This window comes from Oreochromis aureus, linkage group 12 (genome assembly GCF_013358895.1).
Source record: "Oreochromis aureus strain Israel breed Guangdong linkage group 12, ZZ_aureus, whole genome shotgun sequence".
Lineage (NCBI taxonomy): Eukaryota > Metazoa > Chordata > Actinopteri > Cichliformes > Cichlidae > Oreochromis > Oreochromis aureus.
The window spans coordinates 5,834,541-5,971,695 of record NC_052953.1 but is presented as its reverse complement, the minus strand read 5'-3'; the positions used below and the strand labels follow the sequence as shown (position 1 = coordinate 5,971,695).

Sequence of the window (137,155 nt, the reverse complement as noted above, 5' to 3'; positions counted from 1 at the left end):
TGAAGCCATAATGCTGCTCACTGGTTGTCACTTCTCTTCTTTACCCAGCTTTGATAACTCTTTCATGGTATGGCTCATCAGCTTTATGACAGTTCTGCACTTCACCTTTGCTCTTGAAAATCTCCATTTCTCAGTCTCACTCTACAAGTCTGGTTAAAAATTCTGCTGCTCTCTCTCCTGGACCAGCCACCACTCTTCATCCTCTTCATAGTTGCCATCACTTTTCCTTTACTAATCCTCTGCACTTTCATACATTCATCAGCTCCTCACAGTACTCCTATCACCTTCTCAGCACATTTCTATCTCTATCTCAATCACCCTGACCTGCTGAGCATCCTTTCTAAAAACTCCAGCCCCTCTTTACTCTCTACTGATTTCAGAACCTCAGCTGTGCATTGAAGTCTTTATCTAGTCTGTATCTCTTAATCTCCCATACAAGATGACGTGATGTGCCAGGTTTCTAAAGACAGTTTGGACACCTGGGAAGGCCTTTGATTGATGCCCAATCCACAAATTACAGGACTGAAGGCTCCTTTGGGCCCAGCCATGAGTTTCTCACAATCTGTCCCTTACCTAACGACGTGGGCCCAGGGTGGTGCACCGGTGATCAGTAGATGTTGGCATCATACGCATATTTTGAGTCACACTTAATTTAGACCCTCAAATAGAAACAGTTTTCCTTTGGAGACCCGACCAGGGTTAAGAAACCCCAGCAACACCCTCCTGGGATCACTCGGAAACACAAAAATCTCCACCACAGTTAGGTGGTGATTCATTGAGGGGGATGAGTCTGAGTCTGAATATCCTGTGTGGGAGGAATAGTGGGGTAATAGTGGAGCGGGTGATTGACAGATTGTTGCGTTCAGCTTCTGCTGTGGTGAAAAAAAGAGCTGAAGGTGAACAGTCACCAGTCTTCATCCATTCACAAATAGCCACAAGCTGTGGGTAGTGATCAAGAGAAAAGGATCAAGTGTACAGGCATACAAATGAGCTTCCTCTGTAATGTGTCTGGGTCAGCCTTAGACACAGGGTGAAGAGCTCAGTCATTTGAGAGGAGCTCAGTGTAGAGCTGCTGCTTCTCACTGAAAAGAACCAAATGAGATGGTTCTGGCATTTTCAGAGCAGTCTGAGCCTGAGTTTGTGTCTCATCGGGATTAGCTGTCCAGACACTGACCTCATTATTTAAACTTTGGCTGTGTTTAATATGGCCATCCACCAGTATATGAGAAAAAAATAGGTCACATTTAGGCTAGAAAATGATGCTAATTTAGGCTCTGGACGTTTTTAAAAAGAAGTTTTCTAACATTTTGTTCAATTCTTACTTCTTCAAACAGCTGTTTGGGGGGTAAAACTTCAAGGTTAAGCTTTGGTTTGTGATGCAGGCAGACTAAGAGGTTGGGAAATGGATTTTCTCACTAAGACACGTGTGCCAGTCTTCCATGTGTAGTGTAAGCATAAGCATCTGCCAATGCTTGTCTCAGAGTTTGTCCCCATGTATGTGTGTTTTTATCTATGTGTGTGAGAGAGTGAGACACGGAACAGTCTTCTGACCTTGGACACCCGTGAAGCTGCTGGAAACATGCAGCAGCTCATCAAATATTTACGGCTCTATCTAATTCAGGACTTCATGTGGTCTTTCTTCCTCTGGCCTCGGGCGATTGGCCAGAGGCTGCCAGTGCAGAGAGGAAATCATCTGCTCTCAAGTCCAAACTCACTCTGAACACATGAAAAGCACCACTCACGCATCATCCCTTTAGGAGCTGTTACACAAGCTTTCCGGGATTTAAACTATAGTCGGGTCTCTGCTCTGGAATTTACGTCTGAAGAATGTTTTGGTCTTAAAATGAAATGATGATAATAATAATAATAATAATAATAGTAATAACTGAGATTGTTTTGATGTAAAAAAAAAAATAAATTAATTAAAAAAAACAACCCAAAAATCTCAAGCCGGCTCTGAGACTGTAGGGGGAACAATACTGGTCAGATATTAAAATGGACTGAAATTTAATTAGAGATTCATCTCCTCCTTGTGAAATGTAATCATGTGTCACTATTAGAACAATATACCAATTAATGCAATTAGTATGAACTGCAAATCTTGTTTTGCAAGTTGCAAGTAAACAGCAAAGAGTCTGCAGTTCCTCTAGTGGCCACTAGAGGCTGTCTCCAAAAGTGAGTATATCCCCATACAGTCCCGTGGTAAAACTTCACAGCATAAATAAACATGTTTGCAGCCTAGAAAACCGTTTTACTCACTATAGGTAGTTTCCCCGTTTTGTTTTGTTTTTTGTTTTTTGTTTTTTACAAGGGTTTTTTTAAATAATCCATTTACAGACTATTAACAATTAAAGTGACACTGTTTCCATTTGATTGTGCCTTTTGACAAATAACATAGCCTGCTGTGTGGTACAACCCATCTAAGAAGCTTGTGCTTTTTTGTTTGTTTGTTTCTCTTCTCTTTACAGCTTCTATCCCTCCCTGCCTGTAAGCTCTGGGTTTGTTATAGTCCATATGTACTCAGGTGAATAATAATAAAAACGAATAAATAAAAAAATAAAAAGGAAACACACTAACAAGCAGAGCCTGTAGACAGTTTAGCTTGTTTTGGCAAAGCAGATGTTTGGCACAACAGTGCATTCAAATTATGATTCTTAATACAAAAACTTCCAGACTAGACAGGTTTAAAAAAAAAACAAAAAAAGAAGGAGAAAAAGTTTGTGCTTCAGTTTTAGTGAGTAAAATTCTAGGATTTTGTATTCTGTTACTTAGCAGGTATGTGTGTACAGCAGGGTGGGGAACTCCAGGCCGCAAAGGCCGGTGTCCTGCAGGTTTTAGATGTCCTTGAGCCAACACAGCTGATTTAAATGGATAAATGTCTTGAAGTTCTCCAGAGGCCTGGTAATGAACTAGTTATTTGATTCAGGTGTTTTGACCCAGGGTGATATCTAAAACCTGCAGGACACCGGACCTTGATGTCTTGAGTTCCCCACACCTATTGTGCAGCTCTGGGTGTCGCCCTGAACAGATTATGGTTACACTTCATTGTCTACTCCCAGTTTGGTCACTTCTGAGGCAACAAAAACCAGCACGGCTTTGGCCAAAACACTAACGTAGAGGCTTCAGATCACCAGTGGGTGATGTCGCTATCTCACAGTTACACATAGGGTGTCTTTTGCATTGGGGCAGGGGGAGTATTGACCTCTGAGGGTTGAACGCCCTACTTTAGAGACAAGTCCACATAAGTACCTGTTGGGGTGGTGTGATCAGTCAAAACACCGTGGTTCACATTCCCATTCCCGCCTTTTTCCCCACTCACTGTTTAGTTTTGTATTCACTCACTTCTTGCATTTCCTTTCACTTGCTGGTTAGAGTCAGTGACCTAAAACTATTTCATTAGGTTTAGGAAAGTAAAGCACAGCCCTTCAAACTTTGCACTGAGAAAAGATGAGTTCAGAGTGACAACACCATGTAACTAATGGCATCACCCTGTGCACACGTACCACTGCTAACTGATCCACCCCCTTGAGGAACTTGCATAGTGTTACATCCTGAGAATGAGAACAGCCTACGTGCAAACACTAGAACAGGATACCTAACCAAAGCACTTTTAGTCACTGAGAGTTAAAGGTTTAACATATAAACTCACACAGTTCAGTTTGATTCTAATGGAAGATGCAACTTCTAAAGTTTTTTGTGACTCTTGCAGAAAAACATCTCTCTGCACATGCCCATGTGTAAGCCTTGTGTCATTAATTAAACTCAATCGAATTAGTTTAGTTTTGTCAAAAGTAGATTTCAGGGCATTCATGGTTATTTGTCACCTGCTAAGTTAACAGCACCAGCTTTATACTTCGCTCTGTACTTTGTAGATGTAGGACAAATATAAATTACTACTGCCTCAAAGAAGGAGAATCAAAAACAAGTTACTAGAACAAATAGTTGAAGAAATAAATACGACGATCCTTTCATGAGGGCCTCCTCTGCTAAAAAATGTCAAGTTTGTGCTCAGATCCTTTACAAATTACAAAAGTAATAGATAGTAATAGATAAATAGGTTGGTGAATGTGAAGAATTGATAGGCAACGGATGTTGAAGAGAACTGACTGATATATTCTGAGACAGTTTTGGTTCTATGCAGTTAAAAAGCACATGTGGAAAGCAAACGACAGAATGGATTTGCCTATGTACAATCATGTGATGACATTATTACAAAAAATTGTAATAATAAAATAATAATGATGAAAAGTGTGTGATGTGCAAAGAACTAAGAAGCAGTTAGTTTAAATTTGGATGAATTTTCACAATGGTTGAAAATCCATCTTGCAGACTTCAAGCTAAACGCTTACTCAAACCTTGGTCAGGTTTCTTTACAGGCAGCAGCTGTCCTTATGTGTTACAGTTAAACACATGAAGCATATACTAAAGATTTTATTTCAACCCAAATTCTAATTTGAAAGAATTTACTCAAGTTCAAGCTTTAAATCTCCAGTCTATCAAATGTCACTAAGCAGTCTATAATTCTCTTCATCCTCTCCTGTCATGTCTATCCTACGTCTTTCTCCCTCTCTGAGTGAAGTTACCTCACTCCTTTCTTTCATTAAAATACAGCAGCTGCACCTTTAGCTAGCGACACACTGTGCAACAAACTACACACAAACTGTTTCTGCGTTTGCTGATGTTTGTTGAGCTGAAACGTTACATTTAAAATTACCTGCTGAAAGACTGTGACCACAATGTATGGACTGCTGTTTTGGATCGTTCTAGCCCTCTTTAACCCTCGAGTCCAGTACAATTAATGCGTTAATCATTTATTTTTTATCTTTTGCCTTTTTCATCTCTTCCTTGCGATAAGCCCGTTGCTGAATGCACAAATAGGATTGTATTGTGTTACTGTTTCTAATGGGTTAAATATTGGGAAGGAGCTCAGTGAAGTGAATTATCTGTAGATATACATAAATATTGTTAGTATCTGTAGAACATATAGATATTTATTTAAAAACGTAGGAAGTAAAAGTAAAAAAGCTGTCAGAAAAATAAATACTCAGAGTACAGATACCTGAACATTCTAATTAAGTACAGCAACAGAGTATTTGTACCTTGTTATCTCTGTCTTTTATATAAAGCTGACGTGTACTGTAAACCTACACATACGGATCAGTATCTACGGTTTGACTCTCATCATCCACTGGAGCACAAACTGGGTGTCATCAGGACGCTACAACACAGAGCGAACACCATCCCCACTGACACAGCGGCCAGGGAGGCAGAAGAACAGCACATCAAGAAGGCCCTGAGTAAATGTGGTTATCCCAGCTGGACTTTTGTCAAAGCTGGAAAGGCACCTAAAGAAAGCTCCAGCCGATCCAGGAGAGAAGGACAACCGCTGCCCAGGCGAAAACCTGTAGTGATCCCGTATGTGTCAGGAGTATCGAACAGTTGAGACGCATTTTTCTAAACACCGGGTCTCTGTGGCTTTTAAACCCCAAAACACGCTGCGCCAAAACTGGTCCACCCAAGGATCGGGTCCCCGACACAAACAGAGTAACATAGTGTACGCTGTTAAGTGCCAGGAGTATTGCCAGGATTTATACATCGGGGAAACCAAACAACCTCTAGCGAAGCGGCTGGCACAACACAGAAGAGCTACCTCATCAGGCCAGGACTCTGCAGTTTATTTACACCTACAGGCCAGTGGACACTCTTTCAACGATGAGGATGTACACATCCTGGACAGGGAAGAACGCTGGTTTGAGCGCGGAGTCAAGGAGGCCATTTACGTGAAAAGGGAAAGACCATCTCTGAATCGAGGAGGGGGCCTAAGGGTACATCTGTCACCATCTTACAATGCTGTGATTGCAGCCATTCCCCAACTCTCTGTGAATGGGACTCATGGCCATTGATCAGTGTTCTTTGATCAGTGGCTTTTGGTCAGTGGTTGTTGATCAATGGTCATGAGAATTTGCATAATTATGATTAAGGAACTAACCTCACAGCCCATTGTTCCTTCAGTGGTTTCAGTCATTATGCAAATGTACTGTTTATAAGATTTGGGGAAACCTGCAGTCAGCTGAGACTGAAGAAGTCACTTGGATGAGTGACGAAACGTTTCTCCCACAAAACGCTACGTCCAGATGAACAGATTCAACTTTTGGAGTTTTATATACAGTCTATGCCTGTGTGAGGCATATCAGATGAAAGTTTTAAATTTCAAGCTCCCTGAAATTTGTTATTCTTTAACAGGCACAGCTTCCACACTCACCTCTCCCACCCACTCCCACTCCGCCCCACACCATGACTGTAAATGTGTTCTGACACCGTTTCCATACAGATTTAAAGGTGTTATCACTGTCTCTACTTTTGGTACCTTGCAGAGTCAACCTGAGTTTGGGTGACAGAAAAGATGGAGATGAAAGCTGCTTCACACGTTGGCAAGCTCCATCTGACAGAAATACTGTGAGGTGACATGAGTGTGAGCGCTTTTATTCCCAAAGCAAGCGACGGGATAAAAGAGGAAAAGATTAATCAGTCATGATTGTAGCTTCCTGTGAACGGAAACCATTTGTACTTCAGTTTTCAGCAGCTTTTGTAATCCAGTTCTGTTCACATGAATGTGCTAAGTCAAATTGCAAACTCTGGAGGGCTTTTTGATTTTATTCTCAGAGTAAATGTCTTGTCTGATAGTAAAATATCCAATCTTAGCCTTATCAGAGTTTTTTCCATAAGGTTCAGGTTCCATCTTTTCATGTGTACAGCAACGTAATGAATGTGGTTTATGGCCATGCTAGCATTAGTGTTTAGCTGAATAATCCAAAAGCTAATTGATGCTAATTGATGAAAATGCAATGTCTCCCTGTTTGTGTTCATTTCGCATGTTACATTCAACATATGTTGCCCGTAAGTAACTTAATTTGAATATTGGTGAATCACCACTAAATGCAGAAAGACGAATTTGAAAAAAGAGGTCTGGGAGGAAATCATCCATGGGGCGGGTTTTTACCAGTTAGAACTAGCAAAAATCTGACCTATGGGGAGGTTTGTGTCTCCCAAAGACACCGACAGCACAAACACGATCAAGAAGTCAAGTTCAGTAACAGGAATCAACGTGGCCACACTACAAGTTTAAGGCCTAACATCATCTAAATGAACAAATTATTAACACAAAATAGATAAAATTCATAAAATTCTCATGAAGGAGAAAATTAACACTTTATTTCTTCTGTAGGTGGATGTCTGAACATGGGAGTCTCACGTGGCCATTAGAGAAAGTGACGTTGCTTCTTCTTTAACTCAGTGCTTTGGTATGGGCAATAACGTCTTCATGCTAAAATGTCAAACAGAAAATTGTCTTTTTTTATTCCATCTGAGAAAATTATCTCGGAATTCAGTCATTATCTAAAAAATTCTAAGAATGAAGTGACTCACATGCTGTTTGTTACTTTGTTGCTGACAGTTACTTGCTACTAGATATTCAGAGCTCCCGTTGCCTAGGTAACCTGCTAATATATTTTACCACCCTGCCATATATCAGTTAATGGTGTCCCTCACTGGTAATCACTTCAAAGTCTGCCTCGAAGTTGAGAAAAGTTGAATTCGAGACTCGTCCACTACATGTTGCCATTTACGTCACTTTTAGTCACTTCCTGTGAGGACGCCTCTGTACTCCACAAAGCCTTGGGCTTCACAAATCAGATGCTTGTGGCACCTTCATCAGGCCAGACAATCAAAATACACATTTTTACTTTTATCTTATTGTCTTCATAAAACCTGCAAGTTAATGTGTAAATATGAGTATTAATATAGCCGCAGTAAACACTGATAATATTGTAACTGCTGCTTCTTCTTCGTCTTCTTCTTTCAGCTGCTCCCTTCAGGAGTCAGCACAGCACATCATCTGCCTCCATCTCACCCCATCCCAACTTCATCTCTTCTGTTACGCCAACCCTCAGCATGTTCCCCTTCAACACATCCATTAACCTTCTCCATGGGCTTCCCCTTTTCAGCTCTACCAAATTTCATGAAACAGAGCAGTGGTGCATCTTTCTTGGTCATAGTGATACTAAGTGGCTTTTTAATATGGCAGAAATTTTCATTATAAGATGTTATAAAAGTCAGTTTGATTCAGGAATTGAATGCCTCAATTAAAAATCAGCCATACGGAGGCTTTAGATGGGATTCAAGCTTATTTATACTTATGCAGAGGATTTTAAGAAGAATATGTATTTGCAGCAGAGCACACACTGTTTTTGAACTTTATCCTGCTATTTTCCATTATACAGTAGATTAGAGCTAATGCTGGGTTTGCTTATGATTGCATACATATACGCACAGTCAGAGACCCTCGTGACCAGCATGTGTCCACATCCCTTCAAAACTTAAATACGCACATGTACAGCCAACACCACCTCGCTGATTTTGTTTCACTGCTGTGCTCAGCTGCTTCTTGTCTTTTTAGTCTCTTCTGATCCCTTGATTGTAATTCAGCGGTGGAGGTGAAGGGCAGATGGAGGCGATGGGAAGATCTGCAGTGAGGAGAAAACAGAGGAAGAGGTTTCCTCAAGTGAAAGGAGTGATTAACAGCGAGGTTGAAGGTGACTCTGAGAAAAAAAGAAAAGGAACTGAGAGAGTGTAAGGATTTGTGCGTCAGTGGAAGTGAAAGTGCGAAAGAGAAAAGCAGAGGAGGGAGGTGATGTGTCGACAAGACGTTCGCTGCTGTTAACATCATGTTTTTGTGTGTGTGTGAGAACAAAGTGAGGACAAAAGCCACGGGAAGAGTTCAAAGCTCAGCCTGTCATTATGCAGATGTCAGGCTTTATTGTTTTCTTTTGTGAGCTTTTATGGAGAAATGTTAAGTTTCTCATCTCAACCACTAATCTACAAAATTAATTACACAGATTTACAGCACTGTGGTGCAATAGTCACAAACTGCCTTTCAGTCAGGAGCACTTCAGTCAAAACAATATTGTTCCACCCTTCCACAGTTAAGGCCGGGCATGCAAATTAATCTTAAGTTCAGTGCACCTTTTTCCTTCACAGCTGTAAGCTTTCACCTTTTAGTTCACCCTGAGGTCGACAGGGACTGGCAGTGACTCGCTATTGTCTGCTATTGTCTTTACAGTCAAAAGCACTTGTTAGTCCGGGCCTAACTCCCTACAAGGTGACCGCATGTTTCACATCATGACCATCTCATGTGGAGTGGCATGGACATCCATGTGGTAACTCAAGAACGAGCCAATGTAGGTTTTTCAGATTCCTCCCACAGGTGTTATCTACCAAGAATCTCAGATGAGTTTGAATCCAGGAGTTTTGTAATTTCAGAAAATCTTGTGGTCACAATAACTCGAACGAGGCAATGTAGGCTTTGTAAATTCGTCCCATAGATCAATCTACCAGGTCTACAAGGTCAACTTTTAGAAAAAAAAACTTGTGCTTTTCAGATTTATACTATAGGTACTGTTAGAGGCTGTTATAAATGCTAATACTGATAGATCACTAAATAGATAGTATTGGGTGATAATATTGGCCTTCAACAAATCACTCAGTCTCTCTAAAATGATATAGACTGAGCCATCAAAACTGCAATCTGCTCTTTTCAAGCATGAGTTTGGCTCCTGGCTAAAACTGAACAAATGTTATGCTCAATTTGTCTTGATTAAGAATATGAGCATGTCTGAAACTGTTTATCCAATCATCTCTGGATTCATTAATTTTATGGCATTTGGGAAAGTCTTATTAAGTGAGTCAAAGCTGCCAAATGCAACATCTAATAGAAGATTTTTTTTAAAAGTCAAATAAAATGATCTATGGAGTATGTTTGGTGACAGCACAAAACTGCAAAATGTTGCTGCACTGCTCTGCATAGCACCTACAGACTACCAACACACAACCATGCTGGGAGTTTAATAGAGCATTTAATCACTCAGATTCTTGGTCAGACAGCCTTTGCAGAGCTGTCAGATGTATCTGCTGCTTGAACTCTGGGACGCACCGATGTGAGCGCAGATCTGAGCAGCTGTTAATCGCTGAGTCTTCGTCTTCCTTTCCTTGGGCAGTCTTCCCGAGTCAATTTAGATTTTTTCACAGGGTTTGAACTTGAACTGAACTTCAAAAAACTTTAAATGTTGAAATCTTCAGCAGCTTTCTTATATTCTTATACTCAGAGCTAAGTCCATTCCCCACGGTGTGTTTACATTGGACTCAGAAAAGATGCCGAGCATAAAGAACTGAGAATAAGCAGGCTCTAAAATCCCATCTATAACTCACACACCTGTGATCAGCAAAATGAAATCTACTTCAACTGACAGGACGTGCCTTGGGGTTTTCCCCTTGTCAGCAAGAATTAGGGTTTTGTCATGAACAGCCATGGACCAGACAAGACAAGCAAACTTATTTTTGGAAGATGAATTATCTTATTACACAAACATCCATGAGTGAGATATAACCAAAAGCCTGGACTGTTAATGTAAGGCAGTCTGGACTTCATCATTCGATGCGTGGCAGTACTAAATGTGTTTTCATAATTCAAACAAATTCATGTAAAAAGTAAAATGCATTCATACAATTTGTGATTGAAACACACCATCACTATGATGGCAGCGTAACCTGAAGCCAGGTGATGCGTATAAAGCCAAATACGCAGTTGAAGATTGGGTCACTATAACTGTGCTTTTGTCCTACAATGAATTAGTTCAGTCTGTGTGTCCTCATTCCTGGGGCATCACTTCGTACGGCTTTGCTGCTAGTGTGGCTAATTTACACACAAGGTGTCCTTTAGCATTTGTGCTTTAATCTTATGGCGTAACTAAGAGTGATGTGTTACTCACAATGCATTATTGTCAGGGTGACTATTACTCAATTCAATCCAATTTTATTTATATAGCGCCAAATCACAACAACAGTCGCCTCAAGACACTTTATATTGTACAGTAGATCCTACAATAATACATACAGAGAAAAACCCAACAATCATATGACCCCCTATAAGCAAGCACTTTGGCGACAGCGGGAAGGAAAAACTCCCTTTTAACAGGAAGAAACCTCCGGCAGAACCAGGCTCAGGGAGGGGCGGGGCCATCTGCTGCGACCGGTTGGGGTGAGAGAAGGAAGGCAGGATAAAGACATGCTGTGGAAGAGAGACAGAGGTTAATAACAGATATGATTCGATGCAGAGAGGTCTATTAACACATAGTGAGTGAGAAAGGTGATTGAAATGGAAAAACTCAATGCATCATGGGAATCCCCGGCAGCCTACGTCTATTGCAGCATAACTAAGGGAGGATTCAGGGTCACCTGGTCCAGCCCTAACTATATGCTTTAGCAAAAAGGAAAGTTTTAAGCCTAATCTTGAAAGTAGAGATAGAGTCTGTCTCCTGAATCCAAACTGGAAGCTGGTTCCACAGAAGAGGGGCCTGAAAACTGAAGGCTCTGCCTCCCATTCTACTTTTAAATACTCTAGGGACAGCAAGTAGGCCTGCAGAGCGAGAGCGAAGTGCTCTAATAGGGTGATATGGTACTACAAGGTCATTAAGATAAGATGGAGCCTGATTATTTAAGACCTTGTATGTGAGGAGCAGGATTTTGAATTCAATTCTGGATTTAACAGGAAGCCAATGAAGGGAAGGAGAAATCTGCTCTCTCTTTCTAGTCCCTGTCAGGACTCTTGCTGCAGCATTTTGGATTAGCTGAAGGCTTTTCAGGGAGTTTTTAGGACATCCTGATAATAATGAATTACAGTAGTCCAGCCTGGAAGTAATAAATGCATGAACTATGAAGGAGAATATTTTAACCTAATGTACGCAGTGCCAAAACTAAGTGAGACATCCATGAGCCTAAGCCTAGAACCCAGAAGAAAAACCTTCTGGGAAAAATTTCAATGTTCACATTTTGGACAGAGAAGACAGAAGGTTTGAAAGAGGAGTGAAAGAAGCCATCTATGTCTATTGTGATCGACCATCTTTAACAGAGGCAGGGCTTACGACACCAACTGTCTGCCATCAATAATCCAATTTTGAGATTCCTTCCCAGACGCCTTAACACTCACTCACATCCTGGGCCATTTGACCTCAGTAAATCACATGATAGGGTGGGGCTAGGTTTCACAATGGGTTCACCTGAAACCTTGGCTGATTGTGACCCACACCCATTTCATACCTTGGCTCGTGTGATTAGGTAGAGGATCAATAGGGGGTCCATGACCCTCTTGGGGACACTCCCATAGGTCTTAAAATCTGGGACTCTCCACCAGTTGCTCTTAGAACTGAAGAAGCTTCTCAGATGAGAAGTGAAACGTCTTCAAGCAACTTAAAGAAGTCCAGACGCTTTTCTTTCCAAGCTCCTTAGACTCCAATTAGAGAGACAAGCCAGGAGATCACAGGAAAACACATAGAGAAGAGCCAGGCTACACTAACTGAAGAGAGTACAACGATCCAACAAAGGCCAGTACTCCACGAGGCCTTAAATACTGCCAGGAGTAATCAGCTGGGATGAACAACAGGTGAGTAAAGTTTGGGTGTTGAATCCAGGGGGGACACAGAACCCTCAGGCGCTGCCCTGGTGGAGAAGGTAAGCACAACCACCAGAGCAGCACCTGAAGGACCAATTAGAGCCTCAGACTAAATTGCTATATCTGGTTAATGCAAACATATCTAACTTCAGCCACGTTAAACTGCGCTGATGAAAATACATTCCTAACAAATGCACAGAAGCAAAAGAAATGCTGTTTCACAGTGTTTGCAAGAATGATTCAGACATTTCATCAAGAAATTAGACTGATGGCTTTTTGGGGTTTTTTAATTAAGCAAGCCTAAAGCTATTTTCACTTGGTTTCATAACTATAATATTATAAAAACAGTGAAAAAAATTAATGAATTAATGAACCTCAGTCTTCACCTGCACTCTCATGTTAGACATTACACATCTACACTAATTATTTCTGGTCAAAGGTGGAAAATAATGAATGCCAAACAATGCAAATGAGTAAATAATTGATTTTCAGTAGCAAATAAAAAATAAATCATTGCTCTTGTGGAGCCTCATAGGCAGAGGGGTAGCAAAGGGCATCATTTTTCACTTTACAAATAAATTAAAATTCTCTACTGATCTTTGTGCTCATCAAAAGAAAACCAAATGCTAAATTTGCATTTGAATAGCCAAGATTATAAATGCCTTTTGTTTGCTTGCTATTAATAAACTAAGTTGTTCTTTTTCAAAGCGTGACTGCAGCAGACTGTGGGACTGATGTTGTGCAACAACCCACTCATGTATTCAGTAAAAACACCGGCTATTCACTAAAGTCATTCTGTAAAGCTGAGTGATCAGCCACAAATTGCTTTGCCCCACATAAACCCAGTTAAGAAGGAATTATGAGGTTTGCTTAATTAATTAGTTCTGTGATTTTATCCTCACATAAATCATAAGTAAAGACAAACATGAGGTGCTCAAGATAACAGCATTCAAAATTTATAATCCTTTATTGAAGATCCATCAAGTGATCGCCTAATGGGTGATCACGGTGCTGTGATGACTTTTGCCAAGCACGTGACCTCAAAACCTCAAACATGTCATTCTGGTAGTCATAAATCAAACCTGCAAACTTTCAGGAGGTGTTTTTTTCCTCCTAACTGCTTCTGCTCAAATGTATCCTCGATATTCTTTTATGTTTACAACAGCTGTCCTGCTACGTGATCCAAATTCTGCTGACGATCAGTAAAATTAATACAAAAACAACCCCCTGACATTACCCTTTTAGATACCTTGATAAAATTGAGGGAGAATACATTTCAGTGAAGCTGCTGGGGTGGCTGTGGCTAAGGAGGTAGAGCAGGTCATCTGCTAATCAGAAAGTTGGTGGTTCCATCCCCGGTTCACTGTGCTGTCCTTGGGTAAGATGGTGAACCCCAAGTTGCTCCTGGTCAGATTTACAAATTCATGCACAGTTCAAATTCAACAAATGCACTGGTGATCTACTGAGAATGCTCTAATTGGTAACCAAAGACACAGCCGGTTCATTCCAATAATGACCAGCAGCATTCTCGCACCAGCAAACACAAACTAGTGGGACAAAAACAAGCAGACCAAATGAAGGAGTGAGTAACATACTAAAAATAATATTGTGTAAGTGTAGATTTCTCAGTGGAAACAGCATGGCAATTCAGAATCATGAGATGCAGCTGAAGGGGAATCAGTACAAGGGAAAACTCTTGTGTGGGCCTGTAGGTTGAGACAGCCGTAAAGCCATGAGCCAGAGGAGAGCTGGAGTGTGACAAACCATTCCACTATAATCTGTGTAGCAGCTGAATTACAGGATGTGAAGAAGAATGTAAAATATTTTTATTGCAAGATTTTTAAGTCAATTACGTTTTTGTGCCATGTGTCTATCCATCACTCTTTTTTCAGGCTGCAGGTATTTATTAAAGTCAATATTGCCCCTTTCATTTTACAATTCAGATGTTAATCTAAACCACTTGCGGTCTGCCAGTCACATTAATAGCTGCATTGCAGCAGACACCTTAATATATAACAGAATATGCCTCATCCTTGTAAGCATGCCATGTTACATTTAGTTAAATTCTGCCCTGTTTCATCTAACAAAGAAAGAAAAAAACACTAACATTAACTGATGGTCCTGATCTGTATTTACAGGGCTTTTTCTGCATTACTCTGTAGTTTCATCTCCAAAAGTTGAATCTGTTCATCTGGACGTAGCGTTTTGTGGGAGAAACGTTTCGTCACTCATCCAAGTGACTTCTTCAGTCTCAGCTGACTGCAGGTTTCCCCAAACCTTATAAACAGTACATTTGCATAATGACTGAAACCAGCCCACTGAAGGAACAATGGGCTGTGAGGTCAGTTCCTTAATCATAATTATGCAAATTCCCATGACCATTGATCAACAACCACTGACCAAAACCCACTGATCAAAGAACACTGATCAATGGCCATGAGTACCATTCACAGAGAGTTGGGGAATGGCTGCAATCACAGCATTGTAAGATGGCGAAAGACGTACCCTTAGGCCCCCTCCTCGATTCAGAGATGGTCTTTCCCTTTTCACGTAAATGGCCTCCTTGACTCCGCGCTCAAACCAGCGTTCTTCCCTGTCCAGGATGTGTACATCCTCATTGTTGAAAGAGTGTCCACTGGCCTGTAGGTGTAAATAGACTGCAGAGTCCTGGCCTGATGAGGTTGCTCTTCTGTGTTGTGCCATCCGCTTCGCTAGAGGTTGTTTGGTTTCCCGATGTATAAATCCTGGCAATCCTCCTGGCACTTAACAGCGCACACTATGTTACTCTGTTTGTGTCGGGGACCCGATCCTTGGGTGGACCAGTTTTTGGCTCAGCGTATTTTGGGGTTTAAAAGCCACAGAGACCCGGTGTTTAGAAAAAATGCATCTCAACTGCTCCGATACTCCTGACACATATGGGATCACTACAGGTTTTCGCCTGGGCAGCGGTTGTCCTTCTCTCCTGGATCGGCTGGAGCTTTCTTTAGGAGCCTTCCCAGCTTTGACAAAAGTCCAGCTGGGATAACCACGTTTACTCAGGGCCTTCTTGATGTGCTGTTCTTCTGCCTCCCTGGCCGCTGTGTCAGTGGGGATGGTGTTCGCTCTGTGTTGTAGCGTCCTGATGACACCCAGTTTGTGCTCCAGTGGATGATGAGAGTCAAACCTTAGATACTGATCCGTATGCGTAGGTTTACAGTACACGTCAGCTTTTAGATGTCCCTACGCTACGTCCAGATGAACAGATTCAACTTTTGGAGATGATTGAGAATGCATCAAGACGTCTGTAGTTTCATGATTGCTAAATCAGGCAAATTCACAAATAAGCAGATGCACAATTATTTTTGTCCATGAGGTCACTGTTGAGCATGTGACTCTAGTCTGTCAGGATTTTTATGTTTCCTCGTCTTGCAGTAAAACCATTATCCTTCCTGTGATTTACTTTATGTGGAAGGTGATACTGTTATTATGCCTCTCAGCTGCTCACACCTGTATTTGCTTACAGACACCTCTACTGACTGGTGTAATCTCATGTGTGTATAAAACTGACTACAACAGTCTAATATGAGTTAGTGTGTCTCAGTCTGTATGCGTCCACTAGTGCACTATGAGTGCTACACTATGTTCAATATTTAAGGTATGGTTGGTATTCTGTTTGTAATCTGTTTATATTTTGGTTCATTTTCTTGGTTTTGTATTACTCAGTTACCATCTTCTGTGATACCTTTCTGACTCCCCAGTCGTGTCCCTGTATCTGCCCAGTCTGTTTGTGTTCTGTCTATGTAGTGATCCAGTTACCCATTTCGTTTTGTCAAGTTTCAGCTTCCAGTTACTTCCTGTTTTATTTTGATAGTCTCTCATCCTGTCCTATTAGTTAGATTTAGTTCAGCTGTGCGGTTTTCCCCAGGTGTTTCGACTTGTCCCTAATCCCCTCTTGTGTACTTAAACCTTCAGTTTGCTCGTGTTCTTTGTTGTGTCCTCTCTCCTCTCTCAATGCTCCTCTAATGGTGTGGCTTCTTCTAATTTTATTTTTCAGTTGCCAAAAAAATAACACCATCTGTTGCCAGCAAATAAAATCTGTGTTTTAAGCTTATTTCCGCTCTCATGAGTCTGGCTTTGGGGTCCAACAGGAATTTTTTTTTAAAAACAAAAAATGCAAGCAATCATGGAGGGTAACCCATGAAGAAGAATAACAGACATGTTTACAAAAAGGGAAGATAGTCCTCAATGTATATATAGTCCTATCTGTAGATTAGAGCATAAGAGTAAAACAGGTGTTCGGGTCCAGGCGGGCTTGGGTTTGGTATCTCCTCTTTTCCTCGGTCCATAGAAGGAAAATTGTCCAGGGCTGGCATTTCCTTGCTGGCCCACCTTGGGCTGAGTCTCTGTCACTTGGGTTTTTCTTCCCACAGTTGGTGCAGTTCGTTGCCAATGTCATCATGGTGGTAATCAGGCCCACTTTTTGCCCTCTAACCTTGTTTTTTCATCTGCCTCTCAATTGCCTGCTTCACGTCTGACCTGCAAACCTGTTTACCTGGATCCCTGCTTCTCTGAGGAGTTGTGCAAACACCACCAGTCACCTGAACCTGATTGTCTCAGTCAGTTCCTGCACCTGAAATGTACTTACCAGCTAGCTGTCCACTCTTTCTGACTCTCATCCACATACTTTAGATATTCACCTGCCTGCCAGTAACCCCTCCAGAGCTCCTGTTTCAGAAAAGAAACTGTTCTCAGTAATTACAATATTTCATTGAACTCATCTTGGCTACTCCTAACTCTCCTTCCTGTCTCCCCTCTCTGACAGGGATGCCAGGAATGCTTCAGTGTCCCACTGGGGAGCTGGAGGAGGTGGCTGTGGAGAGAGGGTCTGGTCATCTCCACTTAAACTGCTGACCCCACAGCCCAGACCCAGATAAGTGGGAGAAAACAGATGGATGGACTTTTGTGACTGATCCTTTGTATAAAAGCTACACATACAGTACATGCAATGCATAAATTACTTCTTTAAGTCCAGACGCTTTTCTTTCCAAGCTCCTTAGAACACAGATTTTAAGACTCACCAAAACCTTGAACAAATCAATGAACAAAAGAGATCGTCAGCACAGATTCAGAGGTAAATCTGAACGTATTTACACACAAAAATGACGTAAAAATTCTATCATTATGTTAGTGAGGGCAGGAAGGCTCCTGGAAGGTTTGTAATTTGCATTTAGAAGTAGGAGAAAAAAAAACTTAACGCTACCCAAGATTAATAACCACTGCAAAATGCCCCTGAAAATCAGATTAATAGCTCAACACTGTTTAATTTCAGGCCAGAACTCAAACTCAAAAACTGATTAAATTCTGCAATTAAGTACTCTGGACCCGAACCTGTGAACACTCCCACCGGAGCTGTCTGCCACTGTGTTTCACTGCTTCAGCTTCAGAGAGCGCTGAATAAAAATCTGCTGCTTCTGGCTCGTCACGGGCTTTCTGAACATCAACTCGCTTGTCAAACAAAAGCTAAGCTCAGCATTTGTGATGGCTGAGTGATGTGTGCATCCAGAAAATGTCCATCTGGCAGTGGATTTCTCGTCCACGTGTTTGTCTCCAGAGAGTTACTGCAGCTGAGTAATTTAACTGGGAACAACTACAATGCAGAAACTCAAAACACAAAACAAACACAAACATATTTTCAACAATATGAAGTTTACAAAGCTTAATCTATTTAATTTCTCTGAGCATGCAGGTTCACTGTGTGCATTAGTTGCTGCTCTCCTCCAGAATGCACCTCTGTGAATGTGTCCTTTAGCTTGCACTGAACAAATCTGTAGGACTGCCTTATTTAATCTGTGCAATACTGTCCTGTCTCAGAGTGATGCTACAAAAAAAGTAATGCATTTGTTATTTGTAGGCTGGACTGTTGTAATTCCTTATTACCATAAGTACTAACAGGGACTAGAAAGAGAGATTATATGCATGTTAGTTTCCTGACTGGCTCCCTGTTGAATTATTCTGCTTACATACAACATCCGATGATCAGGACCTGTCTTATTTTAAAGCCCTATTAGTATTGTATCACGCCGACCGAGCACTTCGCTTTTGGACTGACTGCAGGCATACTTGTGGTTCCTTGAGTCTCTAAAAGTAAAATGGCAAAGCCTTCAGCCATAAGCTTCCTGGGAGCTCCCAGTTTGGGTGGAGGAGGCAGACACTCTGTTCTTTTTGACAAAGCTTTTAGTGAAGGCAGAGATTAATAAAAAACTAGTGATTAAATGCAGATTGGTGTATAAACACATAGTAAGTGAAAAAGGGGTGAGAGAAGGAGAAACACGCAGTGAATCATGGGAGTCCCCCAGCAGCCTAAGTCTGCTGCATTGTAACTAAGGGAGGATTCAGGGTCGGCTGATCCAGCCCTATATGCATTGTCAAAAAGCAGAGATTTCAGCCTAATCTTAAAAACCGAGAGCGTGTGTGTTTCCAAATACATACTTGGAGCTGGTTTCACAGAAGAGGGGCCTGAAAGCTGAAGGCTCTGCCTCCCATTCTACTTTTAAATATCCTGGGAACCACAAGTAATCCAGCAGTCTGAGAGTGAAGTGCTCTATTAGAATTATGCAGTACTATGAGGCCTTTAAGATCATATGGTGCCTGATTGTTTGTTGTTTTTCATCTGTCTATGCTTCTTTTTTCTGTCTTTTTTTCCCACCTCGTATTTCTTCCTCCCCACTATTGCCAAGAGCTGCTCAAAAGGGATCATCTGTCAACATCCTCTCTATAATATTGCAGGATCTTTACAATACAAATCACCTTGAAATAGCTGTTGTTGAGAATTTGCACCATATAAATAAAACCAAACTGAACTGAACTTCTTATGTAGTCAGGGATCTCTTCCATATCGAATTCTCTTTTCACTGAAATCAAAGAAAGAGTGGACTTCTTTTTTTATTTGCACTGCTGTGGTGAAGCTGAACATGGCCTAAAAAGTAGTCAGACTGTGCATAATGTAGCAGGAATGAAAGTCTAAATATCAGCGCTAGTGGCTCAAAAGTTTTCAGCTTACATAAATCCACAGGATTGTAATAAGTGTGAAACCAGAACAGCGATGCCAAGAGTGGAACAATCCAAACTTGTGCGTGTTTATATGAAAACAGGCTGTAGGGTTGCAGCAGTGAGGGAGGCTCTCTCACTCCACAGTCCACCTGCTGCTAAGTGACGCAGACAGGGCTGCCACACACACACACACACACACACACACACACACACGCACACGCTCACCCCTGTAACCCGGCACTTTGCTGATGCAGCAGTACAACAGCCAGTGTGTCTCTCCATCTAAACAGTGTTACTTGAGAGCGGTGCAACATGACAGATAAGCCTCGTCCTTCTCTCCACTTGAAGGGCTGAGACGGCTGCTGATGCACACCGTTATAGATAGACGTGGGGGACCTGACGTCTGTGGCGTTAAACGCATACCAGATGGAGGGAGTCAGCTTTGTGCGTGTGTAAATGTGAGATTGTGTGTGTGTTTGTGTGAAAGAGACAGCTGACTTTAAATGTGAGAGAGAAAAAAAGAAATATCGTAGGAGAATGAGAGCAGAAAAAATAGCGCGAGTGTGTGTCCTTGCTGCAGCGTGAGAGATGCCAAACACAACAATGGTGCGCACACATCGGGTTAAACCACAGGAGCCTAAATGATCAGCTGTCACATGTCATCTTCATCAGCAACCAACTTTCAACTGAACCTGAGTGTGATTATTAATTAACAAGAACAGCCAGCTAAGCATGGAAATTGCTGCAATTATTGTAATTTTCAACATGACGTGGCATAAAGTCATCAAAATCAAATGCTCATTTGGATAATATGTGATGTATATTAGCACGCTGCACTTCTTAGCTTATTCATCTGCACGGTGGTGGTGACTCACCAGCAGGATTACTTTGTGTTACCTGAATTGCCTGGGCTTCTGCTGCCAGAGAGCTTTTTCTGCCTTTACACCTGAGATTAGTCAAAAAAGTGAGATGCTCCACTCTGCTGGAGGCTCTAGGAACCAAAATCGCCTCTCAGCAAAAAAATAATAATAATATTAAAATATATACATTATTGACAATATATCAGTATTTCATCTTTAAGTGTGTCAGGACATCATTGGCAACAACAGGGAGACATGTCTGAGTATATGGGCAGGGCAGCTCGCCGTAGGTTTGGATGTGAGAGAGTGTGGTTGTTTGTCTCTCAGTGTTTTCCCTGTGATGGACCACTGACCCCTGTAGTGTAAAATTCACAAAGAGCCACACTAGAAAATGGGAATCAGATCAAGGTCCTGACATGTTAAGTTTACTGAGAGGCTTTAAAACAAAAGTTGCCTTCACAGCGCCTCGTTTTAAGATTTGGCTTGAGATGACTTACTGGTGCACCCCTCGTTCCAGTTCAGTAGCTTTGTGTTTCCTGTCTGTAACTCCATATAATTACAGGTATGTGGATTCACGGACATGAGTTGTCACATTTTTAAGGAATCTGAAACAATATGAGGGCTTGATAAAACTTTGAGAAGAAATAAACCTTCCTCCAAGAACAAGTGGAAAAAGTGAACCAGATTAAAACAGCATTCAATGATTTGATATTACTGCAGCAGATTTAGAGGAAAGAAAACAAAGTATATTGAATTAATCTGTATTCATGTGGCAAAAAATATCACAGCCAAATTAGAAACGAGAACAGTATGACAGAATTAACTGTCAATAATCCAGTAATTTAAAAAAAATAAGGAGGTGCATTATAAAACCAGCTGGTTAGCACATCTGTACAATTAAGTGATTTGTCATACATGCTGATGTGAAAGTGCAGCTGGTACCTGCAGCTGTTTCACTTGCCAAACACACATGGTGGAAACTGACGGTTTCCTCCTGGTGATCAGAATAATCACTGTGAAGGATTTCATCACTAAAGTGTTAAAGGAGTTATTAAAAATTTGTTCAGACTACAAACTCATCTCCATCAGACATGTTGGCAAATGTGATTAACAACAGAAAATTCATTTGTGAAGATGAGAAATCAGAGTAATTATGTATTCACTTGCTGCCACTACTTCTGTTTGCACGTATCTGACGCACAGATCGTGGCTGATCTCAGGGCAGTCAAAGCAGAGCCAGGAGTAGCTTATCTAACATGCTGGTCTCCTGTCAGCCTCCCATCAAAGACCAGAGGGTTATCCACAATATGCAAACAACCAGAAAAACCATACGTTTCAGAGCTTGACAAGCTGAAGCTTTGTAAGTAGAGCAAAGACACACCCATGAATCATCGGTGGCTCAAAGTCGAGCTAAATCCAGAAACAATAATCAGCTGCAGCTTCAAGACGACAGTGATTTACATGATGGATGGAAATAGGCAACATGAGATCCTTTAGAGGACAGAAGACTGTTAGAAATGTAAGGAGAGAATACACTTTTACTTTGTTGGGCTTTAATTGATGTCTATTTTTAGATGTCTCTGGGGAAGTATTGCTTGCATTGAATGGATGGATGGATGCATATCTATAGAGAGAGATCTATGTAGGTATATACAGTTTAAGTGCTTGCATGGACATGCTCTACATTATCTCTCAGGTCTAGTAATAGTGAAAGAGATCACTTTCTTTTATGGAGCAAAACACATAAAATGTGTGTGTGGGGGGGGAGTGTGGGGGGGGGGGGTATCATGAAATATACCGGCCTGTCGCTTCAACTGCACTGAAATCATCAGCAGACCTCAATTTGAGTGTGTCACTGCAAACTAAACATCCCTTCTGAGAGAAAGCAAGGCTGTTAATAGAATAGAATAGATAAGACAAGGAAAGCAAAGTACAAGTTATATACTGGTGGAGTTGTGAATGCCATGTCCAGATTGCAGAAAGCAGCAGTCAGTACTGCCCTTATCTGACAGTGCAATCAAAAGAAGAACTGGTGCCAACTCAGACGAGCTGTTTTGTGCAGATGATTATTGTGGTGTACCTTGAAATTTTAGTCCTTTGGTGCAAAAAAAGTTTGAAAACCACGGATAAAGCTTTTTTCAGACATGGGATCATCGCTGGTTTTATCCAGTGGTTAAAGTGACATCATTCAGACATGACTCACTTCTCTGTTAATGTTCCTCACAGCTTCATTCTAATAACACTAACTTGTGTTATTTGTTATTTTATTTAAATTAAGTCACATGTAAATTTGATCTAAACTGAGGGAAATAAGGGGTTTAAGTTTGACATGTAGCTGGCACAGGTCTTTGTTGGTCAGAGTGGTTGGAAGTGCTGCAAAATCTGCCCAGATGTTGTGAAACAACCTGGAATTTTTGACATACTGCTTTTAACATGCTCCGTATCTGGGTCAAACTAAATCTTCTTTTGGCATGCTAATATGGTAACTGGAACACATCCTCCATGTGCCCCGTTGGCCACACCCCCACAACAATGACATGACTAGAAAGCCTTGTCATAAAGATTCTTCCACATAAACAAACAAACAAAAAAAAAAAATCAGGTCTTTTGAGGTGAAAGGAGACTTAAGATTTTTTTTTTTTTTTAAAACAAGCAGAGAACCTGGAGTGTACGCTTGAATGCCGACATGCTCACAGAACATGTGGTTTCCCTTTTTCCTCTTTAATTTACAGAGACATGTAATAGTTGCATTGCTTGAAAATGAAACTTTAACAGTCTTCACACCTTTGCTGTGAATCTTCACACAAATCCCACTGTCCCTCTCTTGTATTTAAATGAGCCCCACATAACAGGATGCAGCAGGAAAAAAGAAGCGTTCTTGAATTTCATCAGTTACAGGACAAAGACTGTCATTTCATGGTACGTGCAGCCATTTGTAACAGTGCACAGGTTCTCTGAGGTCAGCGAGGGGAAACAAGCAAAGATCATCTTGCACAAAATCCAGACTCTCCTCGTTTAGGTGAAGTGGGAAAGCACCTCCTTTGCCAGTGCACATCAATTTATTATTTTTTATTTATTTATTTTTGTAGTAGTAATAGTATAATTAGTGTATTCATCTGCAGATGTCCTGGTGTCATTGGTTGAAAGGCAGCATACACCCAGGAAAGGAAAGTCCATCACAGTGCAAAAACAGCGACCCAGACAACCACACACTCACATCCACACTTAAGGCCAATTTAGAATCAACCTGAAAGGCCCATGTTTGGACTCTCTGAGGAAGGTTCAGCTCTGCCTTGGTGCCTTTTTGAGATCCAGTCCACATTTCCACTGGTTTAAGAACTAGTTATTATGAAGTATTACTATTAGAAGCTGTGGTCATTTCTGTGGGGAAAACTAACATGGCTGATCGCTCCTTCTCCCTGGCACTAGTGAAAAGTGGAAAAGGGGTAAAGGAGAACATGCAGAGGTGCACCTGACAAACAGGTTCAAACCCAGAACCCTTTCTTGTCTTTTTTTAAAGGATATGATGTAATAACACTTCCTACCGGTATGCAATTTACAGCCTTCTGGTGACTTCAATATTTTATTGGCACAGTTGTGAGTGCTGTTGTCTGTCTGGTTGTACTAATTACTGTTGTTTCTGTGGTGTTTGCTGTATTGTGTATGCACCTTAGTCCATCTCTCATTTACTTGTAGCCTACAGTATACTCTCTATATAGAAGAATGACAGCAAAGTTGAGTTTATCGCCATCTGTGCTGCAGCACAATAACATATGTTTAAAAGAGATTTAAAAATACTTTAACACACAAGCAGAGGTGTATTTAGAAGATCAGTTTAAACAGAAAGCCAGATAGTTAAGTCAAATAAAATCAAGGTTAGGTTAAAGTAAAGTGCAAAAAAGGGCAAATAGGTGAATGTTAACATAAATAAATTAAATGAAGGAATAAAAGCAATAGAAGATTAAAACGTGCGTGTGCAAGCTTCTTCAGGTTGTTTTACAAGTAGATGGTCCCGATGCCAAAACCACAGTCACCTTTAGATCTAAGGTACACTCACACTGTCTTCACTTTAAAACTACAAATACACCCAGCGTCCATGAGGCTGATGTGTTTTATAACCCCTCAGTAGAAACCCAGTTTAAATCTGAAAAGTGAGAATTTGTGTTTTAGTCCAGACCAGCAGAAGGACTGTGGGGAATAATCATGCAGGCACTCATATTTACCTCTCAGCATGACTTAAAAATCAAGTGAAAACACATTCCAGATAGGCTCACATTCCTTTTGTGATTTCAACCTTCACGTGCGGGTGTCTTCACATCGCCATGACTTTGTTTGGCAATGCTGGTTCCAGAATTGCTCTCATGCCATATTTGACTGGCAGCGCTGATGGTTTCTGCTCTGCTAATCTCTTTTTGCTGTTCTTGTTCATCACCAGTATTATTTTCTATGTACAACCAAGCCTTTACTTGCATACATGCAGTGCGTGCAAGCCTATTGCCCAGACACTCACCTAGACCTAACAAACAAAAACAGGGTTCTGATGGTTTTATGTGGATGTGATCTTAGTTCTCAGCCATGACACAGCAAGAAGGGCCCCAGAGAAGAGAAGAGGTAAAGCTAGGATATGAATTCTGCAATGCAGCCTGAGGCCAGACCCAGATGGGTTTTGAAAGATTACAGTAAAATCTTAAAATTCACTCTGAAATGAACAAAAAGTTAGGAACTGGGTGAGGCGATGATGCCACCTCACCCACTTCCCACCAACAGCCAAGTTATTCCCTTCAGAGGGAGTCTGAGTAAAGAGACTGTCTTTTCCTTTATGGTAGAATGGAGGGAATTATAGAAGTCAAGGCTCCAGAAAATAAGAGGCTCAACTGATTGAATGATTTATTTAATGCTACTAATTCTGTAGTAATTGGATGTGTTTTTAAATTTTGGTTGTCAGTTGGTGGGCATATGAACTGTACAGCTGTGTCACATTTTCTGTGGATAATTCAGCAGCAAAGTGATTCACACTAACTGGTAAGTGCACTGAGTGACTTTGTTGTGGGCTGAAGTCAAATTAGCTCTGAGAATATCACGTTACAACCAGCCAGACTAGAGGTGCACGCCGACCGCCGCAGAGGTCTGAGTGGTTGTTTTGCAGCAGCCTGCTATTGACTGCGCACCAAAGCACGGTGTGCAATGTCACGACAGTTTTCAAATTAGAGGCTGCAGATGGAACATTTAAACAGTTGAATGGGAGGGCTTGCATGCACAGTAAGAATAGCTGTGGACGATCATCCATTAATCTTCACCCAGCAGAGGCTAGCCTCCTGATGTAGCTACATTAAAGTTGTAATTTTGAGCTCTATTTTTAGTACAGCTATGCCCAGAGAGTCCCTGAAAGTCCTTGGCTTGTGTTATCTAATCTGCAGGGAACTTACCTCCCCCTCAGCCTTTACACCTTACCCTGAGTAAGCTGCACATCTCACAGAAAATCTTACCAACACTGCATCTAAAATGCAGAAAAGTACAGATTTCCAAGCACAGTTTACTTTCCTATATAGTGTATAGCACATTTAAGCCCAACAGTAGAAGCTCTGTTAGGCTCAAATTAAACCTGTATAGCCGAGTGAAAATCATGAAAATGCGTGCATGGTTTGTTGCAAATGGACAGAAGTTGCAGCACATAGATACAGTATCTGACTCAATCTAAATACCTGTGAACCTGAAGCATAACTGATCTATGAACTATGCCAAGATGCTGCAGATGGCACACCAGCATCTTCCATAGCAGCTGTGTGAACGGGTGAATGAGAAACACACTGTAAATAACTTTGTAGAAGCACAAAGGTTAAATAAGCATAATGCATCTACCAACCATTGTTTCTGTGTTATAAATGAAATTGAGTTGGATGAAGAAAAGAAAAAAAACTGCATAAATAAACTGTAATCTGGAATATAAATCAGATGGAATATTCAGTGTTCCCAGAGCACTGAATTTTCTAATATCAATAATCTTTATTATTCACTATTCATTAACAGCCATCAATAATGAACAATAAAACAGCTTTTAGTTTTAGTACTAATTTCTAAAATATCATCCATGGAATCAGATATTTTTCTGTGTATTACTGACTGAGAGTGAAACTGTAAAGAAGCTTTAGCTGTTGTAACCTAGACATACACAACAAAGCACACAAATATAGACTGCCTGAGCATCATGCTGATTGGACACATTCAGTTTTTCCTAAATTTAAGAGTTAATAGAGACCAAGTGTGTGAGAAATTGAAATGTTTCATCTGATTAACTTTAGATTATCTCAGAATATTTTAAGTTATACCTTTCTTTTCCAAGAGTCTAGATTAACCACCAGGCACCTATTGAAACTCAATAAAAGGCTAGATTTTAGGGAAAAATAAATGGTATTTTAAAATATTTTATATGTTATATCAAATATATGATAGTCATGGTAACTGGTGGGTGCAGACTTACAGTATCTCTCTGATAGAATTGCATTAGCTTTTATGCAGTTTTCTGTGTGTTCATAACTTGAGAAAAACTCAAAACTGAATTATAGATGAAAAACCACTTGCAAAAAATAAGCACATTTCTGACTTAATTTTAATCCAGTTCCATTCTTTCATTTTTCCACTCAAAAGGTCCTTAAAGGGTACAAAAGAAAATTCTACAGGAACCAGTACCTGAGGATTTTATCAGAAGGGACCCTGGTTGGTTGTATGCTATAGGATCTTAACCTATATAATTTTAATATATTTAATCATCTTATAATTTCTACAGAATCATGGAGGAATTTAGTGTGCATCTCATTCTGCCAGATTATCCCTTGGGATTAAGTGGAATAGGCGTTGAAAAAGGGGACGTTTGTCTTTTAAGTGTGTGACAAAGATAATTAAAGAATTAGTGTAATTATTTTAAAAAAGAAACAAGCCCACATTCTCATGTTTTTACATTTTGGAAAGATATAACTACAGAATTTTAAATGTGCACTTTTTAGACTTTTAACAGATTTAATGCTACTCCCTTTTATTTCAATTCTGATTTTTCATTCTAGAGGTTAAAGGTTATGAAATTCTATGGGTTAAAATCTGCATGTTAAAAATTACTTAAGATTCTATTAGAAAATATAAGATTGGTCCCAAAACCAAACAGACTCTTGTATTAAAATGTGAGCAAATACTTGTTTCTTTTGCCCTCCATTGCTGTTTTTTTTTCCATCTGACATTTTTGTTCTGTTGACAGCCCAAAAGAAAAATCACGTTTCCTTCTCTCTACGTTTTTCTTCTCTTTATTGTTTAAATTCCAGGGAAATATACAGAATGCAAGAGCATATATGTCAGCCCTGCAGGTTAAAATTTTATATAGGGGAAAAAAAGATTGGTTCCAAGAACCAGATTTTTATGTCAAAATCTTGTTTTGTTTTGTTTTGCTTTTTTAAAAATTAAAAAAAAAAAAAAAAAGATAATGGGGGATTGCAGCTTTTATGTTGCCTGGTCCTATTTATCTGAGAATGTAAGACTGCTTCCAGAGGCAGAAAAGGACAGAATGTAAGAATGGTGCTTGAATTCTTGAATGTTGTACAGCTGTACTGTACTCTAAAGATAGAGTGACCAGGGCACGAACCCCACAAACTGGACTGCAACTGCTCATTAGACGATCTCTGTTTTTGCAGTAGCGATTGTCGTGCGCATGCGCGGCTTCAGTCTCCGCTCTCTCCCTGCGCTGAGCGCTGACAGGCAGCAGGCTGGCCGGAGACCGTTGGTGCTGCTGCCGTTGTTGTTGTTGCTGCTTCCGCCGCCACCGGCTTCACTCCACGTTGTGAGCTTCCGTCCGGATACAAAGTGACGCCGGAGCGGGACTTGAATTCAGTTAAAGGACAGAAACAACAGCAGCAAAGTGTTTTCGGAGGCTTTGGACTCGCTGACCGGCTGAGCTTTCTTCTCTTCCGTCCTCCTCCCGGTCGTCCGCGGACAGTGGTTTGAGGTAAGTGTCCGCTTTTTGTGACAGTTTCTGGGATGAGCGGTCGGCTGCTGCCCTGCGGGTGCCTGGTGTAACTTCAGACCGGCTTTAGCTCAGCTTCAGGACTCCGTGTTTTGTTTGAACGTGTTTGAACCAACTGCTCGTTCACGAGACGGACAGTTTAACGGGAAGTTTTCCTCGCGTGTGGAGACCCGCGAACCGTCCTGAATGTGGCTTTTAAGAGCAAACAAACTGTCAGCACTCCTCTACAGGGTATAAACCCTCTCCTGCAGGTAGTTCATGTACTACCTGCTAGTAAATGCCAAATGAAGTTTTCGCTGGCGTTCATTTGTGGCTCTGACCAGCGGAGAAAGAGCACCTGTTTGTTGGAGTATTTGAGGAGGACAGGTAGGCCCGCATAGCGCAGATGCACCTGCACCCTGCATGATTTATCACACATTACCCTGCAGGTTTCCACTGAACAGCATCAGTACTTTGCAGCCTTGTTAATGCTGCATGTTTAGTCTGCTGCACTGCCTCATAGTAATGCTGTAAATATCGGGCACTCCATCTGCTAAAGGCTGAAATATGGATCTTTTGGTCAAACAGCCTTAATATTCATGCTACTCTCAGAGGCGTGTCGGGGGGGGGGGCTTGGGTGGTACTGGGCCCTCTTAGAATATAGTGTAACAAACAAAACAAAAAAACCCACATCAACAGGACAAACTAGGAAGTTTTCAGGTGCGCATTTTCTTTACCACCCACATCAGAGGAGAAAACCTTTGCTTTCCATAGAATGTGCTGGCTTGTCAAGAGAACAGGCTGTTACGTACATGCTGTAGCTGTGCAGTGTCACCAGGGGGCAGCGTCAGAAATGTGTGGACCAGGTCTGTGGGCTACTCAAGCTTGTGTTTATGTGGTTGCTGTGTTTTTGTAGCTATTGCTGCGCAGTGCATGACTCTTTCTCAATACTGAAGTACACAAGTTTGTACTTGTGTACTTTGCTAGTACTTCAGTTCATGCAGGAGTCTGAGCTTCCAGAGGACAGGTGGAATGGCATTGTATTTCATGACATGACATCTCAGCTCAGCCCATCTCATCTCCATGTTTTTACTCCCATCCATCCATCCATCCATCCATCCACCATTTATTCTCTTCCGCGTATCCTTTTTAGGGTCGCGGGGGGGGAGCCTATTCCCCCCACCTCGGCTATGTTTTTACTCCCATTCCCCCTTAATTTCACTGATTAATATTTACGATGGAAATTGCCCATGATACGCTTAATTACTAGATTTCTTTGAAGAAGAACAATAAGCATAAAAAAGCCACCAAGGTGAAATAATATAGAAAGATTTAGAAAATAGCTTAATTTAGAAAGATTGCAGTAAACACTTGTTGTTGGCTGTAGCTCAGGAGGTGAAGCAGGTCATCTACTAATCGGATGGTTGGTGGTTTGATCCCTGGCTACTCCAAGTTGACGTGCCAAATATCCTTGGGTAGGATGCTAACCCAAAGTTGCTTTCTGATGCATCCATTGGAATGTGAATGTGTGTGAATGTTAGATAGAAAGCACTCACTCAGAAAAAGCAAAGAAAAAAGTGTGAATGGGTGAATGAGGCGACTGTTCTTTAGATCTTAAAACAAGACTAATATGATAGTAGTCAGCACCTCTAGATTTAAAATGTAGTTTATATGGCACATGTATGCACATGTTACTGAAATGGGAAATGGACTGGTTCTTATATGGCACTTTTCTACTCAGAGCAACCTCACTGCTTTTAGTCTTCATGATCATCATTAGTTATCCATAGATTCATATGATCTGTTTCATGCTGTTTTTTGAACAAAGACAAACTGTTCAGATGCCAGAATGATTTCATTTTTATTCTAGTAGACTCCCACAACTTACAACAGACAGCTGGCGTTTAGACTAGAGTTGAGTTAATATTAAAAACATAATTTGATCATTTATGGTTTATCGTTTCATAACTTGACATCTGTCTCCATGAACAGCATAAACATACTGGTCCAGATGTTTCTGCTTCCAGAGAAAAAGCTCATACTTTCCTCCTGGATTAAAATATTTTTAATGTTCGTTTTAATTCGGGATAAGCTGTTACAATAAGTACAGCACATTTCTACATTAGGGAACAAACCAATTTTCTCAGAAACAAGTAAAACACTGAAATAAACCAAACATCAACAGTTAGAAATAATATGAGTGAATTATATCTGGTGTTTAACTTTCACTAAGTGGCAAAAGGGTTTTGAAAATGATGCGCCAGGGCTCAGGTGTTTCCGCCAGGTATAATGAGCCTTGAATGAGTGGTCAACTGACAGCTAGTGGGGCAGCTGGACGTTAGACCAGCAGAAATGGACATCTACAAAAACATCGGAGCACTTTTGCAAGCAGGCAATGTCTTGATGATAAATCAAACAGATATTTGAAGTTTACGCATCTGCATTCATGCCTAAAAACATTTTAAAAGTTTGTTTAATTCATCAAAGACAGCAATATTTTAAATTTTACTTACAGTTTTAGCCGCTGTCCTCCACTATTGCCGCTTTTGAGTTTCAGATGAAATGCATTCTGGGGTACTTGGCTACACCAAGCAGACACAAGTCATGATTAATGTACCCTCAATAGAGTGGGCGGAGCAAGAACACATCTGGGCATTTTCAGCAATTTTGAATTGGAACTGTACCATTTCAGTGTGCCATTTCACGTCATCCATGTATAATTTTTTGGAGTGATTTAAAAGTGGAATATTTCACAATATCATTGCTATCGCAATGCCATGTGTTTACATGTCCAAGTGCACACAACAACAAGACAAGCCCCAGCAAGACTCAAATCTCAGCCTTTGATAAAGATTTAGTACCTTCAGCAAACTCCACCAAAGCACAGTGCTTTGGAAAATATTCAAAAAACCGTTCTGCAGCCCAAAAGTAAACAATATGATGGAAATTACTGATATGGTTACGTGGTGGAAAAGCAGTGATTTAAGCAGCTGGTTACAAAGACTTGAACGAAAATAAAACATCCAAGGTAAAAAACAAAAACAAAAAACATTCTGTTTTATTTTGTGGCAGTATTTTGCAGCGCTTCTCAAGTTATAAAGTTAAATTACTCTAGTTGTTGTTAGTGTTACGGTTATTTTGTAGTTTCCTGGGAAAACATTCCTACTACTACCAGCGGTTTGGTCTATAAAATGACAAAGTGGCCTGTCCAACCCAAGCATACAGTGTACTATAGTGAGTTTTAAGGTTTGAATAAAATATATGTAGGCAATGTGAAGATACATGGACATAAAATAAATCACCATATTCCTGCTGCCATAAGAGTAAAAGCAACAAAGATCTTTCTCGTCTCAAAGGACTGATAATAATAAGTCAAATAATTTCATCATGGTTGTTGAGAATAAAGGCTCAGAGCTCTGCAGCCTCTGCAGCTGTAATGAGGATGTTCAGGTTACAAGGAGAAGGACGGGGTGAGACTACACTGGCTGTGTAATCATTGCCATTGCCTTGTGGTCATTTGAACACACCCTGGACCATGTTTGTTTAATGAGGAAAAGATTTGACATGCGGAAAAGAGTTTATGTAGCCATTGTTTTTGAAAGGTCTCAGTTAGGGAACTTTAGTTTGTTTACATTTTATTTAAAACTGATTTAAAAAAATCATTAAAACCACAGGCATTCCTTAGAGAAAATGTCCTCATTTTTTGGAAATCTGATCTGTCATGTTCACATGTAAAATGAGAATTTTTCCTATTCAGACATTAATATTAATATGTACAATGTACCATTCATGCCTTGTAAATAATTCATTGTGTGTGTTAAATTGTGCCAGGCATCTTATAACTGTTTAATTATTAATTGGAGGATTAATTCTTCGTACTATAAATAGCTGCAGCTGTGATTGTTGGTGTGTAAAAATGGTTGACGTGCCCGGCATTTTTGGCAAACCTTGCCATTAACCTTGCCGAGCGTTTACTAATGTTTCTTTCTTTACATCTGCCAAGGTATTTTTCCCTCCATTACTTTTTTCCCCATTTAGAAGTTTTTGTTCTATTCACAACCTGAAAAACCATCAAAAAACAATACAACTTCTGTGTGTGTGTGTGTGTGTGTGTGTGTGTGTGTGTGTGTGTGTGTGTGTGTGTGTCAGTTTAAGGGTAAAGCTGGTTCAATTTTGTAAGTGTTTTATAAATGTGCATATTCACTTCTTTGTAAAACATACCAAAACAATCCACGTCCAGCCTACTGGTGTCCATGCAAAATATTCTTGTAACTACATAAACATTTAAGGTCAGTTTTCTCCAGAGATTGATTTTGCCAAATTGACATAGATGACTGATATACTACAGCTGAAGTGCTGAACAAGCAGATGATGCCAGTCGCTAGTTCTTAAAAACTGAGACTCGAGTTCTTTCACTACATGGCTATCTGCTGACTCCAAACACTGGCTCAGTCTAACTGGAAGAGACCTGGGCCATTTGCCAGTGATCATGTCTTAATCACATGTATAATTAGCCTGACAGTTGTTTAGTGTGTGTCCAATTTTAGACAGGATGCTACAAGATCATCATCAAAACAACAGATACCAGTATTGGGAGTATCTTTTGAATCTGCGAGGTTCAGTAGAGTTCTCAGACTCTGGCAAACAATGCCAAGCAGCACCAAAGCTTTTGACAAAAGACATTTCACACAAAAAAGAATTGAATAAGGATTTGGATTTACCATGGCAGTAGTTGAAGCTTTGTGACATTCAGGTGTGAAATTCATTTTAGTTAATTGGCTGCATACACGCAATTGGATATCAAGTAGGCTGAGCCAGTCAAACCTTTGGATAATAACACTGATCTTTTTTTGTATGTTCATATTTCATGGGTTACTTGATGTTTTTTGTGTTAGTTACAGAAAAATACTAACTACTAAATACTAGGGATGCACCGATACCGATACTGGTATCGGGTATCGGTGCCGATACTGTAAAATGTGTGCGTACTCGTGCACTGTAAAGTTAACCGATACCATGAACCGACACTCATAATTCCCATGGACTTAAACGCCACGGTAACATAAGGTGTTCACAGTTGATGTTATGTGATGTAACTCTACCCTGAATATAATTTGCCCTGTAATATGTCGCAAGGTAAATACAGGTAATTAGAGCAATCAAACTGTTACGTTAATCATAAAAGTATTATTTTATGGTATGTAACTCTGAAGGAGTTAAAATATTTTTCAGAGTTCTAATTTTCTGAGGCCTGTGAAGGTAGCATAAAACGGGACCTTGCATGGGGAGATGCACGAGGTTAGCTGAACCAAAGTGAGAGACTCGGCTAGTTTTACTGAGGTTAACCAGCACAAAAGAGTGTGTGACTAGAAAGCTGACCGTGTGAGAGCTTCACAACAGAGTGTGGGTGAAGTGACTTTTTGTTTCAATGGTCGCACCACCGTGCTGTGTTTCCAGCTACGACCGCCGAGGCTACAGGCTAGCCCGGACTGCTTGGCTGCGCCTCGGAGGCAGCCGCTATGGACTGTCGGAGAGCTGGACAGTGACTCGCTAACGCCGCTGTAGCAGAGACAGCATCGGGTCCGCAGGGGAGTGGATTTAGTGTGGGACTGGTGAACGGCGACCTACCGATCAGCTGAACTGTAAGTCAGACTTTTGTGCTCTTACTGGGGAGAAGAGGATTTTTCTCCATCGTCCGGCGTGAGCAACAAACAGGCCTGCAACAAGTGTGAATGTGAGTGTGTGTGGGGCCCATGTGTGAATATTGTATGTTTAGTGGATTTATATAACGTGTTTTGGAGTGTATATTAGTGAGTCACTTACCAAAAGGTGATAACATAAGTTGGGTTGTTTAATATAATTTGAAAGGGAATTATGTCATTTATACAGTGTATTTCATTTGGTTAAGGAATTGGAATATCATTTGAGTTTAAAAAGGGATGTGTTGTACAGTATTTGTCTCTGCCCTTACGTTCAGTAAACGTTTCGCTTGTGTTAAAGAGTTGTGTGGGTCGTTTCTTTACTACTGGTTAAGTTTAACTTGTGTGTGGTAGAAGTATCGGTTTTGTACTCGGTATCGGCAAGTACTCAGATCCAAGTATCGGTATCGGATCGGTTTGAAAAAATTGGTATCGTTGCATCCCTACTAAATACTAACTACTAAATACTAATACTAAAAATACTAACTGTTACTAATACTAATGTTTAGATTCGTATAGGGCTGAATGATAAATAAATTATAGCAGTACTAAAAATGCCCTTTGTTTAAAAAGAGTGTAAAACATTCAAAGTTAACTAAAACTATCAACAGAATGTGAAGATGGCATCTTATGTATTGTGCTGCTTTTATACTGGTTGACGTTGAAATAGGGACCATTGCGAGAGAGGAGAAACTGAAACCTGGGGAACACAACAAGGTGAAGATAAAATGAGAAATCAAGACAAATCCAGTGTGTATTTATATCAGACATCACAACTTCTACCCTTCCCAGAAAGTTAGACAAATTGATTCATTCTATTAAAATGCTTAATGAATGAAACTGCACATTATATTTATATCAGTCTATGTAAACGTTGAAGTTCTAAGCTGAATTTTAATCACATTCAGGGAATTTGTACAGTTTAGCTTTGTGCCCAACTGGTGTTGGCTCAAGGTTCGTGTAGAATTCATGTTATTATTGTAGACAGTTGACATATTTTGTTGGCTAGAAGAGCTGATATTCCATTTATCCAAGGTAGGGACTGGCACTAGGAGACACAAGCTAGTGTCACAGACCCTGAGGCTTGTTCTCTTCCAGGTCTGAAAGAAGGGATCTTTTGATGTAAAGTGAATGTATTAACCACTACACCAGGAAACCATCGCTTAATCAAACTGAGAAAAGTAAAACAAAATAAAATATAAAAACACATCACATTTATATGCTAAAAATGGGTAATTGTAGCCTAAGGTGTACCTGGTACAGGTAATCAAACAAACCCACAGACAGAGTTGTGGTCACATAGAGCAGAGCAGCGGGCAACACAGCAGCAAAGAATCATACAGGAATCTTCCAAAACTATGCCTTTAAACCTGAGAGAAATTGTATTTTTATATTAGTGGTGATGGTATTTTTTCGCTTTGTCACCGAACCCTTTTCTTATTTTACATCCACTAAGGAGGTTGACTTGGTTTGGTTTGTCTGGATTTTTCAAAAATATCTGTATGTTACCAAGAACGCTTACAGTTGTGGGTGGGTTACTTTGTCTGAGTTTGGGCTTTGGCCAACTTGGACATTATTAACCTTTAGAGTCATCACCAAGGACTCTTGATTCTTGGTACAATTGTCATCACATCTTCACAAATGCATATCAAATTAAGATAAGAAAAATTCAGAGTTCTTAAGAATTGCCCACACCCACCCAAGAAAATAATCCGAGACTGAAGTCATGCACTGTGTGGAGTGAATTTTTAGCTGTGGGGGAGGCTTTGAGTCTTGGACCGCTCTTATAACAAGTGAATCAGAGTCATTAGAAAGGATTCAGAGGCCAAAAATAAGCCTTTTTACCAGATGTAGAGGTAAGTTAAAAAACCCTCATGCCTAATCTATGTTAAATGATGTTACTGTGTCGCATGTCTGTGCCAGATTGAACCAGCTGATTACGACTTAACAGTCACTTGTAATGCTGCTGATGTTTTATATGACAGTTTGAGGCTCAAATGAAAGCAAGTTGGTATGGAACAGCAACAGATCCTCTCCTGCTCAGGTTTTACTGCTTAAAAGGCAACAGGGAAGAGAAATGGGGATCTTCTGGTCCTTACCTCTGTTGTAATGGACAGTCAGCAGCTTAAAACATGGAAATATTAGTGTTTGGGAACAAAGAGGATCTCTGTACCATTACTGCTCCCCTGCATTTGCATTCCCTGCATTTGCCTGAACCTGACAAATACACACACACGTCACAGGTTCAGGTTTCAGATGGGGGGGGTTGTACTCGGTCAGCAGAGCACTGCTCGAAGCAACTGGCTTCTCCAATCCCAAGGAAGGTAAATAGAAACGGTAACCAGAGCCTAACCTTGGAGCTCAGCCTCCTTGGGATGGGGTGCAGCTAAAAGTGTTGACGAGGATGCAACACTGCTCTTGTAAATGAGGATCAAGTGTGTGTGTGACATTTTGATTTCAATTAGAGTGGTCCTGTGCTGTATGTAAGGAATACACAAACAGTGAATACTAAGAGTTGGTTTGAAGCTGTGGTGACCAGTGGTGCTGAGGTTGACTTCAGATCAGCACAAACTCATTGTGTCTGACATAAAAAACAAAAAACAAAACAAAACCATGCAGTGTTTATTTTTCCACCATAAGTATCATGAGCTTTAAATTGTTTTTCCTTAATACTTTTATTAACTGAGAAGTTAACAGATTAAGACGCGACAAGTTAGTAACTGTTTCCAGTGACTTCCTAGTTCTTATGTCAATCAAAAGAAGATGCAGCTGTTATTTGTGAAAAGGATTATCTATGGGTTATGAATGGGGATCAGCTGATTATTAGGGCTAATATTGAGCATTTTATTGATTATTGGTATTGGTCTTTTTTAGTTAGGGCAATTCTGATAAAATAAGTCCATTTAAAAATATGCATAGCTTCAGTAAATGGAAGAGGGCCATGTGATGCTCTGAGGCTGTCCCTTCTGCTGCTTCTGTTTGTTTTGTGTTTTATTTAAAATGGGACGGCGTGCATTATTTAATATGAACGCGTAAGTCCATCATATAAAAGTGACAGGTTCAGTCATAGAGGCTTATTTTCATCTGTTAGCAGGAAACGTGAATTCTCTGCTGCTCACTTCATGCTTGCAATCAAAATGGCTGAGGCTCTAATGTGCCTCATGGGCTATCATGCCTAATACTTGCAGAAAGGTGTTTTTATTACAGTCAGATTGAACTGTATCTATTGTCTGCAGACATTATATTATAATCATAATGGAAATAATTGAGATTGTTAAGGAAAAAATACAGGTAAAAGTTAAAAATGCACGCCCTCCTTTTTTACAAAGTCATCCAGTGGATGGGATTGGACCTTTTTGGTGGACTGCATGCTGGACATCCCAGCTGTGCAGCTGTCTAAAATCACTTCACTGTCTTTTCCCAATGTGTCGGTTGTGACATTAGCTCTGGAGCACCATCACATGGTATGTTTTTTGTTTTTTTAGCTATCCCCAGCTGTTGTGGGTCACTTCAGGTTCTGCAGTACATGCAGGGGATGGCAGTGATGCTGTCCTTTTGATTTGCCCTCCCTGCAGTAGCACACAGTGTCTTTATAGCAAAGCTGCCTGCACTAAGTGAATATCTCAGGATGTTTTATATTCCCTGTTGATCTTCCATTTTCATGAATAACATATACTGAGCTTGTCTTTATTTTTTTTTATTTTTTTAGCATGGAAAGGCTTTGAAAACACATTTAGAAGATCGCGGGAAGCTAAAGCTCTCCATGGAAACCAGCCTCATGAAAGTATTTGCTGTTAGGAGATCTCAACCCAGACAGACTTGCCACACTTATTTAATAACTACATGCATGAATGACAAATGGTGGAATAACTTGCTAAATAATGTGGTGCTTAGGCCAAAACCACTATTAAGTATTCACTGGGAACTGTTGTATAATGACTAGCTAGCTTCAAGGTAGCATTGTTTTACTAATTCTACTAACTTTTTTAAGGCTGTAGTCATTTATTGCTTTGATTGTTTCTCCCCTTTGTACGATAGAGTATATATCACCGCTCACACATTTTACTGCGCTGCCTTTTAACGTATTTGTTTTCTATTTTTATTGTTTAAAGGTGGTAGCAAACAGCTTCTAGATGCTTTACTGCCACCTTTTCGCCACCTAACCTCCCCCAAGGCAGTTCACTCTCTGAGCAGTATTTACTTTTAAGGAAAAAGTATTGTATTTTATATATACTCATCTTGTTTTCGTTGTTCTTTTGAAACTTTCTTTAAGACGTTTGTAGTGCAGTAAAAATCAGGTTATAGATCAATTATAGATGTTTATTTTGATTACACAAACATCATTTAGGGGTACGTTATTAATATTTCATTTGTAAATAACTGGACATGAATAACTTGAGCTTATTATTTAATATTGTACTACACTATATTTCTAACTAACTAGGCAGCTCATTCTCTTTCTCTTGACAGTAAAGGTCTTTTTGGGGTCAACTCGAAAAGCAGAAAAATGATAAGAAATGTGTTTTGGGGTCAACCAGGAATGTCCCATTGAGATTAAAAACCTCTTTTCAAGGGAGTCAGATACAAAAAGATGTCACAAATGAGATCAGAGGTTAAATGTGACATAATATTTGGATGCTAACTGTATGACATTTAGATTTCCCATATACCTGGGTCACCGTTTGTAAAAAATACACAAAGAAAATCTAGCAGTGAAGGTCATACTTTGCTTTCATCTTGTGGGAATCTCACTTGTCACTGGTCCATATCAATAGTGAAATATCTCTGCATGTCTTTAAGCTACAAGCTTCCTGTTTTTGTTGAAGAGTGCAGGTCAAACTGGGGGATTGATCATTTTAACCTGAAAAATATGTTCATAAATTGACTGTGCATTATTGAGATGAGATTATACATTTTTCCACCAATAATGGTGACATTTAAAACTCGCAGTCAAACAGTAAATTTAGAGTTTATCACAGAAAAAGATTGTATTTTATGACAATAAATAGCGGCAATAACAAGTTCCTCTTACTTTCTTCTCCAGTGGGGGAACTTTAACTCCACTGTGGGACTACAGGGTGGTAGTCCTTGTTCTGCTCTGTAGCCTCAGTGAGCTGGAGAGTTACAGAGCAGAAGAAGAATTGGCATCGCCAGCCACCATCAAGAGTTGATCTAACTCAGCTGAAAGACCACAACATCGTCGAATATCTGTCAGTATTCTGGACCATAAGTCCATGACTCAAAGGAATCTAAAATATAAGATGCATCTGTGATGCTGCAGTTCAATAAACATCTAATAAGGAAAACATAATCAAAAATCAAACATAAATAATGGAGATGGGAGCAATAAGATTTGATGTTCTTTAATAATGCATTATTACACTGGAGGCCACAGATTCAGCCTGTTTTTAGAGACGGATAACTCAATATTTGGGTAGTATGGCTTCTGTAATTCAAACTGTTTTTCTTTTCTTTTTTTTATCCTGATATTTGTAAATTTGTCAGATCAGCACAAACCCATTTGTCCTTTTAAAGCACAGCCAATGACTGAGGTTAAGATTAGAACTTCACTTTCTTTATTTCTTATGACAGAGAAGTTGTGCAATGCTGGACACATGTAATCACATAAATTATGAATTGAAACTAACATTTAATGACAATTACATCAGCATATTGTTCTCTCGACCTGCTGCCAGCATTGATCTTCAGACTCCGGTCTGCTCTCGTGTATTGGCTGGTCTGCAGAAGCTTCTTGTTCTCTGTAACTGAACAGAGCTGTTGAGGTAAAACTGAAACCTGAGTAGAGACTTTGCTACCACCATCAGCTCCATCTTCTCTTATTTCAGCTCGTCCTTCGCCCTCATTTCACCAAGCTAGAGAGCCCAGCTCATCCTGCATTACAAACCTCAGAAAGTAACCTTGCTTTAGAGCCCTGATGATGACAGAATCCAGTTGGAGCCGGCGTCTCTTTGGCTTTGCTAGGGTGAAATGAATATCTCATCATCTGAGACAGTTTTTTTTTAAACTTTTTTCCAGAGTCCCTGAGGACATCTCTTCTCCCGAGCTGTTTGATGTGCTCTGAAAACAGAAACCCTGCAGCACTCTGGATGTTTGAATTGTGGTAGCTGCCAGTCAGTTTATTTCTGCCACCACCAGAACTTGTTTACCAAACCCTGCATGGACTTTCATCACAGCCCTGTTAGCTTACATTTACACTCAATTCCTCAATGACATGCTTTAAAAGCCAGACCTCTCCCCTTGAAGTATTTCTTCATTTGCTATTTAACTATTTAATGTGTGTTGTGATTGTGATTGTGACTATGAACTTGTGTGGTGCTATTCAGTAGCTCACTGTTACTAAACTATGTCTGGTTACTAATTTTATTTCTACTTTGCATGATTGGCCAGTTTTCAAGTGGACAAGTCTCTTACTCTTATTTTGAATGTTCCACTAACCAGCTAACCCAAGCAGTACATCTCTGGAGTTGGAACAATTGGTGATGGGCTATTTAACTGCTGGCTGGTATTTTGGCCTGAATTAAAGTTAATATTTAACAGTTTAACTTTTTTAAAATAGTGACTCTATGTCATAGCCTCTGAATAGCAATAAATTAATGTATGGATGGATGCTACCACCTGTGGAAAACCATTAAACGTGGAGCAGTAAAAGGTTGTGCAGCAGTAATGAAAATCAATGTTCCACCAAAAGTGGTGAAAAGGAAAAGATGGGCAGTTAAAAAAAAGGTGAGGAAGGGCTGAACATATCAGATCTTTTAAAAAGGAAAAGAAAAAAGAAGGGCACTGGGAGATGATGCAACCAGATGTGCAAAACCGACATGTTTTCAAGAGCACAAAGCAACTGGAAGCTGTAGATAAAGAGTGAAATGTTGAAGAGTTCAGACTTTTAAGTATAATACTTGTCAATCTTTTACAGAGAAATGTGTATATGACATTTGTATGTGGCCAAATATCACAAATCTTTAATTTTTTCAAAGATGACTTGCCTATGAGAAAATTCATTGTGTCCATTGTCTTTTTATAGTGACAAAAACCCAAAGTCTTCCACCAATATTGACCTATAAATTAGCAAAGATGATCTTAGAAATTAGTCCTCTCTTTTTTCCTGGCTCAGTGGCCAAGTTTCTGCCACAGAGGTAGCAAGTACTTCTGAAGGAAAGATGATGTACTCTGGCTAGAGACGCTCCCTCTGCACCAACTTGGACTCCAGCTGCTGACAGTACTGCTTGAGCTTATTAGTTCATGTACCAGATGATTATGTTGTTTAGCTTTTTATTGGTCATGAAGTATTTTGCTAATACAATGATTGCAGGAGAAGAAACATATGAACAAGATTGTTTGAGAGTTCACTTAGAAAAGCAAATGTACCGGTTTTCACTGGATCTGTGCCTGTGTGTGTACACATCAGATATTTCCTGACTCAAAATGCATTTTAAGAGAGGCTATTGTGCTTGTTACCATGATTAGTCTATAGTTGGTGCAAAGAGTCCGTGCCACCTGAATTGAAGAAGTCTTTGCATTTTCCTGGTATTTCTGCTCATTTGATGATTTATTTTTATCACCTTGATCCACAGATAATGAAATATTGTTATTGCCACTCTAGTGATTTTAATTTGGGAGAAGTTCAGAATCTCTTTGGGGAAGGGTGACAAACTTTTTTTGTATAATAAGCGCTGTCACAAATACAATGTAAATCTGTGAGGACAAACTGTTCTTCATAGTCTGATTGTCCTAACATCACCCTGTAAGACTGCCAATACCTGATATGATTGCTGTGAAGATGGGTGGGCGAGGTGAGCATCATTTTAAATCTCCTGTTTCTGCTGGAAATAAAACAGTGCAGTCTGAGACGGGAGAGCCAAAACAATAGTACTCAGAATAACTGCAGGGTTACTAATAAATCTGTCACTTAATCACTTGAAGCATCTCCTGTCACATTTATTTGGGTTTTCTAATGTAATTTCTAATGTAAAAATATTGATTAATTGATCTTTAAGAGTCAGCAACAGATGAACCAGTCTCACTTCATGAGTTTGTGTGCTCCCTTAGTGCTGTCTAATTTATAAATGAAGAAGCATTAGTAAACTTACAAATTTTTTAATCTCTATATGCTGAACTTGCACAGACATGAAGGTATACTGTATTACATTTTGGCACTGGCGCAGCTTCCTGATCAGCTGTCAGGCTCAAATTCAGTTGTGATGTGTTTACAGGCTGCTGGAAATAATGCATTGATTATTATGATTATAATGGTCAAAGGTATTCACAGTAACATGTAGGGGGTCAGTGGTGAATGCTGGGTTGCCAGTCACAATCAAAGTCTGACATATATTTTATAATAACCAATCAACCCTGCAAGGAACTAGGATTTGTACCAGTCCTAACAAGCTGTACGCATGCCAGTGCATTACCTGCACTAACCAGGCTGTGTTCTCCAGTTCTTCCACACAAACTCCACTTAATGTGCTGAATCAGGGGTTATGGAAGCCTCCCAGGGATACAGGACTAGGATGGAGGATACTTGGTTTCCAGATTTGGCAAGAACAATGTTCGCCTTCACAGTAAAAGCTGTGCCTTACCCCTGAAACTAGCATGTTTCAACGAAATGCTTTTACTCTGAAAAGGAAATTTCCGTTTCTGGTTTGCGTCATTCTCTTCACACTTTAGCTACCCCTTAGCGAGTAGCTGGTGTAGTTGGATACTCATTTATTCCTAGCGACAAGTGGTTGCCAGACAGTTGCCAATGAGTCTCTAGACCATTTGAAAGAGATGGACTTTCAAATGGAAGGAGCATGACCCACTGCTTGTTTGAGGTTTGCTGGAAAAAGGCACACATAGAAGCAGGGTACTTTGCACACAGCATGAAAGGATGATCTTCACTTTCTCCTCTGTGCATTCACGTTCATCCAGCTTCCTGTAGATGTAGGACAGAGCTTATACACTGGATAAGCATAAAATGGATTTCAGGGTGGCACTGGCACATTGAGCTGAAACTGGCCCTTTTATTCATCATCAAGACATCAGCCAATGATCCCTAAACACAGCATGACGACCAAAGAAATATGCGGTGACTTTATTTCTGTAGATACCTTTTGTCATCATTCAATCAGTCAGCAGGAAATACTATCAATTATCTGTTGACTAGACTGTTGGTGTCTGTTTTTCCTAATGTAATTCAAGTTGGTAGTTATGACACCCATTTAGGACAATTGAACTGAAAATAATGTTAAATTGAAGTGTAATTACAAACTTTACAGTTTTCTTTGGAGTGAATGTGACATGTTTGACTGCATATCATTTGGCTGTCCAGTAAACGATGTGAGTGACAAAGATAACTGGAAAACTTTCTGGGAAAATCTGGGCTGATTAAGAGAGACGTGCACCTCACTGTAGATGATGCAGCTCTCATATCTAGAGACATGGCTGAGTTTCTATTCTGTTAAAGGAAAGAAAAAGGAAATGTCACTAGTGTGATGTCAGCGGACTGTTTTTTCTCAGTGGTCCACTCAGACTCTCAAATATGCTGTCTGTATTTTTGGCTCGTAAATATCTGAAGTAGACTCAGATGGTTTGGATGAAATAAAATTTTTTATCACCACAAATGTAATTAATGCTATTGATATCTAGTTTTTTGGCTCTGATCCCAACCCAAGTTCAGTAATAGAGCAGACAATATTGAATTGACTGGAGTCCAGTGTTTACCACAGAATTGCTTTCTACTTGTGGTGATAGCAGGGGTGCATACACGTGGATGAGAGTGCGCATGAAAGATGGCGAATGCTGTTCGCATCCTAAATGACTTATCTGTTTAATAAGTGATGACCTAATGATCCTATTTCTCGGTCCTTAAGCCTAGCACATTGGATGAGCTCTCATCCTCATAATGAATATTTTCACCTAACAAAGCCACGCCAGGTGGCTGAGTTTGTTAGCTGCGTAAATCCATACTTTTTCGACAGTCTTTATTGTTATCATGGCTTCTCAGGGTGTTACCTGTTTTTGTGAAAACATGGTTTTGACACGGTTTAATGTGTATTCTGCTCTGCTCCTTTGTTGGGTTTTAAATAACCAGAATATCTCCACACTTTCAAATTATGTCAAAAGGCAACAGTGTCCTTGTCTTGTGAGACTTGGGCTGTGTGTGTTGGGGTGCTAGCGCTGTTGCTTTAGTTTTCATTTTGTCTTTTTTTTTTTCTTCCTACGTAAAATCCTAACATACTGGTGTGTAGCAGTCCACACATTAGCACATGTGATGCTGCTGGCTATGCTCTGTGCATCAACCTAACCTGACATTGCTGTAACTCTATTGCAGCCACATGATTGGTTCTGTCGGGTGCTATTACCATTGTCACTGGCCTTTCATGTTGTCTGTGAAAGTATGGATCTCTGTCAACTTTATATTGATGTTTTATATTGCTATAGAGGAACTTTTTTTCACGATAATTATTTGAATGTTTTTATTGTCCAGCTGTACTTTGCTGTGCTAATATATTTATATTAGCATGCCTATAAGTCTTTTTGCTAGCCTAATTAAGCTCGACTTTACTAACCCTCCAGACATTGCTGATATTTAGTTTTCCATCTTTCTACACATCCAAAGTTATAGACCTTGCTCCTTTTTATTTATTTATTCTTTAATGGAAGCTTTAGAAACCAGATAACTACCCCAGACTCTGTTAATGTTTGTAAATCATTTTTTTTCATGTCTATGTTGACATTAGATTTTATTATAACTGTTGGGAGAACAGTTACATGAGCTGAAAGAGTTAGCTCTCGGTGGTCTCTCAGTGTCTGTTTGCTTTTGGGAACTGGATCATTTGAATCCGAAATGAATAATAATGTCAGACTTAACAAGTGGATAAAGTAAGAGTCTCTACTTTTTGGAAGCATGCTGTCTTTTCTTCTAGCTGACAAATAGTCATTATTCTGCTCTGCAGCCCTGGTGAGCTGTAGGTTCTGTTTAGAGCGACCATGTTGCTCACAGTGGGTTTTGTAGAAGAGCTACCATCTCAAGCTGTGATCCACAATAGTGGAGTTGAAATCCATCAGGCCACAAGAGATGCAACTTTCTGAAGAAGCAGTTTAATGATATCAAGGACCACCGCGGTAGGGGTCTGCAGCTATCAGGAAAATCTGAAACTCTGATGTGAAATTTAGTATTTTGCTTAGTATGGCCTGAGTTTGTTATAAAGAACCAGATCAAACTAATGAAGGAATGTAAATGTTTGGTGATCAGATTAAAACCTGATAATTGAAACAACAAAACTGTCCAAATAACTTATTTGCAGGGTTTTTTCTGTGTGGCTTAATATAACCACTTCAGTGCTTACATCTCGAGGTAAGGGCTGTCTCAGGGTTTATACTATAAGATTGCTTCGACTGTCAGGCTAATGAGAGCTTACATTTCAGCTCTTTGGTAACCCTGAGTGAGATCTCTCATCTTTTGCTAGCATCATAGAGCTGTTTTTACTCAAGTCAGACTTTTGGAATTACTCGCTGCTGAACTTTAGATCAGCTCATTAAACCAGGTTTAAACTGGAACAAAATAAAAACACTTATTGGTGTATATGAAGTTAAAGCTGAGGTCATCTGATGCTGTTAGGATGGGTGATTTTTTTTTTTCCCCCTCCCTCTCATTTCTTCGCCTCTTTTATTTCACACAGCAGGAAAGCTGTGAAGAGGTATGTGAGCTGTGAGTGTGATGAGGTGGAGTCAAGAGGCACACTAATGAAAGCCATTAGTGGACTGAACTACTTCAGAGGAGACTCTCCCACAGCTTCACCTGAGCGCGATCCAGTACGGGTATTGCATCATGGCCCTCAAAAGCTGCCAGGGCTCAAGCTTTCATCTTCACCGTTGAGAACATAAAAGCTCAACTTTCTTTGTGTTTTTCATGGTGTATTTAGGGCCTGACAGTGAGTAGGTATGGCTCAGGGCTCAGGACTGTTTCAGGCTGTTCTGATGGCCCAGCTGGTGGAAAGTACAGCTGCAGCAAGCTGGTTGAATCTCAAAATGCTCTTTATATGTGAAAAATCACTTTAAAGTAGAGCTGGGCGATGTAAGATTTTTTCATATCACGATATGTTTTTTTCATTTCAGGCGATAACGATATATATCACGATATAAGCCAAATAACTATATTTGTAAGATTTAAATGTGCCGTTGCTCACAAGTAAAATGTGAAATAATTAGCAGCTTGTTTTAATTAAAATATTTATTTCCCATAATAAGTTCAACAGGGCAGATGTACTTAAGGAACATGAGACTTCAGTTTCAGATAAATAAAGGCAAATATTGCAAACTACACAAAAGGCAGCCGCTAAAGCGTTTAAGTTTCAAAATAGAACAAACAAAACAGACCACTAAATTGTCAATTCCACTTAGAAACAAAATATTAATTCTAAAAACAAATCTTAGGTCGTTTTACAGAAGAACAGACAAAATTGACTAACTTTTGTCAATATCAAATAAACTGAGAACTAAAAGGAAATTCTCAATCTCTCCTTGTTGTATAGCTTAGCTTTTCAAACAGTTTTAACAGTTACTTTAGTCTGACAAAAGCCGAATGACGAATCAGCGCTTTCAGTCAGAGATTGAGCATGCACCGCTTTTATTGTATTTCCAGACTTGCTTTCGGCACAATTTACAGTGCGCGCTACTCTTTTTTTTTTTTGTCAGACTTGAAATAGCGAAATACCTTCACACTACGGAACTTCTGTGGCCCTTCTGTTCGACAAGCTCTCCGGCATTGGAACCATCATCTGTTTTTTCTTCGGTAACCTTCGCTCACGCTCTCGGTTGATTTTTCTCTAGTCGGCAAACTCCTTTCCTTCATTACCCGGGCTGCACGGCTGCAAAAACAAATACACATGTGCGCCTTGGCACTTGTGCTGTACGTAACAAGTCACGTGACGTGACGCTGCGGCTGTGATTGGTTCGGCTCTGCGCTACTTAATTTGGATTGGCTGTTCTTTTCTTTTCTTTTTTTTTTTTTTAAGAGGACAAGAGAGATGAGGCCTATCGCAATAGTTTAATTTTTCTATCGAGAAAAAGTTATTTCGCAATACATATCGTTATCATTTTATCGCCCAGCTCTACTTTAAAGTGAATGGACCTATGCTAATTTCCAGTTACAAGTGTTTATTCTTAGACTCCACTACAGTGGCTTTGCATGATTCACAGTTATGATTCATTCATGTTCTGCTTGGCTTTGGTACAGCTCCTTTATTAAAAAAAATAAATAAATAAATCCTGTCCTAGCTCTTAAATGTAAAAAAGAAAAAAGAAAAAAAAAAGCTGGTACTTGAGTCCGTTGTTGTTGTTTACATTTATAATAATAAGAAAAAAAAAAGTTTTCCAAAGGTACAAAAAATTGTATACAATAAAACAATCTTTTCTTTTTTTTTTTTTACTTTTAAAGTTCATCTTACAAGACTAACTGCTGGTTTCATGCTGTCAGTGTTGGAAGTCTGTGTGTGCAGGGCCACAGATGGCAATGGACTCTTGTACCTCAGGAGAGCAGCAAGACCAGCAAAATGTAAAGCTTATTGACTCTCTTTTTAGTCCTTTGGCTCATTTGGAAGAAGAACAGCTACTGCACTGCTGTCTCTAATGGCAGATCTTAATAAACTAAACTAGTCATCTTGGCTAAGGCTGAACTAAACTGTATATGAGTTTGGGCTTTGAAATCAACGTTACAGTTTCCATGTCTTCAAATTTAGTAGGATTTGTGCGTGACCTCAATTTTACCATAAGATGGTAAATGCAGCGGACTGTGCTGGTGCTTGTGAAGTCATAACCTCAACTGAACTCACCACTTTCCTGCTTTACAGGTCTTTCTGTTTGTTTGAACTGAGTTTGTTAGGGCTCTTCTTCTTCCTCGCATGTGTATGGCACCATTTTGAAATGCTTTGTTCCTGTAATAGGATCAACCAATCATCTGTCATTTGCATGTGACTGTGTATAGATCCACAACTGACTATAAAGGTAGGGAAAAATGCACTGCTATAAAGGAAAGAGTTGTATTGATTTATTTAACAAGAAAAAAAATACAGGAATAATGTTACCCTCATTATTTTGTTTTAAATGGCCTGCATTTAATTGTTATTGTACACTATTGTGGCTCTATAGTATAGTGGTGTACAGTACGTGTTTGCCTAACAAGCAAAAGCTCTCTGATTTTGATGAGACACCTTTGTGGCTGCATCATTAAGGGCATCCGGTGTAAAAGTCTGCCAAACCAAACATGCGGCACAACCCACTGTGACAGCCACCTGTGAAACAGGGAGCAGCCCAAAGTAGCTTTTTCATTTTGTTTTGATAGTCAATAAAAGTTAAAATCATAATTAAAATGTAAAATTCATAAGCAGCCCTATCTCAGTCATGAAAAACAGTTTTTCTTGGTGTTTGCTTTCATTTTCACATTCTGTTTAGGGAGCAAAGGTGGTCCACACTGCTAGGTTTAGATACCCAATGTACTGTGCTGTGGAAAGAGATTAAACTTTAGGCTAAAATACATTATAGGAACATCTTACAAAGCTTAACACAACATTGATAATGGAACTTTTACTTGTGCGTCTTCATACGACCGCAACATCACCACCTCTTAAAGGCAACAGGCTACTGAGGCACCTAGAAGGTACAGATACTCGTATGAGCTGAGGTTGGCCTTTCATTGAACTGAACTTTCTGTGAACACTGAGATCAGGTGCTGAAACCTCCGGAGGTAATATTTAAAGAGCAACTCTGATGGTTTATGTGTTATGGTAAAGTCAAAGTAGAGAGACCGCTCAGGCCCCCGTTGCCTTTGGTGGGCACTTTGGTGTGATTTGCTCTGTTGTGTGAAAGATTAAAGGATTCAAGGTAAAATCTAATGATGCTGTTGTACCTTGGATTTGGAAGCAGCATAAAAATGCATGTTTTTGTATTTGTTTCAAAGCAGTATTTCCACATATACTATCTCTTTTATGAAATAAACCAACAATTTTCACTATTTGTGTTACATGTGGTTTGAATTGAATTAAAATCCTTAAATTTCATGGCCACTTCATCAGTATTTTATTTTGATGCCAAATCTTTGCAAGGTTGCATAAAAGAGCTCATGTTGGGAAATGGATTTTTAAAAAATAAAACATTATAATATCAGGACAAAAACAGTCCCTAAATCCCTGCATAGACTGCCCCGAACTTTGAAAGTGGATTTCAGAGTGCGGCTCACAGCTTTATTTGATTCCTCAGGTGTAGTGGCAGCAGGTCTGCTGGAGCGCCGCGAGGTGAAAAGTCTGGCGGTGAGATAACTCTCTCCCAGGCAGTGGATTGTATGAGGTGAATGGTTGTACTGAATTGGGCTGAGTCCATGAAGGCTGCCTGGACGGGAGCCCAATACTACGCTGCTGCGTATTATAATTAGCTTCTTACACTGGAACCTTATTCAGGGCTCCCAGGGAAGTCTGGGAAAGGAATTTCATTCCGTGCACTCCCTTCAAAATACACAACAGCCACACTAAAATAACAATGAAGGCTATCCAAGAAGCAGAAAAAATAGATTGAAAGAAATTTGTTTGGGCCATTGGTGAATGGGCCAAATGTTTCAGTTTTTATATCATAAAGGAATGAGCCAAACGCTCAAATAATTCTATGCACCATTTACTGTAGCACACAAATAACTGCAGTGGGTTTTTTGGTCAGTGTCCACGGATGATTTTTGTGCTGAACTCACTCCTGAGTGGACATTATTTACCTCACTTTATTTGTCTAATCTTCAAAAAAATCCAGCTTCTTCATCTGGCGTATAAACACATATTACATTACAATGTTTTTACGTGTCGTTGTGGTTGCATGCAGCTTTAGACATGTACTATAGCAGGTACTACCACAGAGGAAGTTAGCAGTTCTTTTGCAGATTTTGTTTTAAGCAGTCATTTGAAATTGATCTTAAATGACAGTTTTGGCTTCCAGTGTTTATTATAAAAGAATCTTTGTGCTTAAGATGGTTTTTCAGTGTTTCTTTTGATTTGTCAGGTGTTAGAAGCCCCCAAACATTTTTTTTTGTTTATTTATTCTTTTTTTTAATGCCTACTTAATCATTTATAGCTTAATTGTACCATCTTAATTACCAAGATGAACTGAACCATGAAGTTGGTCTTTTCTAAAGCTCCAACACTTCAAGTTCATTTAGTTGTGTTCTTGCTAAATGAAAAACTACACTTCTTCTAACAGTGTGCTATACTCTGAATGTCAGCTTGTTACTCTAAGCAATAGCCTGTAGTCAGAGTGATACTGACAGCCATTTACTCAAATACATAGTCGTTCAACAGTGCAGATATGTGAAATCATTTTGGAAGGAAACGGCCAAGTGTAAGTCTCCACGTTCTCTGCCCTCTGAGTTCCTCTCTGCTGAGCTGTGAGCGGTCAGCCATGCATGGCCACATGATGTCTCCATTACCTGGCTGAGAGACGGACATGCTGCCTGCCACACGCACACTCATATACCACCTGCTGCTTGTGCTCACTGCAGGCACCTCGCTTCATTGTCACTCTTCTGATTGGTTGCAGCCCGCGCCATGAGGCGAAATTGGATACAGGAAGTGTTTTACTGCTGCACATATACTAAAGTCTGCTCGCCAGCTTATTTGTTGTTGTTTAAGGAGTCCTCTGCAGGGCGTTTTGCACTAGTCGTTCTTTGAGGCCGTACGGGTTGCATCCCTATTGTTGTCTGTTGTAATTAGTTGAAGCTGACAGCTAGGAGAAAATTAGCAATTAATGTGGACTTTAAAGGTAAAAAATGGGTTTCTTTGATGTGAATCTCTGTTTACAGTAGGACTGTTCAAAGCAGCTCTCTAACCAGGGTACAATAAAGTTAGAGTTGCCACTAACAGTTTACTTTCTTGATTTAATTTTTTTAAGCCTTTTTTTTTTTAAGTTGATACTTTTTTTTTCTCTCTCTCATGGGGGTAAGAATGAATAGTAAAAAACAATATTTTTATAGTGATTATTTTGTTTGGTAAAGGACCCGGCTCTATGCTAGTGAAATTCAAGAATTAAATCATAGAGCTGGATATAATCATAACCAGGGCTCGCAAAATCGCTAGCCCGACGTCCCGGGGCTAGCGAATTTTCCAGTCGGGCTACCAAAATCGATCTCAGCCCTGCCCGTCGGGCTATCATAGGAAGGAAAAATATATGTCAATGCTTTTGCATTTTTTCAGAATTGTAGCTGGGTAATCATGTCATTGCGCTTGTTTTTTGTGTATAGAGAGCGGCAGTACTGATTGGTGAGTGACGATTAATTGCGCACCAATTCCTCTGACATCGTCTTATCACTCATTAGCTTACTATTCAAATCTGACAAGTGAAATCTTCCACAGTAAGTTTAAACATGTGAGAGCTTGATTGCGCAGAGAATCGCTGAGCGTTATGTAAGTACGTGTGTAAAAGCAGCAGGATATATATTTTAGTTGTGCTGAGCCAAATAAGACAGGTCAGGGTGAAGAAGTGACAGCCAAAGAAAAGCCGACCACAAAACGGAAAAGTTATGACAAATCAGACTATGAGGGGAAAAAGAAAGTGCAGCTTTATGGTTTCATGGACAAAAGAATTTCTGTGGCTGGAATATGACAAGCTAAATAACCAGGGGTGCACAAAAGTGGTCTGCAGGTGCGCATTCGCTGTCAAAATAAAAGATGCGCACAAGATAAGAAGTTGCAACGCGCGTTTGCGTACATAAGATTTTCTGGAGGACAGACACTTGTTTAGAACTCTTAAAGATGTCGAAGAAGCAAACTCCTTTAAGCAATTACTTTGGTGTTCCTCCACCTCCAAAGAAATGTCAGAAGGAGTCCGAACCGCAAAAGAAGCGCGTATTCTCGGAAAAGCGGTTGCAGGAGGTGAGCTGGCTTCAAACAAATGATGAACGCAGAGATGTGGTGCAGAATATGCCATGAAAATCCCACTCGAGCCTTTTATATGTATGCAAACGCGCGTTGCAACTTCTTATCTGGTGCGCGTCTTTTATTTTGACAGCGAATGCGCACATGCGGCCCACTTACGTGCACCCCTGTAAATAACATAATGTTCTGCCGGGTGTGTTGTTAGTTTTCCCTCGATTTCTGAGTCGACAAGCGCCTTTGTTACTAAACCTAAACATGAAAAATCTGTTTAGAACAGTGTACTATGTTGCAAAGAGTGAACTACCACTGGCAAAATGTAGCAGTCTTTGCAAACTTAAAAAAAAATGGCCTAGATCTTGGTTCCACTTATCTCTTACCCGTGACTTCAGTGGAAATTTAAAATTCAGCATCTGACACAGACTGATTCATGGTCTACACAGTTCTTACAAGTTCATAGAAATTTCTGTTCAATTAGAACCAAGTATTTGAGTTGATGATCGTAATTTTTATACAATGTTGTAATTTGTGTTTCAACAATTTTTTGATTAATGTTTTGTTTCCATTACAATATTATACTTTAATGTATAATATTGTAAAGGAAACGAAACAGGAAGCAAAACATCAATCAAAAAATTGCTCTCTTTTTTATTCGGGCTACTTAAATTTATTTTGGGCTACCACAAACTGAAGAGTCCCTGCCCGAAAGGCTACCAGGGATTTTGAAATTTTGCGAGCCCTGATAACAGGTCCGTGTGGAATAAAAACTTCAGGTGTCTTTAGTTCAGTAAAGAAAACATACCCAAAAGATATTCAAATTTAAGAGCGGCACAATTTAAACAGTCTGAATATTTTTTTTCTTGAAAACTTGCTAATTAATGAATAATTGGGCTGCCCCTAAAAACTGACTTTTTTTATCTGGACGTAGTTCTCCCACTGGAAACACTAAGTTCAGATGAACAGAACTGACTTTTCTTACCTGGATGATTGAGCATGCATCAAGAAATGTATTGGGCTGGCTGTTCCTTAGATGAGGCGTGGCTTATAAGCTGTTAATGGAAGTCAGGCGAAGGGCAGCCAGTGAGAAAAAAGGCTCCTAGGGAGCAGAGCTTTAAAGAGACAGGAGCTAAAATGGCTTTTTTCAGACAAAAGATGCACTAAGGCCCTCTGTGACTTCATGGTATAAGATAAATAAGGATTTGTTGTGAATTTTGAATCGTGCAAAGCTATTATAAAACGGCCCAAGAATAAAAACATAGAGCTGGAAATGAGTTGGGTGAGGCAAACAACCTGAAATCTCCAGTGTGAAAAAACTAATACCTGAGTCCTGACATTGAAAAATTACTGCCTACCCACTGAATGAAAAAAATGTTTGGGTAAAATTTTAGCTTTGAGTTTCCATAGAACAGATGCAAAAAGGAAAAGGTTTGCAGACGCCTGAAACTTTTCAAAGATTAATCCAGGCTTCATGTTCACAGTGACAGAATTTGAAGAATCCATTGAATCGACAATAAAACCAATGGATGTTAGAAATGCATTCAACAATGAAGACTAACCTGGCTTAACCTTACAAACACAGCGGTACTGTCTGTTAAAACAGAAAGCGGCTTTCTATTCAATTACTGTTGGTAAATATCCACAGTGCAAACTCAACTTTCCTGTTAATTTCCTGCAGCAGTTCACACAAACAGAAACACACGCACATGCATGAAATGTAAACTTAATCTGCTGCATATAAAACTTTCTTGGGCAGAAGCAAAAATGCTTTACAAACACTATAAGGATAATAAGGAAGATGGTACAGCAAGCAATAAAAATGCAAGGCAAGCTTCCTTCCATGGATGAGAATAATAAGGCATAAGTGAAGAAAGCAGCTGCTCTCTGTTCTGTCTCACAATTTCCAGGCGGAAATTCTTCTTTGAGTCATTGTCGATACAGAGACAGCTTTATCTGGGAGATGGTTACACGTCTGTGCTATGACAACATCCTCACATTCACAATTTGACTCAGTTTTCCTTTGCAGGAAAACTTTGGTGGGTAAAGTTTTGGCTATTGTCAGCAGAGTTTGGCAAGTTTAAAATCCCGTACCTGCAGGGAGAAAGAAGGACAGGAAAGCACAGCTACGGCTTAGTTAATGAATTCAGATCCTGAATTAGCTTAAAATGCTCAAAAAAAGTAAAATTAAACATCTATGATCAAATAACAGCCAGGCACAGTCCATCTGGAGAAGCTGTTCAGTGGCAGCAACAAAGCCAGACTGGAAGTTTGTGTCGTATTGTTATTCCGTCTTACCTGTTATTCACTTTAGCTCATTTCCTTTGGGAGGGATTTCTATTTTCCTAAAACAGCAAGTGTGCACTCATCTAGAAGCCATAAAAACAACAACACAGTGCTGCTGAAGTATATTTGAGTTATGGTTTTTATTTTAATTTTAGTTTGTTTTTTTTAACTCTGTCTGAATAAATGTTGAAGTGCAAAAAATAAAACACTTTAGCACTAAACACATTTACAAATTATTATAGAGTCAAATGAGACAAAGAAGCTCATTTTTTGTTGTACATTTGTCAAATCTCTGCAGTGGATCCTGAGGTAGACATTCTGTGTTAACTTTGAATTTTGCAAATTTATGTGACAGATCAGGTTTTTCAAATTAATAGCTCCAGAAGGACTAACAGAAATTCTGGTACCTTGAACCAGTTTTGAAAAGGTTTTTTTACAGCTGTCTGCTGCCCTGTTAGTGGGAATAAGTGGACAGATGGTAAGGATGGTCAAACAGTACTAGGTAATAACATTTGCTTGTTCCCTTTTTTCATTTTTAAACTTCTTGGCAGGCTTGAAGTCCACTGGCAAAAACTTTGCTGACAAAATTATTAAGCCTACTTGTGTCAAAGTACCACATCAATGGGTTATTGAAGGGTTTCACTCGCCTAGCTGAAATATAAGGAATATAAGGTTCTCGATGGCCTGTTTGGACTATTTTGAGTTCTCACAACAAAACTGCTTAAATTTAGAATCTCTTCGTCCTGGTGTGACACAAGCCCAGTGCACAACATTTGTCTAAAGTGTACATACAAATACACAAACATGGACACACACTGCTGCTTTTAGTATCAGCCAGGGATGAGATTGTTGTGCTTACTTGGATGTTTTCAGGCCTTCAGTGCAGTGCTGATCCATTAATGCATTAATGAAGGCCTAATCCTCCTCTGAAAAAATAAAACCCACTGAAGCTGCTGTTTCATAACTAAATACTTGGGTTTCCTGAGCTCTCTGTGTGGGCGTCACCCGGCTGGGCTTTATAAACTTCACCTTCCTCCAAAGGAGCCTGACTGCAGGTGATCATGCAGATAGTGGGCTCCGTCTATTGCTAAAACCGCTGCTAATGATCAGAGGTTAACGGTTCTGTGGAAAGACCTGAACACATGCCGCGAGGCGCCAGCCTAAAGCTTTATGTTCAGTGTGCATGCTCCAACACTGCAAAGATGACAACAATTACTTATTTATACAATTTTTCTATCTGCCTGTTAATTTTTTTTTGTTATCAAGTTCAGAGCTTACATCTGTAATTTACTCATAACTCCTGAATTAAATGTAGGCATGTTCAGCACCAGAGTAGTTCAGCTGATTGTTGTCTGCACGACTTTGATGGTACAATTTTAAACAGCTGTAGAAAATAACAGGACTGGAGGTTGAAACATGCTGTGCCAGACTGCTCATCGGCAAAAAACACAGCAGGGTGTTCTCTTTATACCTGCATGTACAACTGACAACCACAGTAAATAAGTGAAATTTTAAAGTACCATTATTTAGCTTTAGATGTACATGTATACTAAAATATTTAAGAGGAAAACATTATCAGAAACTGTTTATACAAACAAGCAGAACATGGGTCAATATGGGCAATGAATGCTCTGTCATTGTGCTACGGTGTGAGCTTTGCACCAGGTGTCCTTTGGCACTGATGTCATCACTACTGTTGGATGCAGAGAGGGATCACTCTGGGCAAATAGGTCCTCAGCTGATATCAGTCTGGAGCATGATGCATAAAATGATTTACTGTTCTGTCATCAGTCGCTGTGTGTCTGAAGTCTGAAGTAACGAGAACTGCACCTAAACTCCCGCCAAACAGCTGTTATGGCTTTGTCACACAGTATGTAGTGTGGTGGGTGGATAGCCAGCCTTTACCGGCAGCAACAGTGGGTCTAACACTTTCATGGTGGGAATCCTGAAAAACAACCACTATTAGCGCTAGAGATGGCACGATACCACTTTTTTATGTCCGATACCGATACCGATATCATAAATTTGGATATCTGCCGATACCAATATGAATCCGATATAGTGTGTTTTTTAATCAATAAAACTGTTTTTTAAATATCTTGCTGCATTTTGTATAAGTTCATACTCAAGTTTAAATAAACAACAACACTAAAGCTATTCTGTTTTACCTGTATGTAAAAAAAAAAAAAAAAAATACACTGCACCCAAAATATTTCATAGTTCAGCAACACTGATCAATCTAATAAACTTAAACCTGCTCCATCCTCCCTATTCTGGTATTTTAAAGAGTACTTAGCAGAAATATTAAGCAGCCTAACTAATAGGGTTGCAAACTCCCAGCAAAAAAAAAATAGGGAACCACCCCCCACCCTCCACCTGATGATGCTTAATCGACGTAATCAACTTTAATTTGATGCAGTGTGAAAACAAAATGCACAGAAATAAATTATTTTTCAAGAAAAATTAAATAGATTCAACATCTTTCTTCTACAGAATTACAGACTGCACAGATGGTACCTTCCCAAAGGAAAAAGTACTATAGCTTACTAGGGTATATTAGACTTAACACTACTATATACAGTAATGGACTTCTATATATTTTGCACAAGATTAAAACTTTGGGTGTAAGATCCATCCATCCATCCATCTTCATCCGCTTTATCTAAGGCCGGGTCGCGGGGGCAGCAGCCTAAGCAGAGAACCCCAGACCTCCCTCTCCCCAGCCACCTCCTCCAGCTTATCCGGGGAACACCAAATGCGTTCCCAGGCCAGCCGAGATATAATCTCTCCGGCGTGTCCTGAGTCTGCCCTGGGCCTCCTCCCGTGGGACATGCCCGAACACCTCACCCAGGAGGTGCCCAGGAGGCATCCTTGTCAGATGCCCGAACCACCTCAACTGGCTCCTTTCGATGTGGAGGAGCAGCGGCTCTACTCTGAGCCCCTCATGGATGGCCGAACTTCTCACCCTATCTCTAAGGGAGAGGCCAGCCACCCTTCGGAGGAAGCTCATTTCTGCCGCTTGTATCCGCGATCTCGTTCTTTCGGTCACTACCCACAGCTCGTGGCCATAGGTGAGGTAGGGACGTGATCGACCGGTAAATTGAGAGCTTCGCTTTTACACTCAGCTCCCTCTTCACCACGACGGACCGGTGCAGCGTCCGCATCACTGCAGCCGCAGCACCAATCTGTCTGTAAGATTCAGATAATTATTTATTAAAAGCTAGACATTTTAAATGAGAATAAGAAAGAAAAGTATGTCTTTGTGCCCCCTTTTCCCTGTTCATGCCCTATCGGCCCCCCTGGCTAAACTTTGCTAGATCCGCCCCTGCACAGTTACCAGCCGTCAGCTACGTAGAAAAGGATCCTGGTGTAGAAAGTAATATTAAATAAATTCTAACAACAGCTTATCAAGGTTAAACGTGCTGCTGTTGTTCAGCCGCTGGTTTCCTCTTTCTGGTGCAAAGTGGGCCAAAAACAAAGAAGAGAGACGGACTCGCGACAGAAAAGCCGATCAGCTGATCATTAATCAGTTTCATGACTAAAGTAGCAGCAGGAGAGAGAGAGAGGCAGTCGCTCCATATATCGGTTGTTAAGCTTAACGTGGGAACGTTTTACAAACATTCAGAGATGAACTTACACACTTGCTTTACTTCTCTCTGGGATAACTTCCTCGGAGATGAAATGCTGGTTTGGTAGCCAGGCTACAAATACACACAGCAGCTCTATCACGTGAGCATACTGCTCCAAGTGCTACGGTTATGAGCCGAGTTACGCCATGTGGCAAGTTTTGTGAGATGCTTTTTTGATATTTAATGGATCGGATTACATTTTTTATTTCTCTCCGATATCCGATCCAGTAATTTAGGTCAGTATCGGACCGATACCGATACGTAATATCGGATCGGTTTATCTCTAGTTAGCGCTGTCTTTTTTTTCACAATCACATATTCATTTTCACAGTCAAATGTCCAAATGTTTGTAATATTTGATTATATAATCAAATTTAGAATATTTTCTGACAGCCTTACCTGGCTCAGCTTTGACTCGGTGCCATTATGGTATTGGCTTAAAATACACTCCTTCAGAAAATTAACCCAGACCTTTTTCTTTTTTTTTTTCTAACAATCATTTAATTGTGACACATTGGTCCAAGAGTCTTGATGTTGCATTAGGGTTCAGAGCCAAAGAACAGAGCTGTGTGTTCGTTAAGGAAAGCTTATTTCCAACAATGATACAATATAATAATTAACCTCAATAATCAGCAGATTATAATCTGCTGATTATTGAGGATTTCACACGTACACTTTACTTGAGCGGGCTGTCCAGGTGTATCGATGGCCATCTGGGTTTAGTTTGTCACTTATTTTAATGTTTTATCCATCCGAGAACATGCAAACACACACGTGCTTCCATCCACACTTCAGCCGCTAATACAGTCGAATTCTGTGGAAAACACCATCAATAATTTATAATTAGCAACTTTTTCTTAAAGCTAGTATGAAAGAAGGATGCAGTCACCCATTGGTTAGTGTGTTCCCACAATGAAGTCTAGAGCTGAGCATTGGTGGTCGGATCTCAGTGTGGAACTGTACGGTCTTTGGCTAAAAACTTTAGAGCGTACCGAGGATTATCGATGGTATAGTTCATTTTATGATGAACGACGTTCCAAAAATTGGGGATTAAGCCAATAAAGGACCAGTCATGTCGCAGAGAAAGTAAGCATGTTTTACCAGACATGCTCTTTTTCTAAGGATTTTCCCCCTCCTGGCAAGGCCTTTTTTTTTTTTTTTATTCCTTACAAAACTGAGGCTCACACCCTCAGGCCCACCTGTTTTTTTTTTTTTTTTTTTTTTTTTTATTTTTTTTAATATATATCTATACCCATATAAGCAAAAATACATAGCAAATCAAATTTTTCCCCCTTTAAAAAAAAGGAGGGCTTGTGTAGTTCACCTCACACAGCCAATAATCTAGTTACTATCTCAAGACAGCTCAGTTGTATGTCATAAATCTTGACCTCAACTAATGGATCTTTACAGCCAGTGCCCCTTTAAGATTTAAATGCAAACAATTGCAGAGAAAACAATTGAGCCCGGACAGGCCGTGGTGTGAGCTGTTAGTCGATATGCTCTGTTTTAAATTGTTTGGACCGTCACCCTTTGCTTTGTCTGCTTAAACTACGACCAGGGTGCCTGACGTTTGGAGGCCTCTGTCTCCAATTAGCACTTTTCTAGAGACCCTGATGTGGTCTCGCCTCTCATCTTTAAAGCAAATGTGTAGAAATTCTGCAGAGCCCAGCCTGTGATACGGGATAATGGCTTCTTTAAAAAGACTGTGAGCAACAGCTAAAACTTCACAGACGACCGGGTGTTAATTAACATCCCTCTTAATTGTGATGATATTTTACACACTATTTTTATCTCTGGCTGTTAGCCCTGACTCTTCTTTCCAGTGCTTGGCTTTGTTAAGATCTAGAAATTGAGTCTTTTGTACAAATTTTTAGAGGCTCACTGAAATGTATAATACTTATTGTAACATTACTCCCTTTTTCTCGCATTCTAGTCTTACACAGGAAACTTTAGGCCTGGCTCAGACGTCTCACCCTGTCTGCAACTCCTGGCTATAAATTCAGAGCATGCTGTGATATTTTTTAAGGTAAATATAGCCTTGTCCCTAAAAGCAGCTGCCTTCGGATGTGTACATCTCTGTTGCTGAGTGTAGCTCTTCCCTGCCAGCTGTGGCTCACATTTATAACATTTGTAGTTGGGTTTATTGGCTCTGCAGCAGAGTCGGACATCTCGGGCTCTGCCAGGAGATCACAGAGGATCTGTGCAGCTGGTGAAATATGTTCTCTGCTGTGCTGTGAGGCGTCATAATGTTCAGGGTTACAGTACCTGCACTGAAACGCATTATGATTCTGCAGAGCTGGTGGGAGCGCCCACACAGATTGCCTCAGTGTTAGGAGAAAGCTGCAGAGAATGAGGCTCTGTCACCGAGGTTAGCGGGTCAAGACTCACATTGTTTTTGAAATTAACTATAGAAGAAGGAGTTTCTGACCCGTCTTCACATCCTGCACATCTATCATAATATGTGCTCTCACACTGAAAACCTGCAGCATGCCCCAAAAATATCCAAATCCAGAGTGTGTTCTGGAAATCATATTACAGTCAGGATAAAGAAGTGAGTGTGCACAGACTGATGGACGGGGGAGATGGTGAATGAGGCTACGGTTTCATGTTGTCAGGAGTTGCATGTAGTTTTGCATGTAGTACAACCCTTATCAGTTTGATCTTACATTACACAAATCTTTCATAGTAAATTAGAAAAGTGTATAGTTGAGTTTTTTAATGCTTCTTTTTTCCCTTTTAATTTCTCTTTTTTTAAATGAAAGATGTTAATGTATGGAACATTCCAAAAAGTAATGAGAGAGAGACTAGAATGCGAAGGTGAGTCTCAGCTTGAATCTGATTGGCTTGCCGAAGCAGCCTAACAACTTCCTGTTTAATATTTGATACAGAAATCCAAACCGACAAGCATTTTGCGTTAGATTCATAGATTGTATAAAATATGGAAGCAACTTCCTGGTCAGAAAAATGTCAATTTGGAAGTGCCTTAAACCTGCATTTTATCTGAAGGTCACCAGATGGCGATAGTTGCAAAAACGCTTGCAATTGGCTGGGGAAATGGCTTTCTTCCTGGACCTCTGTAAATATTTACTTTTGAGTTTATGGGCTCAGTTGTGTCATACTGAATAAAACCAACACCCTTATTTTGTACATTTTGGTCATAACATGTTTCAAAAAAATGGATTAGCCATGGTTTCGACCGTGCATCGACTAATGTCAATCACAAGTCAGCAACCAATCAATATGTTTTGGGGGTTTTTTGTTTTTGTTTGTTTGTTTGCATTTTTGTGTAACCATGATGGCGGTGGCCAAACATTTCAAAACAGGACTTCACAAACCAACACGTAGCCTCACAGCTAAATGCATCTTTTATATTGTCTATTGATAGTTTATTAGTTTGCAGGTTTTTACACAGAAATGAACATTTCAAAACTGGTGCTTTGTTTTACAGTAATTTGTTACCAGGACCCTGGATCACTGTTTATACTGAGCAGAATCTGTACAGTATCTTTGTAGAGCTCTCAATTTTAGCACAGTCATAAAGAAGGAGGCAACAACTTGTGGCGCTATTCAGTAAAATAAAATCAGGAACAAAAATCCCAGTTCTTATACATTCGTCCAACCCTGTGAACAGACATTGTTTGAGTAACATTAACAGCATTTTACACTCTTGCCACTGACTGCTGTAACTTTGTGTGCTGTAACATTTAGTTTGCAACAGAGAGAGTTTCTCCATAGAGTGCTTGTCCAACAGGGAGCAATGAGCAATGACAGGGTTATTAGTTCGGTCAAAGCAGTTTAGTTTTCATTGCTGTTTGTCAGTCTGTTAGCAGGATTAGGCAAAAGCCTTTTTTTTTTTTCTTTTCTTTTTTAAATAAACCATGGTCGATGTAGACAATTGGCAAATAAATAACATTAAATGTTAAAGATTTATCAAGTCAAGCTCAGAATGACGTATGAAGTGTGAAAGGGCTTCACAGGCAGAAAAACATATTTAAAAATGGGAGAAAATAATTAAAAGTCATGAACATATTGAAAATGCAAAACTTACAAATACACAATCAAAAATCCAAAACAACCAAAACTTTAACTTTAACCAAAACTTTACCATTAAAACCAACCGAGAGAGAAGATGAGAAAGAGAGTGTAACAGAGAGAGAGGGCGAGAGAAGGAGGAAAAACACACAAACTTGGAAGAAAACCAAACAGCTAGTATGGTATAGATAAAGAAAATGTGCATCGGCTTGACCTGATTACTAAATGTGACTGAAACCTAACAGTTGGTGTCTGGTCTCTGAATAAATGCTTGCTAAAATTGGATTCAGATTCATTTTTAACATTGGCTATTTGAGAGTTTGGCCTTATGCTTGGAACAAGCTGCATCCTCTTTTGAATGAGCTTCATTCTGCTGAAAGTCCAGTAAACAACCCTTGTAGTAATACAGCTTTCTAGAAAGGAAATGAGTGTGATGCACTGATTACTTGACAGTGCAATTCTGTCTGACACCTGGCAACAAATCTCCTGGGAAAGAAACTAAAACAGCCAGGCTATAGGCTTTTGTTTTCCCCAAGCTTTTGGTAGTTTTTCTCTGCTTAAGTGGTGGATGGTAAAACAGTGGAAATTACCGAGGAACTATATTTCACAAAATAAATTCCCTAGAGAGAGTCATGGAAACAAAAAATAAAACATGACAGATCCACAGACTTTAATTCAACAGACGGACCTCCTGGACCACAGAGCACTCGAAACAAACTTTTCAGATATTGCTTTTAAGAAAACTTGCCTACTAGAGCGAGTAATATACTGAGTAACTCTAACTCCTAGCCCACATTGTGGAGAAAAATCTTCAAATCAGCTGCTATCTTAAAGGGTTGGGTTTCTGTTCTCTCCCTTACCCCCAGCTGGTTGCAACAAATGACTCCTCTATGTGCCTGGTTCTACCTGAAGTCTGTTTCTGTTAAAAGGAAGCTCTTTGATCTTCTGTCGCCTGCCTCATAAGGGATCGTCTGATATCTGGGGTTCTTTCTCTAACATTTTAGGTTCACCTTGCAATATAAGGCACCTTGATTTGACTTTGTGAATGAGACCTATATAAATAAATATTTGAATTGAATCATTGCTTCAATCCAAGCCTCATCTGATCCAGTGTGGAATTAAATCTGTCTGGATTTGGGACCCACATGAAGAGTATGCTGGCTTGGGTTGTTTTGGAGAAAATATTCATGTTTTTTTGAATGGATCTGGAATTTTTTTTACCTTGCTTTCTTGTTTCATTGCTGTGGTGTAATTTTCAGAAGCGAAAAATCTCTTATAGTTATTATATAAGGCTAAAAGTGAACCACAAACTGGCCTTCCTGACACCTACACTGGACTCCGGTTCTCAGACATTAGGCTCTTGACTTAAGGCCCCAGTCCTCTTGGATTTGGATTTGCATAAAGGTAACTGGATGGATTACAGATACATTGCAAAGAAAACCCTTTAAGGTATTGTTTAGACTGAACTGACACACTCACTGTGTCTCACCTACACTGAACAGCACACTCCGCTCTGTGGTTCTGCATAAGTGTGACACACAGGCGGCTCTGCTGCATTAACATCTAATTTAGTGAGATCTGCACACAATGAAATATATTCTCTGTGGTTAACACTCAGGAAAGCTACGCTCATATTTTTACCCATCTTGGTCGTGTAGAGCTATGCAAGGTGATGCAGTGTCATACTGCAGATAAAGTTGGTAATTTCTAAAATGTGTGTGTATTTTGGGGAGGATCTCATTACCTGAAGGTCATTCAGCTTTATCAGTCAAACAGAGATGATCTGTGCTTTGATACAAGGTTTTATATAATCCAATCAGTCAGTTATCCTTATCTAAATAGTTTCAAATTAAATTTACAGAACTTGAAAGTGGTCGTTGTCAGATCACGTGACAGATACTTTATTTGGTACATCTTTTTAACTTTGCCACTTTTTGTGCCTTCCTGGTTAAAAATATTTAAAAAAGAAAAGAAATCATGTTAATTTTATTCTCATTAGTTTTTGAGCCGTTTTACTTTAGTTTGCAGGTATCACTTCAGAAGCAAATCTCAAGTGTTGGAAACAGAGCCATTCTCAGCACTTGGATTATTATGATAGAGTCTGGATTGTCTTTTGTCGTCAGATCAAATGTTAGTCAGAAAAGCTTTGTATAAGAGAAAAAACCTTTTTCTTCTCTTCTTCCCATCCCCCCTGGTGCAAGCTCACAGGATTGCGCAGGGCATTATTTGAAGTCTTGTATGAACATAAAAGCCTGCTCATAAAAGTTCCCTGCAGTGAAAACGACCTAAATAAACACAGCCCTGAAATAAAACTCTCCCCAGGTTCATCTAACCTTTCCTCAGAATGGAGGATGGGGACAGGAGAGGCTAGAAGAGGCATTAGGGACCGAGTGCCTGAGCATGGGATGGTTTTGTAGTGGCAGAATGCAGCTATTTGGTGGATGTAGTTGTCCAGAGTGCATTACAGCAGCATGAGTGGTTGCATTTTTAGCCAGGCTACAGTCTGACCTCTGACTCTGGTAGTGATGGTAGTGTTTCAGTCCCGCTGGGGATGGAACCAGTAGCACTTCTGCCTTTCTGCACACACAGTTGCACACATTCACAAAGGTTGTATGTGGAAGTTGTCTATTTGAATTTCAGTGAGATTTCTGAAAATATCTTGAGCTGTGAAGCTGTTTGTTTGTCTGAATGCATCATTCATTCATACCTTAGTCGCCTACTGTGGCTCACGCAATCCTAGCAATCTCTTACAACATCCTATATTCTGCCAGTTGTGTTTCTAGTTTCCAGTTTTCTGACTGACACCAGGTTTACTGCATCTGCTCACGTCTCCTATCGGGTTGCTTTCTGTAAACGGCCACATTCAACAGAACGTGTAAAATACAAACTAAATGTAACACATCTGAAAATGTGATCTGCAGTATTGAAAATACTGTGTTATTCAGGCCACTCTCATTCCGAAATCTTGTGACGGTTTGTGTAACACATCCCAACCACCTAAACATTATTACTGCCCAGGGCACACCCAGATGTCATCAACCTCTCCCACAGTTCAAAGAACGTGCTCAGGAAGAGCCCATAGCTGAGTGACTGTCCAATACAAGTATCTGAACATGTGTCAGAACAAGCCTGATCTGCAGAGGTCTCAACCCACAAGCCACAGTGCATCCTCTACCAGTGGTGTGTGGTAGACACCAGAGGTCTTTTGTCCATACCACAAAATATGAGAGCTGTTGTGAAGCATGAGTGGGCCTTACCCAGTGTTACATGGTTTTAATTTTATAGCTGATCAGTGTGCAGACATTGTTTTTTGGGCTCAGCCTATGACCTGTGCTTTTTTTTAACAAGCCTTTCTATTATCGCCATGCAATAAAAACTATTTTCAGTTTACTCTTTACCTGAACCATTGCAGGTCTCACCTGTGTGTCTGTTTAGCATATCGATACATAATACACGTTATCAAAGTTATTTCTCAACTGCTGTTTTTTATCCTGTGCTTAAACACATGCTGTGTACACCAAGACAGAACATGATCTTAATATAAAAAAGGTGGCTAAATGGACCCACATGACAGTGTAGTTCACTACAAAGCATGCCCAACATATCAATAGTGACCTTGCAGTTAGCTACAGTGATTAAGGATGCCTTCATTTCTTTGCCATAGCTGTCACTTAATCCTCCTCCTCCTGGTTTGTATGTTTTTTAAATTCATGCATTGAAGTGCCACATTTCATTTTACAACCTTTTGAAGCCTCTGTTGGTAAAGTAATGAGAGTTCAACAGCAGTGGTGGTGGGATGGTCACGACATGGGAAGATATAAGTGGAGAATTCCTTTCACATTCAGTCTAATTTAGAATTCAAGTAATGTAAATCTAGACTACAGGTTACTTAATTTTAATTCTTATTGTTGGTTTAAAAACATATTTTAATACATTTTAAATGCACATAATTTGCTTTGTTTTTCATGTAACTTGCAATAATTAAAGAAAGTGCCTCGCAGAAAAAAAATCAAGCAAATATAATAAAAGTGTCATATCACACTTGTTGGCAGATGCTGAATATTAAAAGCCTAGGTCTGGATTATGATATCTTTGTGGTCCTTATTATCTAATTAGGGACATGTAAGATCCCTTCGTGTAACCGATCCCCCTCTCTGTGCCTGTCCTCACAGCCAAGTTGTTGCCTGGCTCGACCCTCCTCTGTTATAAATAACCAGTCCTCATAAGCAACTAAGGTTATTTGTACTCCATGTGCAACAAGCACTGCATTTGTACCACGTCACTGAAGCGCAGTGAAAGTAATTTTGCTTTTGTTGCTTAATTCTTGCAAACATTTGTCTTTGACAGGAGTTTAATGACGTTAATGGCTGTTTGACAGAATCAAATGAAGTGCATTTGCAGAGTTTTTGTTCTTGCCGAAGCTCTGAGATTGGAGAGTGCGTTTTAATTTATTGTCCTATAATGTGGGTGTTTTGAAGCCCTTTGAGACTCTAACTGTGATTAAGGTTTATGCAAATAAACCTGACTCAAAGAGAGTGGATGCATTTAACGCACAGTGTTTACATTCTTTATTATGCAGGCTTTTCAGTGTAAAACACGTCAGTCCAATGATAAAAGTTGTGTGGAAAGTGTATTTTTAACAGTCTTGCTTGCTAGTACTCGCTCCCTGGCCTGCTCTTTACTTTTTTTTTTAATCATCATTGTCTTTTTGTCACATGCTGAGCTCACCATCTGCCACTGCTGCAGCATCGTCAACGTCCTTAAAAAGTCATTGCTGTATTCTTAATTATCTTGCTTTAATCGCCTGCCCTCTTCAGGGAGATGAAAGGTTATTAGAAAATGAGCCCACACGGGGATTTTATTAAAACTGAAGCACAACTCTGTATGCAAGTGTATATGCAGCCATGGTTGGGGATGTAGGTCCTGTTGTCCTTGTACCATGTGCTTCTTTTTTTCTTTTTCTTTTTATAAGTGGTTGAAGCTACATCCATCACACTTGAATCCTTCCTCTGGCTGTATTTATATTAGTTCTGTAGGACTTGTTTGTGTTGTTCTGGTCTGGCAGGTCCCGGCATCTGAGAGTTTTTAGAGTGTGATTGATTTTAGATCCTCCTACAGTTCTGATCAATTCCACTTTTAATGACAAAATGCTGATTTAAGAAAACAACACAGTCAATGAGATAATTTTGTTTTTGAGCATATAGAAGTTCCGACATGTCACGTCACAAGGAGGCTCGCCTGCTCTTTCTTAACGAAATTAATATAATATAATATAATATAATATAATATAATATAATATAATATAATATAATATATGACACTAAATAATGGCACATTAATCAGCTGCCTCTGTTGTGAGTTTCCTCGGGATACCTAGTCCAAGGAACACGAGGAAATCACCCAAGTAATAGCAGTGTGTTTACCTCCACCTGCAGCTCTGTAAAACAGTGAGAGCTATTTTGAATTTTTCTATTATTTTGTCTGCAAATGTGTCACTTACACGAGTGTAGAGAAACCCGTGGCCTGGTCCTCGGTCTGTCTGCCAACAAAAGAAGTGGTAACTACATCACCTTACTGTGTCCTCCATCCTCTTCCTCCTCAGTAATCCATCACTGGCACTCAGTCAAATCACACTTTTCATACTAGAGATGTGTTAACCAAATGGGAGCAGAGATGTAGCAGAAAAGTGGAGCGAGGAGGCCTGAATCCTGTGGCAGAAATGCAGCTCTCTTAGTGTGAGAAGCAGGCTCGTTAGCATTCATGTGTTGCGTTCCTGGTCTCTCACACGTAGCAACATCCTCCATTATTGAGCAGTAGTAAATGCTTTGAAGTTGTGCTGTTTGGGGAGTTTGTGCTCCAAAAGAGAGTAGGAGTGGGGACGCGAGGCTTTGAAAGGCAGAAATCTCAGCTAGTTATTGTGTTGTATTGATCAAAATCCTTTTTCCTGATATTTCTCTGCCCACTGTTGCACTGTGTTTTTTCCTTTTACTGGATGGTAAAAATGGCTGTTCCACATAAAGCAAAAGAAGCAGCAGCACCACCAGCCTGCTCTGGTCTGTCATTGAAAACAAGGTCAAGGTGACAGAGAATCTAATTGACGCTTGGCTCGACCCCGCCAGTTCCCCCGGGATGTTTAACAGCAGCGCTGCTCACTCACCCTCCTGCACCGCCATTGCCACGTGGTTACACCACAAGCTGCGACTTGCATCTCATTAGCATTTGACAGCGTGGGCCAAAGCTGCAGTTTCATCTAATGCATTTAATGGTGAGACTATATTCAGAGTAATTTAATTAATGCCTTAGTGTGAGTCTGCGGTCAGATAACATTAAAACAATTTCACAGCAGCGTCACAATCAAAGTGGTGTGTTTCAAATTGTTAATAGCTGGTTTATTTTTATTCATAATAAGGAGCACATCTTTGATATCATCCATATTAAACATAAAGCACCATCAGTGGGTGAATTTTTAGATCATTATAGCCACATAACTTACACTTGGTACATGGTACATGTTTACAGGTCTATAAACTGAATCCTATGTATGTCATAATATATCTTTTTTCTGTGTTTCTCTTTAATTTGGACTGTTTATTATTCTGCACATGTGAGAATTCAACCTGGTAAATATTTTTAAGGTGCAGTTGCTTAGCACCACATGGTAGTGGAAAGGCAGTTCCTGTTAATAACGTTGGACAGAAATTGGAGGCAGCTGAGGGTGTAGCAGGAGGTAGCCCTCGGTGAGTGGAGCTAAGTGACTAAAATACTTATTTCTACATTTACACTTGCTTCTAGACTTTTTAAAAATAATTAAAATTTTCACAAATGTGAAATGGATGATCTGATTGGATTTATAGCAGGACAGATTCCCCAGATTGCGTTAATTTCCAAGCAAAAGCTAGAGATTATAAGTGTAGTTAAATCACAACAGAAACTTGGGTGCAGTTCTGCAGCGCTATATACATATGGGCAGCATTAACATATATATGTATATGTATATGTATGTATATGTATATATATGTATATATATATATATGTATGTATGTATATGTATGTATATATATATATATATATATATATATATGTATATATAAAATGTACAAATATACAAGCCGGTTTTAAAAAAAAAAAAAAAAAAGTAATATGTAATAAATAGTGTTGTGTATATACAGTTGGGTTATTGCACATAGAATTGGTATTGCACAGTGGTGGTCCATAGAGGAAGTGGGAAGTGGGGGGCTGTGCTATCAGTGCATGTGTGAGTTCAGGGTGGTTTTGGCTTTGGGGAAGAAACTGTTTTTGAGTCTGTGGGTTTTTGTGCTGATGCACCTGCAGCGCTTCCCTGAGGGAAGCAGGCTGAACATGTTGAAACCAGGGTGGGAGCTGTCCTTGGTGATGTTTGCTGCTCTGCTGAGGCAGCGGGAGGAATAAATGTCCATCAGGGAGGGGAGAGGGCAGCCGATGATCTTCTGTGCTGTCTTGACCACACTCTGAAGCCTCACTCTATCCGCCTTGGTGCAGCTGCCGTACCATACCGTGATGCAGTAGGTTAGCAGGCTCTCAATGGACGAGCGGTAGAAGGTCAGCAGCAGGTTGGAGTTCAGCTTGTACTTCCTGAGGACTCTCAGGAAGTGCAGCCGCTGTTGGGCCTTCTTGACGACCGCTGAGATGTTGTCTGTCCAGGAGATGTCAGCAGAGATGAGGACACCAAGGAACCGGAAGGTGTGGACCCTCTCCACACACTCCCCGTTGATGTAAAGGGGGGCCAAGTCGGTGCTGTGTCTCCTGAAGTCAACAATGAGCTCTTTGGTTTTCTTAGTGTTCAGTGCCAGGTTGTTTTCTGAACACCAGGCTGCCAGCTTCAGGACTTCCTCTCTGTAGTCTGCCTCGTCTCCCTTTGAGATGAGTCCGACTACCGTGGTGTCATCAGCAAACTTGATGATGAGAGTGTTGTTGTGGGTCGAGCTGCAGTCGTGGGTGTAGAGAGAATACAGGAGGGGGCTCAGCACACAGCCCTGTGGGGAGCCGGTGCTCAGTGTGCGAGTGGAGGAGAGATGAGGGCCGAGTCTTACAGTCTGGGGCCGGTTTGTGAGAAAGGTTACAAAAATTAGGTGGTGAATGATGGTTAGCTTTCAATTGAGTTTCATTCAGTTTCATTTTATTTAAAATCACAAACAGTCACCTCAAGGCACTTTATTTTGTAAGGTTAAAGCCCTAAATTATTAGAGAGAAAACTCCAACAATCGAACGATCCACCCGTGAGTAGGCACTTGGTAACAGTAGGAAGGAAAAACGTCCTTTTAACCGGAAAAAATCCTCTGACAAAACCCGGCTCAGGAAAGGGCAGGCATCTGCCAAGAGAAGAGAGCAGAGGAAGGTGGGACAAAAGAGACACAAACGAGAGAGATGGAGTTTAAAATTACTGACACATAACTGTAAACAGGACTTTAATTCAGGAGATGGTGGTTCGTGCCCTGTGTTATTACCATTTTTTATTTATTTTTTTTAGAAATTGTGAAACAAGGAGAGTGGAGTCTGTTTTAACAGCAGATTGATGTCGGCCTCGTCAGATTTACATCCCGCCCTCACATGAAAACTAACAGATGTGGTGGATTTGTGGAAAGTGTGGTTCCACTCCAATCTTTGCTTTACTCTGATGCTTTTCTGAAAGTTTTCTCAGTTTTCATACCTTCTGTTTTAAGTCCACTATAGTTGTACGAGGATGGAAGATTTGTGATTAATAGATGTGCAACATGGAGCACAATGTCCAAAAATGTGACATTTGGGATTATTGTTTAAGTCTTGATAATGCAGCTTCACATTTATAGCATGTAGCTGATGTTTATTCAGAGCAGCTTAGAATAAGCTCTAAATCCTGGATCACCCACATTATAAGCAACAAACTGTACAAATACAAAGATTAAAGCAATACCAGCAATCCAACAAATGAATAAACTCTGAGTGTGTGGGTGTAACAAAGGTTAATGGAGGGAGTTAATCTTTATATTTTGTCTCCGCAGTGAGACTCTGACCGAGGAGCCGACAGTCGAGAGGTGTTCGACTGCATGAAGAGGCTGAGTGACGGGACTCTGGTCCTCGCCTAAACCCCTCCCACGACCTCTCCAAAAGCCTGGACATGGTGAGTCTCCTGATTATGTCTGGTGTTTGCATATTTTGTGTGTGTTTAGCTATCAATAGTGTGTTTCCAGCTGTTATATACCCATATTCACCTGTAGTGTGAACACTGATCAGGTACATGATCAGTCAGCACGATGACTGATCATGTGTACCTCTTTCAGGAAGAGGAAAAATACATTGAAAATAAAATTAAAATGCTAGAATTCTCCAGTATAGCTTGACAACTTGATAAAAAGAGTAACTCTACTTTTCCAAGTCCTATTTTTGAGAAAAAGCTGATTGGATGATGCCCTGTGATCTGGATCTTGTCACCCCAATCATAGCTGTTATTAATGGTTATCAGTCACATACACATCCCCAGCGGGCATCTTCTCTCACTTTGAGCAGGCTCCATAGACTCTTACCATTCATTGTAACCACTGACCAGTGGAGAAAACCAGATTATGTAGACATCTAGTGGTTGTGTGAAGAAGTGCATGTAAAAGCTCTGATGGTAAATGCTGTGATAAATGTTGTGACAAAGTGTAACAGGCTGGGTTTTAACTAGAGATGGACCGATCCGATATTACGTATCGGTATCGGTCCGATACTGACCTAAATTACTGGATCGGATATCGGCGAAAAATAAAAAATGTAATCCGATCCATTAAATATCAAAAAAAGCATCTCACAAAACTTGCAACACGGCGTAACTCGGCTCATAACCGTAGCACGTTGCAGCAGTATGCCTCATGTGATAGAGCGGCTGTGTGTATTTGTAGCCTGGCTACCAAACCAGCATTTCATCTCCGAGGAAGTTATCCCAGAGAGAAGTAAAGCAAGTGTGTAAGTTCATCTCTGAATGTTTGTAAAGCATTCCCATGTTAAGCTTAACAACCGATATATGGAGCAACTGCCTCTCTCTCTCCCTCACCTTCCTGCCGCTACTTCAATCCTGAAACTGCTTAACGATCAGCTGATCGGCTTTTCTGTCGGGAGTCTGTCTCTCTTCTTTGTTTTTGGCCCACTTCGCGCCAGAAAGAGGAAACCAGCAGCTGAACAACAGCAGCACGTTTAACCTTGATAAGCTGTTGTTAGAATTTATTTAATATTACTTTCTACACCAGGATCCTTTTCTACGTAGCTGACGGCTGGTAACTGTGCAGGGGCGGATCTAGCAAAGTGCAGCCAGGGGGGCCGATAGGGCATGAACAGGGAAAAGGGGGCACAAAGACATACTTTTCTTTCTTATTCTCATTTAAAATGTCTAGCTTTTAATAAATAATTATCTGAATCTTACACTCAAAGTTTTAATCTGATGTAAAATGTATAGAAGTCCATTACTATATATAGTAACTCTTAAGTCTATATACCCTAGTAAGCTATAGTACTTTTTCCTTTGGGAAGGTACCGTCTGTGAATTCTGCAATTCTGTAGAAGAAAGATTTTGAATCTATTTAATTATTCTTGAAAAATAATTTGTTTCTGTGCATTTTTTTTCACACTGCATCAAATTAAAGTTGATTACATCGATTAAGCATCATGAGGTGGAGGGTGGGGGTTCCCTATTTTTTTTTTTTTTTTTTTTTTTTGGGAGTTTGCAACCCTATTAGTTAGGTTATGTAATATTTCTGCTAAGTACTCTTTAAAATACCAGAATAGGGAGGATGGAGCAGGTTTAAGTTAGGTTTTAAGTTAGGTAAGGTTTATTAGATTGATCAGTGTTGCTGAACTATGAAATATTTTGGGTGCAGTGTATTTTTTACACACAGGTATAAAAGAATAGCTTTAGTGTTGTTGTTTATTTAAACTTGAGTATGAACTTATACAAAATGCAGCAAGATATTAAAAAAAACAGTTTTATTGATTAAAAAACACAATATCGGATTCATATCGGTATCGGCAGATATCCAAATTTATGATATCGGTATCGGACATAAAAAAGTGGTATCGTGCCATCTCTAGTTTTAACCCAGACTGTGATTTATTTTTTATTTCCTCACCCTAGAGCTAATTGCCAACAACTGCAGTTCCTCTAGTGGCCACTTGAGGCTGGTTTCAAAGGGAAGTAAATCCCTACTGATTCCCAGGTTACAACGATAAACTTTACAGCTAAAATAATAATGTGCACAAAAATGGTTTTGGCCTGTATGCCTTGTTCCCTCTTTATATCAGCTTTATGGTGGATTGTTTCTTCTCCACTATTGCTAAGGCTTTAGGTGTATGAGCAGTCAAACACCTAGTCATACAACACGGGCAGCTGTTTTTGTGGTGCTTGTGCCCTTTGGACCATTTATAATGGAATTATAATGGAATTATCTAACAAATAATTCCAGGAAGTTTGGGCTTGAGATTTGTTGAGAGAAATTATGGTATTTTATTAGTCTGTCAATTGACAATAATTGGCACACAGGCCTCTGTGTCTGTGTGTTGTACTGTGCAGTATAAGTATGGGACTTACTAAAAAGAAAAGATTGCTAGCTTTGGCTGATAACTTTGCAAAACATCTAAACGTTAATGCTGGGCTTTCACAACGCACTCTTGTACTTAATAAATGACAACAAGATAATCTTTGCTTATCTTTTGTATATGCATCACTGCATATTGGGTAGGGCTGCACGATTTTGCGTAAAATGAGAATCACGATTTTTTTGCTTAGAATTGAGATCACGATTCTCTCACGATTTTCTTTTCCATTATAAATATTTATTGCACTTATTAACTGCACATCAACTTCGTAACAGTTGAGACTGAACATAAAAACAATAAATGAACATTAAAAACAATAAATGTCTCACATTTTGTCTTTGCCGCAAAATGTTGTACTGCTTGTAATTCCGTCTCCACCGTTGCTCAACACTGCTTGTATAGAGCAGGTAGTGCAACATTTGAAAAATAGGTGCAGGACGGCACTGTGTAGCGTTTGTCTAGGGTGTTGATCATTTTCCTAAATCCCTCGTTTTGCACAGTGTTGATGGGAGCCATATCTTTAGCCAGGTGATAAGTGATAGCCTCCGTAATTTCTTTGTGCCTCGCGGAGTTCGACGGGTATGGGGAAGCGCTGTATAAGGTTCCCGTTATTGATGTTTGGGTGGTTGACCGGGACGGATTTTCTCCTGTCACTTTCTTGGCCTTTACAGCTTCGTCATCTCTCAGGTGCTCGCTGTTGTTTTTTCCCTGCCAGCTGGCTTCGGTATTACATGGTATAAGGCTCCGCCCTTGTCATTTGTTGAGCAGGAAGAGTGAGCGCTTGTTTTCATGCAGATTATGTCCCGGATCAAAATGCGGTACAATCGTCATCTTTTTTTTTTCTTTTCTTTTTTTTTTAAAAATCGTTGTCATTTGGAAATGAGATCGCACATAAGTATGAATTGAGATCGCGATTTCCTAACGATTAATTATGCAGCCCTAATATAGGGTACACTTGACTAATACCAGGTTGGACCTCATTTTACTTTCAGAATTGCCTTAAACTTTTATGGCATAGGTTCAAGAAGCATTTGTCATGAATTTTGGTGCATGTTGACATGACAGCATCACACAGTTGCTGCAGATTTTTCAGCTGCACATACATGATACGAATCTCCTGTTCCAGCACATCCCACAGGTGCTCTGTTGGGTTGAGATCTGGTGACTGTGTGATCTGTTGTCCTATTGTGGTGATGAGCTCATCACCAAAATTGGACAATAGTAGTCTCAATTGTAGTCTGTTTCCTGGTACATGGAGTGGTCTTCTGCTGTTGCACCGCATCTGCTCCAAAGTTTTACATGTTGTGGTTTCAGAGATTCTCTTCTGCTTGCTTTGGTTGAAAGCAGTCATCTGGCACTAACAAACACGTCACGTTCAAAGACACTTAAACTGCCTTTCTTCCTCATTCTGACGCTAATTTTGAAATTCAGCACACGACCATGACCATGTCTATGTGGTAAATTCACTGATTTTTACCACCATATGATTGGGTTGATTAGATATTTTACAAACAGTTTATCAAGTACACCTAATGAGGTAGCTGGTAAGTCTAGTCCATGAACCGAACAGAATTTGTGAAGGAAATGTTGTTAAATGGCAATCGAATGATGGATCCAGGCACCGCCATACCTCCAGCCTTCAAATGTAGATTTTTGTTGTTTTCTTTCTGACTAGAGAAACAGCAGGAGAAGAAAATATCCACATTTGCATTAGAGTATACAACACTTTAGGCAGAAGAGGCCACCTGCGTCTGATAACGACTGATAACAGTCATTTAGTTAAGTAACGTTTTCACACTCATCCTGATGGTAAAGATTCTGAGGTAAACATAATCCAAGGAGTAGAGTCTTCAAGTATTTTTCTGATAAGAGTGAAGCATTAAACACGGTAATGCAGTCCAAGTCTTACACTCTCACCTGTCAGGCTTTTAAACCTCTGAATCACTTTCTCTTAAAGTCACAGTTTGCACTCGGTCCTTTTGAGCTCCAAACAAAACTGTTTTGAATGGTTGAATGGTGCAAGTCAATCATTCTTGGTGCTGAAGGACTCACTAAGAATGGACTGAAAACAGTCTTTACCCTCAGACAACCCCCACCTTTTATTATTAGCAGAAAGTATCATCCTGTATGTGTCAGCCTGTAACATGTTGTGCTCACCTTACTTCCTAAGTTTTGTTTTTAACCAAACAGAAAACATTATCTACTGCATTTTTGTTTCTGTTTGTGTACTCACCAGAAATAATGTAGTCTGGAGAGTACTGGCAGGTTAGTGGCTTGTTTATGTGTCAGACAATATAATTAATTGTAGACATTGGACTTGCTGGGCTAAAGGATTGGAAGCTTGTTTATGTTTTGTTGGGGTTTTTTTCATTATTTTTTTAATTTTGCCATGTTAAAACACACTGGCCTCCTTTCCTGCTCTAAAATGGACTAAAATTAGTGGAACTCATGTCAGGCAGTCTGCTGAGCAAAACAGAATAACTGCAATAATGCCTAAAGCTATATTAACATTGTCTCCTCTCTATAAATTTCATGAATGCTAACTGTTAAAAAAGTGTCTTTACCCTACGGATTTTAAAAACAAATATAAATGTATATTTTCCTATGTGATGGTCAAAGATTCCACGGATGGTTTGATTACTTGTTTTCTGTATTTAGAGGACATTTGCAGACTGTCATGAATGAGGAGTGTGGACACCTGAGGTCTGATTCATAGTAGGAATTTCTCGCATATCTTAGAGAGGAGATATCTGCAGACCCGAGCCAGCGGGGTGGACCGAAATAAGTATTTGTAGACTTGAGCAGAATCACTAAAAGTTTCCATCATGTGTCTTTTTTTTCCATAAGTGAGCCTCTATATTCAATTACTAAACTAAATCTATATTCAAAAAATAAAAAATGAATATACTGCTCTTTGACTTTGGCCACTAAAATTAAATAATTGACATGGCTATAGAGTGAGTTCTTAAAGGCTGGATGTAAGGAATTTTTATTTCTGTTCTTATTAAATTCAACATCTGGTTAAGTCACTCATTGGTTTCTGAAGTGTACAGAAGTCCCATTGACCTTGGCATTTTAAAACTGGATGTGATGAGCGAGTGGATCTGACTGTGATGCCACAAAGTTCAGGTTTAACTCACTTTCGAAGCCAGACGCAAGTGAACTATTGCAGTGGCTTGCCGCTTGGTTTAAGCATGCAGCTAAGATGTCCTGAGAGAGCGTTTATGTACATCTTTTTATCAATGAAGAAAGACTTCTGGATCCATATCTGTATATGTCTGCTGGCTTCACAGTAAACCCGGCTGGGAAAACCTGTTTGTGTCAGCTATCATCCTCCTGAGTGATTCCACAGTGAAAACAAAATGTTAAACGAATTACTTCTGATTTGTGTGTTAGATTTAAGTACAAGACATCCTCCGAAAAACCTTGCAATGCAATTAATAAAAGCAGTAGATTTGATTATCTTCTAATTGCAGCGCGAGGTTGAACTCCCAGCTGACTCGTGGGCCACAAACAAAAGGAAACAGCCCGATATGAAGCCAGGCTGTGATCCAAATCGGCGCTGATGCCATGAAACTCTTAATCTTTCATGTAGATCTTGTTAATGTTTGTGTGTTATGGTTGTCGACGCTGCCCACACTTGCCGCTACATAGCCACGAATGCCCCGTGGCAGTTCAGCAAGAGATTAGCTAGGTCATGATGAATGACCCCCGCAACTCCACCACAAGCCCTCGAGATTCGTGGCCATGAATTATTAAAGCACCGTCATAAATAACTCACCGTAATGAGGGGTGCTTACACGCTGCAGGCAGGGAGAACAGGAGGAGAGGAGAGAGGGGAGGATTGGAGTAGAAGAGGAAGGGATGATTGAGAGAGGTAGCAGTTTGACCTTGGACTGAAAGCCTGCCGTGATGTTCGACCGGCGTACTCAGGCTTGTAAAAGCAAGCGCTGATACGCTTTGCACATCAGCCCTTTTTCATCTACCCCTCAGAGAGATGGGCTCCATCCCTAAGCACATGCCATAAATGTTAATGTTAAGTAACAGCAGCTGAATCTAGGCCACGCACAGACTGGCAGCAGCGCAGGTTGCTTCAGGTGTAATGCTGTCATCATGCTGACTGTGAGGAATCTTTCTGACACCAGAAACAAGCATTTGCAGCAGCAACAGGAGAAGCACCGGGAATCGAAGTAGAAACGGTGTGTTCAAGTTCAAAGAAATCGATTTGGCTTTGGATCGAGTCTGCTTCCTCCAGCAGCGGCTTCAGCTTCAGCCTGCTTTCTCTGTAATTAAAAGGAGTTGGCAGTGCTTTGATGATGGTGTTTGATGAGTAACGATGATGATGATGATGATGATGATAATGATGATCCAAATTTCAACCATTAAACCAGTTTTCTGGTATTTTGGCATTGATGACCTTTAAAACTTGGCTGCTGAATATCGGCATATGTGAAATCTGTTATAATCATTGATCAAATTTGGCACTTTAGTGACATGGCCATAAAAAATTGCCATAAAAAGAGAGAGAGAGAGAATATTCTGCTGCTTTAAAAGCCTCCAGGTTTCTGGGGAGACCCTTCCTACATACGCAATTATTCATGATATAATATTAATGGTGGCATTGTAACAATGTCTGTAATGTTTGTAAGATAAATATTGATATACACAGAAACATAATGTAAATCACAATGTCATTGTTTTTTTTACACTTTTTTTTTTGTTACACATTTGCACTAAATCGGTGCAGACTTGGTTTCTACCCTCAGTTCACCTTTGGTCTGGAAGAAATTTGTGTTTTAGCCCCGCCCCCCTCAACATTGCTCTCATTGGCTGCCCCATGTAAACAAAAGGATCGAACAGCAGATGGTTGGGGCTGCTGTGTCTGAGGTGACCATCATGTTGTGTTATATAGTCCTGATCATTTTGTTTTACTTGTTTGGGAAGCAGGTTGTAAATGAGTAAATAAAACTGTGTGGGTGGACCTGTCCTGCATTTTATCTACTGTAAACCACATCAACAGTTAGTTTGCTCATTAAATGCTCTATTTATGGCTTTAAAAGCAATGGACAATGAACACAACGAGTAATGAACACACAGAACACATTCATAGTTTGAATCATCACTCTGCTGACAGCCTGGTGATGATCCAGATCATCAGCACTGAATAATTTTACTCATCACTGGCAGAGGAGTGAGTTAAGAGAACCTCAATTTCCAGGGTTGCTGTTGGTGAGCAGATTGTTGCTCCACTAACTCAACTGTCATGACAGAGCCTGTAGAAGCCTGTAAAAGATTCCTGTTATTCAGTGGTTATTACTCCTTACTTTTCCCTTTAAAGAAAGTAATTTGATATATTTTTGAAGTAATATATAACCCTAAACTTTTCATATCTCCACATATCTGTTTAAATCTCTACCCACATAAGCGTAAAAGGAGGGTTTTAGTAGCCTGTTTAAATAAAAGCTGACAGCCAAGTCAGTAAAAAATCAGATGTAACCAAACAGATGTTGTGTAGAAATGTAGAGTCCTACAGGACGGTTCACCACTGCTGTCGTCAATTAAGCTTTGGCTTCTTGGTTAGGGTCTGCATGCAGTCAGCTACAGGCTTTTAGCCTGTGAGCCATGTTCACATGTTGCTTTTGTAGAGCTTCGACATGTTAACTGGGGTTGTCACGATGCTAATTACCCAATACTAGAAGATACACAGGAATGTATTCAATACTTGATACATTTTTTGATATCACAGGGGCAAAAATTATAAAACAAAAATAAAGAGGCATTAACATAAATGATGGCACTAATTTTAATCTGTCTGATGTACTGCAAAGAAATATAGACATTAACATAATGTTAAGGCGTAGGTAGTTAAGAAAGAAAAAAAATAAGGAAACATTTTTAGGCTGTTTGACTGTGCTGTCAGTCAAACAGCTTTCACCTTCAGTGCTGTGTTTCTGGTGACTTGGCTCCATATTTTCATTGCTGACCAGAGCTGCTAAGGTCGACTACACTGTTTTTGTCCAGCTGCTGCTAGACTTTTCACAGCCTCAGTTTGAGCTTTTAAGAGAAGTGTAACAGTTTCTAGACACAAACATTTGTGTTATTCTGTTCTGTTAATGTTACAGACAGGTGGGACTGATCATGTTTGATGCCTAGCTCCCACATAAATATTATTTTATTATTAGCCATAGCTGCTAGCTGCTACCTTAATGATAAGTTAACAGATAGCATTTTTGATTTAGCACAGGTTTTATGCTGGATGGCCGTTCTTGACACAATCTTCCTGTTTATCCAAGCTTGGGACCGGCACTTGGAGTAGCTTGTGACCCCTGAAACAGGTGATTACTAACAGTAAAGTGCACCGACCATGTTAACATTTACAAAAATTGTTCAGTACCTGAGTGCTGTTAAAATGGGAGCTTTGCTGACCTCACAAAATTTCTCATAAAAGGCACGGTGCTTACCTGTCTGCAGGTGTTGCGGGGAAGTTGTGCATTAGCGGGTGAGGTGTTTAGTATTAATTAATATCTGAATAGTGACTTTTTCCCCCTTAATTTATTTATTTTTTATTGTTTTTCCTTTGTTTACGGTCACATTTTGCTTTTCCCTCCATGCAATAAGAAGTTGTTGTTGCAATAATTGTCCTTAAATATTGTACACCTCACTGTTCTTCTGATTCTAAATGACTTGAGTTTGAGTGAATGTTGCACACATATAATTCTTTCTATCTAACCATCCTGCTAACTGAAGAGCTTGCATAGGTAAATAACACCTAGTTTAGTGGTTAAGGGTAATGTGTAACTTGTGACAAACAAGTGTGTGATGTTACCCAACACTGTCCATCCATGAGCTTTACATGTATACGTCCAGTGTGGCTACTTGATTATGGCAAAAATCATGTTTCGATCGCAATTACCTAAAATTGATTAGTCACAGATTGAAAAATATTAGACTTACTCAACTTTCAAAAGTAAGAAAGTTGTCATCTTAATGAAGTCAGTTTCTTTGAAGTTTAGTCAAAATAAATAAATGATTGTGAACAGAAGCAAGCTTGCCACAGGCTGCTAAGGAGTGAAGCATATGTAGGAAGACACTGAGGTGTTTCTACGCCAGACGAGAGACTTTATCTCTCCGGCATGTCCTGGGTCTGCACAGGTTCACGAGTTCCCAGTAGGACATGCTTGAAATGCCTGATCTAGGAGGAATCCAAGAGGCATCATATGCTTAAGCAGGTACCCTAACCACTTCAACTGGCCTCTTTCTATGTGGAGGAGTAGTGCCTCTACTTCAAACCCCTGCTGAATGAATTAACTTCTCACCTCGTCTCTTAAGCTGAGCCCACGGAGGAAGCTCTTTTCTGTCGATTGTAGCCTTCTTTCAGTCACTAACCACAGCTTGTGACCATAGAGGAGGGTCAGAACAAAGATCAACCAGTAAATTGACAGCTTTGCTTTGAGCCTGGCTCTTTTCACATCCACGTTAATGCGTCTGTCGTTCCCTTTCTGTACTCATCCTCCAGAAGAAGCTGTGATACTCAAACTCCTGCACTTGAGGCAACAACTCATAATCTGCACTCCACACTCTGTCAGCTGACAGCCATATTTATTGCAATCAAATATTATTCTGCAAATTATTGTAGCAGTTTTTAGAATTTTTGTTTCATCTTTCTTGTGAGATAACAACGACCGACTAAGTTTCCCAACTAGCCTGCTCACTGCCCAGTGCACTGTTTTGGCTCTCAGTAGCTTTCAGCTACATCAAGACCAGTTTGATAAAATTCATCACTCTCCGACACTGCCTATGGAAATCGGTGTCTCTCTGTTGGCTAGGGGCTAATTTTATCCGTGATGTTTGGTGAATACAAAAAATGTGGATTCACAGTCAGGGAAATGGAGTCAAACATGCTGTCACAGTCCCAGAAAATCAGCAAAATATTTTTTTTTCCTGCTCTGTGGTTTTGTTTTAATGGGAAACTCTTGCTGTTATTTATAACTGAGAATATTTTAAACTGTATCTTTAAGTCTTGTTTTTCATTTTAAAACATTTTCTACAGTTTTTCTACTGAAAAAAAGAAAAAACATTACAGCCTCTTTTCAGTTGTTGGGTCATTATGTGCTCACTGGTGTGATATTTATGCTGATTAATAACGTTAGAGCAAGTAGACCATCTCAAAGGCCACAAGTTGTAAAGGCCACGGATTTGAGTCCATCAGTGAACATATTTCCTGTCTCCATGTCTTTGAATCTCACTATGACCCTCCACCTGCTCTCTCTGTGTGATTCATGCCTGATGTAAGCACCAGCTGGAAAGAAAAGTGAGTAAAAAATTATGATCTACCTCTCTCTCTCTCTCTCTCTCTCTCTCTCTCTCTCTCTCTCTCTCTCTCTCTCTCTCTCTCCAGAGGTCGTTTCGATCGTTTGCGAACGATGACCGCCACGTCATGGCCAAGCATGCCAGCATCTATCCAGCCCCTGAGGAGCTGGAGGCTGTCCAGACGCTGGTGTCTACCGTGGAGGGAGCCCTCAAGAAAGTCTCTGATTGGATGGATGACCTCAGCAAATCCTCAGGGAAGACATCCACCAATAACGAGGCCGGGGATGACACGGTGGAGGAAGATGCTGCTGAGAAAAAGTACGTCCCACGGCGAGTGCTCTTTAATGTTTGTGCCGTGACCATGACTTTTATGTTAGTGCAGTATTTTACTTCAGCTCAGTTTTATAAGAACGAGTTTTCAGAGCGTAACATGACATAAATTTATGTCTTGTTCTAGTTTTTAAAGAATGTTTTTACCTTCAGCTGTTTCCTGTGCACAGCTCGCTCCCATTATAAAACTGTGTCGTATATCTTCATCGGGTAGTGAGGTGTGATGACTGGGCAATTAAACACGCACAGCGGTCATAGATATACAGCATTTGGCTTGTAGCCTAAACATCCACACAGAGCTTCTATATCAGCAAAACACCTATATGAAGATTTAGTGCAGAGCTGGTTTTATACAAATAAAAGGGAACCAGGACGGTTAAAGAAAATCTTTTGTTTTTCATGTGATGGTGCAGGTCAGTACAGACACACGTTAGTACACACATGAACTGTTTTCCTTTGGGAGGAGGGGATCCTGAAGGAGCCTTGTGAAGTACACGTGCTACCTGCCCCTTTGCTCAGCATATCATTCACGATCTGCAGGACTTCTGCAATTGACATGCACATACACAGATTGAATATATAAATACACCGTCAAGCCTGCATTCTCTTTAATGGTCAGCAGGGGGTGACTCATCTGGTTATAAAAATACTTGTGGTTGTACTGAAGTCTATGGGAATGTTTGGCTTCCATGTGCTTCATAGGCATAAAAAATATAGTAAAAGTGGGAATGACCTGCATATTTAAAAAAAACACACAAAAAACAAGCACCCAACAATATAAAAATAGGCCAAATTTAAACTGGGTATGGGTATGCTTTCATTTTTATTTTTTTATGGAAAGAGGTGCAAAACTCTGATTGCATACTTTATACCACATATAGTACACATAAAGCATTTTTTTAAATTAATTTTTATTAGCCTTGAAATTAATCAAACGTATCATTTCCTGCTATTATTTATTATTTTTATATTTAAGGAACCATTAACAAAAATTCTTGTGTATGTTTTCTGTATTTAAGTTAAACAATTTTTAAATATTTATTGGCCTAAAAAACTAACCAGTGAGGAAAAATACATGAGAAATATTTGTTTTAGCTCAGATTTGTTTAAAAAAAACAAAAGAAAAAGGATCGTTACCTTTGCAGACAGCAGAGATCGTTCGCTAGATTCTTGTTCAGCATTGTTCAATGTTGCTAATCCATTTGGAATATCAGACCCTGTTGAGCAGCTCAGGGCTCGTTCTCTGGCTTCAGTGTGTGTGTTATCACCTCTAAACTCTCTGCATGGCTGTGGGATAATCTGACGCTGGCTGCCTTCCATCTGCCCTCAGGCTGGATGCTACATCGGTGCTGTGTGGGGTGACGCGTGTCGGCCTGGTAGCCAAAGGGCTGCTCATCAAAGGGGACATGGACCTGGAATTGGTTCTAATGTGCAGAGAGAAACCCACCAAACTGCTGCTCTACACCATCAGCGCCAACCTCCCCCTGCAGATCCAGGTACGCTCAGCCACACCTCCACCACTGCGGTGTTCAACACTCTGCATTTAAAATGAGCCACGCAGCTGAGGGAGGCTTTAAAACGTGTTTATGATCCAAGCTTCAGTGGAACAACACTCGCAGAGGTTGTTTGGTGACATTGGAGAACAGACGTGCTCATAATGATGATGATGATAAGAACAGTAGAGGAGCTCTCATGTGGCTCAATGGGACAGTAATGTATAGTGCATAAAATGCATCAGTTGCAATGAATATCAAGCCTTTCCCTTAAAAAAGGTTCAAAGTAATTAAAGAAACAACAACTTCTTAATAGACAGTTAAATAAAATCTGTGTGCATCCGAGCGAGTGCTTCAATTAATGCTTCATATTAATTGGAAATCTTGGACACTGTTTTTCACTTTGGTCTATCCGACCGTCATCATGTAAAATGTTAGCAACCAGGGAATAGCTGGAGGTTTTTTGTGACTCACTTTCTTTACGACCACTCAGCAGCCACTCGCCACACAGTCAGGGGATACACATTTTTCCACTGTACACTAGTGACTAATGGTTGACATGCAGTGGTGACTGGTCTCTTGGCAGGTGTGACTGAGGCCTTGATTAAAAATTTTAATGTTTTAAAATATATTAATTTGGATTTTTAAAATGATGCAGGCACTCTAATGAACCATGGACAGTAAATGGAGAAAAGCAGAAATAAAAGTTCAAAGTTCATACAATCCAGAATCCAAATACCTTCTCTTTACTGTGATGTGTAACAAAGATAGGCTTTCAAAACTGTGTTCTAGGAAGGATTACAGTTGTGTACCACACTTGCTTTGGCTTGTTTATAAAAGCCTGAATTTATGAGATCATTTTCATGTTCTTAGGTTAATTAATTTTAATATTTAAAATGGGTTCTGTTATTGATATTCCAATCCATCCAAAGAAAAAATACGTGTAAGCATTGTTTAGACCTCTAATTAAGACTCATGCAGAGCTTTAGCAGCACATCTAAAGATAAATTTAAGCACAAACCAACGGAGGAGAGCTGCAGTCTGAATGGAGCACAGACTTTTATAGACATCTGTCTGGGTGACGGTGTTTCTTTTTTCTTAAATCAGGTGAAAGGATTATTTTTAGTCCGTGGGAGAGGAGAGGGTACAGAGGAGATGATTTGAAGTGGATATGATATAAGGAAGTGGCTGCTGCTGCTGATGAGATCGTACTTGATTTATGTCTGCCATTCGGTTTCCTTTAGACAACCAAAGCCCAGACTCTATAGTGTAAACTCACCCCTGCACCTCTGACCACTGGGACTTTCCCTGCTTTTGCTCATTTCACTTGAATATGATGCATCCCGACACTCTGAGAGCTCAGCGAGTTTAAGCATCCCAGCTCTGAGCTCTGCACTCCTGAGTCGCACAAATAATTTCATCAGAAGATCGCCTCCCTACGCAGTGTTTCCCCAAGCAACTGCAGTCGCTAACAAAGCAGCAGTGTCATCCACAGAGCCTAAATTTCTTCCTGTTCCCCTCATCTCAGTTAATTACCTGCCAAAGCTGCCGTGCATGCTTTATCATCAAGGGAGGAAACCATTTGAAGCTCTCATTTCCTGGGCCAAACTGGGAGAGATTGACAGGCAGTGGGGTGATGGATGGGGTCATTTCTCAGAGAGACGCGATAGAGAGAAAGCACTTGAAAACATGCCACTGAAGGTAACAGCAATCTTAAGGGGGGAATAAAAGTAAAAACAGGATAGTCTGGCATGCTGGGAACCGGCTGGCAATAACAGGCGTGTAAACTCGAGATGAAAAGCTGCATGTAAACACAACTGTTTGTGCCTTTTGCAGCTTTGATGGGCCTGCTTAGTGTTTCATTGTTGAGATGTGTTTTGCCATTATTTCTTTCAGTGCCTAAAGGTCATCTTTCACATGCATTTCCATAAATTATAAAAAAGATAATCCATTATTTAAATAAAGGAAGGGTTGCAAATGAGCAGAGGCTGTTCAATAATAAGGTCAGCAGGATTATTTAGTTTTAATATAATGATTCATGTACAGGTGAATTCCTGATATATATGTTCACAGCTGTTACAACCCCACTTTGCTACGTGAAAGGAGAGCAATATTCGTTAACCAGATGGCAGAAGGTTTCGTGAGCTAGTCCGAGCAGGTTTCAGTCCACAGATAAAAGCAAACACACACACACACACACACACACACACACACACACACACACACACACACACACACACATATAAAGGAAAGACGCAGGAGTGCAATGTGATTGGCTGCAACTCAACACAAAGAAACAGAGACTTGTAATAAAAGTGTAAAAGCTACCAAAGGAAAAAAAAATTAAATCCTTAGGTCACTGACCTGACTGATATTTAACAGCGTGGTGTGTAGAAAAATTAGTGACTGTTAGTACCTCACCGAGCTTTCTGCCTCAAAAAGAGAGAAACGTGAGCAGCTTACTGAAACCGAAACCTCGCTGGGAGAAAACCTGCAGCACGCAAACCTTTCTATTAATTCCTTTACAAAAATAGCAGGCATCAAGTAATTTTAATCAAGCACCAAACAACAAAGAGGAATGGGGCAGACCGCTCGCTGGACCAATCAAACTGGCAGAAGGCGGGACACAGGAGGAGCCAGGAGCTGAGGAAGACATGGAAAATGAACAGGTCTGCACAGACTAATCAGAATGAAAAACAGTTAAATTACACAAGCAGGGAGGAGTGGAGTGACCTGGGGCCTTAACAAAAACACTAATCCCACCAATACAACAGAGGTCATGTGACACCCACCGATGGGGCGTTCTGAGTTTCTCTTTTTAACACAGTAATTTTATTAATTCGCTCATAATTCATACATATTATTCTTGTTTGTAGTCACTGTAAACCTAACAGTTCACGTAAATGTTCAAATTCCTACCAGGAAATAGACTGTTTATTCAAAATGTTTGTCTCAAACATTTGCTTCTGAATAAAATGTGATGCTCACTTTGTAAATGATGGACTCCATTAGAATAAAAATACAGCCACTATCTTGTCACGTCCAACTAGGAGTAGGGAAAAAGTCAAACTCTAAATCTTTAATGTAAAGGAGACAGTGGTCATACACAGGAAAGCAAACAGCAAGACAAATATTCCATGAAATGGAACAAAAGGTCATTCACGAGGGAAAATGAAAAACAAGAGGAACAACAGAAACCAGCTAGAAAGCCTGAGCCAAAAAACAAGACCATCTGGCGAGTGGAAGGTGAAAGTCGTGAGTTATATATACTGAGGTGACTGATTGAACACAGGTAGGCAAATTATGCAGAGCTGATACTAACAAGGGCGGAGAAGATAATCACAAACTGACAGTGTAAATAGACCAGGAAGTGTAACATAATAGAGGAAATTACTTTAAAAAAACATCCCAAAACATGACGGAGATTCTTTTAGGAAGCCAATGAATAAAGAAAGCTGATGATTTCAAAATCAAATTAAAGCATTAGAGCATCACCTCTTTTCCTGTCCACTTATACTTTTTACCTGCACATGACCAAAGCCTACTCAAGCAGTAATTGAGCTCAGACTACAAGCTGAAAAACAGAAAGCCGAAAGCTCCTGAGAGGACAAACTCTGGGATCTTGAGACAGTTGTGTGACATGAAGGATTGGGGGGAAAAAAAACAGCAACCCAACTGGAGATTTTCCAAAAATGGTAATGAGCTATTGCATTCAGCAGATTAGGAATAACATAAATGTATGAACAACTTCATCAAATTCAGTGCTTTTTAAAACCCAGCATGTGGCTGCTGCTTTGAGTTTCTTCACATGGCTGAGACTTCTCATAAAACAAGAGAAAATATGAATAGCTCTGTAAAAAATAAGTATGTCCGTTCATATTTTACATGTTATTTTCTTAATTTAACAACACAATCTGACCATTAGTTCCCTGAGCTTGTGGTAACACAGTCTCCAAATAAGCAGAGCAGCGGTGCCTTGTTCTTTACAAACAGCAGGAGTCAGTGCTACAACTGTGATTCGATTTTTAATTAATCGTGCAGTTCTGCTTTGCAGACAATGACCGACGACAAATACGAGGTGCGGTCGTGCGTGCCCGAGGCGGCCATCCAGGTCTGCACCACCAAAGACCCCCATCTCACGCTGAAGATCACCCTCTCCTCTTTAGCCATGAGGGACGAGCAGAGCGCCACGGAAGAAGGTATTGACTCCTCCTCCATTCCCTTTCCACCCCCTCCCTCCACCCACCTTCATCTGTGCCTCCTGTTTCGGCAGGATGCCTCACCTGTTTTTATCTGACCTTTTTATGACTACAGAAGGCTGAAAGGGAAGGAAGAGGGGAGGGATGTGAAGGTAAACCTGAGCTTAAACTAAAAGGCAGTCTGGGGAAAACTGTGGAGGATGATACAGCAAGAGGTCTGAAAGCTGAGAGGCAAACGGGGAGAAAAAAAGGAGAATGGATGATATGGATCTGGGTCAAGCGTGGGGGAAATAGCCAAGGAGAGATGATTTCCACTGAGAATGTTTGGCTTGGATTGACGAAAAAAGAGATTTCCGTCTTTGGTGTCCTTTTGTATCATCCTGCATTCCTGCAACTCTGATAAGAAAAGAGTCAGCCTTCTTTTAAACAGAATAGATATATTTTAAACAATTTTGGCTGTACAAGCGAACCAATATGTGTCACCAAACAGATATTTCATCCCGTGCAACCAGCTGTGGAAAAAAATAAAATAAAATCTCATTTCAGGTGACCAAATTTGATGGGAAACGTGCTCAAGAGCCGCCGGCGTTTGCCATCAGCGGTTTCATTGTTTGTTCTCGCCCCACAGATGGGAAGGAAATTAAAAATGAATGATAGGCGAGCTGGGACTGAAGAGCTGCCATTACAGAAGCGCGAGTCCCTTAGTGGTTCTCACTCACAGTGGGAAAGATTGAGCCTTCACAAAAAAGGTAGAAAAAATGGATTGTGCCAAACAGGAGAGAGGCAGAGCACAGCCGAGCTCAGGGCAACAAGGAAGGGAAAACCGTTTTCCTTCAGCTTCAGCATCCTGTCAGGACTCACAAGGACAGCGTTTCTTTTGTTTCATTTCAGTGTGAATGAAACACACTGACATAATATACTGTTTGCATACACTTTAGCAGAATTTAAATGAAATATTCTAAATAGACTCAGGTGAACCACAGAGTAGCTCCCTGAAGAAACACTTCATTTAAACACCTCTTTTCTTCATGCTTGGTTTAATAATTTCTATTTAACGAGATATTATCCTGAGATATTAGGATTCTTTTTAGCAGGTGTGTCTCTGGTTGTCTCTGGTTGACCTAGCATGTTTTCACATAGTTGGATATTTAGATATAGCACTGTTAATCTACTGAATACATAAAGAACATCTTTTAGCCTGTCCCCAAGGTTGGTTTAAACAGCTGAAATCCAAACAGTCAAGTCCAAAAAGGTAACCTGCAACACTGTGAGCTGGTGTCGGAACTCAGCTGAAGCTTGTTTGTTACATAAAAAGACAGCACTCTGCAGCACTAATGCATCACTCTGAGTGTTTTTGTGCACTGGGCCGTCTGCTGTCAGTCAGCTCATTGCATAATCTCGGAGTCAGCGTTTGGAGTCTCCCAGTTACTTTTTCAGAGCTGTGACAAGTAGGAATCCAAGCAAGAGGCTCGCCGAAAAGAGAAACAAAATGCATTTAAACCAACACAGGACAACAATGGTGTGTGCAAGGCAGTAGTTTCATTAATTCAAGTAGTCAGTGGATGTGTGTTACTGTAAGTGATGGGTGGGTTTGTGGAAAGTGCGGACACAAAAGCAGGTTTATATCAGGGAGGGTGAGTAGATATGAGGCTGGATGGCTCAGTTCTCACCCACAGATAAAAGCTACAGTAAATAAAAGAAACAGTGACATTACTCCATCAGCATTATTACAGTCAGTGTTTTGGCCACAATTTCAGTCTTTTTACAACATTATTGTCATATAGCAAGCTAATAATGTAATAATGTAACTTCCAGTAACCACAACTGAAGCACAGGCTTCTTAAACAGGTTGTTCCAAAATGTCTTCATAGACAGCTGAATGACATGAAATCCAGACAGATGTGGTATAAAACCAGCTGTTATGGAGTGGGAAACTATACACACAGAGGCTCTTGGGTGAGAGGTGAAATGTCTTCATGAAACTTAAAGTCCAGTTGCTTTCTTTTTGAGCTCCTTAGAAGACCAGAGGTTACTGAATTCTGACTTCGCTGGCCATTTAAACTGGTAGTCTTTGGATAACTTTTGGAGGCAGCTTCATTTGGCCATTAGAGGAAATGTAGTCTGTGTGACTTGACAGTTGGCTTCATTTGACAGGTCCAGAGGTTGCAGCTTGGCCCCACCTCTAAGACTGTAAGAATGATGTCACAATGCCATGTGATGTGAAAAGGTTTCAGCCTTCACTTGGAAGTTCATCAGTGAAAACAGAGGACTCCTGCACCTCCTCCCTGGCATCTGTACACATTCAAAGAGTGCTTTGCCAGTTTACTGAATGAATCTGAGGATTGAAGCGGTTGATTGTTAAGCGACCAGCAGGATTATTTGTTTTATTTGTTTTTGCTACATGCAGAGTAAAATTTGGATCCAAACAACAATTTGGAACAAGTAGATCTTAAAAAAATGTGAGAAAAATTACATATTTTAAGTAAGAATTACTCATTTTATTTGAATGTGAGAGAGGATGCATGTATGCACTTGGACCACCCAGGAGGAAGTTTCCTCTGCAGAAAAATAAACAGCAATTGTGAAAATTGCAAAGATTTGGGTATCCTACTAAGTTAGTACTCAGCAGTCCCTCTATGGCAGTTTGCAAATGCTTTTTATAGTCAGGTAATAGTCTTTTTATTCTGTTCTCACTTTAAACCCCTCTTTCTCCAGATTACTTTAAGTTCTCACTGCAGATGTTCAGCTCAAATGGCTGTGAGGGGAAATTCTGAACGCTCCAGCTTATGTTTCTTATAGTAGCTAAAAGTGGCGTTTGATGTCTTCTTTGGCTGCTTCTGCTGTTGCTGAAGTAATCTTTTCAGTTTCATTTTCTTGACTGACTGCAGGACATCTGAATGCAATTGATATTTAGCGCAATCCATCCTTCCTGCCATCATTGTAATGTTTCTGTGCCACTAGCTGTTACACAAACCCAAAGCAGAATATTTCCACCCCAGTGCTAAAAAGTCAGCAATTGATTCTTTCCATCAAGCACTGGCTCCTTTTTTTTCCCTCCAAATGTACGTCTGGTGATTGTGGCCAAATGGCTCCATTTAACATCATTTGTTTCAGATGTTACTGTGCAGCCTATAGATATTGACTAGTTAATTTTGTGATGAGCTGGCTCTGAGCAGCTTTGTATCTGTGCCCAGCAGACATGCAATTTTATCTGGACTTTATTTAGCTTCAGAAAGTGGAAACTGTAATGTGGAGGCACATTTTTGACTCTTCTTGCATCATCAGCCCTGCGTCAGTTTAGACTTAACAAGTTCACGAAGTCCTGAGACAAGCATGCCAGATCTGAGTTTTGTCTGTAGACAGAAAAGCATGCATAAGTGTTTAAATGTCTGCAATATAACATGAGATTTAAATATTGTGTTACATTGTGCAGGTTAATAAACATTCGCTAACTGTGTAATTCCTTTTAAATTTGGCCGTATTTATTTTAGAACATTGGTTCTTTCTTCACCTGTGGCCTCAAGCTTTGGTTAGTTACTGAAAGATGATGTTCACAAATACCAGCTGCTGAAGGTGGTCTAATCTCAGCTTTAGAGAGAGGACAAAGAGCTCAGAGTAGAGGTTTGGCTATATCTAACTACATGTAGATCTAACCTCCACCCTCAAGAAGAGCTGGTGGAGGGAGAGTCGGAGAGAGAGAAAAGTCTGAGCCTCTGGGCTTGTGATCTGGATGCCAATAAGAGGCAGAAAATATAGATGGATGGTTAAAATAGATGGATGGATCCGACGCATAAAAATGGTATTTTGGACAGCCATAGAGTTTAATGTTTCCAAATACTTTGCAAACCTGGAATTACATCTGATTAAGGCTGTTTCCACACAGACAGTTTCATGAGAATCAGGTCTGGAGAGTTTACACAGTTGGCAGGACATGACACCCACTTTCTAGCTGTGAATTCACTGAAATATTAGCAGCATTATTCAGCACAAACTGAACTTACACAGACTTTAAAATAGAGAGCTGGCAGGTTAAACATGAGCTGTGCTGGGCATTTGTATTCGTACATGCAGCTCTCATGGTTGTTGCCTAGAAAAGTTGAGAATGTGTGTGGTGAGGTGAGGTGACGCTTTCCAAGGCGGGGTTTGTGATTAAGTGTCACAGTCAAGTCCTGATAAGCAGTAGAACATGGATCATAATACAAATGAATAATTAATTTGATATGAAAGTTGTGAAACCACTGAAAGCGTCACTTGTTTAAAAAATGTAAACAGATGCAATGCAAACGTGCTAAACCTTCACTTGTAGAGGTTTGATTAATAAACAGTAGGGTTTTTAAATTCTTTGATTGAAACAGATTGTCTACTTTAACACTCCATACATTCCCACTGATGTGTACCAGTGCATTTTATTGAAAAATCTGAGCAATTAATGACTTAACTGCAGTTTTCAGGCTTTGAAAAAGCCATCTGGTGGGTTGAATAGAACCCTTTGGCAGGCTGAGAATGGCCCCAGGACACATGTTCGACACATACTGTTTATTTCATTCTCTCTTTTTAAATAATGAGGTTACCAATGAGGTGTTTCTTCTTTCTTTGCCAAGTAAAGGTGATATCAAATCGAAATCAAGTTTAGTTCTAACTTTAGCTGTTTCTTGGGGTTTTTTTGGTTTTTTTTACACATGTTAAAATAGGCTTTTATCAGTAATAAAATGCCAGCCAAACTCAACCCTATCTGTGCTACCTTACAGGGTTTCTGAGGGTCTTTTTTCTGGTGACTGACCCCTGACAGTCTAAGTGGTTCCCTGGTTTTTATCGTGTGCCTCCTGTAGCTGGCCTCTGCTCACTGACTCTTGGTTTTGTTGCCGTAGCTCCGCAGGTCGCCTCGCTGCGTGGATTGGCACATCTCTGCGGCCCCGCTGCTGACGAGGCATCCCCCACACCCAACAGCAGGAAACCCCGGGTACAAGGGGCTTCCCCAACAACCAAATCAAACCAACCCACTCTCACTCTCTGCCTCAGACATGCTCCTCTACCCCCCTCCTTCTTCTCCCACCCCTTCCTCTGTTAACTGGACTTCTCACTGGGTCACCATGAAATTCTGGTCCATGTCTATTGATAGAGCACACACACCAAAAGGACAAAATGACTACATTACCCAGCAGCCCACATCCACATCTGTGCTCCCTTTGCTTTAATTACTGGGGCTGACCTTTGTCTGTTGATCAGTTATTATTGGCTCAGAGTGACATCCCATAATTTCATGTTGGAAAAATTGTGTTAATTGAATTAATCTGATGTCCTGGTCACTAATCGAAATTCCCCTAAGCTAATGATGTCGGGGAGAATTTAGTGGGGGTTGTCCTTATTTGTATGTGGTTTTGACCTCTGACTGATGGTTCCTTCATGGCCTGCCTCTGGGAAACGATTTTCACCGCTCACTGTTTCACACACATACTCTTTATTTTTCATTCATGATTAAATCTACGTGTGTTTTTAGCCCTCTGCTGTAGTGGAGTTTTGAGTTTGTTGCCAGAATAATTCACTTTTTAATGACTGGGCAGCTGGTCCATCTAAATCTGGTTGTTGCTGCCATTTAGATCTAATTTAATTTGTAGGTGGCGCTCGGCAGGCCTGTGAATTCAATTACAGACAGTCATCTTTAAATGAAAGCTAATCCGAATATTTAAAACAAATGCCAAACCATGAGACAAGCTAATGTCTCTAGCAGCTTCTTGTAGGTCTTAATTTTTAAAATTTAACATTAATTACCAACATTTTCCATTGGTTTATGTTTATATTCAGTACACAGGGTTAAAAAGAAGTTCAGTGTTGATGATGAATGACGCTTTAATCCCTGCAGTTTGTGTCAAACTGACTTACAGACAAAGCAAAGAGCAGAGACAGAGCGACATGTGTCAGATAAGAAGGAACTGTTCGGTTGATTAAACAACACAAAATTGATCTCTGGCAATTTTATATCAGTCAGAGATTTTGAAAATACAAACACTCACTTTTTTCAGCTTCTCGGATCAGATAATTGCTAGTTGTCCAAACGTTTTTGGTTTTGTGTTGTTAGACAAAAAATATAAAGAAAAATGTTCTCTGGCTCTGAAAATGTAAATTTAAAAAAACAATCTGCAATTTTGAATTTTGAGATTTATAACTTCAAAACAGCAAAACAAACAAGCCGTCTTAATAAATCTGATTGTTTTTTGTTTTTTCACAGTGTCATACCAAGCAGAACAAGTTAAAAGCACCTTTTAAAACAGCAAAACGTAAAAACTCAAAATGGTTGAATGGAGCCTTGAGTTGAGAAAAATGTCATTATAGTTTTTTGGGGGGGGGTTGTATTTATTATTAGGGTTCCTAATAACAACTGAGAATCACCAGTTAACCTAACATTCCTGCTTTTTGACTGTGAGAAGAAGCCGAAGGAACCCACACTGATACTCGAAGAACATGCGAAATCCAGCCAGTGGATCTGAGCCCAGTACGTGCTTGCTGTGAGGTCACATTGCTAACTACTGAACTACTCTGCTGCCAGAATAATTAGAATAGTAATGATAATGAAGTGTATTTCAAAATCTAAGGATTTAATTGGCTCCAAAGACTCCACAGATTTCAGTATAGTGAAGTAGTGCAGAAGATGTCATGCAGTAAAGGTTAGGTAGGTCCCTAATGATTTAGTTTTAGACTTTACATAAAACTGAATAATTGATTCCAACTTACAAAGAACAACGATCATTAGCCTGGCACATTTAAGAGCAGAGGAATGTAGTAAAGGTCTGACGTGTTTGTAATACTTTTAAGATTTTACATTAAGTTAAATAATTAATTACTGAAAAAAATAAGCACCTGTGATTAGCATGGCACACTTGAGAGTCCATAGATTTCACTCAGACTGTTGTGTACTGTGTAAAGTGTTTGTATCCATCATGCTCTGTTTTGTTGTCTGTTTATCTATATGGAACATCGTTGGCATGACCCTGGTATCCAATTGTCTACTTTGTACTCCGTCTTTAGTTTATTGCCACAAACTAAGAGCCTCTTAATGGCTTTTTGTCGGGGTTCACTTCACTTCACATTTTCATTTGTTTCCGAGGTCTCCAGATGCATCAAGCTAGCAAAACGTAAAGAGTGCGCCCACACATGCACGATTAAAACAAATCACGCCATTAGCTGCACACTTGCTGCCAAAGTGGTAAATAGTAGCCAGAAGTCCCGGGGGCAGAACATGAAGGTCCTCACTCAGTCTTGGTCTTGGAGGAGGAGTGACATGGGAGAAATCCCCCGTCTCTCATCAGCTCCTTCGTTTGTCTTCCACCTCTTCCATCCTGTTCAGCTTTCACTACGGTCTCTACAGCAACAGACTGCCAGACCACGTGCATCGCTCCTCGGCTCGCTTTACTGCTGCGGTGCCACATGGATAAATTGGAATTTGAATACTTGTGGATTTAGAGGCTACACTGCTGTTTCCTCTCTATGAGCAAGAGCCTTTTAATGCTCTGCGTCAGCACTCCTGTCAGCTTTAGTCCCAATTTAATCTCTGCTGGCTGTTGCTCATTGGAAGAGTGCTTTGAACCATAATGACACTGATTCGAGTGAGATGGTACGTCAATCAATATCTGATATTTGCAACGTCTCAGCTTGCAGGTAACTCATTATCTTAGATTTATTTGATACGAGATAAGCTGCGGGCCTTCACCGAGCTCTGCAGTGTGGTCTGCGGTCTGTTCCCCCTTTTGTTCGTCTGCTTGACTGTCCCACAGTGGGCACCCCTTAGCTGCTCCTGAGAACAAACAGCCTTCACTTTCTTTCCAGGGTGGCGTTCTCACTCTCAGATGTTTATGTTGTCATCTGCTGTCACTCTTCTTCTGCTGTCGTTCTCCCATGGCTTGGCCTCCAGTCATGGCAGGAGTGCTCCCCACAGGAACCCGGTGTGGAGAGACTGTTTCAGTCAAACATAAACATCTGACCGACCCCGCAAGAGTGAAAATACTAGCATGGCGCCCCAGAAAACTGCAGATCCTTTTGAGCAGGATGACTTTTTCCCCCTCTTCAAGTGGAATAGCTAATGTTTCTTCGCATCAACCCTGCCTTTTACCCAAACTCAGACCCCCTTGAGCCAGTTTTTCTCGATCCATCCAATGTGTCCTTGTTCTAAAGTGTTATTTTTAATCTCTAATCTGGCTTTTGGTCCTGAGTCATTGCCATGCTCTCATTTTCGTCCTGCGCTGTAATTGATAACACACTAATCAGGCGTGTTCCATCGCCTTCAGCCACTGATCTGCATCTAGAGTGAGACTTCTGCCGGGCAACAAGACGCATGCGCTCACGTCTACTCCGGTTCCTCCTGTCAGTGTCATGAAAGATCCTGCCTTGTGCATGAGAATCCTCCCTCTCCCAGAAAAATCACACAATTTCTCAAATTTCCCCTCCTCTTAGCTCATTCGGTCAGATCAGTGGGTTTGCCTAATAATTAGCTGTCCGACCCTGCTGCCTGTGTGTCTGTGTGTGAGTGTGAGAGGTCAGCGTGCTCACGCTCAGTCTGTCCTGTCTCATCCTGTCCCTCTCTCCAGAGGAGGGCGAGCAGGACGCTGACAAACGGAGACAGGAGGAGGAGGAGGAAGAGGAGGACGTCCTGGTCAGGCAGAAGTGCCAGGCGGCACTGGCTTCACTCCGACACGCCAAATGGTTCCAGGTGAGCACAGCTGGGCTGTGACAGATTTCTCTACACTGTCTTTATATTCTGACAACCTGAGCATTCAGCCGTGTGCCTAAAATTACATTTGCTTGGCTTTAATGTGTGACAGCAACTTGGTTTCGAAGGAAACGTAATGGCACCTAGATTTTCTTTTTATCACCATAATAAATGACACAAAGTAATGAAGTCTATCATTAGCACGCAGGTGTTACAGCACTGACATTATGAAGCTTTTTACTGCTCAACTGATGCACTCATACCAACACTGCTGCAGCAACAACACCACAACCTGCTCCTTATGTTCAGAGTTCTTGGTTCTCTCAACTTGTATAAGATGAAGCAGTTTTCCACCTAACACAGGAACTTCTCCTGACCTTTTTAGGGCTAATTTCAGGGGGAGTCTGTTCACAGTCCTGTTCGTTTATGCAGTTCAAAACCACTAGCATGGCTCATTAAAGGTTTTTTTTTTTTTTTTTCACATCTGTGCCCTAGCACTTCAAGGTCACTAGTCATTTGTAGACTAGCAAGGTTACTGCTGTGCAGGAGGCAGATTTCAACCCAAAGTGTGTTCTATTCCTAACCATGACCAAGTAGTAAGTCAGAAGGCAGAAAAACAGCAGACCAAATGGGACAAGAACCAGGCTGTCTGATACACCTGCAATTACCCATCCAACCGCCCGCTGTGGACGTTATTACTCAGCCAAAACACAGCTGTTATTTTTCTGCCATGAAGTTTTATATAGCAGTGGGACAAACAAGTGGTCTAACAAAACTGCGGTATAAGATATTTTGGGATGAACATGCGTTATTTTGAATACAAACAAAAAACATATCGGAAGGAGAAAACACATCATCGCTGAGTATAAAGGGACAGATGTCATAACCAACACCAATTTCAGGAGCGTCTCATCGTGTGAACCTGTGTTGGCATGGATGTCTGTTTTAGGAGCCACTGCTACCAAATACACTCTGTGTTTTTCTTCAACTGTCTTCAATGTGGTCCTGAAAACCTGAAGTAATTTACATGAAAATAACACTTTCAGAAAAGTTATTCACTTTGTTACTTACTCCTGGACCACGATGCAAGCACGTGTATAAAGGACATAAGAAGAAGAGTGAATATGAGCTGGGAATTGTAAATTGCTCACAGCAGCAGTAAAGTATATTTGTTTCATTTCTCTTACATAGTGATAATGCAATTTTAAGACAGTATGGTGGTGGGCTTGTGCAAATGGACTAATGTGCACAATAGGTCTAAATGGGTGGTTGGGGGGCAGCAGGGTGCTCAGGAGCCGTCAGCTTGTGGGAAGAAACTGTTGAACAGTTTGTAGAACCTGCTCCTGGAGAGGGGTGTAAAGTATGTGAGCTCTGGGATGACTCAGCGAAGCTTGTGCATCTGATTTCTTTGAAACTCATCAAGCCACAATGAACACATTAATGAGAGGTTGAAATGAAGCTCCTTTTTTAATCATTTAAACAGCAGATATAGGCATCATTCATCATGTCTTCTGTTCTTCACTCCTTTTCCAAAGCTGCTTTCCTGATCTATTAAAGACATGCGTCAACATTTAATGACTGAAAGCATTGGCAGTTATTTTTGAATTCGCCTAAATGCAAAATTTGCAAAAATGTGGGGAGGAGAGTATTTAAATGCGTCATGTTTGTAGCAGTCAGTTTACTCCAAAGTGCACCATTACTTAAAGTTGGAAAAAATGTTACTGTGCGCTTTATTTAGCTGCAGTAGTTGCTGTGAGGTGTGCCGGGTAGTTATCCAAAGGAGCATGTAATTGATGTGGGTGGATTGCTTCAAACTGTGGGGGCTTTGGTTTTTTTCCACTAGCTCTTAACCCTGAATATTTGGAGAATAGCCTCGGTTGTTCCTGGTCTTTGATAAAACTGTTATTTTAATACAACACAATGGAACTTAATATGGAGTCAGTTACTTTGAGCAGGAGAGCATGCACTGTTGAGATCTGCAATATTGCAAATCAATTCATACAGTTTTCCTTCTCTCTTGTATTGGTTCCATTATAAAAGCTAGTGGTATGTCTACCAACGAGCAGCCATTTAATCGGATTAAATCAGATCTCTTAGAATAATGTATGAATCTTACAATGTGTCTTTCAGGTGTCACTGAACGTAACTGATGCCCACAGGTGGAGCTAGATTCTTCCCTTTGACTTGAAATTGTCAAATCTCCCATACAGACAGAAAATTAGAGCGAGGTGTTGAAAAATTCTAGAGAGAAATGGATATAATATTTAAGATTTCTTGCTCCCTCAATGGGTCTGCTTGTTTTTGACCTTCCAGTTTTCTCTATTTTTGTTGGATTGCTTTTGTCCTTATTTGAATTAACTGATTGCAATTTTTTAGTAGATAACCTACAGAACAGTTCCTTCAACACAGTTTTGCACTTTGTGCATTATACTAATAAATCTTATGTTTGCTGAATTGACTTCTTTGCCGAATTTAATGGCAGATTAGTCAATACGCTCATCTTCAGATGTCAGAAAACTGCACTGGATAACGATGAATATTCCTTTGCACTTTCTTTTGTGAGAAACTTGACCAGTGAGTCCAGCTGTGGACTAACAGAGTGGAATATAGATGTTTCCAGGATGAGCTTGTAGAGTTTGTTAGAAAAAGAACAGGCAGCATGGGAATAGAAGAACCGGTAGAAGTAGTGAAGTTTTTATCAGCGTGAGTAGCTGAGGAGCCTGAGCTATAGCTCCGACAGATACGGGGTCATGAAGAGGTTCTTCAGCAAATCAAGTTTCAGCTGAGCTTCAGCTCTGCTGTCCTGAATGAACTGAGCTTTTCCTCCACTTGAGAGGCAGGAGAGAGAGATGAGAGTCAAGGTCAGGTGAACCGGCCAGTAGTTTCCCCTCGGGGAAGGAGAGCTAAATGCCAAGTACTATCAGAGTGAAGGGCTGCACTGTGGCCTGAAGGTGTAGCAGCACATGCCGGATTCTGTTTCATCATATTCAGACGGGGCTGACATGACCTGAGGATCTCCACTGATTTGTAATAACTGTAGATACAAATAGCGACGTCTGTCTCATCCGCCCTGTCTGCGTCGTTTCAGTGAGACCACCTGAATGAAATTACCGTCTTGATTATTATGGAAAGCCATCCTGTGCAAATTAAAGTGTCAGTAATCTCCGGCTTAATTTGTTTTCTATTAAAGTCTAGATGTAATAGCCTCAACCACCATCTTCTTTGGGTAGTACAGTTACTTTTCTCTTTATATTTTTCAAGTGGCTTCTTTTAAACTTGAAGGGATGTAGCAACAGGTTTGCTATTTTATTAAATGTATAGGTGTTGAGTGAAACATCTGTCCTGAGTTTAGACATTATGTACAGAGCACAAAGTTTCAGTTCGTTCGATGGAGCGGTTCTCATCATACTTTGGCTACAATTTGGTCCTTCTCTCGTTACTGGTGTTCCCCCTAGTGACTGCTCCACTCTGTGTGTAGGAGGAGAGTAATTTCTGGGTTCCTAAGGGGTCCAAAAACAGCAGTCCTGGAGCAACGCTTTGGTCTAAATGCACTGTTCCATCCACTCCATAATACACCAGCATCTTCCTTTGTCCACATTCCCACCTCTCTACCAGACTTCATTAAATCCAGACTGATTTAGCAGCTCTGGGTGGCAAACGATGCTGAGATGTCTGCCTCAGTAGAGGGAAAAGTAAAAAGAAATCGATGTGCCATTTTTTATTTTTTCATCTCTCTGGTTTCCCTGTAATTCAAATTTTATCAATTTAATCATCTAAGAATGATGATTATGAGGAAAATGAACCACATACAGACTTGCAACAAACCAGCTATCCACCAAAATGAAATTATTCTCGATATGAATATTTATGCAGGCATTCTAGTTAATCACATTTTGAAAACTACATTTCGGTTTCACTTGTGTTATCTCAGTGTTGGCTGTTCATTTATTTCTTTGGAGAAATGTCCCATTCATTGGTCTGGTCAGGATTTTTTTTTTTTTTAAGATTTTGGTAGAGTTCATTTTTCTTTTGCTTCTTTTGTGCCTTTTCTCTTTTCTCTTGTTCCACTTTCCTTTGTGTCTATGCCACAGAGCCCAGCAGTTAGCTGTGGTACATACAGTGTTACATAAATAGACAGAATAGAGAGATTGCAGAGCTTGTAGGTTGTATATGGCTCTCTAAAGAAGCACCTAATGCATCTGTTTTTGTCATACAATTGAACGATTAAGGAAAAAGTACATATTTATATAATATATATACAATTTGTCACACCAGTAAGACAAGCTTTTATATTATTTAAAGCGCCTTGAGGCAACTGTTGTTGTGATTTGGTGCTATATAAACAAAATAAAATTTAATTTAATTTATTGTGACCAGATTAAGTTTGTCTTGCTTCTGTTCCAAGTGCAAGTAGTCAGAACTGGACTACCAGGGAGAAATCTAAACATGGCAACCATGCTGGGAGTGGTCCAGCAGTGCATGAGAGGAATGCAGTCTTGAGGTGGGAGCTGCCCAAATTTTAATCAGATGAGGTGTTTGATTTTTGGGAGTGTGCAGAGTCATAAAGAGCTGTGCTCTCAACCCAAACTCTCCCTCAAGACAAAGTCAGCATGGGAAATTGCAGTCATTAATTAAGGAAAAACACAATAAACCACAGTTAACTTAAAGCTTAAAGTCAGCAGGAATGAGGCAACAGGATAGAAAAATTCAGATTCAGCCGATGTACTCTAAGCCTGAATTTAGAGGTTGTGACAGAGGCAGCTGCTGCAGTATTTATTCCACAGCTGAGCTCCCCTGAATGTAATACGTCTGATATTTTCACATTGTCACGTTAAATCTCGCACTCAGTCTCTTAGAGAGGTATTAGCAGCATATTGAAATTTCAGAACTCATGAAAATGCCTCTCATAACGCTGCACAATTTTCATCTTTCAGAGTCTAAAAGTTTCACTTTTTAGAGCAGGCGCTGCTAAGCCTGCACGCGCTTGCCTCTTTAAAATGCTTCTCGTGCTGTTGGTGACTTTTGCCCGTTTTTCCCTCCCTAGGCCAGAGTCACAGACCTCAAGTCCTGCGTCATCGTTTTGAGGATCCTCAGAGACATGTGCAACCGGCTGCCTGTGTGGCAGCCTCTCAAGGGCTGGGTAGGTGACGGCTCCAGAATCAGAATAATGTTTGGCGTAGATACATGGAAGATGCAAACTGCAAGCTTTATTTTAAGTTTGTCCTTTAAAAGTGATTGGTATGTGTGACGTGTAATAAACTGCCCCAGTAACAGAATCAGGACTGTGACTGATTTAGTTCATCCTTCGCTGAGTATTTTGTGTTTGTTCGTCCTCTGCAGCCTTTGGAGCTGATCTGTGAAAAGGCCATAGCCACCTGTAACCGGCCGCTGGGTCCAGGTGAAGCCCTGCGCCGCGTCATCGAGTGCATCGCCTCAGGGATTCTCCTCCCAGGTCAGCAATCATTTACACTTTCACTCTTTTCTCTCTGCTGCACTTCAGAAGCCACAGCTCATCCAGGAATATCTTAATATTCATGAAGTCATATAAAATCTGATGAATACCTGAGAGAAATTTAGAGGCAGCTCAACAAATACAGAATTCACTGAGAGGTATGCACTATGAGTTGAAGAACTGCGGCAAATATCTGTAATATATAGACTTAGGATAAAATATAATCCCAGTTTTGCTTATATTTAGTTCATTCATTTAAACCTGAGCATGCACTGTTACTCAGCAGTGCTTACACACCTGATAACAGGTGTAAACTGTAAACTATCGGAATAGAAATCAGTCCGGAGCCTTAAAAAAAAAAAAAAAGGTAAAGCAGCCAACATGTACAGAAACTGCTTTTCATTCAGAGTAACATTACATTTGGTCAAAATGAGGATCTACTTGCAGAACATGACAGCAAAGACCAACAAACCAAAGAAAGCTGAAAGAAAAATAAAATCTTACAAACAATTCTGCTGCATTCGATTTTATTTGTATAGCGACGATTCATAACAACTGTCCCCTCGATGCACTTTATATTATAATGCTAAGACCCTACAATATTAGAAAGAAACCCCAATGATGACATGATGCCCTAAGCACGTGGCGACAGTGGGAAGGAAAAACTCCCTTTTAACAGGAAGAAACCTCCAGCAGAACCAGGCTCAGGGTTAGGGGTTAGTCATTAGTCACCCGCTGTGCCCCATGGTGGGAGGAAAGAGGAGGGAGCAGAGAGAGAGGGCAAAAGGTAAATGATGGGAGAGTAATTTACTAATAAGTGCATAAAAATGTTTTTGCCCTGTGCAAAAAATAAGAGAAGGCTCTTTAAAAAGTGCAGGAGAAATTCCAGCTGAAGAAACTGAAAAAGTGGCATTCAAGGAGACAGCGAAAGAAAAATCGGATACAGAACATTTTTGACAGGAAAAAAAAGTCAGCTGAACAGAAAAATGTCCGATTTTGGACAAAAACAAAGGAAGAACAAGAGAAACTCACTGTAATCATTTTAAAGAAAAAAACACAAGTAAGATTTTACCTGAGACATGAGAGTGGTATCCAGTAAGGTCATAAATGTTTTTTATTAAACTGATCTGATGGTTTCGATCATTTCTGGAGCTATTTTTATGTAAACCTAGCAGTAAAAAGGTCCTATTAGAGCAGAGGTTCCCAAAGTGTGGGTCCCGCCCCCTAGGGGGGGCGCAGAGCCATTCCAGGGGGGGCGCGGTATGAAAAAAAAAAAAAAAAAAAAAAAAAGAGCGCTTGGACACTGTGGACAGGTTTTTGACGGGGCTCCCACACAAACGCAAAGCAGGAGCTGAAGCATCGCCAAATATGTTTCCAAACCAACTTCCTTCCAAGCCAAAGACAGGAAAATATGGTGAAGCATATCTTCCCTTTGGCTTCACCTGCAAAATTAGTTTCCCTGCGTAGGGAGCAGCGCTGGGCTCTCCAAATCACGGACAAACGGTATCCCACATTCTTGATTTTTAGTTCACAAACACTTCTTGTAATGACTAACTACTCCTGACATTTTGGACATGTTAGCTCTTTATGCAGCAAAGTTACAGCGGGATACAAATAATATCAGGCTGATCCTGCCGTAATTTGTTCCCCCGGTTCAAATCACGGACAAACAGTATCCCGCAGCTGTTTATGTGTTTAAACCCATTTTGCACAGAGAGGCATTTTTTGAAAAATGTATTGACAGCAATGTTGAATATTATTACACAGGAAAAGAACAACTACACGTAAAATAATTACACCGTGACGCCTCTGCCTTTCTAAATGCAGGGACAGTAACTGCGTGTGTATATGTAAGCGTGTAAAACCTGCAGATAGTCAGATTAACAGTAACAGTATTTTGTCTCTATCTGCCATTCTGCAATTCATCTCATGTAAACAATAACGTGGCGCACAGCATGACGTGAAAAGAGGCACATACCTTTGTCGCTATGCGATGGCGAACTCTGTAATCCTCGTCCACACGTAAACGCAAAAAGGAGTTTTAAAAAAATCTGTTTTGTGAATCGCAACACTGTTTACGTGTTGACGAAAAGCCCAAACGCATAGAAACAGCTGAGTTTTCAAAAATACCCGTGTAGGTGTGGACGTAGCGTAAAAGAGTTAGTAGTATATTTTATTACTACCTGTAATTTATTGCTGTTTACTTGTATTTGGGGGGGCGCGAACATTTTTCTTGTAAAAAAGGGGGGCCTGGCAAAAAAAGTTTGGGAACCACTGTATTAGAGGATGTTTAATTAAAAAAAGAAGAACAATTAAGCTGAAGCCATTTCAGGTAACATTTGATGTTCACCAAGAATTAATGCATCACATAGGCCAAGTGAAACCGCTCCTGTGCCCTGGATTTTTACAGTACTGTAAGGTGTAGAAGACACTTGGAACTCGCTTTCATCGAGAGTGCGTGGCACATCACTGAGGATCACTCACCCTTTTTCCATCACTCAACTCAAAAGATGTGTCATAATACATGTTGACTTGCAATCTCACCAGACATATTTACAATCTTATTGAATTTGTTCTTGTTAACTTCAGGGAAAGAAAGATATGAGGCAATAAAGTGGAAAGTTTGAATACTCTCTCCAAAACAACAATATAAAAGATCAAGTGTGCGTGGCTGCCTCCTAAGAGTCGCAGCTTCCGCATGGAAGACAATCGCTGCAGTGCGTCTTTGTAAATGACACTTGTTTGAATGACACAATTTTTCATCGATTGCTGTCCCCAAGCATTTATTTTCATTTACAACCTCAATCCAGTCACCATTAATGTGTCTTCCTTGCCACTAAAATCAGAAATAATTGCCTTTGTTTTCTCTGTGTTTAACTGAAGAGACACAGATTTGTATTCACATTGTGCATTTGTTTGTGAGTGAGGCCCAGTGATGGAAAGGGTTAGCAGCAAGATACAATAAAGCAATACTTGGGTAAAATGTCCCAAAAAAAGTCAAGAAGAAACCCAAAGAGGACACTGAAAGTGGATAAGCATAACAGGTAGATACAATGGCCAACTACCGCAGGGATGGGCAGGAAAACCAGCAACACAAAACAGCCAAATAAGACAGGAAACAGAGACATAGAGAAAGAAAAGCAGAAGACATCAGGAAAGGATAAGGACAAAAAACTATAAAAATGAACACAGCATCAAAACTCCTCAGATGGTTTTAGGACTTTGAGTTTTGCATGTGACATCATGGCACATCACTTCAAGAGGTGTTTGCCATACTGGATGTGATAACTGTTAGCGATATCCAATAACGCGTATCTTGTTTACATAGAAATTATTGCTGCCATTTTTTGGCCTATATTCTGCTGCACTGTTGCATTCATCAAGAAAAGAAAGAAAAAAACCTTTTTTATCGCTTTCCTGCTGATTTGGATAAAAGAATATGGGGGATAAAAAACTCTGATACAGCGGTATCAGTCATAGTATCAGTTATAAGTTGTTTTTGCCATCCATCTACCAGCCTCAGTCCTAAACTGAAGTCGGGTTCTGAAGTTGATCATCGTCAGCAGATGTGACCCTCCTGTCTCCGGACAGGAGACAACACATTATAAGCTATGTTTATGCAAGCTAATTTTAGACTCTAACGTCCTAAAACTCTTAAAGTACTTTTCCTGTGATAAACAGTTTGATTAGATTCTCACAGCACATGCTAAGTTCACGTCTACCCGCGTCAGATCCATTCCAAAAAAGGGTTCAGTAACAGCGGGGAAGAGCAGTGAACAGAAGCTAACTGATGGAAAATTATGGATATTCTCAACAATTCACCTCAGTATCACTCTCATCAATCACAAGTGATCTACACTGACTTGTTGAGAATGTTGGGGATAATACGCAGAGCCATGTCAATATCAGAAATTTCATAAACATCAGTTGGATACCTGAGCAGTGACCACTTGATCCTGTGACTGCAGTTCCAGGCAGAGTCCCGTGACTGAGGCTTCTTACTCATCTTGACACAAAACACTGATAAGCCTCCAAACTTTTATAGGGCTTCAGATCTCATCCAGTATAATTTGAGGGGTTGTTGATAACAAAATGATGAAAATCGTGAGGCGTGAAGTTGGGAAGAGGGCCAGGGTTGCACTTCACAACATGAGTAAACACACTCAGAGGGAGTAAATAAACATCCATCCTCAGCTCCTCCTTTGCCCAATTTCTCCACATAACGAGCAAGACGCTTGCCACGAAAGTGTTTTACTTCCTCTGAGAGAAACACTTGTTTACTCGTGGTTGCCATAGTTTCTCATCTGCATAATGTTTAGCAGGTTTTTCACTCACTTGACGTGTCCAAAATGACCGACAAATTAATGTCACGTGGTAAGCTGTGACGTGTCTGCAAGACCTCAAGAGGTGGTTTTTCTGCAATGTAATATCTTTACATATATGGTCCTAAGATTCATGGCAGGCTGTGGAGTGCACTATGATGCGTTCACGGTTTCCAAACTGGGGCACAGAGTCCCAGCGGGTTCATAGCAGCATGATTTCATTCAGTTAAAATTGGTGATGGAGTATTTTCCTGAATCATGGGAACATTTATCCCCGGAGACTCTGTTTTCATTTTCGTGCAGTCCACATGAAGAAATGTTTCCTATTTACCTCCAACAAACAGAAATATGTTCTCACGTTTATTTTTTCCACCGCTGCTTGCTGCCGTGTTTGAATGCTTCATCTGGGAAAACTTCAGCTCGAGCGAGTTCGTCCTTGTGATGATGTGACTGGATTTTTAAATTTTGGCTCCGAAGTTCCTTCAGCATTGAGGGCAGTTTGTTTCATGAATGCACTCGGTCACCGATGAGTTATTATTCAGTCTGTGCACATTAAAGTAAGGTGAGCTTGTTTCATGCACTAAGGTCTTACCGAGTGCTTTACGTGAGGCATAAAAAGCATTAAGGCAGCAGGAGAATAATTTGTGTTTACCTGTTGAGTGAAATAAAGTTCAAAATGTCTGACTTTTTTTTTTTTTTTCTTCAAAGGGGGTCCAGGAGTTCATGACCCCTGTGAGAGGGAGCCCACGGACGTCCTGTCTGACCTCAGCGCCCAGCAGGCTGACGCCATCACACACAGCGCTCAGGTCAGTGAACATGTTACCCATCTGCCTACTATGATGACATGAAGTTTCCTCTTCCTGCAGTGTGCATGCTAAGCTCTTTAACCCACAACATTCAGAATATATGTCACTTTTTTTACATTATTTTTTCCCATCCATTTCAGCTGCTGGTAAGTGAGAGGCAGGGTACACATTGGACCGGTTGGCTGTCTGTCACTGGGTTAACACACAGATACACCACCATTCACACTCACATTCACACCTATGGGCAATTTAAAATTGCCAACCTAACCACACGTCTTTGGACTGTGAAGGGTAGGTGGAGTATCCAGAGAAAACCCACACAGGTACAGGAAGAACATGCACACTGCTCACAGAAAGGTGCCAGCCAGCTGGAGGATCTGAGCCTTCGCGCTGTGAGGCGAATAATCGACTAATTCACAGCTTAATTGATCTTAAGGCTTTGGTTTGCTCATTATGTATCACTTTGTAGTTGAAGGCTCGTGGCTAAAGGACATTTCAGGCTCTGGTAACCATAGGCATATATAGTATAGGTATAGGCATAGGTAACCTTTTAATTCAGTTGTGTTTTATTTATATCGCATCAAAGCACAGCCACAGCCAAAGTGTGTACTAAAAGTTCAGAATTACTGGATGACAGTAGAGGTTTGATTTTTGTGATGTTTTTTAGATGAAAGAAACTGGAGGTGCTTTGAGATGTGAGATTCAAAGTTCAAATGCTGGTCAAAAATAACACCAGGCGTCTTAGCAGAAGATCTGATATTGCTCGCAAGCGGGCCGATGTAATGACTGACCTTTTCAGAGAAGCTGTCGGGGCCGAACACCAGCGCCTCAGTTCTGCCAGGATTGAGATGGAGCAAGTTTAAAGAAACCAATTAGTAATAGCAGTGAAGGAATCACTGCGGTAGGAGAGGATGTTGAGTAATGGTAGTAATTACTCAGTAGATATCATACTGATATCTGTTTTTATTCACATAAAGGTACCGCTCTTTTTAGTATTTTAGCCATCTGCCCTATAGTGTAGGACTTCTCCTTTTCCCCTCTGGTGGGTTTCAGTGTGTTTGTATAATACTGTTTGCTTTGTGTGACAAAGGCGTTACTACTACACAGTAACCACATTCTTGTTAACCGGTTATCTGAAGTTGATCTGAGGTTACTCAGTAAATATGACAAAATGTCTCATGTGTAATAAGATGAAGGCATGATGAAGCTTACAACATTCTGCAAGAACAGAAAATATTTTACATTTGAACACCTACTAGTGTAATATTCCTTCAGTTGAGCCTTCTGAAGGAACGGAATGTCTTATTTGAAGGAAAAGAGGACACAAACTGTGGATTTAGTGAGCCGTTATGGCCCTTTTGCACAATGATACACAGTGAGGTCCATTAATTTACAAAAATTGTGTCATTGCCCAAAAACTTATGAACCTAACTGTGCTTGCACCATAATATTATATTACCACTTATCCCCTTTAGCTCAGCCAAATTACATTTAGCTCTCGCTCTTTGACCGTAGCTGTAAAGAAGTTCCCATTCATAATATGCTGTTTGCTCCTGGGGGATGAACCTTAAAAGCTTCAATTAAAGGATGTCTCACCTGTGGGCCACAGCTGTCCAGGTTTTAACTGGTGCTGGTGAAAATCTTCAGTTTCATCCAGTCTCGGATGAGAGAAGCAGTTTTTTTTTTTTTTTTTAAACACTAAATCACTAAAAGAAAAATTAAAGTTAAGTTGGGAATATTTCCGTATTTTCAGAGATCAGTGACGTCCAAACTCAGTTCCTCCCTGGAGGTGAATCAGTGCTGCAAAACCACAGATGTTCTGAATTTAGAGATCCATTTTCCATCTAAGACACTCTTCTTTATGGATGTTAGCTTTACATCTTTCCCTCTGAGAAATTCCCTTCCTGCTTTCCAACTATAAAACCAGCCACAGACACTGAGAAAAATCAGTTCATGTGCCAAGAAAGAGAAAGTCAGACTCAGCCATGCAACTCGTGAGACCTTGAAACATCCCACTAGGGTGTGTTTCGATGCCCCCCTCCACCCACTGTACGAAAGTCAGCATTTTTTCCAGTAAATCGGACATGTAACACTCCTTCCCGCTACACCAATTGATGGAGGGTTATTTAAAACGAGTCCTGGGCCTCCGCCGGTGGAGCCCTGAGCTCATGTCAGCACTATAAATAGCTGAGTGTCCACAGAATCACGGTCTCTGACCTCAGATAAGCAGCCCCTCATTGCTGCGGAAGCTTTGACAAACTGGCAGCTTAATTAGCCAGCTAATGAGCGTGGGAACACTCTTCCTCATCTACACCCACACCAAGACTACTACAACTACTACCACCACTGCTGCTGCTGCACACGAAAAAACAAAATCTGGCCCCCGGGTGGAAAGTGTAGGCTCAGCAGTGAGAAATATAAAGACATCCTCAAGTTCATCTTTGTTTTGCTCTCTTGATGAAGTGCAAGTCTGGGAATATATTTTTCCCATTTCCTCCTTTGTTTGTGCCTCGTCTCTATAATGCATGAAGTTTCTCCCAACAGAATTAGTTGGTTTACACAAACGGCGAGCAGCTCGCTCAAGTTTCCCCGATAATTAAAGCACATTGATCTGAGAATAAATGGCCCTGCTCTCCTGTGAGTGCAGGAGGGTTTCTGTGGCTTTACCACCACAGTGATGTGCCCTTATTCTGTCTGCTGTGTGTGTTTCAGCATGCGTTACGCCTCCTGGCCTTTGGACAGCTTTACAAGGTCTTGAATATGGATCCTCTGCCCGCCAGCAAGCCCTCACCGAGGCTGTTAGAAGGTGCGTGCAGACTTGTTTGTGCTCTCTGTTTTGCAAGTTTATTCGTTTCCCTGTTTTTACCTTTTTTAAATTCATTTTTGAGCCCTCTGTTCAGATACAGTCCTGCAGCATTAATAAAAACAGCATGCTTAGACGGCATGTGCAACTGAGTGGGCAGTGTGATGTTTTAAGTGCTCGTTCGTTTCCGCTCTGCAGGCGGCTGTCAGAAGAGGCTCCGGGAGGACATCGGGTCAGACGACAGAGACTTCATCAAAAGGATGAAAGGTGACTTTGACCATCAACTCGCCCGTATCGAAGAATCACTGCTCAGATGATCGAAATCCTCTTCCTCTCACTTCTGAGGCGCAGCAGACACTTAGATTCAGGCTGATACACGTGGCTGACTGTAGCTTTATATTAAACAGAGTTCATTGCTGGAAGCTCGAAGTCACACAGGAGAAACGAGCAAGACTCTGATATAATGAATATTGATTAAAAACCTTATGTTGTGTACTGTAATTTAGCTTTAAAGTGACTGAAGGGGCTCATTTATTAACCCAGTCCATATGTTTCTCTATGCTCGTGATATTTCCAACCATAAAAAAGTTTCCTACATCAATCTACTTCCCATAGTCGTTTAGACAAATTGGTTCATTGGTGTGGTGGTGGGTTTTTATAAACTTTATTAGGCTTTTGTTGTATTTTCCACATCTAAAACTCTACATTGCAGCCTTAAAACAAGATATCCTTCAGTGCATGCAGAGAGGCATGAAGGATATCGTTTCAGGGATGTTTGCATGTTTCAGGATTGCTCATCCTGATCTCTGTGTGGATGAACAGTTGGTAGCTTTTCAGGGGCAGGGGCAGTTTCAGGCGATACATCCCTTCTAAACATGCCAAGTATGGCATAAAGATCTAGCTGGAGCTGTGATCCTAAAACTTCTTTCTGCATAAGAAAACTGAAAACTTCATTCATTACATCATTATGAAAAGACAAAGAAGGAATATAAAGAAGACTGTATAGATATCATACAACATGAACAGAACACATAAATGACCCTGCTTTAGCTGCTAAAATAGTCTGCTTTCTTAAAGGTCATAATTTATCTGAAAAATGCTTAAAAGGAAGGCAAAAAGAGACAAAAACACATATGCATAAGTGTAATTATTGCAGTAAAACCACAGTCAGACACTTACAGTATTGTGAGTACATGTGGGTGAAAGTATGTGTGTAATGTGAAAGTTCAGCATGCCTCTGGTTTCTGGAGCAGCAGGATTGCTGGGTTAGATTTATTATGAATTTATTATTGTTTTATATTTTACTAATGCTATTTTTATTGCATCTTATAACTATTGCTTTTTGGTCTTTGCTTTCTTTCATATTATTCTTGGAAATGGCTCATCAAATATTAATTATTTATACAACTGTAGATACCATATGCAGTGCCCTCCATAGTAATGCACAATAGTTAACTGCAAATTGTGTTTGATTATAAGATCATAATTTGACTGAGATGAAAGTTCGAGACCAGCTTCAGCGTTTATTTAAGACCATATAATTGGATACAGGGATATAACCAAAAAGCCTCAGCTAAATGTTTAAGCTCTTTTCTTCACGGTCATCTTCTGGAGTTTTTTAAGATTTCGTTTTTAGATCATTGTGATCAAAACTAACACAAAGAGCAAACATCAACTCTGTTTCAAACTGACTCAAATTTTATGCGGAGCGTCATCAAAGCTGGGTCTCCAGATACAACCGAGCGTCTTCAGCGGAAGAACAAAGGCAGCTCGTCAGGCGAGGAGCTGTTTGCTGTTTCGCTTTGCACCAAGAATTCATTTCCCACTCGGAGACGGAGTTTTGCTGTAATGTCCCGTACCATCTGATGGAGAAAACTCTGAGGAAATGCTCTGAACTGGTGCCTCTGAACTAGTACCTGCCAGCGTGCAATCTCGTGCCAGCGCAAAGTGCTTTGAAAACACTGGAGTTTTTTGGCCACACCAGCACAGTTTGTACTCAGCACGCGTCTGCTCGCCAGCTTTGCTTCTCTGTGACTTTGTCCACTTCCAGAAAATGAAAATCTGATTGAAGGATCATTGCTTTGACCCACTGGAGGAGATCCAGCACTCGTCACAGAGGTACAAGAGGGCATAAATGAATGATCTAAAAATAAGCCGCCACATTGGAACTTGCCAAATTTAAGTCAGATTTTTTCTTTTTCTTTTTATGAGCCCATTCCTGGAACTTTTTGCATTACACCTGAACATTCATGAGTTAACGTATGAACCAATATGAAAGGTTTTTTTTTTTAGTTCTTGTAGATAAACCCATCTTTTTAATGATGATTCCTCTTAATAATAAGCTGATTTTTGTTCATTCAGATTTAGTTTAAACAGCGCGTTTGCTGTAATACTGTGGCAGCGGATTTTCCAGCTCTGTAAAAGTTATTAAGGCGGTGGTTAATTTCTCCTGCTCTCGATGAACAGTCGAATTACCCCATTGACAAACGTAATTTTCCAGCAATGTGCACTTGTGCATATCTGAGTGGCAATTAAAGTGCTGATGAAGTGCTTTAAAGCAACTCAACCCTGCATTTGTCTATGACAAAAGACACGACGTTTAGTGACACAACGCTTATGTGACGTCTTTGTTTGTAGGGACTGGCTGTTGCATTTTGTGTCCTTTAAAGCGCTATTTGGATTCCTTTCCACCATGATGATATTAAAAACTCTGGCTTGTCTTTAATGGAAAATTGCGACATATTAAAAATGTGCACAAAAGATTGATCCTGTGCAGGTCAAATTTGCCACGTCGCACAGAGGCTGACTTCCCTGGAGAAAACTCTTCACAGCAGATAAGTGGATATTGACTGACGACTGAGAGACAAGGCTTATGGTTCAGTGTGTGTGTGTGTGTGTGTGTGTGTGTGTGTGTGTTGGACATGTGTGCACTATAGCTGTCTGTAAAAGAGGTCTTTGTGTAAAAGGTGGAAAAGTGAAGCACTGGAGCTGAAAGAAGTGAGCAGCAACGCTGATCTTTTCTCAGAAACCGGGATGCTTTGTTGTGACAGGGATCAAATCGGCCTGTCAGGCCAAAGAATAACACGGCACATTCACTTCAATCTCTGTATCAGAGGAGAGAAAATGGCCTGACCCTGCTGAATGTGATACATTATAGTCTGGATGTGTGAAACCCAGCAGGCAGCGACGTCCGATATCTTCATGAGATCATATTAGGAATCCATTTCAGGAACCAGCTCATCTCCTTCACTGCATCTCAGAGCGGCGTCAGTCAGCAGCATGAATCGGGTTAAGGAAGATTCTGGCAGCAGTGGCTTTTAGGTGAGATGTATCCTCGAAGCAGAAAATTGTGTGAAGTTATCAGATTTCCACAGAGCTGATAGAGAAGTTGGTGAAGCTTAAAAGACATTCAGCTTCAGAGAGTTTTAGGAATCAATCAGCTCAGGTTGACAGAGGTCTGTGTGACAGTGGCTTAATGTCAGATTTCAGTCCCGAACACCAGAACAGTGTCAAACCACCCAGATTTTTATTAGCCTTCTGAGTGCTCCCTCCTCACAGAGGGTTTTGTGGCAGCTGTTTGGACAGCACTTACACAGGCGGCGTCTTCACCATCAACATTTCTCATTAGTGACGAGGTCTATGCTGTGACAGTGTGTTTATCAGGCTAATTTTTTAAGTATGGCATCTTCATCTTGTCATATTTCTTGGCTGACATAACTTCATATGGTGCTGTCAGGACATGATTTACAGTGTTGTGTGCCCCCCTGCTGCGCTGCTCTGTTGACATATTACACAAAGTTTCACTCAAAACACAACTTTTCACTGATTTTTCTGCTAATGAGACATTTTGCCTCTAGTTCACTCAAATACAATGAAATATTGATGATTTATGTCAATTTTTTAATAATAATTTTTACTTGCCCACTGATGTTTACAAGGATTTTAACTTTCTCTTGGTTCAGACCATAAAATCCACGTGCACAGGTCACCTGATACGCACAGATCACATCACCTGTGTTCAGACACTGAATGATTTTAGCTTCTACGGTGTATTCAGGTGCATCACATCAGCTTTCACTTCCAGATCATATAGGTTTCTCTCCTAATGCACTACTTTAGTTCTGTTCTTTATATCCTGGTCTCAGCAATAAAAGAAAAAAAATCTTTGATCATGTACTTCTACCACACAGCCTAGTGTTGCATAAAATTAACTACAAGTAACAAATAAAAATAAAAATTTGCAAATAAACTTTACAGCTTCCCTGAAAATCTCTCGCTCAGCTCTCCCCTCTGCAGTGAAGAAATCTCACTTTGAGAAAAAACATGTTTTGCTTTAGTTGCCTCTTCAGCTCAGCAGCTTTCTGCCTCGCGTCTCCTCCGTGGCTCCGCATCTCTGCTGGTGCGTGGAGTTGAATTGTTGTTTGAATACAGAGCCTGTGTCGTGGTTTAAACGCAGGCCTCCCTTCACGCTCGCTTCTCCGTCTCCCATCTTTCTTTAAACCGCCTGCCCTCTGAACCAGTCTTTTTTTCTCTTTTGCCAGTTTGTGTTTGTAAGTTCGGGCTCTGGGAAGCTGAATCCCTTTCTTTGGTTTGTTGTGAGCACTCGTCGTGTTCCTGTGCAGACCACAGCTGAGCTTAGGTGGACCAAAATGTGTTAACCGAAAAGGGATGTTCAAACTGGATTAAAGCATGCAGAGGGCTGTGTTTGGCCATGAGTTTGACACTTGTTTTGTACAGATATTCAAATGGATATTTTTAGCCAATGGGCTGCTCGTTAAACAAGACATTTAAAGATTTCTGGCTTCTTTTCCTGGTATTTTATAGACAGTTAAATCCAATAATTGCTTAAAAAAAAATAAAATCAGCAGATTAGCTGACAGTGAAAATAATAATTAGCTGCAGCCGTAAACTAAACGGTCTTGGCACTGATGGCTGCAGCCTTCGGCCTCTTAACTCCTCCTCCCCCCTCGCTCTCAGAGTCTGTCTGTCAGTGTCACAGTAATTAAATTGGCCCTCGCTGGGACCGTCGTCTCCGGCAACCCTCATCTGCTTCCAGTTCAAAGGAGGTGACGGAGGCAGAGATAGAGGAGGATTAATACTGCTGGCTGCTGCCACGCAATTATCTCACTACCTCCCACCACACACACACACACACACACGCACACGCACACACACGCACATGTTGGTTTTACACACACACTGACAGTGCTTTAACACCTCCCCCTGTCTTCCTTCCGGCACCTGTCCACCAGCACCTCCACATTCGTTTTCTTACACCTCGTCTGCATCCATATTCATAGAAACCGCACTCTAGTCTAAAGTGCCTGTCAGAACCTCTCAGTAATTACACACAGTGGCTGCAGAACCAGGCGGCTGCACACTTTACAAGCCTCAAGTGTCCCCGCTGTGACACCTGTTACACAAAAGCTGAAATCTGTGGGCGGCCATATGCAAATAAATGATCACCTCAGCATCATCGATAACTCTGTAGTGTTTCTCAAGAATCTGAAATTACACATGACCGTTTCTGCCGGCCCTCTTCCTCTTCAACTTTGCCCAGTCCATTAACCCTACGATAGATTTTAATGCCTGTAATAATGGTACAGGTGGTGACAGCTGTAGCCTTGAAGCTCTAAAGCATGTTTGGTTTTTGTGTAAAACTACGAATCAAATGACAAGAATAATTTTTTAAAAATCGAAACAGGTGGATTTACTCGCTTTTGTGATGAGCCCCAAGTGGCCATTAGAGGAACTGCATCTGTCAGTCTGAGCAGCCATAACTTTAAGCCTTACCAGTATAACTCAAGGAAGAGTTCTAAAAGGTTAACCCTCTATAGAGTCTTTAGGAAAGTGGACACTATCCACAGAGGCCAAAATGTTTGTTTGTTTGTTTGTTTTAATACTCGCAAGTTCATCTCTGTTTTAAAATTATACGTTTTAACATGCAAGTCTATGGGGATTGACTCCGTTTTGAAGCCAGGCTCAGGTGGCCCTTACAGGAACTGCACGTTTTGGCAATTGATTTCATTTTTCTGCTCCAGATGTTTCCACTTGGTGACATCTGTTATCGCTTCTCTATGAAACCATGCAGGCTGTTTGAACAGTTTCCTTCACCTGTTTAATTGATCAGTTTTCCTGTGGGTCCGAAGAGGTTTTTTTTTTTTTAAGCATCTTGTTAAACTTGATTTCAGACTGTGATATGTTGTTCCCATTTCTATATTAATATTAAAAGTTTGACAGCTGACAAATGTCATTTGACTTCAATTCTGTCCTTTATACATCTTATTTGTTTACAAGGTCAAATCTTTTGTAGCCTCATAGCACAGTTGACAGAGTTCGACTAAAATCTGGGAAAAATGCTTATTATTTGGCGACACTCAGCACTTGTTTTGTAATGGATGTCACCAGGAGTCAGGTTTCATTTCCAATTCATCAGTGAGATATTACTGCTCAGGACTCCGGGGAGGCAGCTCATCTCTCGTCACTGTGTAGGTGTGAAGTGTCGCTGGCTGAAGTGTCAGTGGTGTAACACCCGGACGGTGTCATTCCAGTCCCATCAGCTAGCTGCTAACAGGAAAGAAGCTGAGCCAATGAAATGGCTTCTCTCACTTCCTGCTTGTGGAGTCATGAGGTCTCTCTGTTTCATTACTAACACGTGCATCTCTCCTGTTTAAGTGCTGGACTGGAGGATGACCGATCCAAACCATCCCATGAATGCTCTGATGCGTCTGAACCAGATCCACCCGGGCCTTCAGTACCGCCTGCTGTCCCAATCTGGCCCAGTGCACGCTCCAGTCTTCACCATGTCTGTGGAAATCCAGGGAACCACATACCAGGCCACGGGGAACTCCAAGAGAACCGCCAAGCTCCAAGTAGCCCTCAAGGTACCAACAGAGTTCAAAGAGCTGCATGAAAGTCACGGAAGTCTGGGGGATGTATTTTAATGAACCTTAGATGGGTTGTCTGATAGTCATCGGTTAGCAAACGCCTTCTTTGGGACATGTAAACACCTCAAAATCCAGAGTATGATTTGTGCTTAATGTTTGAAAGCTTCAGATTGAGACAAACTAAAATGATGAACATCACTACCATTTAATTCTGCTCAGGGTCACGATGGGCTAGAGCCTGTTCCTTTAGATATGGGTTAACTGGGTTATCATAGATGGATTCTGCAGCGCTAGCTCCATAAACAATTAGACACAGAGGAGCAGATACAGAAAGATTAAAAAACAAAAAGGGAAACATCACTCACAGTGGATTTGAACTGTCCTGCAGTTATTTTAGGCTCACATTTCAAATCGTAATAGACAAATAAGAGTTTTCAAACTGCTGAAAACTGTTTTAGTCTGCTAAGACTAAAAAGAACAAAGGAAATCCAGTTTGTCATTAGTTGCAGAAACTCCACTAAAAGCAAAAGACAAAAAATAAAGGAAAAGCAGAATAGGTCCACTTTAATATCAGCACAGGTATCAAGTTGCTTTCTCTACTTTTAAAATTATGACATCTGTAAGTGAAGCAAGTAAAAAGGGGTTCAGAGGGTTAACAACACCACTTTAGCTTCCAGTCCTGTGTCTGCCTGTTAGTTTGGTTTGTCAATAATTTTGTACTCAGGTGTTTAAAAGCTGAACATTAAGTCGGACAAAGAAACAGCCGCTGAAGTTTTCTTCTAAATCGATACGAGAGCACACAATGTTCTTTTTGTGACAAATCTTTTATTGAACTAGAAGTTTGACTGCTCACACTTAGTCTTTCTCACACATATTTATTCATTCAGTTGCACTTTCACACTCTCAGCACAGCCAGTCTTTCTGTTCTTGTTGTTCGCTTTGCAGCCTCACTGCAGCAGCAGCTGGGGTTTGAGTGCCTTGCTCAAGGACAGCTCAGTGACAAATGATGGATGTGAAAGCGTGACTCATCTCCCATTTGCGGCTGTCAGGACGTCACAAAAAGTTTATCCGCTACTTTTATAATCCGATGACTGTCGAGTTGAATGCAGCAGGAAGTCGTGCAGTGATGAAATTTAAATGAACGTCCTCTGGCTGTTTTTGTTTTCGCTGCTGTCGTCCTCAGGCGCTGCAGGCTTTGGGCTACGTGCTCGGCAGCGATGGAGACGTGGACTCGCTGAGCGCCGACGAGAAGTCAGATGGCGAAGGGAAGAACGACAGGATGTCCACCAGCTCCAGCTCCACCTCCATCACCTCCTCCACAGACACACAGGAGGTGAGGAACACACACACACACACACACACACACAGACTGTGGCCTTTGTGAAAGGTTCTTCCTGATTACAACACATCCATGAGGTTCATTAGAGATTCAACACAATAAAAATTCTTCTGCAGATTTTCGGTGTCCTGATTACAAAGGCTGGAAACCTTGGATTTAAACATGTTCTGTGCAACTTTCTTTTCATGTATTACTATTTTTTTTCCTGTCATTATGTTAACAAAAATGTAACCTTCCCTGACTCTGTTGCCTCTGAGAGTCTGAAGACTGATTTCTTTGTGAAGGACGAATTTTCTAAAAATCCAAAAGGCCGTCATGTTTCTACTCACTCCCGAATACCTTGCCTCAATGCCTCTCTTTCAATCACCACTAAAATTCATTTCTGTTTTATTCATATGGCACCAATTCACAGCAGCAATCACCTCAAGATGCTTTCATCATAAAGTAGAGGATCCCCTATTAGGGACACTTGGTGACCGGGGGAAGGAAAAACTCCCTTTTAACAGGAAGAGACCTCCAGCAGAGTGTGGGGAGAGTAAGGGGGACAAAAAAGAAGAGTAGTCTTGGTTTCAACGCCACACTTAACAGCTGAATGACACAGGAGATCCTGTTAATTCAGGTATCAATAACTAGGACTAAAACCTAACTTTACTCTCTGGCCTTTCCAGCCCACTCACCTCTTATTTGTTGTTATATCTGTAGCTCCGTTTGTCCCCTGCTGTCCCTTGGTTGTTGAGGTTGTGTCTCCTTTTTACGTGTGCGTGCGTGCGAGCGATAGGTTTACATACTTGCACACTCAATGAGAGTGAGACTTCACAGCCAGAGCCGCCCCCTCGCTCGTCACGTCCGGCGTCAAACCACTGACGATGGCGAAAACGCTCAACTTGGGACCGAAAAAACGTTTGGTGACATCACAAAGGTTATGCCCATGTTTTATAAAGAGGCAGACGACCTTGCTTGTAGGTGTTGTGTGTGAAATATTAATCTCGATAGGTTTACAATCATTTTTTAAAATGACAGATACAGCCATTTAAAATTGCTGCTCTCAGAGGTCAGCCGTCAGCTGCCTTGAGTCTGGCGCCATATAAATAAAAGTTAATTGAATTTAATTCTTTTGATAGCTTTCATTGTAAACCTTCTCACTCATTAAAATATAAAAACCTAAAGTTGAGTTTTGAAAATGTAAAATAAATGGATAAAACTTTACAGTCAGTTTGACCATTCAGACATTTTACACTGCAAATCACTGAAACTATTTCCAGTAAAGCATTTCTTCAGTCATCCATTACAGTCTAATGTAACAACATTAAAAAATATAGATACAATTTAAAAGAAAATTAAATACAGTAAAATAATATTCTTGCACAAATGTTTCCTCATAGATCCCAAACCAGATGTGGAGGTTCTTTCTGAGACTGGTAGAACTTGATTTTGGTTTGCTGGGTTGTTACTTCTTCAGACCATGAAGACGCATGACCTTAATTTTTTTCCTGTTAGGTTGCAACTTGATATTTTGATTTATTCTATAGATGTCTTTCAACTCTTCTTTAAAGTATTGAGCCAGACGTTCAACTAGTTTTTCTTTTTTTTAAGTGCTCTCCAAGTTATATCAAGATGTTTCAAAATCATTATTTGAAAATCATTTTTTAAGATCATTTTCAGTCGTGTCCTCAGAACGTTTTTTCAAACTCTGTTTTAACCTTCCAATCACATAAATTATCTGATAATTATTATAAATTATCAATAAAAATTCATATTTTGATAATCAAAATTGCATAGTAAAAAAATATATATTGTGTGCACGGTCTGCATAGTCTCTCATTAAGACCAGGTTGAACGCTTATGACCGTTTTTGCCTGCCTGTCAGCACATAGTTTGTGCACTTATAACTGTCCAACCAACCCAACCCAACCCAACCCAACAACGTCTGGACACTTATTTGTGGGACATACGCCCGTTGTTGCATTTGGAGTGTCTCTTTCACAGCACAACTCCCACTAGGGCTTAAATACTTGGGACTCTCCACCAACTGCTCTGAGAAGTGAAGAAACTTCTTGGTTGAGAGACTGAAACATCTTCAAGAAACTTAAAGAAGTCCATTCGCTTTCCTTTCTAAGCTCCTTGGATACTTTAATATCTTATTTATCTCAAAAGTTGGGAAATGATTTTGTTACAGAGTCTTTTAACAAAATAGGTTAAGTAGAACAGAATACATTATGACAGAGCAAAATATCTCCCTGTATAAAGAAAACAGAAAAGAAAGCTTAGTAAAGTAAAGAAAAGATGAAAAACAAAAAGACTACATTTTCTAATTAGCTGTAATAGGCATTGGTATCTGTAAGCTGTGCAGCAAATACTGAATATCAGCAGCTTGTTCTTTCTCACTCTTCCAGCATGCAGGAGGTATACCTGATGTGAACGGGCTGCTTAGACAGCTTGTCTTACTTTGAGGAAACATGAGCTCTTGAGCACATTCAAGGGGATAAACCGGATGTAAAGCCTGCAGCTGATTCTCTCTCTCTGCATGCGTCTGCAGTCTAGAGCTCCTGGACCGATCCTGACGGCGGGAGGTAAGAACCCGGTGATGGAGCTGAATGAGAAACGCCGCGGCCTCAAATACGAGCTGATATCAGAGAGCGGCAGCAGCTACGACAAACGCTTCATCATAGAGGTAGGAAAGCAAACACACCTCCACTCACTGCTCCGCTCTGTCTCAGATGTCTTCTCTTATTAGGAGCAGATGAACAACAGAATCTGTTTTATGTTCAGAGCTTCCTACATATGAAAACAGCTTCAAATGCCAGCAAACGCAGCTGAACATGAAACTAGTTTAGTCCCTGTAAAATCGCTGCTGTAGTTTGTTTTCTGCTTGCTTTTTAAGGCTATATGTTGTTGCACTGCTTTATACAATAAGCTCTGTGTTTCTTTACGTGACGATGATTTCCTTTGGCATTAACAACAAAAGAGCTGCATATGAAGATGTCTTATTAAGAAACAAAGGTGCTCCAGAGAAGGTGTTAACGACAGGTGTGGGACTGAATTACTTTTATCGCATAGCGGATACTTTAATTTCCAGTTTCTCCCTTGTTGATTAAGTCATTATTAAAACAAAAGAAGAGCTTTTTCAAAGCGGTGCTTCAGGAAAAGGTTGTTTTGGACTTCTTATAGATTAAGCTGGTTGGCATAATCTATAATAGTGTGGCATAATTTATTAGATTTATTGTACCATTGATAATGAAAGTCTGTATGTTTCTGTTATATGTAAATATAACAGAAAAATGTAAATTTAATATGTAAATTTGTTTTTTTTAATTTTAAGAAAATTCATTTATCTTAAAAAATAGGACCTTAACTGGTATTACAGTCTACAGACATCAGGCTTAATCATGCTAACATGCTTTAAAAGAGGATTTAAGGAAGCAGGAGTTAACTGTTTAAAAAAAAAAAATAATTCTAATATTGCAATTAAAAAATTGGATAAACTGCTTGCTGCACTGTATGTTTGCTAGCAACAAAACAAAGAAATGCAAATTCAATGAAAGTCAGTTATTTTTAATCTAAGTACTGCAGCTGTACTGAAGCCATGTTGTGTTTGTGCAGAACGTGTTTTCAAATTTTACATGATGGGAATCGAGGCAGCGTAACCCCACTCAAATTCAAGCATTTCGTTTTTCTTCTTTCTTTCGAACATAAACTTTTTCTCTAACCATCGGGGAACAGCGTTTTGTTGAGTCGATCTTGTACTCAAATCCAAGTGTCTTTAGCACTTGGATTTAGCAGGAGCAACCCTGTTAATATGAGGTCTGATCTCTGTGTGCAATAACAGGTTGAGGTAGACAAGCAGGTTTTTCGGGGAACGGGTCCCAACAAGAAAGTAGCCAAAGCCAGCGCTGCGCTCGCCGCTCTGAACAGCCTGTTCTCCGGCTCTAAATCTACGACCAACAAGAAGAAACGGCCAAACCCTCCAGTGAGTAAAACGTTAAGGTTCTCAGAATGACTTTCAAATTAACGTCCTGCATTGTGTTTGTGTGTGAATTGGTGTCAATGTCTGGGAATAATGCCACGCTTCACAGGGAATTAAAGGTATAAATAGAGTTAATATAACAGGAAACTGCCCACACTGGAAACCAGATATTGACAGATGAGACAAATCAGAGTTGTAAAGTTAAATCAGTCTTTTTCCTTTTAGCAGTTAGATCAGGATATGAGTAAAATTGTGATAAATTCCCAGTGAAAGAAAACACCATGTATTGTTCTGACTGTGGTCTGTTTTTGTGCAGCCAAAGCGACCCGTGGCTTCGGTCCTCACCCTCCCAGCCCTCGCTGCCAGACCTCCACGGGTCCCCGTTATCCCCAGAGCTCCCTACATCAGCACCCCACCCGCACATGGATACATCCCACCAGGTGAGTCACACAGCAGTCTCACATCATTGTTTAACATGTCCATTACATATACCAAGGGGAACATTAATAAATCAATACTCCTTCATTTGACTGACTGTTATTAAGCTGTAAGAACCTGCGTTATACTGAATGATCTTTAATTCAGTGTTCAGGATTTACACCAGAGTGTAAGTTGGCTAATATAGCTTGTTAATTCTTTTCTATTGCATTTCATTTATATAGAATAGAATAGAATAGAATAGCTTTTTATTGTCACTGTTACAAGAACAGTGAAAGGCAGTTTGGCATCTCTCCATGTGTGTGGAGTACACAATAGCGTAAGTATTTACACAATGACAAATTTACATTTACACAAGAAAGATATGTACAAGTTATACATACACCTGCAAACATACACGCACATACATACATATATGTATATATACATATTTGCATCCGTACATGCACACACACACATATTTCCACATACACACTTACATCTATATACATACACATACATGCCATCTAACTAGCAGGTGCATTGAGAGGTGCAGTGTGATCAGTGATATCGCACATTGAGTGGGGTGGGGGGTGCTGTTGGAACTATACTAAATAATGTTATAATAAATACAGTTTAAAGAGGTAGGGGTGTTGTTTGCATTGAAGTATAAACAGAAATACGATTTATAAATAAGGTGTAATGTCCATGAGTGTTGGCAGTGCAGTTATCCTCCAATCAGGGTGGAGGTAGGGCATGTTTGACAGCCTGTGGGTAAAAACTTCTGTTGAGTCTGTTTGTCTTCGACCTGATGGACCTGTAGTGTTTACCAGAGGGAAGGGGAAAAAGTGAGTGTCCAGGGTGCGAGGGGTCTTTAATGATGATGCTGGCTTTCTGCTGAAGTCTGCCAGTATAGATGTCTCTGAGGGAGTTAGTGAGGTGCCGATTGCCCGCTCTGCTGCCCTCACCACCCGCTGCAGTTTCCTCTTGTCCTCCGCAGTGCAGCAGTTGAACCAGAGTGTGCAGCAGTAAGTCAGAAGGCTCTCAATGGTGGAGCGGTAGAAGTTTACTAGCAGTCTTTGGGGTAATTGAGCCTGGCGTAGTTTCCTGAGGAAGTACAGCCTTTGTTGTGCTTTCCTACCTGGTGGGAGATGTTTGTGGACCAGGTAAGGTCGGCCGAGATGTGGACTCCGAGAAACTTGAAGCTCTCCACCCTTTCTACCTCCTCCTCCCATCAATGTAGAGGGTAGAGTGCTCAGATCGCTTTGTTCTTCTGAAGTCGATTACCATCTCCTTGGTCTTGGCTGTGTTCAGATGCAGGTTGTTGTCATCACACCATTGCTTCAGATGCTGAACCTCCTCTCTGTAGGCTGAATCATTGTTGTTGTCGATCAGTCCTATGACAGTGGTGTCATCAGCAAATTTTATAATGGTGTTACTGGTGTGGATAGGTGAACAGTCATGGGTGAAAAGTGAGTATAGGAGGGACTGAGGACACACCCTGTGGGACACCCACATTCAGAATGAGGGTGGAGGAGGTGTGCTCTCCCATTCTACATTCTGGGGTCTGTTGCTCAGGAAGTCCAGTATCCAGCTGCACAGTGAGCTGCTGAGTCCTAAGTTGCTTAGTTTATTAACCAGTTTGTGGGGTTGAACTGTATTGAAGGCAGAGCTGAAGTCCACAAACAGCATTCTCACATAGGTGTTACTACAGTCCAGGTGTGTGAGGGGCTGTGTGAAGAGCTGTTTATTATGGCGTCCTCTGTCGACCTGTTTGCCCTGTATGCAAACTGGTGTGGATCGAGGTTTGCAGGGATGGCAGCTTTAATGTGTGACATGATGAGCTGTTCAAACATTTGGCGATTATGGGTGTTAAAGCAACTGGACGATAGTCATTCAAGCAGCTCACTGTGTTCTTCTTGGGCACTGGAACGATGGTGGCTGACTTAAGGCAGGATGGTACTACAGACTGTAGCAGTGAGAGGTTGAAGATGGTGGTGAAAACCTCTGCTAGTTGGTCTGCACATGCTTTAAGCACTCTACCGGCTACACCGTCAGGACCAGCTGCTTTCCTCGTGTTGACTCTGCGCAGTGTGGCTCTGACCTGGTGCTGCTCCAGCTGGATGGGAGCGTCGTCCCTCTCTGTAATGGCAGGATGGGTGATGGTGTCCCTGTTTTCTTGGTCAAAGCGGGCGAAGAAATGGTTTAGGGTGTCAGGTAAGGTGATGTCTGGGGAGTTGGTTTGTGTGCAACTGTCTTTGTAGCCAGTGAGTGTCTTGATCCCCTGCCACATGTTTCTGGAGTTCTTTGTGTTAAAGTGTTCCTCGATGCGCTGTTTGTATTTGCGCTTGGCTTCTTTTATGCCTTTAACCAGAGATTGGCGTGCCTCTTTGTAGACTTGTTGGTCTCCTGATTACCTGATATACCTGATATACCACCAAATCACAGCAATGGTCACCTCATGGTGTTTTAATTAGCTTCCTCTTGCTGTTAGCCAAAACTGCTTCCTTCCTGTTGCTGTTAGCCTTCTGTATAAGAATCTGGAAATAAAGTCAGTCCCCTGCAAAACTCCTTGAACATCCAGGTCCAAGAGAATGGACCAGATTAGCATCAAATATTTACCCAGAATAAATCTGAACGACCTGTCTCAAGTAGTTTTCCTGATAATGGAATTTTAAAATGACCTGTCAAAAAATTGTTGCTAAAACTGCTTAACAACACGTCACCCTGATTTATTTATTAGAGAAAACTAATGACAGTCTGGACCCAAAATTTTGCATAATTTCTATTAAGAACTGTTTTTCCCAAAATTTCCTTCAGGCAAATTCATCATGGTCTGGTAGGATTTTTTTTTTTTAATTTGATGAACTGACATGACCCTTGTGTCCACCAATTACAGTAGATTAGATCATTTTTTTCCCCATTTGAGAGGAACTTTAGCCATAATTCGATGCTCTCTCACTGGTAAATACACACTCGTGTTCCATCTGCGCCTCACAATTAAAGCTGTAGCAGATTGATAGTGCTACATTAATTGAGTGCAACATTGAATTGCCCCCCAGTGCTGTACAAAGCTGCTCAGATTAACAAATTTTCTGGCGAGATTCATAATAAAATGGCAGCTGAGCAGACAATCTACAAGGGGAAAAAAAGGCTGGAAGCACAACAGTTTTTAATATGATTCAACATAGATGTAGGTGAAAACTATAGCTGAGATGATAATAGATTACAAAAGCTGTGGGTGATACAGGTATGTATGTATAGGTGCTATTTAATGATAACATTTGATTTATTTTATCCCCCCGGCAGGTTTTGGTCCTCCTTATGGTTACAGCCCTGCAGGCGCCCTCCCTGCTTACGGTAATTTCCCAGTTTCGCTTTCTGATCCTTAATCCATCCATTTAATCTGTTCCATCATCCCAACATTTGAGTTTCTTTTTCTTTCTTTCACTCTTCCTCAGGTTTTCCCTCCAGAATGCCCTCAGTAGTTGTCCCAGTCATCAGAGTTCCCACAGCATACCCCGTCACCCACCTCTACCCCTATTAGGACTCTCCCTCACCCACTTCACAGGAAGTCACTTGTTAAAGGAATATCCTGACTTTGGCTGTGTATTCACGACACAAAACCCAACCCTGCAGTCTACAATCCTTTAAGCATCAAATCAGGCAGTGGGATTTTTGTACAGCATGCATCCTCTGGGCTAAAACGGTTTCACAGTCATGTCATTACTCTCCATGTGAACACAGAGTTTGACAAAAAAGCTCTGTATCATTAAATCATTACGCAATCAAAAGTTCAGCATTTAATGAGCAGTGTATGGAAGACTGGTGAGGTAAATATGACAAATTAAACAGCCCTACATGTCCTGCTGGGTAATAAATCCAGCAGGGAACACCAATAATACAGTGTAGTTTGTTTTTCTTAAAACTTACTAAACAAAAATATATTATCCACTTAAATGCCATTAGTATTAGGAGGCGCAGTAAACAATAATTAATGACCATAGTTGAGTCTCCTGTTGTGGGAATTTCTGTACAGGGCGACTATATGATTATCAGTGAGAGTTTATGCAGTGGAAAAAAAGGCAACTGATTCTAATACATCATCCTACAGTGTTCCTAAGTTATTTTAATGATCTAAACATTCTCTGTAGGATTAAATTAACAGGATATTGATATATTTAGAGGCTCTTATTTTGTTCCCTTCAATCTAAAATGTACTGAAGATGGCTACTTCAGAGGATTAAATATGACATGTGCATTACAAGGAGCTGAAGTGAGACTACTGAAAATACGATGCAGTAAATATGTAAATAAATACATTAAATGTTTAGAAGGGATTTAACTAAGTATTAAGTATCTACAAAACTAACGTAATATACCAGCAGGTAGGTTTACTTAAAAATAAATACATAAATTCAGGTCTTTAGGGAACTAAATTAGCAACAACTACACATGGATGATGAAATGTCTCACTCAAACTAACTTTTAACAAAAGAAACACAGATGACAAAGTATACAATGGAGAAATTCAATAAAACGTCATCTGAAGTTAACTTATTTATTTAATTTCCCTAAAGTGTCCCAAAGCTTACCATATTCTATTTGAAGTAAAGAAATAAACTATTAAATGTACTATGCAAAAACTAAGCAAGGAATGAATTACTTATTTAGTTTTTTTTCTTTAATTAACATATCTACGTTTTGAACTGAAGAAAAACAGAAGTGAGCAATTTAAACTTCGACTTTACTTCTCAACACTTTCTCAGTGTGCAGTGGGTGTTGTTCTGGGTCCCTAAAGTGGTATTGAACATAAAATATTCTATTTGAACTAAAAACTAAACAAATTGAATTTACTGTCCTGGGGACACATTTTGCAGTAAGCAGCTGGTGTAAATTTGAATGAAATATGAATGAAAGATTTAATAGATTTAAAAACAAATAAATGTATAACTACTCGAGGGAACTAAATTAAGACCAGGTATAAAGTGACTACAAAGTAGCAAACTAAAATCGCTGATTCTTTTATTGAATTTTTTTATATATATTTTGAAAAAAAGAGAGTACCAAATATTCAATGTGGAAACTAGAGAACTAAAAATAAATCTGGAGGGAACCAAAGACCTTTCAAATCTAAGTAACTACTACATACCGACAATATGGAGCTATACCGTGATTGTAAAGAACCAAAAGAACTACCACCACACTAAACATACAATAATTCAGCGTCCATGATGGCGAAAAAAAAATCAGTTGTTGTAGGGAAATGAATAATTATAAACATACTTTGTTAAATTAAAGCATGTCCTTGAGGTGAAAGTGATCAGAGCTTCTTTGTCAAAAGGCTACGTATTCCTTTAACAATCATTCATATGTGTGAATGTTGTTTTGTTTCTGTTAGAGAGAAAAAAGGTTTACAATATTCTGTTGCACTGAGAAATATTTTCCTTTCGTTTGGATATCGAGTGTCCGAGTTTACACTTACTGTTGAGTATGAGCCATTTTGTGTTGAGTTCAAATCATTTCTTCTCAGAGAGCTGTTTTATGTTTGTAGGTAATATTCTTTTTAAATAAATTAATATTTTTGTCAACAACTGATTAACTTGTGGTCCCCAGTTTGTTGCATGCTGAAATTTCTAGTCAGTATATTGTATTAGTCACACTAATTACTCTGTTACAGGACAGGCTTTCTTGCCAAATATGTGAAACATCTTGTTTTTCCCATGCCGATGGATATTCATCCTATTAACCAATGTATGGTATTGCTATAAAGCCCCTGGCGAACTGGAGGGTGCTGACAGTCCGTGGGTGATACTGGTCACAGAGAGGTTTACAGCGCTGCACCAGATCCCATCTTTATTGAAGCAACGTCTTTGTGATCAGTCTCACCTAGCGGCAGTCAACAACCACCCAGTTCCTAGCAACTAGTGGCAGGGTCGACCCCAACTGCTACTGGGATCTTATATGTCAAAACGTGGGTAAGAAATAATTGTAATGTATTGAACATCCACAGTCGGGCAAATATAACCTGAAGAAACTTTGTCCTGACTTGGGTAACAGAAATGCAAAACATACTCACCTATTCCATGTGTCCACTAAGAAACCCTTAAACATGACCTCAAGTTTATTATAATTGTTACATCAAATTTTCATAGCTCTGGCTTTTGTTAACATCGCATTTTAAACTTTCAAGGCCAAACACTTTTTAAAATAAAATCTCTGAATTTTTTGATGTACAAACAGATTTTTTTTAAATATGAAATCTGTCTTTCTGCAGTATTTATCAACTCAAAATCTTCTCATAATTTGAAGATAAAGTCCACCCGGTGCCTTCAGAGAAGAAGCCTTATTATCTTTGACATTAATTAGCCAATGACAAATTTGTTAAAGAATTTCAAGATAATTATTCATTTGAAGCTTCTAAAATTCATTATTTAAGGCTTTGTGTCAGAGGCGTGAAGGTTTCAGTCCTTGCAGTATAGAGGGAGTGCAGAATTATTAGGCAAGTTGTATTTTTGAGGAATAATTTTATTATTGAACAACAACCATGTTCTCAATGAATCCAAAAAACTCATTAATATTAAAGCTGAATGTTTTTGGAAGTAGTTTTTAGTTTGTTTTTAGTTTTAGCTATTTTAGGGGGATATCTGTGTGTGCAGGTGACTATTACTGTGCATAATTATTAGGCAACTTAACAAAAACAAATATATACCCATTTCAATTATTTATTTTTACCAGTGAAACCAATATAACATCTCCACATTCACAAATATACATTTCTGACATTCAAAACAAAAAACAAAAACAAATCAGCGACCAATATAGCCACCTTTCTTTGCAAGGACACTCAAAAGCCTGCCATCCATGGATTCTGTCAGTGTTTTGATCTGTTCACCATCAACATTGCGTGCAGCAGCAACCACAGCCTCCCAGACACTGTTCAGAGAGGTGTACTGTTTTCCTCCTTGTAAATCTCACATTTGATGATGGACCACAGGTTCTCAATGGGTTCAGATCAGGTGAACAAGGAGGCCATGTCATTAGTTTTTCTTCTTTTATACCCTTTCTTGCCAGCCACGCTGTGGAGTACTTGGACGCGTGTGATGGAGCATTGTCCTGCATGAAAATCATGTTTTTCTTGAAGGATGCAGACTTCTTCCTGTACCATTGCTTGAAGAAGGTGTCTTCCAGAAACTGGCAGTAGGACTGGGAGTTGAGCTTGACTCCATCCTCAACCCGAAAAGGCCCCACAAGCTCATCTTTGATGATACCAGCCCAAACCAGTACTCCACCTCCACCTTGCTGGCGTCTGAGTTGGACTGGAGCTCTCTGCCCTTTACCAATCCAGCCACAGGCCCATCCATCTGGCCCATCAAGACTCACTCTCATTTCATCAGTCCATAAAACCTTAGAAAAATCAGTCTTGAGATATTTCTTGGCCCAGTCTTGACGTTTCAGCTTGTGTGTCTTGTTCAGTGGTGGTCGTCTTTCAGCCTTTCTTACCTTGGCCATGTCTCTGAGTATTGCACACCTTGTGCTTTTGGGCACTCCAGTGATGTTGCAGCTCTGAAATATGGCCAAACTGGTGGCAAGTGGCATCTTGGCAGCTGCACGCTTGACTTTTCTCAGTTCATGTGCAGTTATTTTGCGCCTTGGTTTTCCACACGCTTCTTGCGACCCTGTTGACTATTTTGAATGAAACGCTTGATTGTTCGATGATCACGCTTCAGAAGCTTTGCAATTTTAAGACTGCTGCATCCCTCTGCAAGATATCTCACTATTTTTGACTTTTCTGAGCCTGTCAAGTCCTTCTTTTGACCCATTTTGCCAAAGGAAAGGAAGTTGCCTAATAATTATGCACACCTGATATAGGGTGTTGATGTCATTAGACCACACCCCTTCTCATTACAGAGATGCACATCACCTAATATGCTTAATTGGTAGTAGGCTTTCGAGCCTATACAGCTTGGAGTAAGACAACATGCATGAAGAGGATGATGTGGACAAAATACTCATTTGCCTAATAATTCTGCACTCCCTGTATACAGAACAGTTGTTAGTTAACTGTTAATATAGCGATAGCTTTAATACATGTTATCCTGCTCTAATGTGCACAGGTCTTACATCTTTGTTGAGACCTTAAAAATAATTAAATTAGATTTCTAAACCATGCTAGTAAAGCCATGTCTGCAGTAATCTCTAATGCTCTTCCTGCCTGACTTTACATCGCCGTCACCAAGTACAAGGTTTTAATAGGTTTCTCTACTTGTTGAAAGGGCTAGCATCCATCATGCATGCATTGAATCTACTTAATTCTTCTGGCCTTTAACAATCCTGAGAGCCAATAAAACTTCCTCTAAAAACAGCAGCACCCTGAATGTTAGGGGGTCCATGTCCTGCTCTGCTCACCGTTACAGGTTAAATTGATATCACTGGATGTTTTGTTTTGTTAAACTGACCACAGAGAGAAGAAAATATCTTAAAGGTGGAGTTTTAATGAACTGCATTAACACCATTTAAAAAACAAAACTGTTGCACTCGATGAGTTCTGCTTCCCTGAGGCTTGTTCCAGTAAGTGAGTTTAGTTTGATAAACTTGTGATGAAGGAAACTTTGGGTTTTCTGCTCCTGAAGGCGAACTCACATTCTGGGTAAGTTTCTACAACAAACTCCCTGAGGGCTCCGCTGTGAACCTGCTCAGGCTGAAGCAACTGTCTCACATTCATTTCCTCACTCATACAGTTGATCTCCAAGCCCGTATCCTTGATCAACTACAGTATAGAGAAAAGTGCAGTTAGGTTCACTGCTTACACTGAATCTGGAAGAAAAACTTATCCCCAACTACAACATATTAAGACCTTTATTTATACTTTGACTTTACTAGCATAAAGTAAAGCCCTGCATTATTCACAGGTCTAAATAAGCTTCATTTCTCTTATACTATGCCTCAGTGCAGCTCCCCAATTTATCCTCTGTGTTAATGAGCAGTTCGACTGTTTAACACATCAGTGATACAAATTAAAGTCGACTAAAACACAACCTTTCCGAATTTTGTGCTGCCTCTGTTTTCGGTGGTGAAAGCGTCTCTCTTGTGACTTCCTGTTTGGAAACTCGTTAAACTCTGGTCAACCAAGACAACCTCTCACGTTCTAATTTAAAAATACTGCTGGATAAACTTCCTGTTTTGATGGTCCCCTCTTCATGACCATCAGGCTACAGCTACCTGTGTCTTCACACAAATCTGCAGAATCAGACTGTAACACATGTTTATAAAACATGGGGGTAACTTCAACGTCTAAAAAATGAAGCCAGCCTGGAAGTGCCTGTATTGTTTTTAATGGCCAGCAGGGGGCGACTGCTCTGGTTGCAAAAACAAGAGAATCTTGAATCTTGAACATGACAGATTCAGTGGCTGGTAGGCAAGCTAGCTTTCAGAGACAGTAACCAGCTGTGGCCACAAGATGGCAGTAATTTTCAGATTGGATATAGGCTGAGATCCTCTTCAGAACAGCAGCTTTTAGTATGGACTTATTCTCAGTGTATTTATGTGTATCTACTCTCAGATTAAAAAGCCTTCCATTAGCTAATAATGATTATTTCCTATTGTTGTTAACCCTGCCTGTCTCCCCTCTGCAGGCGGCCTGTACATCGACAGTGCCTATTACCAGCCGCAGACCATAGCCACACCTATAATCATCCACCTGGGCCCTCAGGATCTTTTCTGACCCTTCCAGTCCACAGAGGAAAGACACAGCAACAAACTCCAACCTCCCGTTGAATCCCTCACCCTTATTAAACACTGTCAGCGCCCCTGGATTACAGCGGCACGGCTCTCCTGGGCTTCTCCTTCAACAGCAGCAATATTGAAAGCAATATAGGAGAAGGAAACGCCCCGGGCAACGCTCCACCAGGTCCAGGTCTGGTTTTTAGTGAACAGGACCACGGTCGAGACTCGCTTTTTTCTGTCTCAGAAAATGTCAATAAAACACGAAGCAATACCCCTGCTGCCTTCGGGAATCTCAGCGTGTCCCAAAGCAGCTCGACTCGAAGCGCTTTTTCCAGTCCAGCTGCTGAACTCAAACAGGCCATCAGCACATTCACAACAGTGTGACCTACTGTATGTAAATATGACATTTACGATCTGTACATATGGATGTGTGTGTTTTAAATATATATATAAATATATATAAACATGTTAATAGATTTGAATATGTAAAACCCAACAAACATTTATAATCTGAATGTAAATACACTAGTGACTGAAGTAGGTTTGTATTTAAAGCACTCTCAGATATGATATCTATAAATATTGAAACTTACATTTTACAAATTGTCTATAACACTGTATTGCTATGTTGATTCTATATAATCCCAAATTTAACATTATTGCATATAGTAGATTAAGTAGTAATTTTCCAATCTGATTGTCTTCATGTTTCCCATCTCTGCTGGTATGGTTAAATCAGTGGTTCCCAATATATGGGATGAGGACCCATAAGAGGTCACATGGCAAGTTTTTAAAAGGCAGTTTAAAGAAGTTTTTATTCTAAATCAACATTATTAAATCCTTAACTGAATTAAATTTAATTCACATAGTGTCTCTATTCACAACAACAATGGCTTAATATTATACTTTGTATAATATTAGAGAGAAAACAGCAAGAAACAGATGATCGACTATGAGAAACACTTGGAAACAGTGGGAAGGAAGAACTCCCTTTTGTATACCATCTACATCTATCTATATTAGAGATGGACCGATCCGATATTAGGTATCGGTCCGATACTGACGTAAATTACTGGATCGGATATCGGAGAGAAATAAAAAATGTAATCCGATCCATTAAATATCAAAAAAGCACCTCACAAAACTTGCAACAAGGCGTAACTCGGCTCATAACCGTAGCACGTCGGAGCAGTATGAGTCACGTGATAGAGCGGCTGTGTGTATTTGTAGCCTCGCTAGCAATCCGGCATTTCATCGCTGAGGAAGTTATCCCAGAGAGAAGTAAAGCAAGTGTGTAAGTTCATCTCTGAATGTTTGTAAAGCATTCCCATGTTAAGCTTAACAACCGATATATGGAGCGACTGCCTCTCTCTCCCTCTGCTGCTGCTACTTCAATCGTGAAACTGATCAATGATCAGCTGATCGGCTTTTCTGTCGCGAGTCCGTCTCTCTTCTTTGTTTTTGGCCCACTTTGCACCAGAAAGAGGAAACCAGCGGCTGAACAACAGCAGCACGTTTAACCTTGATAAGCTGTTGTTAGAATGTATTTAATATTACTTTCTAGACCAGGATCCTTTTCTACGCAGCTGACGGCTGGTAACTGTGCAGGGGCGGATCTAGCAAAGTGTAGCCAGGGGGGCCGATAGGGCATGAACAGGGAAAAGGGGGCACAAAGACATACTTTTCTTTCTTATTCTCATTTAAAATGTCTAGCTTTTAATAAATAATTATCTGAATCTTACACCCAAAGTTTTAATCTGATGTAAAATGTATAGAAGTCCATCACTGTATATAGTAACTGTTAAGTCTAATATACCCTGGTAAGCTATAGTACTTTTTCCTTTGGGAAAGTACCATCTGTGCAGTCTGCAATTCTGTTGAAGAAAGATGTTGAATCTATTTAATTATTCTTGAAAAATAATTTATTTCTGTGCATTTTTTTTCACACTTCATCAAATTAAAGTTGATTACATCGATTAAGCATCATGAGGTGGAGGGTGGGGGTGGTTCCTATTTTTTTTTTTTTGCTGGGAGTTTGCAAACCCTATTAGTTAGGTTGCTTAATATTTCTGCTAAGTACTCTTTAAAATACCAGAATAGGGAGGATGGAGTAGGTTTAAGTTTATTAGATTGATCAGTGTTGCTGAACTATGAAATATTTTGGGCGCAGTGTATTTTTTACATACAGGTATAACAGAATAGCTTTAGTGTTGTTGTTTATTTAAACTTGAGTATGAACTTATACAAAATGCAGCAAGATATTAAAAAACAGTTTTATTGATTAAAAAACACACTATATCGGATTCATATCGGTATCGGCAGATATCCAAATTTATGATATCGGTATTGGACATAAAGTGGTATCGTGCCATCTCTAATCTATATGCATACCATCTGCATTCGTTCAAATCCAACCACAAGGAAATAAAGTAGTGCTGTCAGCGTTAATCTCGTTAAAATGACGTTAACGCCATAACCGTATTAACGCGGCAAATCTCAGTTAGCAAGTTAGTGCGGATCGTACTATGTGTGGGGCTGCACGGTGTCAACGAGTTAGCGCAGTTAGCTCGTTAACACGTTAGCGCCGTGCAGCCCCAAGCACGGGGCGATCCACACTAACTCGCTAACGGAGACGTTAGCACAGTTATGGCGTTAACGTCATTTTAACAAGATTAACGCTGACAGTGCTAAAATAAAGTCTCAGCTTAAAAATCAAAACACTCCAAGGGACTCTCGTTCTGAAGTACATCAAAAATGCCCGTTATCCTCATGGCGTGATCATGTTCAATGAAAATTCTCTGTGTTTTGGCAACAAGCCTTCATCAGAAAATAGTACCTCTTCCGGTTTTGGAATGAACCACTTCGTTCTTTACATACAAAGAGGCAACAAATAAAGAAGACGTACACAAACACAAGCTTCGATTTATAAATTAGACCAGCAAACACCTCGGCCTAAATGAGGGCTTTCTGTAGATGTGAGTGCTTTTTGGAGATTCCTATTACTAGAAGATTCCTGTTGGTCGCACATGACTAGAGAAAAGCAACCGTTTCCATTCCTCTTTCTAATTTTCCCAGATTGCACATCATCGACTCCTCTCCCCACGTCCCTCCCACCAGCGATTCAAGCGGGGGAGGCGATGAATGGAAACGACAACAACTACAGCCCATCTACTGCCGAATTTATGACCTCAGATGTAGCTGTGCTCGTGACAGGTTTTATATTTAGGGCATTGCATCATGTTGTGAATTAAATTCATAATATGATGCAATGTGACAGGATATCATACCTTTTTTTTCAAAAATCTCACACACAGAAAGGCTGAATGTTTGATCCTCTTACATAACTGACACAACATATGAATAAAAAGATGAGTTCTCCTCTCTCGATGTTCTTCATAGTCCAGCTATGTGCCATGCTTCTTTTATAGTGAAGGTAAAAACATCTCGAATGACATATCTGTGCATCCTCAATCACAGCTTCTCCCCGTGCCTCGGCCTGTCCTCTCTCCTCTGTCCTCTTGATGCATTTTAGGAAGTGAGACATCCCTCAGCTTGGAGTACTGAGATTAATTCAGGGTCACAGCGAGGAGGACAGGGGAGACGAGGAGGCACAGATTAAAGCCTCATTAAATCCTGCGTGCTTGTGGAGTTTGTATGCCAAAGTGCATTAGAGTATTGGAGGTAAAACATGAGCATGCCATGTGAATAAAAGCATTTCAAGTCGTATTTAAAAAGACAGTAACTGCTTTAAACTTTCCTATATTTGCCTTCCAAACTGCAATTCAAACAAAAAACAACCTAAATGAAGAAATCACTGCACCCCAAACACGCTCTAAACACGTCTCAGTCTTAGGTGAAAATTTTGGGAACCACTGGTTTTAAACGTTTATAGATTTTCCTGAAAGAAAAGGTCCACAAGCTTGTTATCAGTGCTAATTCAAAATTCTAATATAATTATAATATTCTGATATTTATGGATCAAAGCCTTTATCACAGTATACATATTAGCGATATATATATATATCTATATATACAGTATGTTTACAGTGCATTATAGTAAATACTACAGAAAAACAAAACAGAATTTGCCTTTTTTGGCTGATTTGGTATTAAATACATTTTATGCATTTCATGGTGCAGCAAAAATAAGTGCATGGCAAAACATATTTATTTAAATTTGCATGTTACTAATGGCATCACCATCGGTGGCGACCGTGGCTCAGGGGGTTGGGAAGGGCACCTGTAACCCGAAGGTCGCCGGTTCGATCCCCGGGCTCTCTGTCCTGGTCGTTGTGTCCTTGGGCAAGACACTTTACCCTACCGCCTACTGGTGATGGCCAGAGGGGCCGATGGCGCGATATGGCAGCCTCGCCTCTGTCAGTCTGCCCCAGGGCAGCTGTGGCTACAACCGTAGCTTGCCTCCACCAGTGTGTGAATGTGAGCGTGAATGAATAATGTCATTGTAAAGCACTTTGGGTGCCTTGAAAAGCGCTATATAAATCCAATGCATTATTATTATAAAATTGTGCCAGACATTTGCTGCATTGCTAGTGTGAGCATCAAATACTTTTTATTTAGCGTGATGGCCAATGAAAAAGAAGAAGAAGAAAAAAAAAAGATAGATCCATGTCAGTGATTTGCTGTAGGTTGTTAGCTTTACTTTGATAAGCACAGATGAAATACAGTCCCATTGTTCCTTACTTACAGTTTTTTTAAAACTTTTATTTAACCAGGAAGTGAAGAGTGAGTTTCGTAAGCCAATACAGGGAGCATTAATCTAGTAAAGCATGCAAACTGCACAGAAAGGCCCAACACATGTTTGAAACCAGCAGCATCTGTGCTGAGCCACCGTGCTCCTCATTAAAACCAACGTGAGCAGCAGTCAAGCGCAAAGTAGCACTCTGA

At 40.3% G+C, this 137,155-nt stretch overlaps 1 protein-coding gene across 2 annotated transcripts; it reads left to right on the top strand.

Annotated features, from left to right (window-relative positions):
- Positions 1-28,096: 28,096 nt before the first annotated feature.
- On the top strand, positions 28,097-132,630 carry LOC116316297 (spermatid perinuclear RNA-binding protein-like). 2 transcript variants are annotated; one of them, XM_031734840.2, is made up of 18 exons: positions 28,098-28,378; positions 70,936-71,054; positions 81,900-82,129; positions 83,472-83,637; positions 87,689-87,833; positions 96,413-96,534; positions 101,579-101,674; positions 101,875-101,986; positions 107,017-107,114; positions 109,827-109,920; positions 110,116-110,184; positions 116,593-116,801; positions 117,988-118,137; positions 120,680-120,814; positions 121,970-122,110; positions 122,424-122,547; positions 125,834-125,884; positions 125,986-128,122. In XM_031734840.2, the coding sequence occupies exons 2-18, from the start codon at positions 71,052-71,054 to the stop codon at positions 126,069-126,071; spliced, it is 2,031 nt and encodes a 676-aa protein (XP_031590700.1). In that variant the 5' UTR covers positions 28,098-28,378; positions 70,936-71,051; the 3' UTR covers positions 126,072-128,122. The 2 variants fall into 2 exon arrangements, with proteins under 2 accessions (XP_031590701.1, XP_031590700.1); XM_031734841.2 differs by lacking the exons at positions 125,834-125,884; positions 125,986-128,122 and adding an exon at positions 132,160-132,630 and having other exon boundaries at positions 28,097-28,378.
- Positions 132,631-137,155: the final 4,525 nt, after the last annotated feature.

Coding starts and splice junctions, on each gene's coding strand:
- LOC116316297 (XM_031734840.2), top strand. Junction 116,802..117,987: donor AGCTCCAAGTAGCCCTCAAG/GTACCAACAGAG, acceptor TGTCGTCCTCAG/GCGCTGCAGGCTTTGGGCTA. Junction 118,138..120,679: donor CCTCCACAGACACACAGGAG/GTGAGGAACACA, acceptor ATGCGTCTGCAG/TCTAGAGCTCCTGGACCGAT.